We start from the raw sequence: 121458 nt of genomic DNA, 5'->3' as shown, positions 1-121458 counted from the left end.
TCTTTTTCAGAGAATGGTGATTGCCTTTTTTATTTTTTGTTATTAATTAATTATGATTAGTATGATAGGTACTGTTACTGCAGAAAAATCAACAGAGGTTCTTAAAATTGATTAGAGCTTCACTTGCTTTCCATAATTGAGATAAATATTCGTCACAATACAAAGTAAAAAAACACACAAAAAGTTGTCACAATATTTACAATCACTTACTGCATAAGAGTAGGAATGTTGCTGATCTGATTAGAGTTAACGTTTTTCAGTATTATGAAACATATTATATAACATTGGTTGTCCTATTACTAAGTAAATTATTACCAAATTTGTTACTAAATTATGTACTAAATTTGTGTATGTTTTCTTCATATAGATATTCGTTCAAGCTCTGAAATCACATAGTCATCAAGGGCTATTGGACACAAATGCCAAGTCTTCAACTGAGGCCAGGGGCTGAAGTGTAGGTTAACGTCTGAAGTCGGTAAACTCATGAAAATAATAAAACAGAAGTCTACCTTTCAACAACCCACAAGAACCAAATCTAAATAGGTACAGGAATCCCACTAAAAATTGAGCTCTTAAACTCTCAGGATCCCTCTAAATAACTTAAACTATATATATTTGACGAATTTATTGAACTTATAAACATTTCTTAACTGGGCCTAATTTGGCCTAAATCATAATGTAATTTAAGTGGCTTTCCTCATCACTTTGTACTGATATACCAGATCATAGACAAAAAGAATTAAATATAGACTGTCAGCCGTGCTGTGGTAACCATGGTTACCAGGTTTTAGCACGGGTCTGACTTAGGGGAGGTACGAATGAGGCATTTAGTTCTAAATTCCACCGTGAACAGCGCTGTAGTAGAGAGCACTTTGGCAATGAAGGTTTACTAATCGCAAAAATAGTTCTGTTCATAAAATAAAATTATAATTGCCTCAAATTCAATTTTATTATTTTTTTATTATAAAATTAAACTATCATAACCTAACCGAACAAACCAAACTTGCTGATAAAGAAATAATATAACAAAAGTTTAGTAATCGGAAAAATAATTCTGTTAATAAAACTAGAAATTGTTCAATTAAAATTTTATAATGACTTAATAATAAAATTAAACTGTAATAACCGAACCAAACCAACCAAACTTGCTGATAATAAAAACATCTTGGACAAAAAGTTAATGCTACCAGCAGGATTCGAACCCGGGACCTACAGTATATCAGCCCAGCACGCTAACCATTAGACCACCGAGGCCGATGCCTATTGTCCGTTTTGTTACGGTAATGGCGTTCCCTCAGCTAATAAGAAGCCCACAGCTGTCATCGTAGCCTCTTCTATACCTCCCCTGAGTAAATACCTTTTAGCACACACCTCTGGGAGCGTATGACCAGATACACTATAGACTCATTAAATGCGATGGGCTCACTTTATAACACATATAAAATAAAACACATAAAAGTAAAGTAGTTCGATAAAATCCCCTATGCGACTTCTTGTACCCTTGCGATTTCATTATATTTATTTTTGTTTAACCCAATGGTGGAACTTTTAGAAGTAAAATGTGTAAAAAATACTATCATCACAAGCAAACCTGTAGACTAAGCGATTTTCCATTTGCCTGATTGGATTTTCAATTAAATCCATTTAAATACCATTCGGTTTGACAAAGTACCTACCTAGGTATGCTTGATTAGGGAAGATAATAACGTGTGTGTTTTTTGTAAAATATTAATAGCTTGGTAAATAAATACATTTGTCAAGTTTGTTTAAAATACATCCAAAAAACAAGCAAACTACAACAGTTTACTTAGTCTCCATAATTATAAAATAAGAATTTTAAATTTCAGTTTTTTTTAATTTTATCCATAAAAAATAAGTATGAAAACACTTCAATATACAAAATTGTTTTTTTTTTAAAGCTCTTTAAAATGTTTTAAAGATAAATTGGGAAATGTTAAGTTTTGATGGTCTAAAAGAGAACACCCAATCCACTCCATAAAACCCCGATCCCATCGTCCGATCATGCTGGTTCGCGATCCCGCCCTTCAAGCCAAATCTAATATATAAAAGTACCTGGGGACCGAGCTTTGCTCGGGGAAAATCATTAGTTCACTCTGAAAGCACCTTAGTATTGGAGATGCATAAATCCATTCCCAAACTCCACACGGCTCGCCTTCACCACCATTTCCTACGTCATGGACCTGTTTCCCTCCATTCCCATTGCATTTAAAGATTGCAAATACCTTAATCTAATCGTCATAAACAGTTCCCACACTCCGGACTACTCGCCTTGACTACTTCCTTCACCACTTCCTACGTCGCGGACCTGTTTCCCTCCCTTTCCATAGCATTTTAGGATTGCAAATACTTTAATCTAATCATCATAAACAATTCCCACACTCCGGACTACTCGCCTTGACTACTTCCTTCACCACTTCCTACGTCGCGGACCTGTTTCCCTCCCTTCCCATTGCATTTTAGGATTGCAAATACCTTAATCTAATCGCCATAAACAGTTCTCACACTCCGGACAGCTCGCCTTGACTACTTCCTTCACCACTTCCTACGTCGCGGACCTGTTTCCCTCCCTTCCCATAACATTTTAGGATTGCCCATACCCTTATCTAATCGTCATAAACAGTTCCCACACCCAGGAAAGCTCGCCTTGACTACTTCCTTCACCACTTCCTATGTCGCGGACCTGTTTTCCTTCCTTTCCATAGCATTTTAAGATTGCGGACACCTTAATCTAATCGTCATAAAAAGTTCCCACACTACGGACTACTCGCCTTGACTACTTCCTTCACCACTTCCTACGTCGCGGACCTGTTTTCCTTCCTTCCCATAGCATTTTAGGATTGCAGATACCCTAATCTTATCGTCATAAACATTCCCCACACTCCGGACTGATCGCCTTCACTACTTCCTTCATCACTTCCTACGTCACGGACCTGTTTCCCTCCCTTCCCATAGCATTTTAGGATTGCCCATATCCTTATCTAATCGTCATAAACAGTTCCCACATTCCGGACAGCTCGCCTTGACTACTTCCTTCACCACTTCCTACGTCGCGGACCTGTTTCCCTCCCTTCCCGTAGCATTTTAGGATTGCCCATACCCTTATCTAATCGTCATAAACAGTTCCCACACTCCGGACAGCTCGCCTTGACTACTTCCTTCACCACTTCCTATGTCGCGGACCTGTTTTCCTTCCTTTCCATAGCATTTTAAGATTGCGGACACCTTAATCTAATCGTCATAAACAGTTCCCACAATCCGGACTACTCGCCTTGACTACTTCCTTCACCACTTCCTACGTCGCGGACCTGTTTTCCTTCCTTCCCATAGCATTTTAGGATTGCAGATACCCTAATCTTATCGTCATAAACATTCCCCACACTCCGGACTGCTCGCCTTCACTACTTCCTTCATCACTCCCTACGTCACGGACCTGTTTCCCTCTATTCCCATAGCATTTTATGATTGCCTTTATTACTTCCTTCACCACTTCCTATGTCGCGGACCTGTTTCCTTCCCTTCCCATAGCATTTTAGGATTGCAGATACCTTAATCTAATCTAATCGTCATAAACAGATCCCAGACTTCGCACTGCTGCCCTTGACTACAATCATAGATAAAACCATGATAAAACCATATAAAACCATAGACTATAAAACATACTCCCTACAATGTATCGAGTAATCTTCAGTATAATCTTTGCTAAATATTATGCTAATTATTAAGTGATGTTTTCCTTTTGTACTGTATTTGTAATTTGCTAGTATACTGTGGGTATTTGGCTTACTATGAACACATGCTACAACTTCAAGTCTTTTGTTTACTTTATCCTTGTTATTTAATTCATCCAACATGGTTACCTAGCAACCCATAAGACTAATGTTAAAAAAATGTGATTTTCAGTTTCATTTTTCTACGTAATTAGATTTTTGTTGGCAGTTCTAACTGCATGAAACTCGTTTTTAGGCCAAAAATAAACTATTTACAAGATTTGAAGAAAATCGTCGGAGCCGTTTTCGAGATCTTTCTGCAAGCAAGCAAGCAAGCAAGCAAGCAAGCATACAAGCAAACATTGCTCGTATTAGAGTATAGGATTCTCGTGTCACAGTGTTTGTCTGCAAACTCCTCCGGAACGACTTCACCGATCGTTATGAAATTTGGTGTGTAAATTCTGTAGGTATGCGAATCGGACGTAAACTATTTCCCGTTTCGAAATTCTTAAAAGGGCTCCGCCCCAGTGGCTCTGGAGTTTCCCATGTTAACCTTATGAGAAATGGAATTAATGAATCTTAACAGCTGTTTCAATTAAACAAGTTGGTTCTGTTCTATGATGTTCAATAGCATTAAAGTTACAAGGATTACCAACAGGGTGCAGCACTATTATTTCTTTTACATTTATGACAACAGCTAATTTGCAACCAAAAGGTGAGTGAGCGTAGCGAACGAACTTCAACCTGGAGGCGAGTGAGCGCAGCGAACGAGCTCCAACCTAAAGGTGAGTGAGCGTAGCGAACGAGCTCCAACCCAAAGGTGAGTGAGCGTAGCGAACGAACTTCAACCAGGACGTGATTGAGCGATGCGAACGAGATCATCTTGAAAATTAAACGTAACGGTACTTTCTTTCCATCGGTCTGTCTTAGGGGAAACCTATAACTTAGGCGATACGAAGTTCGACGGGTCAGCTAGTAATTTTATAAAAATCGGACAAAAATTACTCAAGTTATCACGTTTACGGGTATAAATCTATCGATACAATGGTTCTATAACTAATCTAACACTTTATAAAGCAGATTTAACAGAATCGGTAAACGTATTACATTTCAAACTGTCTTATTTTTTGTAGAATTATGACGTGTGGTAAAGAACACATTGCGTCATGTACAGTACCTATGTACAACCATGGAATGTAGGGAGTAAATTTGAGTAGCTTTAACTGAGCATTATTTGATTCATCCTTTGTATCCTCTACCTAATCAGGCAGAGAAAATATCCTCAGTGATGCGTCCGTGGACTTTGATTTGCACAAAAAAAACTGTATATATAAACAATTATATTAGTCAATGGTTATTCCTAACAGTAAAGCGCCTGCGGATAGTGGTGGAGCTCAGAACAACACTTACTTGTGACACTAGACGTTTATATTAGTTGAAGGCACCGCTCTGCTATACTACAGTAGTAGCCGCTTGCCGCTTACTGTTGCCTAAATTATTTTCGTTTGTACAGTTGGAAGCTTACAAATCATGTTTTTATAACATAACACAAAACAAAATCTTTCATAAATACTGTAAATAGATCCCTACAAAACAGATTTGATATTTGTAGCTTTTGACACATTTTGAATAGAGAATAACACAGTTTATACATTGAATAGAATCTAAAGTTTTCTTAAGCGGCATTTTATACTCCCTATTTTGTAGAAGTAAAACCAACAAGTCTTAGAAAGAATAATCATAGACTAACCAACACGTTTTATCTATGGAATAATTAATTTGTGAATACGTCACCTGTTAATGTACCTCTAACCTCTAACTAAACTGAAACGAAGAAACAATTGGAAAGGTGGTCCTTGAGGTCTAACAAATTAAGTAAGCAACGACTACTACTTTAATTTTTTCAATACGTTACTTCCAAAATAGAACTGTTTAAAATAGTCCTTCAAAGCTTAAATACGCTAGCTAAGATAACAACAAAAACATCAGAAAATCCTATGCTGTGTTTGTTTACATTATTTTATTGGATACTTTATTGGCAAACTCGTACAATGAAGATTGTGTCTCTCTGTGTGTAGGTGAGTAGGCATCTGTAGTTTCTCTTGTAGCGTATTTCAGAGGCTTCTTAACAGGTTGTTAGTTTCAGTGGAAGTCCTAGTTCCTCATGGCAGCGCCTTAGTAGTGAAGAACAGAGATCGCAGCCAAGCAATACTGCCAAGTCCAGAGGAGCAGCCTGTAGACACTCATCTGACGTGTGCGTGCTTGCTGCTTGAGACCATGCTTTCATCACAATCTCTTCGAGATGATCCAGTGTGTCCGTTCACAGGGTCCCTGATGGGAGTTGGTCCACTTCATCCGATGGAATTGGTTGATCTCCTCGCCATGGGCTGGAAAAATCAAACAATTATTAGTACTGTGTACACTTACAATCAACATAAGACATGTTGCATGTAATGTTTATTGTAGTGTTAATAAATTAAACTATTAAGATCACTATCTTGAATGTCCCGATGCTGGATACCTGGCCACTGACAATTGCACAACTTCCTGATTTGTAGCAGCAAATTCCTGTTTGGAAGCTTTCACATTGCCAGCGACCAGAGTCGAAAAGTATGAGAACTAACTGGATAACTGACGAACGAGCATTTTTATACGACGCAACTACTTTGTATGCTTTGTATCCATTGAATGGTGTCCATTGTATGGTGTCCATTGTATGGTGTCCATTGTATGGTGTCCATTGTATGGTGTCCATTGTATGGTGTCCATTGTATGGTGTCCATTGAATGGTGTCCATTGTATGGTGTCCATTGTATGGTGTCCATTGTATGGTGTCCATTGTATGGTGTCCATTGTATGGTGTCCATTGAATGGTGTCCATTGAATGGTGTCCATTGAATGGTGTCCATTGTATGGTGTCCAATGAATGGTGTCCATTGAATGGTGTCCATTGTTTTAAAGATTTTAAAGTAATTTATAAATAAACACATAATGTACTTATCTTTTGGTTGTAGCTCTCTCCGGCGTGAAGTCCCAGAAGAGTTTGGAGATCCTCAAGACCAACGACGGGGTTCACGAAGAAGTTCTTCCCTTTGTCCTTTGAGTGAGTCGCCAATCTTTGGTTGCATCCAATAAATCTCCTAAAAATGAAATATAGAATAAAAAAAAATATATATATTTTTAACTTCTATATTTTACTAAAGTAGTCCAATGAAAAGTGGAAGAGGTTTCGGAATATTATGTAAACTAGGTGAACAAACACGTAGGAAAGGTCCTTTTCGTCCTTGGTCCCGCAGGAACGAACACGCATTTTATCAAAAACTAAGAAATATTTATCAGGATTACCATCACCACTACCATTACCAAATTAGATGGGAACAAAGTTAGTAATACTACCATATAGGTAATTCCTATATCTTACCGAGGATGGTTGAGATGGCTTCATTGTGAGATGGGGGTCCACGGGCAAAGATTGAAATTGATCCCTTCGAAATGTTGACCGAGCCAGTCTTGCTTTTGCATTTATTTGTACTTGTTTTGTTTTTAATTCCAGCAACAGCAATTTTGTTTTGTCCGTCGAGAAAATGTTGGTTTGATATCTGTGTTAGTTTCCATAGTAACAAAAATTCTGGCAGTTTAGTAAATACACGTTTAGTATGACTCTTTTGTATACAAGCACTTTCAATCTACTACTTTTAAACATTTACTTTTTTTGTGTACATCGTATGTATAGTTGGGGGTATTTATCACATCAAATAGGCTTATTTATTCTTTTAATTTTTTTCAACGGATTTAGCTATGGAATCTTGATTTTGGCATCGATGCAGGTGAAAAGTACAATAAAGATGTGCGAGCGTGTGTATGTGTTTTTGGATATTATAAAAGTCAAAAGTGTGTGTAATTTTCTGTATATAGCTTATGATTTATTTTTGATATTTTGTTAATTCGTATTGTTTAAATATTTGTATTATATCTTTGTATTACAGGTTAAATGTAAGAAAGTACCACGTTGCCCAATTTTCCTTTAAAAATAATGTATTTCATTCTCAGAAGGGCTTATTACGCCAAAGTGTGTATAAATGCCCATAAATGTATGATTATAGAGCAATGTTGTCAGCATCAAAACACTGCGCACACAGGCTATGACGTAAAGACGACGTCAAACTTTTTGCACATCTGCATTTGCAATTAAGATTCCTGCCTTTGATGAAGGTGATTATAACCTGACGCAAATGGACTTTCAGTCTTCGTGGTAATAGCTATCATAAACTGTGCTTAGAGCACGAAAAAACAACTTCAAGGGCGAAAAAGATCAGATAAACGACTTTGGCGATTGAACACAATTTCAAACACGAAAAATAGCTAAATATAATAGCTAAATCATCCCATTAGCACGTTTAATTCAATTGGCTTTCACAAATGCAATTCAAAGACGAGGCGTATTGACCAAGGTGATTGTTTACTTATTAGAAATTAGTAAATACGGTTGTTTTGCTGGATTAGCTGAATCAGCTGACCAGCTGATGAGCTGAACATTGGCAACGACCTTGAACCAGCTGATGTGTCAACAATGGCTTGAAGGTCAAACACAGGCGTTGATCGTGAAGACAAATTACTAAACAGATTAGACAACGGCTAAGAGGTATATCAATCAATGTAATCATAGACTGAATTATACTTTCAGATATGAGTTTGTGGGTTGTTGTTTTGTGTTAGTAGTGTTGTTTTTTTTAAAATAGTAGTATTGACTTTTGACTACTGGTGTAATCCATCAAATTGGCTAAGTCTATTTTTTATGAAACTTAGTTATAGTTAGCCACTCAAAGAGTATACCTTAGTATAACATTTTGTTTTCTTCCCAACGTTTTGTTATGTGTTAGTTGATATGACGTGGAAGATGCTACAACTCACAATAAATTGAGTTTTCTGTTCCTCTTGGGTCTCGGACCTTGATTAATTTGGCAGATTCGACAGAATGGCGGCGGATCAATTCAACTACTGTTCAATAATGATTTTTATGAAATTGGCTACAACTTTAACCTGGAGATTGAATGTCCAGTTACGTCAGCAGTCAAAGGAAGTAGATATGTAAGCAAGTAAAACGGCTTACCTTAGCAAATAGCTGCATCTTTAGTCTGTAGAATATTAACATCAGAAGTGTATAGTTTTTTGTAAGAAGATGGTTTGTCTATTCGCGATTTAGTAACAGGGTTCTTCACTAAATACTAAGTGAGCTCGGTAAAACTATCTTGATGTCTAAAAGAAACCATGAAAACATTTCGTGTGAGTCTAAAGTAAAGTTTCAGTTAAAGAAACAATATAAACTAAGGTATTGCTCAACACATTGAAGACTTATTGGTCGTAAAAAGATAATTAGCAGTTTGTTATGCCATCGACTTTAATAGTTCAAGTACATTTCTCATTTTGTTGTGATAACCAAAGATTTATTTGATTTGTGTGTTCACATTGCGACATTATTTAAGCGAACTAATTTGCATTCTAAAATAGTTTCAATTCAAAAACAACCTCTCAAATCTACCTCTAACGTGTTTTTAATTAATTTTCTAATGCAAACAAGCAGCTGTTTATCACCGTTTAGTAAGTGATACAATCGTTTCTTCTATTACGATTGTGTTAGTGTACATTCAACTATCAATATGTAGAACTTTTTACAAGAAGGTAACATTAAGCTACAAGCGATTAAACAATCGATACATCGATTGTTTATAATCGAAATTTTCAATTGAGTTCACAACTGATTTTTACTCCCTAGGGGCTAAAACGCTTTTCCCTAAGGGGTAAAATGCTACCTTAAGCCTGTGTCACACTTGGCTACTTACTAGCAGCTACCTAGTAGCAGCTACTGAAATATTAGCTACTTTTCCTGTCACACTTATTTTGGTAGCGTCTATTCACTAGCTGCTACTACTAGTTTAGCTCAAGAGAGGTTATGTCCCAAAGACACGGATATTTTCTATACAGGTTCAAAAAATTAATCACATCTCCCCCAGCCCACTTCGGATCACTCATGATTACTTCAGAAATTATTCAAAATGAACGAGAATGAACAAATCAGGCAGACAGCACGTGGTGCAAGTAGCCGCTAGTCTGCTATTGATTGAAGCTGTCACACTGGGCGACAGTCGCTATTTGATAGCTGCTAGTTGGTCACGTGACTCACTAGCTCAGTTTAGTAGCACGGAAAGTTGGACATGTTCAACTTTCCATGCTAGTAAAATTTCACTAGCGCGCTACTCTTAGTAGCTGATACTGCCTATGTCACATTGGCTACTTAGTAGCTGCTATTTCGCTAGCTGCTAGTAAAGTAGCGTAGTGTGACACAGGCTTTAGACTAACGAATTTAAAACGGCTGCTTTTGCTGCAGTATAACGGAAAACCATTTATTTTACCTAAACAGCTGATTGTTCCAACAAACCAGCTGACTAGATAAACAAGCGTACACAGGTCACGTTTTTATCCAAGTTTCATGACTACGCACAGCAACATTTCCCAAATATTGAAATTCCAGGCCCATCAGAAGGTCAAGTGTGTGTCAAGGAAACACTATAGTGTTTTACAATGTCTTGGTCGGTTGTGATCCTGTATATCTCCCTGAGCGGACTCCATGGTCTGGGGACTTCGCCCCCCGAGGACGGTCTTCAGGACATCAGCAAAGACGTCAAGAGGATCCAGGACAACGAAGGACTCTTCGACCAGTACTACCAGTGCCTTGTGGGCGGCCCTTGTACCCAGGATACGAAGAGGTTGAAAGGTAGTGTTTGTAGTTTTACCGTTAGATACTAAAGGGTGTTTTCAAGTAGCCACCACTATATCTTGCACTGTGTAAATTAAGGTTATGGTAATGATGTGTTCTGTTAGGTTAGGAAAAGAAGGGTCAGACTCCTTAAACGTGTGCAAAACATTTTAAGCTTTAGCTAGCTCCTATCCTTTCCCTGTCTGAAGAGGACAAAGTCCTAAAACAGCCTCAGTCCAATAGAGTTTCAGCTCACTGGACTGGAACGTCTCGAAGAAGAGATGGTGTGAGGAGCCCTAATAAACGGTGTTCTCCTTGAATGGACACTTACTAGGCCTACTGTTAGCACAGACAAGCATAGCAAATATTTGTCTACAGTACGGTCCACGAGAGTCTGCAGTTGAGGGAGGAGCCTATTTACCACGTGACTTCGAGCCAATGAGGACAGTGCGGTGTTTCCAAATCTAATAACTCATCCTGATTTGAAAATATTGTTTAGTATATTTTAATTAGTGTCGAAAAGTAGTGAAAGGGTGATGTTGCAACGTCGCGCTAGTCCAGTCTTGGTATTGGCTGCCGCCAACTATAGACTCTCGTGGTCCCTAGTATAAGGCACCGGTTCCCTAGGGTCGAGGGAGGATCTGGATGGGTCGAGAGAATAAATAAAATATTTTAAAACATTTCCAGATTGGAGTCAAATCTGGAGAAAACTAGGTCATCTTTCACTATTAAAACAGTCGAGTAGACAAAATTTCACGTAACATTACTTTTTAATTTATTTGCAAGGGGCAGTAAATAATACATTCAGTACATTTACAGTTTAAAGGTTATATTATACTTAGTCACCAGTGCCTAAAGTTTAAATTCTTAGAGGTCGTAAATGTGAGGGTCGAAAATACAAGTTAGCCCTATATTTATCGTCGCACCGCACAATGTTCAAGCTGGATAATTCACTAGACTCAAATATCGTATATTGTTTATCTGCATTGACTAGTTCCCAATATGATTTTCTTCTTGTTTTGTTATCATATTCAAACATAATACTGTTATTTTGAAGTAATTTCTTAATCGTCATATTACTTTTGATTATGTTTACGGAAAGTAAATGAAAATACGTCTTATAGAACTTGAATCACACATTTACACGTATGCTATTTTAATAAGAGTCGTAAATATAAAATAAAAGTTAGTAATTATCAATTTCGATGATTCGTCTATTGGGTCTGATGATGATTGTAGTGTCCAATCAGATTCGGTATCCACTACCCACCTTTTATACGCATTTGGAGGTATTTTTAACATTAGGTATGGAAAGTTCCCTTTGGAAAGGAATTACGACGTTAAAAGGCAATTTATAAAAAAATAATGGATAGTTTTGCGCACGGTTTCTCATCATGGCGAACATTTTAATTATATGGTTTATGGGGGTGTGACTTTTAAGTTTTCTCACAAGTTCATGGGTACTTTGGGATTTATATATGGGATACAGCTGATTTCCTCTTAATATACCTCTTCTACTAAGAAATGTATTTAACATGAAGTAATTAAGGTCCCAATACAGGAGGCACTGAAAACCTATCTGTTGCAGATGTAATATAGGAAGCACTAAAAACACATGTTTCAGATGTAATATAGGAGGCACTGAAAACATATCTGTTGCAGGTGTAATATAGGAAGCACTTAAAACACACCTGTTTCATATGTAATATAGGAGGCACTAAAAACACACTTGCTTCATATGTAATATAGGAGGCTCTGAAAACACATCTCTTGCAGGTAGCACTGAAAACATATCTGTTGCAGATGTTATACAGGAGGCATTGCAAAATGATTGTGCAAGATGCACGGCCTCCCAGCGTCGCTCTGCCGTGGACATGCTCAAGTTGGCCATGGAGTGTCGACCAGTGCAGTTCCATGAGCTGGAGAAGAAGTTCGACCCCCGAGGCAGGTTCATGAGCAAGTACAAGAGACGGGGTCAGGGTGTTGGATGGCAGGGCGGGGAAACACCTCCCGTGGCCAGACAGCTTCCCACTGCTCATAACCGATGCTTGGTCATTTAACATATCCAAGGGTATTGGTAGTGTGGAACGAATTTGAAATTATAGTTTGCTGTTTGGTCAGTTGTATTTTAAGTTTTTACTTTTTGTTCCTTGGTTATGAACTACTTCCTTGTTTGAGGCGAAATGCTTCACCATAAAATGCATTTTTGTGTCTACCAATTTGAAATTATTTCTTTCCTCTATTGAATTCGGTTGGATTATAGTGCAATTAATTTTTTAGCTTTCTTGGTGGCAGTAGCATAAGCATCAGTCTCTATATCTTTTACTTTTGATCCTGAATTTGACAATTCCTCTATAAGGACCCGGTAGTCAATTTTTTGTCCAAATAGGCTAGTGTGCGGTATTGTCAACATTAGATTTTCTCCTTTAGATTTCGGTAATGTGATATTTTGATGTAACAAATGATACTATAGCTTATGATAATTCGTCCTTTCAATTTAGCTTGGTTAAAAGTTGGCGTAATAGATAGGAATCAGTAATTTTTTATCAATACACATGATTGTGGCTTATACTGAAACAGGCTACGTCACAGAGAAGTAAGAAAGAAACACTTCTCTATACAATAGTTTACATACAATATAATTCCATCTTACTTCTCTATGGCTAGGTCAATTTTTGTTCTCAAACTGATGACCCAATTTGACATTGGAATGGGATTTGTACTAGTTGATAGTCATGATTTTAGTCAACTAATAAAATGATTTGGAAAGCTGTCAAACGTTTATTTAGCAACTTTTACTGTGTACATACGAAATCAAACTTTTAAATATATAACATTGTTTGAAAAATGATTTAAAGTTTATTTACATCCTTGGGTTTACTATGTCGGTATTATTTTGTTAATCAGTTTATTTTAATGCATAATATATTAATCTCAAATGGTAGTTAAGCTTTAGATCCACCCTTGAGGGTTCCACAATTAACTGCTATGAAATTACTGTGGAATTTTAAAATTCTTAAACCATGAGAGCTTTTAAAAATCAAGTTTGACTACATTTATTAATTTCGACCGTGTAGGCCGACATGTGTTGTTCAGTTTTCATAGTAAATCTTCATTTGATGATTTACAACTACATTGCGTGTTAGAAGACAACACCAAACAACAATAATTGGCGACCTCTGGTTTGTTATTAGGCTTAACTTGTAATTCTAATGAATAATTCTCAAGGTCTCCGGTGGAATAAACTAGCATGTCGGATGAGGATCATTTCCTCCCAAGAACCCAGGCCGTGTTCATAGACCGAGTGAACATCTGGTTTAATACCTTTCTGATTTATATTTGGAACCGCTAGAACATAGCGATATCAAGAGCTTCGTGTAAAAACCCCATTGAAGTTTTTGATCTGTTCCGGATCCAGAATTATTGATTATCAATTATTTTTAATTAGCAATTCTTTGAGACAGCACTACACACTTGAGAGCTTACTTTAAGCTGAATATGTAAGCATTGTAGGTGAGGAATGGAGTGAGAATATTTGTGTAGCTTTCTTACTTACTAAAATCAGCTGTTTTATTAGTTAGAACATCACTTCGAAAACCACTTTTTTGGGTCCAGGGGGCCCAAAATGGATATATATTCACTCAAATGTCAAACTCGAAAATTTCTACGAAATCAATACTTTCTCCATATACCATGGTATAAGGTGGGAAAGTAAAACAACTTGGAACGAACAGTATTTTTGTTGATCTTTTATGTCACATAAATTGTAACCCTAACAAAAACTGTTAAAGTAAAATTTTAGACTTTAGCACACTTGAGGCTCGTTTAACTGTGTTCTATTAATAAGGTGGTTGGTCAATATAAAAACTTCAGCAACAAAAAGTCAATGATTGAGTATGTATACAATTCTATTTCTATTGTTTCCAAAATTTATATTAAGTGTACGATATGTTGGCGAAAAGTCAGTAGTTAATGAGATTATTTCACGCATCAGGAAGTGGTACTAACTATATAGGCTGTTATTATTCTAAACAATAGTTTTTACCACTAGGGGTTTCCAAGCTGCATTAACACACCATTGTCCTTTTACCATGTTTTTCCCAAGCCAGTAGAGACTGCTTATATACTATCGCATGAAGACATAAATGTTATGTATTAGTAAATAAGTGAGTTTATTGGTGTTGTTTTTGGGATTGCATAGTGATTGGACCAAATATTTTATACGGGTAAGCATTAATTGCGCCAACTGACCTGAATCAGGTAGTCGGGTGCGGTAATATTTGACTGTATAATTGAGTAAGTTAGGTTAGGTTAGGTTAGGTTAGGTTAGGTTAGGATAGATTAGGTTAGGATGACACGTAAACAAGATTATGCCTTTTGCTGGCCGGGGCGCCCGTATTGCGCCAGAGAGTCCAGGTAGCAGGCCCGGACTGCGCCAGCACTATAATCTACCACCCAAAATCAGACCTGTACTGCGCCAGAGCGGCCTTTTCTTTGTAATAATAGTTCTGAGAGAAACTGCCCTATTAATGAGTCTGAGAGTTCATTTAGTGTTATATAAACACTCTGTGACTTATCCTACTAATATTATATAACTAAACTATTATATATCCTAACTAGCTGGCCCGACAGACGTCGTCCTGTCCTATTGTGGTTTTATGTCATATGCTCGTACATTTTCAAGATGAGCTCGTTCGCATGGCTCAATCACGTCCTGGTTGAAGTTCGTTCGCTACGCTCACTCACCTTTAGGTTGGAGCTCGTTCGCTGCGCTCACTTGCTTTCAGGTTAGCTCGTTCGCTACGCTAACTCGCCTCCAGGTTGAAGTTCGTTCGCTACGCTCACTCACCTTTTGGTTGCAAATTAACTGTTCTCATAAATTAAAAATAAATATAGTGCTGCACCCTGTTGGTAAACCTATTAACTTTTTAATGCTATTGAACATCACAGAATCAAATTGTCTAGTTGCACCAGCTGTTAAGATTCTTTAATTCCATTTAAATATGAGTACTCATAAGGTTAACATGGGAAACTCCAGAGCCACTGGGGCGGAGCCCTATTGACGGATCTGCACCAAACTTCACACAAACCATCCTTGAATAATGCTTAATAATGCCTGAAAGTTTCATTACAATCTGTCGAGCGGTTTTGGAGTCCATAAAGGACAAACATACAAATATACAAACATACAAACATACATTGGATTTTATATATATATAGATATATTATATAATATATATATAACAAAGTCGTTTGAGTTCAACAGTTTGTAACTCGAGACCGGCTGGATCGATTTTAATGATTTTTTTAAATGATTTGTTGGATTCGAGCTTGATTCGAAGTTGATTTTTCAGAGCCAGATAAGAAATTGTAGGTTTGGGATTTGAGGTTTGTAACACATTAATTTAGTTTCCTCAATGCTGTTAGGCAACTTAGATTTCTTTTGGAACCCGAAAAGTTCCACCTATTAATTTATGCTAGGCCATGATGGTCATGGCTCTATTACATAGCAAAATCCCATTAGTTATTGGAAGGATTTGAACCTGGGACCTTGCGGACTAAAGCCCCGCGCTTTGCCACGATATCATCCCTCACCTAAAGATATTCAGAGCGAATTAAACAAATCAGTAGGGAAATATTTTTTCCGTTAATTTCGCAACATATCTAAGCGTTTAAACTATTCAATAAATAGCTTAATTTTATCCAGCTTTTTTGTCTGATGGATCAGATTTTTCGAAAATTTACTAGCAACTGGCCTAATACTCAACTAGTCTTACTCAACTTCAAAATAAAAAAAATGGTAAAATTTGACTAATGCCACAACAAACCTTAGGATTGAACCATTTCCCCTTCTATGCATTCTTTATTCTTTTAGTTATTGCATAAAAAATGCCCCCGGCGTAAATAAGACACAAATGACCGAAAGTCTACTTATAATAATTACATGTTAAATTCAGGCAAGATAGGAGAACCCTCATATATACTCTCTTGAGCACTAGGTCCTTACCAGTAAAGAATATTTTACTTTTCTATATTTGTTCACAAGTGTGCAGTTATCATGGTACCGCGTAGCTGTGTGTATGTTTTGCCTCTCAATTTATTCCAAATCCACCTCCTTATTTCACATTTGTATTAATCTCTTTACAAAAAATTGTCCTTAACGTCGTGACGACAACGTCTTTAGTTTTAAACGCATCTTGTGATTAAATCAAGAAGATGTTGTTATTCACTTATTGTATTACAAAATAATGGAAATAATGGATGGAAATGCTTACGTTGCTGGTTTTGAATTGTCAATTAGAAAACAAATGTGAAGTTTTCATTGGAATAATTACTTTTTATATACCGAAACGAATACAAAAATTCAGAGAGCACAGTACAAATTATATTATTGTCTCTTGAGTTTTCTATACTATGGTGATGACATTGACAAGAAGTTATAGTTCCAACATGTTTTCCTGAATTGGCTAGGTTAAAAAGTACTGCAGTTAAAATGACACAAATCAAATTATGGACAGCAGTACACTCTCAGGCTGATATTAGGTTGTCGGTTTGATTCAATTTAATTTGATAATGCGAATTTTATTCCAAGAGTATACTATTTGTTTTGTGCTAGACTAAAACAATACCTCGATACTATATTGAAACGCATATATTTCATTTTTCGAATACAAATTAATGTTCAACTTGAATTTTTCATAAGGTTCTAGGATTTTCAAAGTTCTTGAAAGAAGCTTTCTCTAGACGCTATACACACCATGTATAGTTTGGCAAACCTTTCATTTCATTCCCAACAATCCGTTGTATGTACAGGCCCAGTTGTCGACCCACCTAGTGACTGTGATGGCTCAAGAAATATTTCTTCTCTGGTTCATTTAGGTGTTTCCGTTGAAATTGAGGATCATTCAATAGAACTGCAATGTCCGATTACAAAGCCCCTTGGGAAAATCATTTACACAGTAAGAAGTTAGCGGTACCCAAGTAGCTATCTACTGTTTAATCTTCTAAATTAACACAGTTTTCACTGGGGACAGACTTTATGTAGGATAATATAATTTCAATGCTACTGCGCTTTGAAATATTAAGAATTAAACTTATATGGATTTACAGAACCTGTCAGTAGTTCTAATTGTAAAATTTGTGATTGTTTGCCTGTTCTGTTTGTTCATGAAACGCCAATCGTACCACCACTATTAAACATTTTGTTGCATTTGTCGTGTTAAATATGTGTTGTAAAGTTTAGATTTACGATAGAAAAGCAACTCAAGTGTTATTAACATGCTTACTGGAAGGCGTTTGAAAATAGCATTATTAAAATACGAAACACAATTGTTACAATTTTAACTGCTGAAATGCAGGTCTAATGTAAACTTAATATAAATGCTGTAAATATATAAAACATCACAGACTATTATGGCATAGTCCAATGGTCTATTGGCTGTGATAACATTCAATATTGTATTTTTAGGCTACGCATGAATGGTTATGGAAGGAGGTAAAATTTGACTTCTGAAAGTTGTGTGAATGTTAATTCATTTAATACAATAATTATATAAGTATTATCTGTAATAAAATTGAGGATTAAAGTTAATGTAACTCACCTAAGGTTCAGTTCAGAAATGTGTTGCTTTCAAATTTACATCATTAGTCAAGTTTTCAACACTTCCATCGAAGCTGCAGTTTTGGTGTGAATATTCTTAGCAACTCTCAACATACGTACACAAACATGAAATAATAAAAGTGTATTAGGGTTTACTCAAATTGAGAAAATGTTTCATTTCATATTTCTATAAATATATATATATATCTTCGTTTCTGTCAGTTTTAAGCTAATGCATATTAATTGAACCCTTATTGACCACATCAATCTTTAGATGGTAATTTGTAAGGGTGGCTAATTCCTAAACTAGCCGCCAGAGATATACCCCAATGCCATCTGGTGGTAAACCCCTGAACTATTGCAGGCCCAATGTAAACAAAGCAATATTTTGCATTGTGAGAGCACTGTTTTATACAAGTTATACAATTTAAACAAACTTCTGCTATCGTTTATATAAATTTTAAAAGCTACTTAACTTTTTACTATTATATTTATTAAACTCGTAAGAAGTTTTTTTTACTAAAATACATAAAATGTAAGTAATTGCATTTGCCTCTCGCAGGGATGTAAGTGAATTAATACATCCATATGAGAGTATGGATAACATTGCTGTGTCCATTCATTGGTGTGTAGTGGTATCACACTAAACTATATTGTCTGACAAGCTGTGACTCGACTCGAGGAGCGGCTTAAAATTCATAATGATAATTTAGAGAAAATAACATAATATACCGTACGTGTATACTGTCTCCTCCAGTCTCTAGTCCAATCCCACTCCTGCGTTAAATCTGAGACAAATCATATTTTATTTTAGTTTCTGACGTTTATTTTAGCATTTAAATTTAGTAATCTTTTTCAACAATATTTCCTTTAGAAGTCACAGTTTACATTTATAAAGCATAATTTCCCCAACTCGTAACATATTACAACTGAAGGTAATATGAAAGATTCGGAAGTAAACACATCACACACATTAGTCGACCTCTTATGTCTCAATGAGATATCCTTTGACAATAACTTAGAACTAAGTTATTTCTATAATGCAAACGTTTAACCGGAAATTTTCTCTCAATTTAAAAAAAGGATAATATTTAACATGAAATCTGATGACAATACGACGTGGTAAAGTAATCCAAATTTCAAAATCCAGAGAGATTTGAGTTTACAAATTGGATAACAAAATATTTTATTTAATTTAATCAACATAATCATAATGGAGGGACTTAAGTATCCAATATCTAGGAATAACTTATCGTCTAATATGTCTATCCTTGTTTTGTTTTCTAGATACTGTAGATGTTTGGATCTAGTGTAGGGTGATGCCCAACACAGTGTTACGACCTTATTGATATTACTAATCAAATAGATTACGTTATTATTACGCATCAAATTTACCAAATTGATATCTTAGTCGTCCAACTTCAAAGTCTCAAAATAATGTATTGCTTCCTAACGTTTTACTTCCTTCTGTAAATGTTGTGTGCTAAGTTTGTATTTAAAACTACAAATTACTCTATACATTTCGAGCGATTTGTATTGCTTTAGATTTAGTCCTATTAACATTAATTGAACAATTACATTCTATTTATATGTAGGCTATTGCTCTTATATTAACACTCCATAGACGTGTACTTACTCAATCAAATAGTACAACGTAGCCGTGTATATCCAAATATTTGACGTGACGTGACAATCTCTTACTCTTGAACGTTGAGAGGTCAGATCCCATGTCTTCCGGGTTGAACAATCTTCTTAGGAGATGACAGATCCACTTGTTTATACAAAGAAGTTACTTATATAGGCATATTTTTATTAAACTATGTTTCGTTGAAATTACTGCGTGCATTGATTGAATTAATATAAATGCAGTTTTCAATATCCATGGTAACAAAAATTAATCAGTTGTATGAAAAACTATGGTAAAAGCGATAAACAAAGATACAACAATGATTCGAAGACACATTTAAGTTGATGAATTATTAGTAATTTAGTATTTTTTGCTACCGTATTAATAGAAAACCTTTCAAAATTTCAATTGCGATATAATGTCACGCTTTCCATGGTAAAATAATTAATTTAGCGTTCAACTAAAGCAAATTAGTTAAGTAAACATTCTGAGCACCATCCCACTAGCTAAAGTGGTAAAATGAGAAGCAAATGCGTGCGTAACATCCGTGACAATTTTCTGTGATGACAGAAACGACCGATATTATTACTTGCTATCACGGAAACGCCTAAAAATGGAGAATAGTCTTAAGAAAAGTACCGATGGAAAAGTACCTGCTTCTGTATATGGTGTAAAGGCCATTTCACAGTAGTGTAGCAAAAAAGTAATGTTTTTGTTTAGGCCTAAATGGGTGCAAAATTGATAGCAACACACTTCAAGAAACAAAGTAGGTCCAAGTCACCGGCTCTTAATTGATTAATTTTTGTTTTGACAAACTGTTGTCGAAGAAGCGTGGCTTTCTTTCTTGTACTTTTTTCATTTTCCAAAGCACCGTTGATTGCTAAACATGTATCTAATTATGATTCCTCAATGGCACTGAGGTAAAGAGCAAGATTTGTTAAATTAGCGACAAGGGGTGTTGACCTAGGTGAAATAACGAAAGCTGTGATGTTTGTTTACATTCGCAATACCAATGATGGTAAGGGTGTGGGTTAACCAGAAGGCGCCCCCTCGCCTACCTGGACTAGTGCTGGCGCAGTACGAGCGTTTGCTGAAGAGGGATTATTTAGACCTGGCGCAGTACGGGTCTACCCTTGCTGGCTGCTGGCAACTCACCCCTACCTGGCTTGGGCTTGGCGCAACCAAGGAACATTTTTCGGGACCCTTTGAGGGCTTGGCGCAATTAATGCACGACCATTTATACTACACTGGCATGTCATTATTAGTTTTTGAAGAATATATTTGATGTTGAAACTGAGTTTTAGGACTGAGGTGTGTTGCTACCCTAGTGGTTAGCGTCTCGGACTTCAGTGCAGGAGGGACGGGTTCAATTCCCGGCACATCCACTAAACTTTAATGAGTTTGGACCGCTTTCCCCTAAAAGTGTTTGCATTAATTTACCTAATTATAAAAACGCCACTGGTTTAGACCCAAGCAAAAATAGATGGAATGAACAAAATACACTAATTGCAAACACTTATCAAGAACAGCTGGGTCCAATTTTATTTTGATCCACCAAAAAGCTACTGACTTTTACTTATCTTTCTGCTGAGCTCTTTAGAAGAGCTTTACTAATTGTTCCAGACAAAGAATGCCCACGTGTTATTGTCTCTGACGATGACAATTATCACACTCAAAGGCAATTACTAGATGTTTTACACTTGACAATCAGCTGTTGGAATCCGAGTGACCTTGGCTGCTCCTGGTTCCTCGTTCATCTTTTTCTCAAGGACGTTCAGTGCCACTGGCCATATTTGGCGCGACACACATGGCTAAGACAAATTGCTCTTCCGTATGGATTTGAAAAACAATACCTCAGTTGAAAACATAGCTCATCATATGTGCTGGGACAACTTAGGGAACAAAGTGCTCACCTTATAGACATAGGGCTGCAGGTTCGAGCATGAGAAAAGTCAGTAAATGTTTATGGTTCGAGATGCTGGTCTCAGCTACCTTTTATCATTGGGTTTTAAATATATGGTCCTTGTTAAAAAAAATCAACGGTCTTAAGTAAATGTTCAAAATAAAATATCTTACATTATGTATTTATTTATGTGTGTATTTAATTGTCCATATTTTCATTAAACTAAAAAATCGGCAATAATGAATAGTGGATGTAGTTATGAAGTGTATTTGCTATGCAGAAAATAAACACAAATAAGTGATTAAAATTACTTTATTTTGGCATTTTATAAGTGAAAAGGATACAATAAAGAATTGTATGGACACCACATTTAATCACTAAAATGTTCTAAAGAGAAAATTATTAACTTATTAATGTTGTTAGAAAACCCTTTTAATAGTTGTACATAGGGAAAATGTCTCGATAACAAATATAGAAGAAACAACATATTCTTAATTTATTAAATTGACTAATGTTCTTGTTCACAAAATCTTCAGCGATGTTTTCTTCTGAATCGTTCATTAACTCATCACAACCGTTAATAAAAAAGTTCAAGAACTACTTCCTAAATAAATTGTTCAAATCATAATTAGATCTTAATCAAAATCATAAGTTCTTGCATAAAACTGTATACGCGGATGTTGAAATGAAGAATTGAAGAACTGTTCTTTATGAATTGTTCATTTGATTCGCTCAAACCTTGATGCCATGTTGTGCTGCCTCGGCCCGATATCTCTGACGATACACCCCCTGAGGATCATACTTCTTCTCCAGCTCCTGGTAAAGATTAGGTCTCTTGGAGATCAGGAACCTGGTCACCTTCTCGGTTCCTTCTTTCTGTTTAGGGGTACACTTCGCGCACGCCGTCTTCAGTGCATCAGGGACTGCCTCTGAAAAGTATAAAGATATATTTGTAATGAATATAGTTTTTGTATAAACAATTGGCTTAGTTCAATCCCGGTAATTATTTGGGTAGCCGAGTAGTTGTAGTTCTCACCTTTTAATCTGAAGGTCGCTGGTTCAAAACCATGCTAGATCGTTTCCAGACATAGATGTCATTATTTGTCATTGGGCTATGAATTAATGATGCTATCTAACAACAAGGTTGACGTTAGGTAACAAGACCAGGGTTTGGACCGTTCCCTTTTAACAAGTAAATAATACCACTGGCGTAAAAACACACTAAATAAACCAACAGCAGTATTTACTTATACCATGACCTACACTATAAATTACTAAAATATAATAGAACTAAAATTTATTAAAATCTAAATCAAGAACACAACAATGAAAAAAGAAAAATGCATTAGTAAACCGATCAACAGAACAACAAGAAATTATTTTCAACATGTTGAATACAAAATTGGCTTTAAAAAAATAACGCTTTCAATATGATAACGAACAATACCGTAAATAAAGAACATCAAGATATCTACGACAAATCTGGCATATAAAAAATTAACTGCTCTGTTTGTGAAAAATTCTACATTGGACAGGACTTTCTTTATATGTGCAAAGTTTCACCACTTAACGAATTATTTCCAGGTAGAGGGTTATTTGTACCTAAAATTACTGAACAGAACATCTATGAAATACAAAATTTTACAATTAAATAATCAGTAAGCCGCAACAAATTTTCCAAATCCTGTCCAACCTTATAAATCATCTGTATAATTCAAATGATATTTACACAAAACAAACAATGTAAACACAGGTTGAGTAAAGGTTGCCAGTGGTCAAAAACTCGACTAAAATATGTATTGTACAGATTTTCACCCATCATTGCAAATAAAACATGTTTTCAAGAAAAATTACGACTTCAATTCTAAGGTATGACAGGCAGTGTTTAAGTAAACTATACGATTTCAATTTTTAATTTGAAAATGGTCTCATGTTTAAAACATGTCACTTCTAAAAACTAAACATAATAATTATTTCAGGGTGCTCAGTTGTGCTTTATTTACTACTTTATATCTTTATTATCTTATCTCTACTCTGTCTTACTTCATATCTCCAATACCACTCTATGGACCCGAAACATGGAAACTAAACAAACAAAAAAGAAAATGTATCAAATTAGAAATCTAAGTCCTTAGAAAAACCTTATTAAGCAAAATTATATAATTTTTTAAGCAGGAGAGTAGAGGAAAAGACACAATAGGGAATGAGTTGTATAACATCCGGATGTAGTTTGTAAATGTAAATAAATGTATTTCTTAGATGACTAGGCACGTTTAGAGAAGGATAAGAAAATAATTTAAAACAAGAAGTAATGAGGAACCCTGAAAGCCAAGAAGGAACCTCAAAAAAAAAAAAATGGTGGAAAAAAGCAAATGGAGATATAGAGTGGATAAGAGCGTCAGAGAAAGATGCAGAAGATAGAGAGATGAAAGGACTTTGTTGGTTCTGCCAAATATATTTAGATATCCACCGTAGGATAATGTAAGTAAAGTTTAACAAAACTCACTCTTAAGTTCCTCCCCCTCAGGCGTACACTTCCCACGGTCCATGAGACAGTTGAAGTAGTTCCTGAGAAGTCGGTCATTCTTCAGTATCTGGTCGATGTTGACGTTGTCAAACCTTGTCGTGTAGGTGGAGGCGGGAAGAAGAAGAACCGCGGGTAGACATACCAGGACCACAAGGAGGCTGGGATGCATGGTGGTCAAAGGACTCGACGACTCTGGAGAGTTAAGCAGGATAAAACGGTTAGCGACCTCGAAGACCGGTTGCAGGATCAAGTTTGTAAATGCAAATTATGAACAGATTTATTTGTCAGAGATGACTTGTAATTTTCCGTGATAAGTTTGTCTTGAAGGATCAAAAACAAAGTTACTTCTCCGAAGTGAAAAGATTGATACAATAGCTGGTTGGTTAGAAACAATGAGTGAAGTGTAATTACATTTAAATGTGTGCCGAAATTGTTTAGAGTTTGAGTATATTCATTTAACTAGATATTTCAAACTGGCGGAGTTTTATTGGCAAGTCGACATGCAAATAAGTGGTATGATAGATTTGCAGTGATACCCGTAATTTGCCATGGTGATAAGTGGGATTTGTTTGGTGATAAAGTTATTTCTCCGAAATTTCAAAACGTTTTCGTCACGATCATGGTAGCATTGTGCTATGGTTGGTTAGACCCGATAAACATTCAAGTGGTGACGTAATGGTATATTTAAATGTTGTGGCGCTCGAAATGATTATGGTGTTAAGTATGTGGTAATTCCTGAACCAGATAACAAGAAATTCGTATATTTTACAAAACTAAAAAAAAATTTATAGATTCGATTAGATAGTTTATTGCGAATATTAAGTTAATTTCACCAAGAAAGAACATTTAAAACTACTGTATAATCAAATTGAATATATCAAACGCATGACTATATTAAGGTTGCCGTTGAAAAAAAATCAAATTTTATCAATGACCAAAGATTAGTCCAGTTTATGTATAAAGAATTTGACAAGAAAAAAATATTTCACTCGCATCATTAAATTTAACTAAAATGAGCTATACGAGATCATACACAGATATACAGCATTAGTTGGTAATTTACTAATTTGGGTAGCACTACTAGGCATACAACAGTGATTACTACAAATTGTCTATTTTTGTCTCACCTTCACATCCTAGGACGCTTTGCTCTATCCCGGACTCGATTTATTAATTTCTTCAAGCTATGCTTAGAGAGTAGCCGATTTATCATCGGTGATTGTCGGAATTTGAACCCGGGACCTCGGGAACCTAATGATCGTGCTATACCGCTAGACTAGATAGTTCCCCATAAATTAACTGTAGCAAAATGTTGAGCATGGTTCAACTAATACATTCATCACCATACTGAACATATTTCCTACACATAACCGTTATCCAACACCCCTTAAAAGTGACATTCAAAATCTCCCTAATCACGAAAAGTCATTCAACAAAATTACATCAAAGTTCGACGTCATATAACAATAAAACACCTTATGTCTTTCCAATATGTAAATGATTCTAAACACTACAATCAAAATTTTCTTCATCGGCTCCAAGATGCGAACAAATCTTCCAAGAATTGACAATTATTTAAAAGAACTCAGAGAAAAATGCTGGTTTGTCATCAATAATTGCAATAAGCGAGCAAGGCCGATTGCGACAGTCCACACTATATAACAAGACCAGTCTAACCTACGTGCAAGTGATGACAATGTACTTAGCAGTGTTAGTCGTCTGTGGGTTGGCCGTGGTCGCGGCCGACGACCAGTACACGACAAAGTATGACGACGTCGACCTGGACAACGTGCTGAGGAACAACCGTCTGCTGAGGAACTACCACAACTGCATCATGGACAAGGGGCCGTGCACGCCCGACGCACAGGAACTGAAGAGTGAGTAAAGGGTAGGGAGTAGTGGGTAGTTAGGAAGTATAGGCTGAGGAAGTAGAGGGTAGTGAAGAAGAAAATGGTCACTTATGAAATATGATGCTATGTGATGATGCTTAAACCCTTCATGTATAGCATGAATTATGTGTAAACCATTTCCAGACTGAATAAATACTAGCAATAAAGATTGGGGAGGAACGATGGTGTAGTATAAAGGAGATAAAATAAGTAAATTGGGATAGAAATAGGTATGGACTTATGCGATGTAGAGTTGTAGGTTAAGAGGAAAATTATAAAATATAATAAATAGCTGTATCGTAGATAATACATAGTCTATGGTTATATGATCCAAGAGAAGGAAACAGAATATGATACAGAGAACATATGGATGAGAGAGTAGTCATAATAAACCTTTCGTTGGCCGTTAGACGAAAAACAGATCATTAACAGTACAACAGGTATGTGAAAAAGTGATCTAGAGGCTAAATATGTACAAATATAATCTAGGTCAATTATTGTTGGTTGATTTGTATATATTGACTTAATATGTAAAAGGGGGTTTTAAAAGGAAAAACCTCAAAGTAGGAGTATTTTTTTCAAACTAAGTTATACAGTTACAGTATTTTCAGCTCCACTTACCCTACATGCTAACATGCTACATGCTATATGTAGACCACTCACAAAATTTAGATGGTTTAGAGGAAGGTCTCCTGGGTTCTCTCACCAGGTTTTTTAGTTTATCAGCTGATCAGCTGTCTGCTGTAGTTTCAAAGCTACGAGGAGGTGGAGGTGATGGAATCTTGTCTTCAAACCGCCTTAATTTTGTGAACGGAGTCTTATATTGCAGTAAATTTCAACCCCTATCTTGGATTAGATGGATTGTTGTAGGAATTATTATTAACGAATTACCTTTAAACAAATTTTTGTACCAATTATTGGATATCGTGGTTGTGTAACTATTTCATACAATATATAGCTACCCAATCTTCTCTTCCACGTTCTCTTTCCGTAGCGAAGCATAGAATAGCTAGTATTATTGTTTAATTCTATAGTAATGTCTAGACTCTAGACTGATAACCTGGAGGCTAACTTTAACTGCTATTTTAGAAAACCTTCCCGAGGCTCTGGACAGCGAGTGCGCAAAGTGTTCAGAAAAACAGAAACAAGGGGCTGAGAAGGTGCTGAAGTTTTTGTACGAGAAGAAACCACAGATGTTTAAGGTTTGTTTACTTCCCTGACTCGTTGAATTATTTTTGGTTTTGAAACTGTAAATTTGACGAATTAATTTCTTATTTCAAAGCTATTTCATTTAGATTGTTTGATGTAGTATTGTAAAAATCACCAGCTTAAGTCGTATAAAGTGGCGTACGTTAGATACACATATTTTAGGATAATCAGAGTTAATTTTCAATATAGTTCGCTGTTATCTTAACCCCACATTTTTTATTCTTTATGTTTGGCCAGGTTAGCTAAAGTAATCTGGTAAATAACAGTTTCATATACTATCACGATCCGTATATTTTCTATACATTAACATTACCAAGGCGGGCCCGGCCAATGTACGAACAAATCAGGTTGGAATATAAGAAAACCCTTTTACTCATACTCCAAAGAAAGCTTAATGAATCATCTTTTAACTATAAAACTGTCCTCTTCTGTATTTACCCCCCCCCTGCAACCCCCCTGTTGTTCTGTTTCTGTCATTGTTTAACATTCCAAGTTGCTAAACCTTCATAGTTTGATCATGTTTGTAACAATAATAATAATATATTTATTCCCCAATACAATTTAACATATTGCATGGCATCCGTCTCAAATAAGCAACCAAAAACAGTTTGAGAAGTGACTTGAATCTTTTTTCATATCTCTGTTCTCTTATCTCTTCAGGGAGTTTATTAAGATATTTTACTCCAGTTTTAGAGGACAGTCTTAAGGCTGTTCGGAATTTGTTACAAGCCAACCTGTAAAGTTCCCTACTCCTTGAGAGATATGATTGTATATCCTAACCTTGAGTTAGGCTGCATTTTCGAATAAAAACATTTAAATCATTCACTACCGGTAGCTTTGATTTTAAAAAGTTTTGGTATAGTGTTAAAATCAAACATACGGCTCACTACTGCACGCCCACTTTATCTCAACTTGCTGCTTTAAGATGCTCTAAAACATTTCAAATCCAACCTAAACATACACATACAGTAGGCCCAAGTGGGAAAATACAAGTGTTAGAAAGTGTTGGAAATCAGTTCTTGTAAACCCAATTTGGGTGATGTTTTAGTTCTTCCTGAGTGTTGTATACAATTCAACATGTTTAAATATGTTTCAGGAGCTGGAGAGCAAATTCGACCCCGACGGCAAATACAGAGCAAAGTACAAGAAGAGAATCGAAGCGGCTGGAGTAAGAGTGTAAATTGTATATGCAAAAGTTGTAAATAAAACCAATAATTGACTGTGTTTTAATCCGTTGATAATACTGTTTGTTCACTTAAAACTATTTTCCTTATTTTAAGGGGATTGCATAGTGTTCGTAGACGTATCTCAAATGACATTGTGGATATAGACGTTGAAAATGTAACATTAGACAATATTGAAATTAAAATGTTATTTTTTGTTTTCTGGTCAGAACCATTGGTTCTGATTTTTTCGTTAGCTGCAATAATATATTCAATTAAAATAACAGTGGCTGAGTTGGGCTTCCAACATGGATTACTTGATACTGTAAATTGTTGATCTTCTTTGAATAAATTTGCCAGAAGTAAAAAAGTGTACAACACATCCTCTTAAATTATAAATTGTTTGTTTTGCAATTAACCCCACAATTACACCAATTGACCAATCAATTTTGTAATTGTTTTGTAATTGAATTGGTTCCATTGACCAATTGATTTTGTCATAAAAATAAATACAGTATCAAATTAGATTTTTCAATCTTACAATGTAAGTAAAATATATTTTGGCACTTACTTGGGACACACTAATCTTACATGAGAATGTTCAAATTGTTTCTTTGTAGATCAGCACTTATTGTTCTTACTTTATTGCTAGTGCAAGCATATGAGTTGGATGAGCTGTATTTATTCCAAACCATAACTGTTTCAATTAGGTCCATAAAGCAACTAAATCGATTTATTTCAAATGAGGATGGGTTTAAAAGGAAAGCTAATCAACCTCCTTAAAGGTACCGTAATAAGCGGATTAAATCGCAACTTTTGTGAAGCTACACATTTAATCAAGATACTTTCATTCACTGCTTTTGAGGGTGATCATACAGACATATAGGGTGTTCTAAGTAAACAGCCAAACTCCCAGACATCCGCTATTTCGTATTTTGTACGTTATCATTTTCATCTTTGAATTCCAATTTATCTCCATGAATCTCGGTATATATGATAAGGCAAAAGAGACCTATGTTAGAAAAAGTTACTAAGAAATTGCAGATTTGACGAAAAGTCATGAACACTATGTTCCAATTTATTTACAATTCAAAGAGGTTTTCTGTGACTAGTTTAACTTTATTTTACAACTAAATATCACTTTGTATTTGAAGTTTTATAGAATCGAATCAACCCTTCATATTTCTTGTAATTCAGTGCTATCGGATAGAATTTTGTAGTATCTTGGACATTGGAAAAGTTTAATTAGCCAAATCAAGTCCAGAAGTCTTGCCCTTGCCGAATGAGTTGTAGTCCAATAGCCAGTATAAATAATAATATATCAACCATACTACTCAGTCGTACAACTTCAAATCATTAGGAATTGAATGGATTCTACTAGGATAGTTTTCTACGACACAACAAATCAAGATGCATATTTTGAGGTTAGGATGTGTGAAGAATGGCTGTTGAATGTGATCGTAGCTGTACTGACCAAAGCAGCTGTTTCATTACAGAACGATCTTCTAAAGGCCCAATGATTAAGGACAGCTGGGTCCAGTTTTGAACAATAACAAAACTTCTGACTTCTCTAAGGGCCGCTGGCAAACTTTCGACCACTAGGTTTATTACTATATTTACCTAATATTACTAGGTTATTTAATTCACTCAGCAATCCAACTATTAAGAAACACATTATAATTAAGGAAGTGAAGTTCAACCAATTTAAGCTAAATTGTAGGCCTACTTATCGGAAAGGTGTCAGCACCAATTCAGAGCCTAGTGCCTTGCATTTGAGTTTATTTACCCTTGTAATTTATAAAGCTTTAATTATATTTTATGGCTGTTTCAAACAATAAAAGTCAACCAATATTAAACTTATTTTCTTGGTCAGAAAACCATACGGGTAGCAGATAAAAATAACTCTTCATGATTTTAAGATTTACAAATTATCTTTGTGGCTGGAATTGATCAGTAAACTAATTTATAAGGTTTATTGTTATTGATATAATTGACCTTTCTTTTTTTTTAAGAATGTGTACATTTACAGTGTTAACATATTACATCTTGGATTAGCGTTTTTCTTTTTATACCAAAAATATTCAAAACACAACATTTACAAAATGGTTATCAAACAGTTCTTTCATAGACAAATAAATAAGTAAGACTGCAAAGCACTACACTATTTTAAGATAGATATTTTAAAATTTAGACTTCAGTTCAAGCCACATTTTTTCAACTTGATTCATATTAGAAATTAAGCATCAAGCATTAAGAATATTAAAAGTCACTCGGGTTTAGGTATGAAGCAGCTTTATTTGGTTTTAGAAAAGTTTTACAGTGACGTCACAGAAAATATTTGGCTTTTTGTTCATTGTTGTTTCACAATATTTTGGCGAAGAAGTCGAAATTAAACCTTGACACCAGCGGCCTCAATCCTCTTCTTGTACTTCATCCTGAAATTAAAAATTATTTGATTTTTTATTGTGTAAGTAACTTTAGTTTAGCATAGCCAGGCACAAGTTTCAGCAGCTCTTTACACAATTGATGAGTCTAGTATAACACCTGATCTAATTGCCCTCGTAAAAGAATTTGACTTTTATTTGGTTTCTCACAGCCAATTCAGTATTTTACACAAGTATAAAACCTTCATCCAAAACCGATATAACATGGGATTTGTGATGTCATAGAATTGTCCATGTATATCATAAGTTGAAGTACTAGTATCTATATATTAATAGGCAAGCATGTTTCTTTAAAAACTTTTTTCTCAGCCGTGTGCATCACAGAGAAAATCTACCCATCATGTTAGAAAGATATTTTCCTGTAGATGTGCAGAATGCCTTTATAAATTAAAATAGGTTAAAATAAGCACAAAAAAATGAATTTTAAATTTGAAAAAGATTGACATGGGTCTTATGGGTTGCCATGCTGGTGACAAAATAACAACGAAAACGATCTATGGTTTTAATAAATCTTACTGAGAAATTGCTATTGCTGTATTCTTTGCTATAAATTGTCAAGGGGTTTTTATAGTTCATCAAAAGGATAATATCATGGTGAAATTTTGCAAACTAACGTTTACTAAACAATAGGTTTTCAATGTACGTTTTTAAGCTTATATAAAAGATTGTTTTATTCAGTTGCGTTTTTATATTTATTTTAATTTTAGTTTTGGTCCTTTTTCTATTTAAATTTTTATTTTTTCCCATATCGTTAGTTTAATTATTTACGGATTTATTTTGGAACTCAAACGGGTTTTAAGGAAAATGTATATTTATCACCTTGTTTCTAATATTTTATATATTAAAGAACTATTGTTGTATATCATTATACAAAAAAACATTTTAAGAATTAAATGTGTGATTGAATAACTTGTAATAACCAAACTATTTGATTTAGGACATTACGACGATTACAAATTCTAAAAATTCTGAAATCGTTTGTATTATTTATTTTCTTGATACGCACATGTTAATAAACTTTTTTATTTTTAGCAAATTTATCAATTAGTGATACAACAATATTTTTTTAATTACCTGTACTTGTTGTCTGGGTCGTATTTAGCCTCCAGCTCCTTGAACATGTCTTGCTTCTTCTCGTATATGAACTTCAGAACCTTCTCGGCGTTGACACTCTGCTTCTCTGAACACTTTGCACATTCATTCTCCAATGCTTCTGGTAGGTTCTCTGCAATCATGGTCATTTTATGGTGAAGTGTCTTTTGGCGAGTATTCTGATGAAAAGCTAATTTATATTGTATAAAAGTTGGACTGATTGCTATTTACCTGTACGCGATAGCTTTTTTGGATTTTTTTAAGGTATCCGTACTTTTTTTTAGAAGGTTAACCATATGCACCAACCACGCACCAACCAAACAAGGTCAAATACCGTAAGATTTTTTTTATTTAAAGAGAGTTTGTCTATACAGATAATTTAAATAGTCTAATATTGATTCTTCTCCAAAAGTTTAATATTTTTTTCAACTAAAGATACTAAGATAGTAATTTGAAATTTTAGGTGGCCATTCAAAGGGTCTCATCTTTTACAATCTTTTAGAATACTAGTACAATTATTTCCATAGAGTGCTTATAGACTTAGAGTCCTTAAATTGTCTTGTGAAGGTTACAGTAACACAAATAACACAATTTACCAGTTGGAATTTTATTTCGATATTAAGCTGTGAGCTTAGTGGCAGATATTGATAGTTTATACTATTAAGATAACCTAAGCTATCTGATCTGTATAAAATATAAATCTTTTCATCCATCGTCTATTTGTTTTATATGCAACTGAACAAGTATAGTTTAATTCGGTTAATGTTAGTTCAGTTTGCAAAATTGCAAAACTGCGATATTTTTTGTTTCATCTCTAAACGAATACTTCGATACCATAAAAATCATTCACGCAAAGAATACGTAGACCAAATAAAAAATGTATACTTGTCTATTACATCAGATTTAAAAATGACTATTGTGAAGTACTCAACACCATTATAGTACAAATATCGTAACAAATTACTGTAAGTCAACAATATTTACAAACAATAACTAACTTTAAAAACAACCAACGATATAATATTTTACCGTAATCGATATAATTTTATATTTAAAATAAAGTTTGTAATGCTCCTTTGAATAATCATAATTTGAAAATGATGGCTGAAATCAATAAGATAAAATGTGCCCAGAAAAACACAAGCTAATATTTGGAACATTTAAACACTTTTGGGGAAAACTAATTTCCAAATATCCTTTTAAATTTTAGGAGACCCAAATCAGAAATAGTACGAATTACTCGTTAGTCATTACGAATCATTAATTATCATCATTACGAATACGGGCGATTGGACAAAACTTCCTAGTTACTATTACACTTTATTGGGTTTTCGAGCTTTTAAAAGTTTTAGTTTGGGTTGAAAAAGTTTATAAAATGTTAAAATGTGGGGATTTTGCATGCCTTTAAGTTAAGATTAAAACAAGAAATATGGTTTATCATAAGTAATAACTAATAGCATGAAAACACAGGGTGTCTAACGAATATAAATGTTTATTAAACAGTGTCCCGATAGTATACAGGTAACCATTGAGTGATTATAATGATTTGATTTTTGGACAATTATGCCATATTTGGGACATTTTGTGCTCAAATCACTTTTATATTTTCCCTGTTTGGTTTACTAACAAATGGTTTTATATAATGACCTTAATTTATTTTGATTTACACTACAGAAATTGAGTACACCAAATCTTTTAGCTACTGTCCCCCCATTGAAGATTGAATTGTACTTTAGACCGACAAAAAATACTGCATTTAAGAATAAACTAGTGTTAACAATCACAAATCAAATATAGCTTTAAACAGTTAACTTTAAGTTCAGTTAGGAATCCATTGAAGAAACTCACGAACAGTCGAACAGTTTGAATCTATTCTTGGAAACAGCTGATTTGAGCAACAATGCCAAGTACCCAGCTGACACTATTACTTTATTCTTAGCCTTTTAATACTGTAGACTTTGGGTAGAACCATTATACTGTATTCCTATTTTAAGGTTCCAAACAATGTCCCTTTTTAAGGAAAAAGGTAGACTCTATATAGACGGAGTAAAAAAAACTTAATGCTACAACAGTAAGAAGTGATTATGAAAATCTATCAAAAAGTTGAATAAATTAAAAACCCTTCATAAATTTTTATTCTACTCACTCTTTAGCTCCTTGCCATCAGCTGTGCAAGGTCCCTTGTCCATCAAACAATGGAAGTAGTTCTTGAGAAGACGGTCATTCTGCAGTATGTTGTCAATATCCACATTGTCGAACTTAGTAGTATACCCATCATCGGCCGCCGCCAACGCCGCCAAAGCTACCACAACTGACACGATCACGTACATGTTGCTTACTCTATGTAACTTCTCGTATTCTGTGTGGTTGTCAGCTGTTTTATACCCGGCGTGGCGCAATGTGGCCTTGCGTGGTTAACACTAGAAATTAATGCGGGAAAAAACTAAAGTGAAGTCTCGGAAGACACGGATGAGCGCTTGAGGGCGCTAGCTCCTAATTTGCGGGGATCCGGTGTTTTTGCGCTCATGAATTGCAAAGTTTGGATTTAGTTGGTGATTAAAGTTTAATTGTCTCCGAATTTAACAAGCTAAGTTCATAGAATAACTTTGTGAAGCTGCTGAGTATCCAATTTGTACAAAACCCTCTAAAGCACACTCTCCAACCAACCAAGAAACGAATGAGTAGCATTAAACCCGGAGGAAATTCACCATGTGAGCAAGACTATCAAGTAAACTTAAGTTTCTTGATGGGTACATCTTCATACTATCCTATAAGGACATTGACAGGCTTAGAGATACCTGTAACACTCCATACTTAGACATTCCATCCCCATGTTAAATTTGTAGCCAGATTTTTTATCAAAATCTTCGTAGTTGATGTGAGAGACCTTTAGACACTAGCGCATTCTGTGACTGGCTCACACAACTACGTTCTAAAAAATTGGCTACAGCCCATATAGATGGGAAGTCTACTTCAGTATCCAATAGTCAATGCTATAATACTTATGAAAAGAAATTTTAGGTCAGATATTGCTAGCATTGAACTCGTAATGTGCTAACAGTGTCAAACTTATGAGTTAGGAATAGCACACTCCTCAGTTTATAGCTCTTTCGACGACACTCCATATAAAGTCTTGTTGATCCATGGGAGATGGTTTGACATTATTCCACAGTGTAACGACCCTCGGAAGGTCGATGGTCCCGGAGGAGAGGTCTGTTCCAGAGGGAGTCATCTGGCCCAAGGCTACAGGACGCAGTCTTCGTGCAAGGATATGTCTGCTGAATAAAGTCATGAAAGTCCTTTTTAAGCAGCTAAACAAAAGTCTTTTGTTTCAGACTACTCTAGCAGCCTGCGTCACTTCGTGACTTTAAAATCCGTTATATACTTGATTCATAGTGGATAAGGGTGAAAACGATTATTTCCCATCATATCCCTATTATTTGCATTGCGTGCGCGATTACTTCCAGGCATTTTAAATTACAAATGCTAATAATATACTATGAAAACACAAAATCTCTTCTTTACATAAAAAAATAACATTGCAATATTTTACTTAAATTCCCTAAAACATCAATGAAACATACTATGAAAACACAAAATCCAACATAAGTAATTTTCTTCTTTACATTTTATACACATAGCTTTACAACATTTTACTTGAATTCACTGAAACATCACTAAGTACAGATAACCCCACTTTCGTATGGATGTAAACAAAATTGTATCATGACCATCTGTTTTGATGTAAACAAATGTAAACTTGAAACAGTTCAGATGATTGACAACAGAATTCAGCAAAGACTCTGAAATTTTAAAAGGATGAAGGGCTTTCATGAGATATCATCCAAATCCGCAAAAGGCACATCTAGAGGACAAGAGCTTTAAATCGATACCCAATCAACGATATCCCAATATGCCTATAAAATAAATATTTAGGTGTCGATTTGCTGCACACAAAAAATCCAACAAATTATTTTAATATTATAGATTCACAGATTATAAAAACATTTTAAAATTGCCAATATTTACAATGCTTAGAGTGTTACTATGTTTTGTTTCATCGTCAGTGACGCTTAGAGTTTATGTCTAAGTTTCGATCTAATTTTAGACAATATGTTACACTGTCCTCTTTTCTCTCTGTACTGGAGGAATGGTTTAAGTTTACAAATCGATTGATAGTTGACATCGATTCATTCAACATTCAACAGTAGACATGAACAGTCTCTATCGATAAATAACATGGGATAACCTAAAAGTGTTCAAAGCTGGTCCATAGAAATTAAAAATCTCTATTACTACAATATATGATATGGTATTAGATTCATGACCTTTGTAAGTCAATGTAGTCTTAACCACTTTCTAAACCATGAAAGATTGCCTAATAGATACAATTTAATCAAGTTGTACGTTATTTCCTTACATTTTTCAATCTGTGTTCACATTTTTTATTTTAATACTAAAATCAGTTTCAAACCAATACGCAGGATTCAATTGAACTTTGTAAAAATTTGGACTCAGTTGTGTCCACAGGTGTGTTACAGATTTTAAGCTTAAAAAGACTCTAAAACAGTTTGTAAATAATTACAAGAATAACTAGTTTTTTTTCTGTCTACAGTTAGTTACTTTTAACATAATAGATACATAATAATAGTAATGTAATCAAGTAAGTCTATTGTTCGGGTTTCAATGGCTGATTGCGTCTAGGAGGCATTCTTCAATTCAGATTACATGATTTTTTATTAAGGAGTTTTTATTACTATTAGAACTTATTCCCTTGAAAGCGTTATGTTTGAATTGGCTTGTTGATTTTCGTGATAGTGTTTTAAAACAAAATTGAATAATCGAATCGCCTAAACAGGGTCCTTATTTTAATTTGTACTACCATAGATCAAACATACTGGTACTACTATAAAGGGAATTCCTAAAAAACTACATATGCCTTTCTAAGGGATTTCCAAAAAAATGTAGTCCTAATATGTCTAAGTAATTTTTTCCTTGGGTAATTTCTTATCATCTTTATTTATTCAACCAATTTCACTAGTTTCAGTAACATATGTGTCAGAAAAAAACTTTAAAATACACCCGACACAGCATATCTGTAGACTAAGCGAATTTCTATTTGCCTGATCTCATCTGACCCTTTAAAATATTTCCTTAAACATGTCAGATTTATTCCCAAATTAAATGATCATATGCTCAGAAGTCTTTCAAAAACGTTTGTGAAGAAATCATAATAAACTCTAAGATTCTTGATGTGAAGCTAGAGACAAATAGTTGAAAGATTGGAACTGAAGCTAGCAAGACTAGCACGTGGACATCGTTTTTATCCATTAATATTCAATATTTTCCTCAAGAAATAGAGCATTACATCACACAACCAGTTTGATCAGCAAGTCAATACGAAGGTCTAAGGCCAGAATGATTAGGTATGACATGTGGTGAAAGCCTAGCTTAGTCTGTGACGAAGATCTGTCAGACAATGTCACTGATGTCCATGATCTTCTTGGTCGCCGTCGTGGTGATGTCTTCGACATCTGCCGAAGAGACGTACACCAACCGTTGGGACAATGTAGACGTGGACCGGATATTGAAGAACGAACGTCTTCTCAGATCGTACTTCCGGTGTGTCATGGACCAGGGGAAATGTTCTCCGGACGCTGCTGAACTTAAGAGTAAGTATGAGTGTTGACTTTTGGGTATTTGAACATCCCATCTATTTGAACTAGCTGTCATTTGAAGTTCTGTGAGCCAGTCATAGATTGCACTAGTGTCCAAAGTTGTATCTTTTACCTTGCTTTTTGCTACTGAGAAAATTGACTTGCCATGAAAGATGTGGTTTAAAAAAAGTCGTCCTATCAGGCTGACTTGATTAAAAGTCTGCATGTTCGACAGAAATCAGTTATCTACATCAGCGCAATCTGTCGATGGCTCACTTGAACTACAACAATTTTTATATGAAACTTGCAATCGCTTTAACATGGGGATGATTTCTAGTTATATTATTAGTAGAAGTTTTTCAGTATTGAAGAAGATAGTTCACCAAAATTGACTAGCTGTAGCTAGCCTAATCCTTTATTTAAATTTTAAATAGTTGGATCAGCCATTTACAGAATGTGCTGAAACAACTTGATGTTTTTTAGTGTCTGGCACAATAATTGATGTGACATAACATATACTATTGTTTACATATTTAGGCTTAGTAAAAAAGTGTGTCTATTCATCAGAAATCTGTAGATAGTTTCTGCTTACTCTATAGTTGACTCGATTAAAAAACTTCGTTGTAAAACTATTTAGAGATTTAGAATGGGAATGGAAAGTCTACATAGTCAAGTAAATGTCGCAACGTTTCTAGTAAATCCACATAAATCTGTTGTTTGGTACATAAAATGTTTTAAAGTCTTCCGTCATCCATGAGCTTTAGCACCTTCCTCCTTATGTCTTTGCCACCAACTTGGGCTCTTACTTCTGTCCATACTCTGAGAAAGATTGACTCCCTTGGTGAAGAGAAATTCCTAGAAAAGATTCTCTAACCCATGGTTGACCAATTATTTGCTGCTATGACAAAGGCAGAAATTGGTACTATTTGAGTTTTGATCAAACATGTTTCTTGATGACAGACGTGGCAGATTCATATTATAGTTTATTGTATTTATAAACTTTTATCGGTGACTTGAATAATAAAAAAAATACTCACAAATAACTGTGTTTCTATGGCTTTACAATAAAAATCCACCTTTTAAACTGACTATAAGTATTGATGATTGAAAACCCTTCATGAATGTAGCCATCTTATTGGAACAGTTAGTATTTGATATATTATAACGTACTATATACCAAAAAACGTTTCCAAGGATTGTGTACTTTAGCTGATCGGCAAACGGTGTATAAATACTGGGTGGAACAAATTCAAGTAATTATTTAGTCCAATTAAATTTTATAATATTTCTCATATAAATTGCTTTCGGATCTTCTACATAAAATGTATTTTCACACTTTAAATTGTACTACACAAAAGCTATTCTAACCGTTAGTAATACATTATGTAGTGGCGCGAAATGTGGCTATTTTTGGAAGAGTTTTAAGACATTTAATAATTCAATAGATTAAAAGTGCAATTCAATATTTTATAGGTTAATAGTCAAAATATTTTCTTATTAATTTTAAGCTACCCAACTGGCTTAATATCAAATTCATAGATAGGAGAATATTATTCTCCTAAATTTAACAATTAAATTTACATTTAGCTATTTTACATAGTTATTTTATATTTTGTTGAAAACTGTGTTTACGATCTTAATTAGATTAATCTTGATGAAGTGTGAGACTCAGGCGCATATATAAATTACTCACAATTATACATCTATAAGGCATATAAGGCTATCTTTATTTTAATAAGAAATTTAATGTGCAAAAATAGTTACTCTTTGGCTTCAAGTCTTAATATCTTGAAAAAGTAATTCACACAGTGAAACTAGTCTACAAGTTACTCTACCAGTCTATGATGACAATCACACTCTAAAATACTTCCAAGCATGGTTGTGATAAAATTATGTTTCATCTAGATGAGTCTTCCTACAGTAATATATTGCTTTAAACTAAAACTTTAAGCATTGAAAAATTTACAGCTTTTTTTCAATTTGTACAAATCTAACACACAAAGCTATGTATTTTAAGGTGAAGCTGTAAATCCAACACTCTTCCTTCAGACTTAAGTGAAGGATGGGTGTTGAATAGATGAGATACCAGCTTTGTTACTCACTATGATCAGCTGGTTCAAGCAACCATTTATTGAAACCCCAATGATCAAGAACAGCGCCGATTTCCAACAATCAAAATGCTACTGACGTTTCAGGATCGAACCAGCTACCATGTGATTCAACTACTCAGCTTCCCAGCTGTTTTTGTGTAAACTTTTGGCAAACTGGCCACTTTCTAACATTGTTTTTCTTTTCCAGAAAATATCCCAGAAGCTCTAGGAAACGACTGCGCTAAATGCACACCGAAACAGAAGGCCACTGTTGATAAGGTTATGCACTACTTGTTTGAGAAGAGGCAGGATTTGTTTAAACAGCTGGAGGGGAAATACGACACCGAAGGAGCTTACCGGATAAAATACAAGGACCGCACAGCTGGTGCAAGATAGAGAAGGAACTCAGTTTGAAATGTAATTTGTAAAAATGTAACGATTTTCACAATTTCACTTATGTTAAAATGTATCAACCCATTAAAAGTCTTGCAAGGAACCGATTTTGTGAGTGATTCATCATCTTTAAAGATTTAAAATTAATTTTACCTACGACCGTTTTTTAAAGTAGCCGTTTCAGTACAGTTTTAGAATTGAAAAGTATCTCATAACAGCATTGTTTACATTCATAACAGCATAGTTTTTCCCATAACAACACGGGTAACGGACCAATGAGGTTCAAGGACTGAGAGAGGAGAAGCAAAATTGTAATGATTCGAAATTCAACTAATCAGCTGTTCAGGCCAATTTAATTCTTGATTGGTGCAATTAGTATTTGATACAATTTTTCGTTGCATCAATGTCAGCGGTGGGACACACGGGAGGGACTAAGGCTAACATATCCTGTAGTGTCAGCGTTCGCCGCTAGAACTGCTAAGTTGAACAAATTTATTTTTTTTTAAATTTTTAGTTATAAAATTAACTTTTTAGTTATAAAATTAACTTTTTAATTATAAAATTAATTTTTAATTTTTAAAATTAAACTGTCATAACATAACCTAACCAACCAGACTTGCTGATAATATAAAAACTATATAATAGAAAAATCTAATTAATGATTACTTCTAATTTTTAATTAATTATAAAATTAATTTAAAAATTTTGTATTATAAAATTAAACTGTCATAACCTAACCTAACCAACCAAACTTGCTGATATGAAAAATTTGTTGACAAAAAGTTAGTGCTGCCAGCGGGATTCGAACCCGGGTCCTCTTGAACATCAATCCGAAACGTTACCAACTGTGCTACGAACGCCGCTGAAATCACATCGTTTCGTTACGGTAATCGTGTTGCCTCAAGAAAAGACATTAGCCACTAGAGATATGACGTCACTACACCTTTAGCCTTAGTCCCTTCCGTGTGCCCATTCCCAATGCCAGTGGCAATTAGAGGTTATAAACAAAAACATAACCTCACTTACAAGTTATGAGTAGTGATTTTTAGTAATTAAAACACCGTCGTAGGTAAAGTAGTGTACGCAACTCGTGTAAATAGTGTTAACGACACTCGTAGAAGTTTTTAAGGCACTCTCCAAGGCTCGTACCTTAAATGTTCTACTCGTGTCGTTAACACTATCTTTACGCAATCGTTGCGTAAACTACTATTACATTAACGAATTGTTACTTTATTTTTTTGTAATAGTTAATGTTCTTTTGATCTATAAGGGTGGCGATGTTGTATGAAAGGCTGATTAAATAAAATTTCTGGCGTTTATTGTTGTTTTATTTCACCTTGTTTAGAATCTTCTGCTTTGTGTTAAAATGGTGAAAAGTTACAGTATGTTTATAGCTGTATCACTTAACTCTGGCTCTATGTTGAATATTTCCCCCTTGATAAAATTTTGAAGACTATGTTAAAATAGGGTGTCTGGTCATCAGTGTTACAAAAGTTTTTTGGTGTAAGTACAAATTAAATGAAGTGTGATGATGCGTATAATAGGTTCCAAGTCTAAAAATTAGCCAAAGAATTATTTTAAGTTTTTCAAAAACAACCATGTTTTTAAACACACTACAGCAATTTCTTAATTACCTGTAATGGATTTGAGTAGATGACGTCATTTTCGTATTCTACATTAAACTTTGAATAAGAATAATAGAAAATGATGGAGGATCAATACTAAAAACTTCATTGTAAATAGTTTAAAAGACAACAACTAGTGTCTACGATAAAAAAAAAAAAAAACATTTTAGTCTATTGTATCTTTCTACACCCTGTATACAAGAAGGTAGCAAAATATGTTTAAAACTGCGCCACTTTATAAGCTTTCCAAACATATGCTACACTATTGAGGTTTAGATCTGCTTATGTTTGTTTGTTTTGAATACCAAAGACCATGGAACATTTTTACTGTTTAAACTGAAACAAATACAAGTTTTGCTGAATACAAGCCTTACTACCTATGTTTAAAATGTTAAAAACACCATGTTTTGGAGTCTTTAAACAACTAAACGAACATAAGCTTAATAATAAATTTAATAATTAATTAATTAATAATAATAATAATTTGAAGTTTGTATTCTATGCTCTCTGGTTATATATGACAATCTCAAAGAATTGGACTGATCTACATCCAACCACTGTAGTCTTCTTTCTTCTTTAAATAATAAAATATTTTATTATGTTTTCGTCATTACATAATTCAACGTTTCCTAATACCATGGGGTTTAGCCAAATTATACATACAAATTATACTAAAGGTAATCCAGTGGCCGAAAACTCGACCAAAAATATGTAATGTACAGACTTCCCTATTTTCATCCCACACTGTAAATAAAACATGTGATTGGATTTTCTTCAATTTTTTTTTATTTTCTGTTTATATTTCGTTGTTATTTTGTCACCGATGAGGCCCAAGTTAATTTTTTTTTATTTAAAATTCATGTTTGTGCTTATTTTGAGCCTATTTGAAATTATAATGGTATTCTGCATATCTACAGGAAAATATATTTCTAATCTAAATCTTTCTAACAATATCAGTAGATTTTCCCTTCGATGTACACGAGCTGAGAAAAAGGTTTTAAAGAAACATGCTTGCCTATTAATATATATATATATATATATATATATATATATATATATATAGAAGATATTTGAATCACTTTTGTTTTATATTCAATGGGTATTAGAATTGAGAGTGATTCAATCAAGATTCAATCACAGACGACTATGATTATCACAGCAGGTCGACATTAACAATAAAAACGTTGGGTGTTACAAGATATGTAAAACAATGACATGTGCTACAAATTGTCTCGTGGAAACCGCAGACACGCATCTACCAGGAAATCAGCTGATTGGCTGGCAACACTGCTTGCAGACCTTGGGAAGGTGGATGTCCTCAGTAGTACCAACTACCAACCTTAAAGCTGTTAATTTATATGCATGTGTTATATACTAGGTACTTCTTGTGGAATACTCAAAATTACACTTTTAAAGAAAGAGTAGTGTGTAAACAAATATTAATACAATAGAATGCTTAATCGGTTTTTACTAATATTTCCATAAAAAGCTTGAATTTTTCATTTCCAGGTCATTAGTACTTAGTTTTGCTGATACAAGGAAGGAATTTTATTATAAAACAATAATAGTATGGTATTAAATAAATAAATTTGTCAAATTTGAACTAAATAAATTCATAAACAAGTAAACTACAAACTCTACAACCCTATCCTTTTTCCAGAAGAATAAAATTGGATTTTTAAATGCACATTATTTTAAAACTTACTCCATTAGGCATACCTTTATTTAATTGTAAAATGCCTCAATGTAAAAAGGTTATAAAACTACGTTTATTCGAACGAGATCGCGAACCAACATTATAAGCCCTTGGGAACGGGGTTTTATGGGGTAAAATCGATGTTTTTTTTTATTTCTGACAATACAAAGGATTTCTCTCTAAACCCTACGTGCAAAAGGGTCCTTTACACTAATTAAAACGGATCGTGTTTTTGCCTCTGGTGAAAAATTTAGTCCCGGGAGTAAGTCTTACCATGAGACCTACGGTGATAGCTTATTATCTGTATAAAAACTCCGCCAATGTATAAAAAATCAAATAGTTTTAACGAAAGACTACTCTTAAACCGAGTCTAGGATAGATATTATTTTTATCCCAAACCTAAGATTTTTGAGTGTTTGTGAGTATTAATGAAATATTAAGAGAGAAAAAATTAGTAAACCATGTTAACAAGAAGAACAGAGAGGAATATTTATTTTTACAATATTATGAATAATTTTAAAATCATCAGCTGTTCTAATTAATTCTAAACAGGCTAAAGAAAATATATTAGGTGAAAGAACTGAACAAAGATATTATCTACAGTTTATATGTCAATTATGGAGATGTTTTTTAAATAATTGAACAAGCATACATAAGTACGTTCATACAACCCCCTACTCATTTTGGAATATAGTATATAAGGTACGTACTTAACTATTATTGACTATGCAGCATCCCTTCTTTTTTCGCATACAGTAAATATGCATATGGTATAAATGTTGATAAATGTTTCGTTGAGTAGATACTGATCTTTTTTGAGGTAGGACTAAGATCAAAAATTTGCGCATAGCTTCCACTACTGATAATGAAGACACATTTCGTACAGAATACAACGTTCACCTAACTAATTGCAAATGTTTATGTTTTTATATGTAATGTAATTGCAAAACTTCATGAATGAAAGTCCCTCAATTAAATCCCACTCAATTTGAGATACAGCAATCTTAGATATCGCGTGAATCAATGGACGAAAATAGTAGTTTCTCAGTCATTAGTAGTGTAATTTCTTTGTTAACCTCAGGAAAAGAGAAATTAATCCTCTATAAATGCAGTAGCACTTTACCCCCAACAGTTCATTCGAATTTTAATTTTAGTTGTGTTTAATCTAAAATAAAATGAGCTAGGAAAAAATCAAAACCACTAAAAATGCGGTAGTTTTTAGCTATTTAATATTCTAAAACGATAGTAAACTAAAATAATTGTACCTGTACCATATATTTTAGTTTTCGAAAATATTTATACTATATACAAGACATTTTTAGATATATCAGGTCAAGTTTCTTCAATACACATATTTTCAGCTTAGTATAATCATGATTTAATGTAGAAGAAAGATTTCATGATGAATATTTCGCTACATTTTAATTAGGTAGGCTATAATTATTATGGAATTCTAAAAATTGTGGAAGTGTCTTAGCCTAACAGTTGGTGTGGTGTAAAGTTAAAAAAATCTGTCACCTTGGCTCATTTAAGATTGCACCTTTTACCATTTTAGTAAATTCTTCTGCTGGACAGATAATTTAACATACAATTTTTGTTTTGCTAGGAAGCTTCAACCTTTCCTCCTATAGTTACCTGACAAAGCAGGCTTCCTTGCACTGATTATAGCACGCAAAGTAGTTAATTGCTGCTTGAACATTTTTTGCCGCACTCCAGTATTCCAACAAAAAAACAAAAACAGTGTGCTTTTATTAGGAACGTAATATTTGTACACTTGGAAATAAGTTGGCAACACTTACAGATACTACAACTACAATCAGCTGGTGCAGCGTTTCACAGCCTTTTTAATTTTGATACTACAACCTGTTATTTCGTATTTTTTTTTTTACTTTATTTAATTTACAATCTGTTCAAGTTGAACAATAAGCAAATTATATAAATAGTAATACAAAAATAACTTGAAGAACATGAGCTAGTGATTGACCACCGTCAACACTAGCAAACAAAGAGAATTTTGATAACACTTAGCCGAATCTGAATGGTAGGTCCAATATCGTATGTCGCTTCAGTCTGTAAATGGTGTTGTGATTGTCCAATAAATTAAGTGCAAGATGATTTGAATGATTTTCCAATTTTATAATGTATTTTTCACTATATTTTGTAATTTATTCTTTTATTGTTCGAATTTGAAGATCATTGTGAAGTGTTCTGTTGGTAACAAATCCAAGGAGCGTTGAAAATTTTACGTAATAATTTTGATTGGTAACGTTGAATAATTTCAATGTTTGAGGTACTTTCTGATCCCCAAAGCTGAATACCATAAGTCCAAATTGGTTTTAAAACTGTTTTGTACAGTAACAATTTATTTTGTGTACTGAGTTTTGATTTAGATCCAAGAAGCCAATTAAGTTTAGTTGTTTTTAAATTTAGATGTTGTCTTTTAGTCCAGATACGTGCCTTCCAATTAAGCTTTGCATCTAAGTGCATGCCCAAGTATTTTATTTCCGTTACTTGAGGGAGGTGAATATTGTTCATGGATACTGTAGGACATGTAGCCTGATTTAAGGTAAAAGTAATGTGTGCTGATTTATTTTCATTAATTTTGAACCTCCATGTTTTAAACCAATGAGAAATTTCATCCAAGTTTAGCTGTAAATTTGCTGTAGCTTGAGCTGGATTGTCGTGGACAGATAAAATCGCCGTGTCATCCGCAAATGTAGCAACCATAGTGTTTACACTTTCTGGTAGGTCCGATGTATAGAGAATATACAAGTATGGTCCAAGCACGCTTCCTTGGGGGATTCCTGATTCTATAGGGTAAAGGTCAGTTAAGTAATTTTGATGTTTAATTTGGAAAGTTCTGTTGGTAAGATATGATTTTAAAATAGGAAAAACTGAATGGGGTAGTAACTTCTTAATTTTGAATAGTAAGCCAGAGTGCCATACTTTGTCAAATGCCTGACTGACATCAAGGAAAGCAGCAGAACAAAATTGTTTGTTTTCCAAACAGTTTCGAATTGTATGAACAACCCTATGGACCTGCTCCACGGTGCCATGTCTCCGTCTAAACCCGAATTGGTGTCCTGGAATGACGTCGTCTTCTTCAAAAAGAGCTTGTAGTCTTTTGAGGAACAATTTCTCAAACAACTTGGACACTATAGGCAAGAGACTTATAGGTCTGTAGGAAGTGATTTCATGAGGAGGTTTTCCTGGTTTTGGTATAACAATTAATTGGGCTTTCTTAAATTGAGTTGGTATGTGGTCTAGTCTCAATATAGAATTAAAGAGAAATGCAATAAAAATCATTCCTTTCCTTGGCAGTTCTTTTAACATTTTCCCAGTGATAGAATCGTAACCAGGAGATTTTTTTCGGATTTAGCGATTTGTCAATGGTTGCCTTAATTTCTGTAGGTCTGAATTTTTCTAGAGGAAAGTCAAGTTGAAGTGGAGAGTCCAAAAATTCGATTATTTCTTTTTCATTATTGACCACACCTACATTTGGCTTGAATACATTGGAAAAGTAATCCCCGAAAGCTTCAGATTTTTCTATGTCACTCTTAGCCCAGCTTCCATCCGGTTTACGAATTGGCGGGATTGAAATTTGGGGTTGCTTCAGCCTTTTTGTTACTTTCCATAACGAGTAATCCGTAGCTTCCGTAGCCGACAAAGATTGAGTATATTCTTCAAACCATCGGTTTTTTGTGTCGTACAATAATCTTTTCAAATTCCGTGCTGCTCGGTTAAAGTTGGCCTTATCATTTGGGTTTCTTGAGTTTTGCCAAATTCTTCTGAGTCGTCTCTTTTCTGCTATCTTTTTCTTGATATGAATTGGGTAGCCTAGGCCTATTTTCTCTGATTTTTCATTAACAAATTTTCGTTCAACGCTTGGATTAACCTTACCTAAAACGTGTTGTATAGTGTTTGAAAGACTTAATTCTATGCTTTATAGTAACTGTAGGGAAAATATAATGTGTAACGTGAGCGCAAAGTGCCTTTGCTGCACTGGCTACACTGATAACTATTGTCATCGTATTGATGCTTATTACGTTGGTATACCTTTAAAGTTTCCTGAACAAAATAAAGTTCCCCACATCAATGGCCAAAGTTTTACATCTACGTGAGCCACGACCTTCAAAGCCCACCTTGGTAAAGGCATTAGCCGAATACAATGCCTAATGGTATAATGGCACTGGCTAATGGTAATGGTATGGTAGAGTGAGTCATGGATTATGTTACGCTCACACCAAATGGCTCAGTCTTTATAACATGTTATTAATTAATTCACCTACATTCGACCTTGCCCGGTTGCATCATTAATAACTAAATGCATTAGGATGTGTATCTGCACGAAATCCTGTTAGAATTTGAGTAAGGTTTGTTTCTTCTGATTCCAAAAAGAGGGATAATTTTTGTGTTGATCATGAAGAGGTTTTCAGTAATTACTAATTAGTATTTTTGTTGAGAATGGTGAAAGTCAAAATACTTACTTGGGATGACTGAATACTAGCAGCCTGCGTCACTTTGTGACTTCAAAATCCGTGATATATTTTAAATGTAGGTTAGACAAGAACAAAAGAAAGAGTTAATTGAATGAAACAAAAATAAGAGGAGAAAAGAATTAAATTGTTACACAAAAACAATACGAATAAGGTAAAAGCACAGTTTTTAAAAAAGGGAATGTTTACAATTTATAAATTTGTATAATTGTATTGTTATGGCCATGTGGGGATCTTGTAATATCCTCTCTCTCCCACACAAATGATCAGCTGGCCTGCTAAAGAATACTGAACAAGTGTTATTAATATTCTTAATTTAAAACTTGATACAGTAGCTTTGTGAAGCATTGTTGCCAAAAACAGCTGTTTCTTAGTCAGCTGGTCCTATACTTTTCATGGATTCGTTAACTATGTATTTCAAACTCACTTTAATTTAAAATCATTCGAATTTTACAAATGAAAATAATCTCAAAAGTTGTTATCAATAATCAATTATCAATTAATTAAAATGGACACACCACCTAGGTGCGTATTTTAACTCAAATATGAGTGAAGGATGAGTATAACTATTTTTGTTTTTTACTATCTATTGTTTACCTTGTTCTGATAGTTATTTATAGTTATCATTATTTTGAGGTCAACTTATTATGTCTTGAATATTGTCTCCAGTTTGATAAGTTATTTGTCACAAAGACACTCCGTATTTTCATGTAAAAATGGATCCGTTAATTAAAGAAATGAAATAAATTAATGCCACAAGTCCAAATCCGTTGCAATGACGTCCAAATCTGACGTCTGAAAAATTCCCAGAAGCAACCGGTCTAACTAGAACTTGAATCCCCTTAACACCTGACGACCTGACCCACGCAATCGGTGATGATTTGACAGCTGATGAATAAAACAAAATGTCCGCCCAATCATCAGGAGGTGGCAATGGATTTGTAATTGCAAAGCGGCTTTATGACGTTGCTGGGGGGGTATAAGACCAGGACGAACAGCTGTCTGGGCAGTGCAAGAGTTCTCTGTTGCCAAGGTAGGTGTGAATATTTTGGTTCATTTTTCTTTCTAGCTGTGTAGAATGTTTTATTTGATACCTAGTAATGCCAGTGAGAGCTTATGTCAGGTTTTTTGTTTGAAGTTCGTTTTTGGTAGTTGCGTGTTGGTGATATTTATGTGACTACTGTGCGTACTTTTCATCACGATTTGTAAAACCTTTTAGACAATTTTGATCCCGTATGAAAGAGCGGAAGTCAAGAGGTCTAGGTTATAATGTAACTAATATAGCATAAGAGGGTTAGTACACAAACCCATGTATGGGTAAATAATCACAATACTCCAAAAAGGGGAAAGATGAGTTTTTTTACTAATCCACAATGGTATCTAAAATATTTGTTTCGTTTAAGTTTCATGCTTTGAAAGAGGGGAAATCAAATTTATGTTATAATATTATAATAGACTACATATGTACACTAATGTACTACCTTTGACTATTCATGTTTCAATAGTTAATGGTACTACATTGACCAATGAAATTTGAGACTTGATATTCAGTTGACATAACCGTTTCATTTTGAAACAACGGTACACTATGGAGTAAACTGGGTCTAATGTATCAGATAATGTTTATTTATTTTGCACTCGCGAATTTCTTACAAAATACTGTTGCTTCTGATTTACCTCGCAAACAAAACAGAGTTTAATAATTAAAGAGCTGGTTATATTGGGCTGTGGAAATTATAAGATTAATTACTCAGTGCGTTATTTTAGATCGTAGTGGTCAAAGAAATTAGGAGAGTTTATTGGGAGAGCGAGGAATTTGAGAGGTGTCAATTGTTGTGTTGCCACAAGCACAAAGGCAACAAATAAAGGCGTATACTTTTGTACCAACTCGTATAGTGGTTTTAGAGCGCAAACCTTCGTTTCCCAACATCACGGGTTCAAATCTGTTCAACCAACTTTGCTGTCAGAAAATGCCAAGACACTCAAGGCTAACTTCAAGTTGTAAAACTGTTCTTTAACACTATCTTCCTGGAATGTGAGTGTATGAGATTATTTTACTTGAGTGTGGTTTGGTTCCCGAGATGCCGGGTTCAAATCACACTAATACCAAAAGGCTTCTGCTTGATAATTCCACGACCCTCAGAGTCTACCCTCAAAATGTGTAATGTGTAATGTGTGCTGCTGGGATGTAAGGGTGTGAAAAAAGAATTGTAGAGCGTGTTTTTTAGGTTCCCAAAGTCCCTGGTTTAAATCCCACCATTCCCCAATTGCTATGTAACAATATAAATGTCCCAACCCTCTAGACCTCTAGAAATGTGTACAATAGTTCAGCCTAGTGTCCTAGAACATAAAGATAGTATACAAAATAAACATTTCTAACCCAAGAACGTTTTCTCCAGATGCGTTTCGTCCTTTTTCTCGCCGCTGTCCTGGCGGTCGCCGTCGCCTACCCTGAGGAGAAATACACTACCAAGTATGACAATGTCGACCTGGACGACATCCTCAACAACGAGCGACTGCTGAAGAAGGCGTTCAGTTGTTTGATGGACGAATCAGGCTGCACCCCGGACATCGCTGAGCTCAAGAGTAAGTCTTGCAGTTCACGTTTAAACTGTTATAAAGAAAATTGGTCAGCATAACGGAATCCTTGAAAATAGACTCTGCAACGAATTAAACGTGAGGGAGGCTAAGCCCGAATTCGTAGGTGCGCTAGATCATATGCTTTGAAATTACTTCAATTGCAAAGATCAGTTAAGGGGGGGGGGAGTCTGCGCTTAAAATAGCAAAAATATATATTTTTTGACTTAACATTTTTTTACTTTATTAATTTATAAACAAAACTATATATAAAACATGCAGTAAACATTTTTTTGCCCCCCAATACTCGCTTAAAGTTTATCTTACAAAGGCACCCCGCTTCATGCTAGGCATGCACACCGCTGATCATTAATTTTTTTCGCGTTTTCCGAAAGTGTGTTCTTCCAATACAAGGAAAATTGTATTTTAAGTTTTTGAAGAGATTTTCCAAAATTTTTTGTTTGTTTTAATCAGCATTAAATTTTCTATGTTATAGAGTATGGTCTTTTGATTTGTATGATACTAAAAATGGATTTTTTGTAAAACCATACTCCAAATCATGGATAATACTGTTAATAATCAGAAACATTTTGAATTATTCATATATGAAAAACGATTTAAACTTGAGAGCTTTTCCTGTAATTCTTTACAATTTTTCTAAAATGTCCCCCCCCCCCCAAGGAAAGAGGGGGGGGGCTGATGAAAAAACAAAACTTAATTTTAAGTCCAAGGGTATATAAATGAGCATGGGGTTTTAGTTTAAACAAAATATTCATAAGTATAATATGTTTTTATTTGTGCAGACTCTCCCCTTGTAGGATAGCTGTAATGGGGATGTTGCAGGTAAACCCCTTATTGTATTAAGTAATGGAATTGCAATCAGCTGTTCCAAGCTTGAATGAATTTCCTTCAGCCAAATGTTCAACCATTTCAACCACAATATGGTGTGTATAACCGAGACCAGAACTTGTTCTGGAATAAATAATGGGTTAGCAAGGCATTTCTATTGTTTATGTTATGGTAAAAGGTTTATAAACCTTTTTAGGTTACAATAAAATCATGTTTGTAAATTCTGATCGGAAGTTGAATGACCGGACAGTTTTAGGTGACCTTAACATTGTGAAATTACGTAACCAGTTGCAACAGTGGCGGTGGAACCAGTTCTTAGAAAGAGAGAGAGAGAGGTTACACAGTACATGTTAAACAGGACCAGATGCATATCTCAAGGTCTTGGTCACTTAATGTAATGTTTTCGTTTACACTGTAGTGTTACTACCTTATTGGCTTGCCAGACTTGTTGCTGACAACTTCTTGTCTTTGGCTCGACGTATTAAAATCAATCGTCAAATTTTATAGTCTTCCTTGTGTGTTCATCACTGACAATTCTTTTAAAATAATGTCTCCTTCTGAATCCTCCACAAAATTAATATTATCTCAAGGTCGACCGTTAAAGTCAAAAAGGATAAAATCCACTTCAAGAATGAAATATAATATTTTAAATCTTAATTTAATGCAGCGGAAAGGTGGGACTGAAATATAAATTAACAGCAGACATCTGTTAACAAAAAGAATTAATGTAATTTTTAAAACAAGGTCTGAAACTGCAAGGCGGTCTTGAAAGTTATACAAATAAATGGTTAAATAATTCAACTATATTTGCTTTCAAGAAATTAGACAACTTTTTAGAACTTTTATCGGTAACACTCTAAAAAATATTTAACTTCTCTTTTATTGCAGCGTAGCTAAAAGTTAAATTGTTTCACAATAACAACTCTGATATAATAAGTGATGGAGGGCCAGCTGGTCTAGTGGTAGAGCACGGGACTTCGGTCCCTGAGGTCCCGGGTTTAAATCCCGCCAATCACCAAAGGATTTTATTGAAATTGTAATGCCACAACCTTTGGGGCCTATTGTGAAGTAAAGTGAAAAAGATCCTGGGCTAGTCTAGCATCATATGGAACAAAATAATAAAACAAATACAATTTTGGTTCAACCACGAAAGCACTTATAGGTTTTTTTATTTATTGTGATATTATTCCAACTTATCTTTATAAATTTACGTTTATACTAGTATCACTGTCATGGAACTAGTAGTTTCATACTATTACATTGGTAATTTACTCGTTATGTAAATCACGTCACAATTTATTACCTTGTTTGTGCCACGCCCGTTAATGTTGTTCAATTAGACAAAATCAAAGCATTTGAATTTAATCTTATATATTAATTTTTACGTTAAAAACTTAATTAAATATTAATACGTCGAGCAACTGATTCCGATTCTCATTTGACTCGTGTTTCGTGTTGGCAACTTTTGGGTGCGCTGATGTCGACTCGATTTTACGGACAAACGTTAGTTTTCAAATATGTCATTGAGTTTTAAAATACACAATTTCTCAAAGTTAGTAAGAATACAGTACATAAAAAGTTATTTAATTTCTTGAAATTCGTAACTTAAAATAGTTATAAAGTTATTCTTAAGGATCAACATAAGATTCATAAATTTTACAAAGGGAGTAGATTTATCAATCTAACATGAAAATGGTTCTCGATTGTGGGGAAATGTATCAAAATGTATTTAATCCTTACCATATTTGCTGTCAGAGGCGATATACGGCCGTTTATGAGACTACTCCATCGTCAGAAGCGTACTAGTACTATAGTACTAAGTCAAATTTCCAATCTCCGAAGACGTTAAAAATAAGATTGAAAATATCTATGTTTAAATAGCATTTGTTTCTGTATGTTTTTTTTCCAAAACGTTAAAACAAAATACAACCTCACCCCCCTTTACCCCGTGTTTCTTGTCTATTTTCCTCCCAATCTTTTCATTTAATCACATTAAACTGTAATTCTTTGCAAACTCACTTAAATCAATTGAATAAATCGTAGGAAAAATATTATCATTTACGTTTTAAAATTCGCCATCCTTTAGAGCTTGTACTGAGAAAATTCACATGTAAAGCAAGCTTTAATTAAATTTCCTCATTTCAGAGGCACTTCCCGACGCACTTCAGACCGACTGCGCCAAGTGCTCGGACAAGCAGAAGGCCGGAGCCAAGAAGGTGCTCAAGTTCATCTACGAGAAGAAGCCAGACCACTTCGCCAAGCTGGAGAAGAAGTACGACCCTGAGGGTATCTACCGTAACAAGTACAAGAGTCTGGCGGAGGCTGAGGGTGTCAAGGTGTAAACTGTTGTTGCTTAATGTAAATACTCAATTTCCTCAATAAAGTGTTGTTGTTTGAAATCTTTCTGGCACTTAAACACACCTTAAAAGTCCTTAAGATACCCACAAGGATGAAATCGTGACCTTAGTGAGAGATGTGTTTGAAAATTAAAATCTCATCTGAATTATTTAGAAATGAACTTTCTGAACAACACAGATACGATTTATAGACTCAACCCTATCAACAAGGTTAGTTGGGCCAACGTTGGGAATTGGTTGGCGTGGTTGGCGTGGTTGGCAGATGGTAGGTGGGTTGGCCAACAAACTGCCAACATTGGCCCAAGCGCAGTATTTGTGTTGTTCGCCCAACACATTGTAGTTTCGTTGGGCCATTGTCGGGGAATTGTCGTGATATTCCACCCACAATTTTCGTTACATGTTAAAACTTATTACAAATTGTATTACTTTACTTATTGGGCCTTTATTTGTCTATGGTTGGCTCCTAAGTAGCACCCTCCGTTGGCCCAACGTTGGGAAATGGTTCGTTGGCCCTACAAAGGAAAGAATCGTTGGGCCTCACAGTTGGACCTTTGTTGGATTTAAGTATAAAACATTGTGAAACACATTTTAACAATAATTGATTAATTATTTAATAAGAAGTTTAAAAAATAAATGCTACATGTTTTACCATGTTTTACATGGTGCTCCTAGCGGTGGATGCCAGAAATATGCTAACTGCAGCACTACTGTCCATATATGTTTAATTATATTCGTCTAGTATTGTTTGGATTATCATAAAATATACTTGAGAACATAAAGAAGGTTTAACCTCTAATAAATCATTATTTTACTATGATTGTTTTCCATTTCAATACACCAATCCCACAGTGGGCTCCAGCTTGTTGTAGAATGGGTTGGGATGGATCGTACACGCAGTTCTAGTAACACATCGGTTAGGTAGTTTATTGGGAAGGATGTAATATTCGTCCTTAGGTAGACCAGCGTTCGCGATCACCTGGAAATACATATTGTTTTTAATCATTTGTCAATTTAGTACTCAAATTTTGTACGCAGAGTTTAAACATACCCCAAACACATTCTAAATTGAATCCCTGGGTAGTATGGACGTTTGTTCATGCATTCTCCAGTTTAAAATCACTAGTCACAAATTGACTACCTCGAAATATTCTGATTCCATTGTTGATCAAACGAAAGTGAATAACATTTAGATTGTCGCCATTCTTTAAACATTTTCTTCCAAGCCTATTCATTTATCATTGAATTTATCTGACTATTATTATTCTCGGTGTTAAAAGAGTCGAACTGCTTATACACAATTTTATCAAGCTTGTTTTAAAAGTTAGCAAAGAATGCTACTACCAACTACTAATGCTAACTACTACTTACTTAGTCTATATATTTAAAAGGCAAAGCCCTCACTGACTCACTGACTGACTCACTCACTCACTCATCACTAATTCTCCCACTTCCCATTTACCTAGGAAGCTGAAATTTGGTACACTGATTCTTTAGGTATTAAATAGGAAAACTAAGTAGTTTTTATTCTGATCGGACTCTCGGGCTCCGCCCCAGTGGCTCTGGAGTTTTCCATGTTAACCTTATGATTGTTCATATTTAAAAGGAATTAATGAATCTTAACAGCTGTTTCAATTAAACAAGTTGGTTCTATTCTATGATGTTCAATAGCATTAAAGTCACAAAGATTACCAACAGGGTGCAGCACTATTATTTTTTTAATTTATGACAACAGCTATTTTGCAACCAAAAGGTGAGTGAGCGTAGCGAACGAACTTCAACCTGGAGGCGAGTTAGCGTAGCGAACGAGCTAACCTGAAGGCAAGTGAGCGTAGCGAACGAGCTCCAACCTAAAGGTGAGTGAGCTTAGCGAACGAACTTCAACCAGGACGTGATTGAAAAATGCGAATACTTATGAAGTTAAACGGGGCAAAGGCCGCGGGTACAGCTAGTCGTTGATAAAAGCATTTAGGTAGTTGTAGGTTCAGCTGTCTGCAAAACGTCTTTGAGAATTTAAATGCCTAATAAATACCAAATACATCGCTAAGTATTTTAGAATTAAAATTTAGTATACTTATTAATCATGATCCAGTAGTATTAAGTAAGACATAAAATAATTTTCGTTTGTTGTGCTTACTTCGTATTATTAAGGAGAAAATAATAAATTGATTATAAGCAGGCTATAAAATATTTTATCTCACTTAAACAATGCATCACTACATTGATCTTAGGCCTAGTATTTATTTTTCATCATACTGTCCGGAGTACAGACGATTTTAGTTCTCTAAACCGTCCGCAAATTCATCGTTTTAGGGCAACTTAAAATAGGGAACAAAAAAATTCAATATGGTAATTTTTTCAGTTCTCTAACCTCAAAATTGTATCAGTGCATTATGAAAACTCTGCTTATTACACGATGTTTAGAGATATATTTGTAAACAACAGAAATGTAAACATTGACGACGACTTTTACAGATTTGTTCATCACTCGGAGCGAAAGTGTCTTTTTGGCATTTAATCGTATTTCCACGCAGTTGCGAACCAAAAAGAGCCACTTTCGCACCTAGTGATGAAAACACTATTTTACTCTTATGAAGAGATTGAAATGTGTATGTTTACCTCTTCAACCTTCCGCATACACGATAATCCCATAGAAGCACAATTTGTAGTAAGTCCAAATGTATACGGGGGTGTTGTATCTGTACAAACACAAAAACATTATTGAAATATACAAAACACCACGTTAAAAATAATAATAATACTTAACTGCCCCTGATTATACAAAACCATTATTGAACTCTTTATAGAAATAAGAATTTCATTCCTGATTTCCCTCTTTAGGAAGGTAAATCCCTCCAGATTTCCCTCTTTAGGAAGGTAAATCCCTCCAGATTTCCCTCTTTAGGAAGGTAAATCCCTCCAGATTTCCCTTTGTAGAAAGATAAAACCCTCCTGCTTTCCCTTTTTAGGAAGGTAAATCTTTCCTGATTACCCTCTTTAGGAAGGTTAATCCCTCCGGATTTCCCTTTTTAGGAAGGTAAATCCTTCCTGATTTCCCTTTTTAGGAAAGAAATCCGTCCTGCTTTCCCTATTTGGGAAGATATATACCTCCAGATTTCCCTTTTTAGAAAGGTAAATCCTTCCGGATTTTCTTTTTTATAAAAGAAATCCTTCCTAGAAATATGTATGGTGGTGAATGAATCCTGCTTTTAATTTGTATAGTGGTGGTATTTGATGTTTTTAATATTACAGCCATTTCAGAAAAATGCTTTAATATATCATGTTCGTACAAATGAGGTGCCCATTGATATGTAAAATATATAAATAGGTGATTTACCTTTTTAGGGAGGAGGGTCCTTCCTGTTTTCCTTTTTAGTGAGGTGAATTCCTCCAAGTAGCGTTTAAAAGCCATGATATGCCACCAGGCAGTTGGGATTTATGTCAAAACAGCTTTGAACTTAAATAGTATATAGGTTTAGGTAGAAACTTAAGGTATTTATAAGTAGGTTAAGGTACTTATAAAAACGTCATACCTCCGAACTGAGGACATCTGTACACAACTTGGATGTCACACCCAGCGTATCCTACGATGTAGTCCCGATAAATTACTCTGGGGTCTGAAAATGTAGTCAAAATAAATATCAGCTGCTTATAACCGTATCATTTTCGTATAGTATTAAATTACTTAAGTTAGGTAATTAATAATTGGAGGTTGAATTATCTTGATTTAATCTACAGATTACTAGGTGTGCGTTCTCAGGTCTGCCAATTGATCGAAGTGAACAAAATAGTTAACAAATGATGTTTTATTCTAAATAAATTAATTTAAAAATATACTAACAAAAACGTTCAATGATCAATACAATAGCAAACATTGCTAATATAAAAGTATAAAGGGTATAGTATAAAAGTATAGGGATTTATATGGATTTGCCAATGAGAAACCTAAAGATGAGTGAGCGTAGCGAACGAGCTCCAACCTAAAGGTGAGTGAGCGTAGCGAACGAACTTCAACCAGGACGTGATTGATTGATTTGCGGGATTTGTGCGGGATTTGCCAATGAGATGGCAAAGCCAAAAGATGCTGAACTTCTATAGGCATAAGCTACATTACTTTTTAGTAAAACATTGGCGACAGCTGATCCATATAGATGGGATGTCTTCTTCTGTATCCAATAGTCAATGGTATAAGCTACAGATTGAAGACTTGTTTGATCAAAATACAGGAAAAATATCTGAGATGTTTATTTTAAGACCCCGCAAGAAATATTCCTCTAGTAATTCCTTAATGGGGTATAACCATTCTAAATTTTTCTTTTTTTTAAGAGGTTGGTGGCCTCTTTTAACCTTGCATTTGCCCGTCCACATAGACTACAGATCTGTGTGTGTGTGGGTGTGTCTGTGTGTGTGTATTAAATTGGGAATGATCGTAAAACAATTGATTGTGGTATAAAATTGATGGTTTGACCACTTACTAGCTGTGATGAATGTTCCTTTAGCAGCAGCAGTTGCTATGAAAGATTCTACGTAGTTCGAACCGTCACAGCTAAAACAAGTCATGAAGACATTGAAATGTTAAATAATAAGCTAAACATTATGGAATTTAAGCATAAAAGCCCAGTTGGTAACTACGTATTAACTAGGAATTAATATTTATCAATAAAATGATTGAAATGTGTAAACCTTGGCAGCATCGAAGAGTAAATATAGCTTGTAACTACAGGGTGGCTCGCAAGCTATCAACCAAAATTCGGGATATATAGTCCCTGTCCTTTTAATTTTAATTCTTCTAACCGGTGGTTTTAAGTAGAGGAGACCTAAGAATTTGTTTCATACGATAGGTATATTCTACCCTAAAATATATTCCCACCTTCAAATCTGTTTAAACAGTTCAAAGATAAACATGAAATGTTTTTTTACCTACGGCTGTTATTTTAAAGTAGCCATTTCAGTTCACTTCTTATAATTGAAAAGTTTCACTTAATAGCTGTTCACTTTCATAAAAGCATAGTTTCATTTCATATCAGCATAGTTTTTCTCATAACAACACGGGTAACGGACCAATGAGGTTCAAGGATTGAGAGAAAACTAGTAAAATTGTAATGCTTCGAACGTCAACTGCTGATCAGTTGACAACTTTAATTGTTGATCCAACGTGTTCCTGTTGATACTCGCGTATTCTTAACCTAAGTTGGTAAAAGTTAAAGGAAGTTAGATTAGCCTAAAACTGATTTAAAAATTTAGTAGTAAAAGTTAAGTTGGCGAGATGAAAATGAGAGCACAAACTGTTTGTGCTAATCTTTTGCCACCAAAATCGAAAAAAAGGTATGAAATTATACCAGCAATTCATTAATTGGACGAAACAAAACAAGGTTAAATTGATATATGAAAATGTGCTTCTGGTTTATTTTGAAAACCTCATAACCAATTTTTCACCCAACTCGTTGTGGACCACATATTCGATGCTGAGATCCAACTGTAAATTAACTGTTTCACTATAATTATTCAGTTGTCCAAAAAATATGCAATATTTTCCTAATTGTACCTGATATAGTATTTATGGTAAAAAATGCTGCTGGCAGAACCTATTCCCCAAAAAGTAACGTATTATTTTATGAAGTTTTACAAACACGTAATTACATGAAATCAGCTGATTATACAATAAGTCGTTGTATCACTTACAGTGGCAATGACAATAAACGAAAACATAACCTCTCTAAGAAGTTATGAGTAGTGATTGTTAGTAATTAAAAACCAGATTGTTAGTAATTAAAAAACAATTCGTAGGTAAAGTAGTGTACGCAACTAATATTTACGCAATCGTTGCGTAAACTACAATTTGTGCATCACCGTTGGGGAGTTCATCGATTCATTAGGCCAGACATTAGGCACATTGGTTGCTAATGAGTGTGAAAGACAACTACAATTCATCAATTTGTAAGTCATATTTAAATATACTATTTCAATTTTATAAATTCACAGCATTAAAAAATGTAGAATAAAATTAATGGTCCCGATAACAGTATGTCTGTGTTTACTTTCTCTCCCTATACATGGTATATGGAGAAAGTATTGTTTTCGTCAAATTTTTGAGTTTGAGTTTTGAGTGGATATACCCGTTTTGGGTCACTCTGACTAGACCCAAAAAATTTGTTTTCGAAGTGATGTCAGTGTGTATGTGTGGATGTGGACAGAGCTACAGACCACACCTGCAGTCCGATTTTGATGAAGTTTGGTATGTCAGTACTAACGCATGGTATCTCCAGGCTTTTTGAAATTCTTATTTATTATGGTGATTTCCCATAAAAACCCATAAATTAAAAAGTTAATGTAACTTATGTGATTTCCCCCTATCATAGTTACTCCCACCCATGATAAAGGTTATTGACAAGCTTATGGGAGAAAGTCTCAAATTGCTGATACCGTTTACGAGTAAAAATATTTCTTATACTCACTAGACAAAAGAGTCGTACTCCACAACAGTATCAGGATCGTCCGGCAGAGGAAAAAACGTTATACAAACATTGTCCAATAAAACGTTGTTTTCGTCCTTTGGTGCAAAACTGAAGAAGTACGGTTGACTGCACAGAAACTGCAATTAAAATCACAACCAGTTGTGTCTCTTAATATTGGCAAAGTATATTTCCAGTTAAAAAATGTGTTTAGGAATTTTTATAATGTTACACTGAATGAGAATGAAATTTCACAAACACCAAAATGTTTGGTATATTTCGGTTTTATAACTGTCCGAAATCTTTGTAGGCTAATTTGATTGGCGGACTTGAAGTGATTCGCTTGTAAAATAGTCACCTAATTTTGAATTAGCATTGGATTGAAAGAACTAAATGCATGGTAAACACTCATGCATGCGAATGTCAGTGAAATTTAAAATAATAATTTGAGAACATGTTTCCGAAAGTTGAAGAAATATAGAGTACATTATAAGAATCATTACAGTAACTCTTTCTGCGTATGCTTGAGGATTTGTTGTTTTTGACTTTAATTCACTAACTTTTCGGTCTTATGGACTGTCATCGAGAGACTCCAGTCCAGTCCATGTGGCGTCTTGCGCCACTTCTCCTCGAGTTTATACTTTCTGTCGTTTGCAGGTATACGCCCTTGTAGCTCGTCAACGTCCCCTCGTGTGTGTTCTTTAGTCGATGACTTGACTTCTGCACAGTCGATGATCCAAGTGGAAACTCCAAAATTTCGGTGAATAAAAGAGTTTTGTCTATTTTGACACCGTTATCGACTACAAACCACGAATCTATGGTTGAAACTAATTTACTATTCTAAAAGGGTTGAACAAACAATAGCTGCATCTAGTTTGTTCTTACCTCTTGCACAGTGATGTCTGTTGTTGCAGGTTTTAAGCATTCCTGCCCTCGGCTGTGTTGTGATAGCAAACCCAACAGTAAAATGTAAATAGTGACGGAATACCTGCAAAATAACAATTACCTGTTACTCGAAATCGAGCAATTAATTGCCAAGTATTGCAGGAGTTATTTTAAAACTCTCAAATATAATTTTTTGTGGGTTTATTAGACCTTGGATTTACCTCGAAGATTATGCATCTGATGGAAATACAGGGTGTCCACAAAGTCTTGGCCTGATAAGGAAACCTTATACACCTCTACATGTGCCCCTCTAGTGGCCTTCAGATCTTTTAGACGTATTTTTAATTCGTCCCAGGTTTCAGCCAGCATATCCTGGGTTACAGACGCCACAGCATTTATGATTCTCTCCCTCAGTGTTTGTAAATTAGGAACTGGGGCAGAATAGACAGTGTCCTTGACAAATCCCCACAAAAAGAAATTAAAAAATCCCTCACACTTTTAGCTCAATGAGGCGGGCGGCGGAGCGCCGCCTTGCTGAAAAATTATCATAGGTTGCAGATCTTCTAAATGAGGGACAACATACAACTGCAAAATATCCAAGTAAACAAACCTATTCACATTTTCTTCCGCAAGGAAAAATGGTCCAGTGATTCCATCATGCCTGAAAAAATATAAGAAAATTGTTTTCTCATATTTTTATATGATAAACAAGGTTCTTAATATTTACGGTTTTCATGAAATTTGGCATTAAAGATTTTAAATTACCGCCATATTGAAACGGCTTGAAATATTGGAACGGAACTTTGTAAGCTCTTTTTAACTACTGAAATACACATTTATACCAATTTTGAAATTTCTATCTTGAAAACTGCCCAAGATATAAAATAGTTCTTAAAACAGACCAACAAACAGAAATCTATGCATTTTAGACCAATACTTATATGGCATTTTAAAGTCCACAAAATATGTCCAGACAATTTGGAAAAAACCCTGTATACAAATTAATAGCCTTTTTGTATTAAGTTGATTTTGATAGTTAGCTGGTTAATTTCAAATAGCTGATAAAAATTGTTTGTTTGAATTATAAATTCTAAACATAAAGTATAGGATTATAGAAACAAATGGTTTCCACTTACATGGCTGCAACCTAGAAAGAATAGAATAGAATGGCTGCTTTAATGTTACACTACCGTCCGTACTGTTTTTCTTATCACCTCGTCTTCGTTTGTATTTAATTTGCACAACCTAACGTGTACTATAACTAGGTGTACAATGAAGTTGTCTGCTTGGAATATTGAGCGCAACTGCAGGTCCCTTAGTTGCCATCACTGAGCTATAATAATAACTGGAGTAACCACTCGGTGTTTTAAAAACGTACCACTATTTTTGCTGGTTTTGTTTCAGAGTTTCGTTTCGTTAGGTTGGCCGGGTGATCGGGTTGGTGGGACTTGTCAAATTAGAGGCAAAATCAAGATGGCGTCATCCTGTTTTGTTGATGATAGTAAACAAAAATCTGCCAACTCAACATTATGATTGCAATATAAGTTTATTGATTTATTTTACGAGCAAGAGCAACCCATTTTAACAAGATCATAAACCGATGGTCGTTATTTAATCAAATGCCATAGGGCTATTGGCCTAAACCAATATCTCCAAACCAGGAAACTTGACTCTGAGCCTATTTTGACCACATAGCTTGAAAAGAGGTAAATAAGTTAGTATTTATTTACTATCAAACAAAAACAAAGTATAATGTTTCAAAATAACTTTAAATACAGAGGTTTTAACGTGCAATAACTTAAATAAGTTTTTGATACAAGTCCTTGAAATAACGGATAACATAACCCCAAATAAATAGTATGGTTAGGTTAGAATGAATTGGAATTATTTGACAGCATCCCACCAACCGATCACACGGCCAACCTAACAACACGAAACACCAAAAACAAACCAGGCAAAACAGTGGCACGTTTTTCTCTAACGTTTAACCAGAGAGTAGTGACTCCAGTTATAATCTATATCTCAATGGTTGTACAGTGTTTTAAAGATTTATTTCAATACTGAATAGTAACTGTAGAGAAAATATAATGTGTAACGCGAGCGCAAAGTAACTTTGCTGCACTGGTTACACAAATAACTATTGTTATCGTGATGATTGATACTTGTCACGATGGTATACTTTTTTAAAGTTTCCTGAACAAAATAAAGTTCCCCACATCAACGGCCAAAGTTTTACATCTACGTGAACCACGGCCTTCAAAGCCCACCTTGGTAAATATCCCCACCACAGCAAACCTGCATAGGTGAATTGTCATCCCTAGTTTGGATGTTCACTAAAATAATCACTTAATCCTTGTACTTCCACACAATTTTTTTATCTATAAAAATTAACATAAGAGTTTTAAACATTTTTTTTATTTTCTCTGTAATCTTTAATCGTATAACAACGTTTCAACCTACTAAATTCTAAAGAGTTTGTGCTGCAAACGTTTCTTAAGGCTCCCAATACATCCACGGATAATATCATTAAAGGTGCAATAATAATTGTCTCTATAGCTATAAGTAGAAGTCGTTACCCTCCTGACTATAACTATAGTACACACCAGTCTGTGCAAATTAAATACAAACGATGAAGTGATAAGAACAGTACGCAGTAGTGTAACACTGAAACGGCACAATATTGTTTCTTGTTACAGCCATGTAAGTAGGCCTAGTAAGTAGTAGCTAAGTAGTAAGTAGTAAGTAGTAGTAAGTAGCCGACTAAGTAGCCATGTAAGTGTTTAACCATTTGTTTCTAGAATCCTATACTCTTATACGAGCTATGTTTGTTTGTGGGTTTTTAGCATTTATCGCAAAATACAGAAGAAGGATTTTGCTGAAATGAAATAAAGAGTTTTTGAGTCTAAAAATATCGTCAGAAACTGTTAACTATACAACTCGTTAATACCCCCACCACAGAAAACCTGCAAACTAAGCGAATTTGTATTTACCTGGTTGGTTTTCTACTAAAATATTCCCTAAAAATTGTCCGATTTATTTCCTACTAGCTGTACCCGCGGGCTTCGCCCCGTTTAACTTCATAAGTATTTGCATGGCTCATTCTCGTCCTGGTTGAAGTTCGTTCGCTAAGCTCACTCACCTTTAGGTTGGAGCTCGTTTGCTGCGCTTACTTGCCTTCAGGTTAGCTCGTTCGCTACGCTAACTCGCCTCCAGGTTGAAGTTCGTTCGCTACGCTCACTCACCTTTTGGTTGGAAATTAGCTGTTGTCATAAATTAGAAAAAAATAATAGTGCTGCACCCTGTTGGTAATCCTTGTAACTTTTATGCTATTGAACATCATAGAACAGAACCAACTTGTTTAATAGAAACAGCTGTTAAGGTTCATTAATTAAATATGAAAAATCATAAGATTAACATGGGGAACTACAGAGCCACTGGGGCGGAGCCCGAAAGGGTTTTATGAGATAAGAATATGCTTTAATGTTAATCGGGAATGTGAGCTATCATCATGCCAAATTTCAACCCAATCCGTCCAGTAGTTTATGCGTGATTGAGCAACAAACACACACACAAACATACACACAAACATACACACAAACATACACACAAACTCACAAACTTTCAGATTTATAATATTAGTAAGATTTAATTAAAATTTATTTTACTTAGTACTTAGGATTGTTGTTACAGGGAAGATATTTATATTAGTGTTTTTATTGCAATGCCAATAGGCCCGTTATTTATTGTTTTATACAGTATACAGTACATTGCAGAATTGACTGGCAAATAAGTAATCCAAATGGTAACATTATGCACTGGCTTAGTGATAAATCACGATCAGATGTATTGAAGTAAACAAAAATCTGCTGTAAATGCTATTCTTATGGAGAACATTTTACGTTATAATCTAATTTTGTGTTAAAATTGTGGGAATCACTATTTTTCCCACCGTCACGGGAGAGAGGCCTTCAATTTGAGCCTTCTCCTGTCGTTCTATGTGGCCCTCTTCCCAGTCGCCCACAGTTTTGACGCAAAGAATCGTTTTACGTAAATATATAGATGCAAAGATAGGCCAAAAGACATTTCCATTACCTGTATAACCTTCGAGTTAGTCTAATAAATTCACAAAAAACAGTCACTGAGAGTTGTTTGTTTTAAAATAACTCCTGTAATACTTGGCAATTAATTGCTCGATTTCGATTAACACTAGAGTTAATTGTTATTTTGCAGGTATTCCATCACTGTTTGCAGTTTATTGTTGGTGTTATCACAACACAGCCGAGGCCAGGAATGCTTGAAACCTGCAACAACAGACATCACTGTGCAAGATGTAAGAATAAGCACACAAAATTTGTTAAACCGACCATTTGGCCTTGGATTCTACTTGATTTGTCAACAGTGCAGGAGTCAAATCACTCTAAATATGGCACTCTAGGGCCTATATACCAAGAAGTTATTGAATAAAAGCACTTAATCGATTTTAACATCGTTGTCACCCGAAGACACGAATCGGTGTCCGTGGGGACCTAGACAGGAAGAGCTTCTTAACATGTACTTTATATTCCTTCATCGTTCGGGAACATGTTCCGAAATATAATTTTTAATTTTACCGACATTCACATGCTTGATTATTTACAAACAGGCTCTTAACAATCCAATGGTAATTCACCAGTAGGTAGATAAGATGGCTAAGCAAATTACTTAAGTTCCACCAATCAATTTACTACAAAAACTACGACATTTCACTTAAAAGAACAGTAAAAAAATTCTCTATTTTAAACCTTTTCATCCAGTGGATGTGAGAGAAAATTTACAAACACAAAAAGGTATATGGAAATTTCTTAAGGTCATAACCTTAAGAAATTTCCATAACTTTATCTATACTCGAAATTTAAAAAATACCTCTCCAATTTTAAGACACTTTGTTTTGATTTTGATTGTAGTTTCTGTGCAGTCAACCTTACTTCTTCAGTTTTCTGCCGAAGGACGAAAACAACGTTTTATTGGACAATGTTTGTTTAACTTTTATTCCTCTGCCTGAAGATCCTAATACTGTTGTGGAGTATTCCTCTTTTGTCTAGTGAGTAGAAGAGATGTTTTTACTGGTACTTACGTATTATACCGACCACATTTCAACCCAACCTAACGTTAATTAGGTTAGGGTTAGGTTAGATTAGGTTAGGAAAAATTTGCAATTTTAACTTATTATTTGAAATTCGACTCAAAGAATAACAGATGTTTTAACTTAATTTTATTGTGATTTACCAATACTGCTACATATCTATCCGCTGTTTAGGTTTGTAAACATTTTAGTCTCTTTGAACTGTTTCAACCAATCTTTATAAAGCTTGGGATGTTTTAGAGAAAATAGATCTATTGTAGAAAAAAAATATGATTTATTTTGTTCATATCGACAAGCTTAGCATTATTTTTTCTCATTTCCAGCTAAAAATAACGACATTTCAACTATTTGCTACTCCATCTTTTTGTTGTTTGGTAGTTAAGTTTTATACGCAAAGTAAGTGAGTTTTATATTTTTCTTGTCCACGCCGTTGTCATTTTTAGATAAGAAAGAGTATTAGTTAAAACACTTTTGGTAAAGCGGCCCAAGCTCATATGATTGGTAGATGTGCCGGGAATTGAACCCGTCCCTCCCAGGCTACATGTTTAAATTGTTCTTGACATTTCTTCATGAAAACAGCCATTTTTATTCATTTAAATTATAATAACCAAAGAGCTGCCATTATTAAATCTTCAACTGGGCCAAGTTATTTTTCCTAAACATAAGTCTCCTCTACCTAATATTATACCGTCGGTTAGAACGATTAAAAGACACAAATGCTTATGAAAAAATACAATTAGTGGGTATCTAGTTAACCAAGTGATTATGGATAAAATTGTATTCATGATTTCCTCTTTATTTTGACCCATAGAGTAATTTCCAGGAGTGTGGTTGTTACTTGCGGGCCACCCTGTGTTTGGAAACTAAAAATAATTGTTGGTGCTGCCCTTACTACCATATCAATTCCTTACACGTCAATTACAGTAATTTCTGTAAATATAGTAATTACCAACTGGGCTCGTATGTCAATTAAAGTAATTCCTAGTCAATATGGTAATTACCAACTGGGCTCATATGTCAATTAAAGTAATTCCTAGTCAATATAGTAATTACCAACTGGACTCATAAGTCAATTAAAGTAATTCCTAGTCAATATAGTAATTACCAACTGGGCTCATATGTCAATTAAAGTAATTCCTAGTCAATATATTAATTACCAACTAGGCTCATATGTCAATTAAAGTAATTCCTAGTCAATATAGTAATTACCAACTGGGCTCATATGTAATTAAAGTAATTCCTAGTCAATATAGTAATTACCAACTGGGCTTATATGTCAATTAAAGTAATTCCTAGTCAATATAGTAATTACCAACTGGGCTCATATGTCAATTAAAGTAATTCCTAGTAAATATAGTAATTACCAACTGGGCTCATATGTCAATTAAAGTAATTCCTAGTCAATATAGTAATTACCAACTGGGCTTATATGTCAATTAAAGTAATTCCTAGTCAATATAGTAATTACCAACTGGGCTCATATGTCAATTAAAGTAATTCCTAGTCAACATAGTAATTACCAACTGGGCTCATATGTCAATTACAGTAATTCCTAGTCAACATAGTAATTACCAACTGGGCTCATATGTCAATTACAGTAATTCCTAGTCAATATAGTAATTACCAACTGGGCTCATATGTCAATTAAAGTAATTCCTAGTCAATATAGTAATTACCAACTGGTCTTATAAATAAGTTTTACATTCCACAAACTAACTAACTTACTTGTAATTTAACGTTGCCCCATGTTTCAGCTGTGACGGATCAAACTACGTGGAGTCTTTCGTAACAACTGCTGGTGCTAAAGGAACCTTCGTAGCGGGTAGTAAGTAATATTACCATCAATTGTATAACACAATCAAAAGTTTTCCATTATTTCCCCCATCTATAAGTACAAAAGATTATGTTTGTATATATATTTGGCTGTGATAAACTCAGACACCGCTGAATTATAGTTAAGTTAGGATGATGGACTATATTATCATCACTGTTTTTTTTTTTTTTTTTTTTTTTTTTAGAATTTTAAATAGGAAGAACGAAAAAAAAATACAAAATGTGCACATAAATTTTATGTGCACATTTTGTATTTTTTTCGTTCTCTACTTTATGTATTAATATTATATTATTTTTCATTATAGCTGTTTTGGGTGTATATCTATAGCTATTGTAAATAGTTGTTTATAAATAAATACATAAATAAATATCATCTTCGATATGCAGCATGGACAAAAGCTTTGTAAAGGTGACATAGTCTCCGAAACTATCTTCATCCACCCTTGGAGTTAAACGAATCAATAGACGAAATTACGGTAAATTGACCTCTTATGAAATGGTAAGTGATTCGAGACTCAAAAATGAAACTTTTTATAAGCAGATGATATTAATTTTGACGACTTTTTCAGACCCCCGGGCGACTTATCGGGACTACATTGTGGGATATGCAGGGTGTGACATCCAGGTTGTCTACAGATGTCCTCTGTTTGGAGGTAAAAAGTGTTTATAAGTAGTGGCTAAATATTGTGAAGAATATAAAAAAATATAATATTTTAAGCAAAATCTGTTCTGAACCAAACTCGGTGACATTTGCCAGTAATCGATACTTTGAGGATTAAACTTTACTAAAAAAGGAAAAACAGGAAGAATTCTCCTCCCGTGCATATTTTTTATTTATTTAATTATTTATTTTGTGTAATTAATATCTCCATTTTTAAAGACTATTCTTACTAATAAAATTGCTCTCAAATGACAAACATCAAATGTCAAATAAATATGTCACTCAACACCTAAATAAAATTGAAAGCAGAGATTTACCTGCCTAAAAAGGGAAAGCAGGAAGGATTTACCTTCCTATAAAGGAAAATGAGAATGTATTCACCATCTTAAAAAGGAAAAAGCAGGAGAGACCACCTCCCTAGTATGCTAGTATTTTTCTCAGTTCACATGTAGTTCGATAATTTTTTTTTAAATAATACGTAGGTGTGTAGTGTTTTTTTTAGCCATGTGTTTTGTATATTTCTATAATGTTTTTTGTGTTTGTACAGATTCAACACCCCCGTATACATTTGGACTTACCACCAGTTGTACTTCCATGGGACTATCGTGCATGCGGAAAGTTGAGGAGGTACACTTGAAAATTATACTCTCTTCACATAAGAGTTAAAAATAGTTAATAAGGTGAACTAAGGTGAATTACAATTTTTAAAATTGTGAATTAAAAGGAAATAAGGTGAATTAATAAGGTAGTGATGCATTGTTAAAGTAAGTAGGAAATATTTTATAACACGTTTATTAACATTTTATTAGACTTAGATGCTCCTTTAAAATGATATGAAGTAAGAACAAAAGAGAGTTAAGTTATGTTTATAAAACTACTTTATAATGATTAATAATTTTAATAAATTTAATTTTTTAATAAATGTAATTAACAATGTATTTAGTATTTAGTCGGCTTTTACATTTTCAAAGAAGTTTCGTAAATATCTGAATATGCAGCTACTTATATGTTTTATAAAATGTACGATCCTTTGTTAACTTTTAAAACAATGTCAATACAATTGTGTATAAACTAGTTGACTCTTTTAAAACCGAGAATAATAATGGTCAGACAAATTTTAGGCTAAATTCAGAGGAAGAAACATATTTAATAATGGTGACAATCTAAATGTCAAAATCACTTTTTTATGGAATCAGAATATTTGGAATGGTATAAAATTTGTGTCTGTAATGATTTTAAACTGGAAAATGGTATGGACAAACACAACTTCCTATCTGGATTCAATTATGAATATGCTTAGGATATGATTCAACTCAGTGTTCGGAATTGGAGCACTTTTAAATTAACAAATTATTTTTTAAATATATGTATTTTTAGGTAATCACCAACGCTGGTCTTCCTGAAAGCGAATATTACATACTTCCCAATAAACTACCTAACCGATGTGTCACCAGAGCTGCATGTACGATCCATCCCAACCCATTCTACAACAAATTGGGGCCTACTGTGGGATTGGTGTATTAAAATGGAGGATACTTACTAAATAGGCCTACCTTTCAGGAACTACCGTAGTGAAATTTGAGGTTATACCTACTAAAGCATGCATATTTTAAGTATAAATCTAAATACGTTTAACATCCTATTAATATTCTCATCCATCTATATATAGAATAAAGTTTTCTCTGTAGTCTTTTTCACCAGCCCTACTTAACCGATAGTTAGATAGCTTTGTAATTTGCATTCGTAAAAGATGTGGCATGTTCCATTCCATACTTTGTCAGTTGTCGAATAGCATAAATTGTAACGAGAAAACACAGTTTTATTAATTATTTGTGTTTTTTGTGGCCAGTGGAAAGTTCGAGGCCCTTGTCTAAATTGAGCGTCAATTTTCTGTTTGAGGCTAATAAATGAAAAATTATATCAGGGCCAAGAATTGATGTCATCCAGTTATAACGAGATCTAAATAAAGACAAAATTATGGTGTTAAGAAATCTTGGGTTTTAACCCATTTTCGAATAAAGTTTGGGTCAAATGGTTTGTAACCAAGTTGTTAAGTAATTGAAAGTGGTAAACAACAAAGGTAAGGCAAAGTTGAAGGTTGTATTGACATTTGCAACTGCTTAGAATTTTAACATAGAAAAAATACTATAAGCAGAGTTTAATTTTTATGTAAATGCATGGTTTTTGTATAATATACTGCTAAAAATTTTGGTAAGATCGTTGTTACCTTCTTGGCGAAATATTAATGTAGAAGACTTGGTTAAGCTATGTTATACCTATAATACATGTCGGATTTTTATTGAGAAAATAAATTGAAAAATATTTGCTAAAGAAGTTAAGAACAAAGTACTGTTCATTGGAAATTTCTCTTGGATGTTGTATATACTTAAACGATTTTTGTAATTGTAAAATATAATACTGAAATAGAGTATATTGTTTTAAGATCAGTAATTTTATTTCCTTCCTAAAACCTTCCCAATGGGGTATATAACGTTTATTTAAAATTAAAATGTTTTTGATAAAAATTGAATATTTACACAATGATTTCAAGGTAGTGTTACCGTTTACATGATGTATTCGAATTTTGTGCTAATACAGAATTTTTAGTAATACATAAACCTCCAAAATGCAAGCATCTCCCTTTAAATTTTCCTGTCAAACGACTTCAAGTTCAAAAAAATTGAATAACGAATTGCGAAAGAATCACTTTTTTTCGTTGAATGTGAAGACTATATTTTTTGAAACATGAAAAAGTTGACACATTTTGTCATTGATTGCTTATGCATTTATATCGCATATGTGTTTTTTGTTTTATGTAAGTTATTTTTATAACTCCTTGGTGACCTTACACACATAACCTCGACGAGTTTATAATTCCTACAGTCTTGTCACTACAAATGAAATTACATTGAACTCGGTGCTTGTGTGATAAGGAAAATTAATTGATAATGCAAGGCAGCACTATACTCAACGGACATGTAAGTAAAACAGTTACTTATTGAAAGTTTTTAATATTATGAGATTTTTAGAACAATGCAACTTAAATTTCAATAACAGAGGACTATATTCTACTTAAACTATATTTATTCTTTCCATTTTAAATAATTTAAACTATACAAGTTTTAGATATACTAAATTAGAAGTTAGTTAATAAACAATGCTAAAATATATTTAAATTCATTTTTGATATAGCTATTTCAGAGATAAATTTTCTAAATCCTCTTAACCCCATCTCCTAAGAGGTTGTTTAGTTTTTGAATTATAGCTTCTGCATACACGATTTAACTTGATATATAACCTATTCTTTGAGCAATATGAATAATTTTTAAATTTTATAATGAGGGATGATAAACTCGTAGATTATTTATTATATGAAGTGTCTAATCTACTAAAGAACGCAATTGTGGTTTAACAATGCAAAACAAGAAACAACTAATTCAATATTTTTATACAGTAATTGTTTGGTGTTTTAAAACTAAGCCTACGACAAATAAAATGTATATTTAATATTTATTTAAATTTACCTTGCAATATACAGGTATGGCTGTGCGAAATCCATTTTCTACTCATTTCTGGGTTTTCTGTCCATACATAGTCTCTATGGTCAAGAATGTCTGCATCCACCTACCATCGACTTTTCTATTCACAAGGTAAGATAACTCGAAGAGTTTGAAAAAAAAACTAAAAAAACTACATTTTGACATTCCTGAATCGCCTTAATTTTAAACCTAGTTTGGTCCCACAGTAGGTAATTATTTTCCAAAACTATTGCGTTTTTTTTTTAATTGATGATTCGTGAAGCCTTCAAAGTACAAAGTTGAGACCTCCAAGGATTTTTCGATTTCAATTTAATAAGCAGTTATTTTCTTGGTGATAAAATTATAAGACAAAAATGGCAAAGACGATTGTCAATAAAAATATTCAACCTCACTACTTTTACAGTATGAATCTGTTATTTTATTGGTGATTGGTGATTTTGCACTTGAATTTACAGATTTTGAATACCCAACCGAACTTCTTAAGCTTCCTTCCGAAGACTGAGGAGAACATGTTGCTGGACAACGTTTGTGTTACCTTCATGCCTCTAGCGGACGATCCCAACACTATCATAGAGCATGACTCGTTTGTTTAGTAAGTAGGATGAATTTGCCTTTTTCATATGCCACTGTTTAGACATTTGCCCAACTATTAAACATATAAGAAACCGGTATAAAACTAGTTTACATAATTATTATGTATGAAATTTTCTGCTTATGATACTTCTTTACGGAGAGTGCTTAAAATTTCATCACGAATGTTTAAAACACAACTGCGTAACTCGTAGTATGTATACACCAATGAAGTAAGCTGATTTCGTGACAGCTTAAGAAAATATGGCTGTGTATCTAAGTGGTTATAATGTTCGTCTAATTTGGTAGGCGTTGATTCAATCTTGAGAACAGTCAGAAGTTTGGTGATTCGAAACCACACAGCTATCCTTGATCAATTAGCAAAATCAATTAGCACCATGACTGCGTGCCCTATGGTCCAAATTTTTTAAATTGAAAATAAGTACGGTAATGAAGAGTGGCATGGATGCAAAAGTTTTTAAACTTTAACGTTTTAGCAAGTCATAAATATACGCCAAAGAGAAAATTGTATATAAAATATTATGGGTATTTTGTAAAAGGAAATGTCAATTTAAACTATTTTGGAATGGGATGAAATGTAAATAAATTGAAATGAAAGTTGTTATATAATTTAGTAGTAAATTACAAACATAAATTGATAATAGATTTCAAATTGTTTTACATCTCCTCATAAACATGTGCAATCTGGGTTATGATTATTGCTGTGGTTGTTTGGTAACTATTCTTATAATTATTTTGTGCTTTATTCTTCTACAAATGTTACAGTTGTGATGGTTCAAACTATGTCGAATCCTTTATTGTGACTTCCATTGGAAAAGGAACAACTTTAACGGCTAGTAAGTAAAGGACATCTTAAGATGAAAACAATTCAATTTTAAGTAATCAACGTGTTAAACACATGAGCAGCTTTTGCAAACTTCTGTTACCTTTAGAAGATTTTCATCAATAGATTTATTTCCAGGCCTTGAAGGCCACATCTTGCTGGAAGAATTGGTTTCACTATTTTTTTTTATGTTTGTGATTTAAGTGTTACTAGTGAACCTGTGCGGCTCAATGCCCCGCAAAAACATATTATGAATTTAGAAAACAAATTCATCGTGTTATATATTGACTCGTCAAAAATTAAATACAGTAATAATAAAGCATTAGAAGGGAAGGAATCCAGCCGTTTTCTAGCTGTATGCCTATTTAAGTGTTCAAGTTCAAGTGTGTTAAAGGGTAGTTATTTTTTAAAGAGATTTAAAAACACATTTAACAAAACATTTTATCATATCAAACCAATAGGCAGTGAATGTAGCATATACCTATGTGGCATATTTTGAGGGTCATAAAATGCTGCTTGAATAAAACACTTTTAACAATATTTTTTTCACAAAAGCACTTCCATAAATACTACGATTTTAGTCTTAAAGTCACCTTCAGGAATATTACCCTGGTCAGAATTTTCCGTAATGAATATGCTTATCCTACTATTAAAAGATGTAGCCTTACTTAAAACAACATATACAGTATATAGTTGCTCATGACTGAAATTGGTCTGGCTAAGAACATTGCTGCTCTTTAATTAAAGTGCTTATGCTGCAAATGCCAAAGATAACAGAAATTAGCATCTTTCCATTTTAAAATGTAACTGTGTTTCAGACGGGCAAATTTTGTATCCCCAAAATCAAAATATGTCCTTACTCACTTGTTCCATGTTAAGACTTTACATTCTACTTTACATTGTTGTTAACCGTTCTGATCACATGAAGCCTTGTGCCATTAATGAGGCCCTTTTTGATGTATTAATATCAATAAAACCACTGCCTCCTTTTATTAGTATAATCTGTGTCTTGGCAATACACTGACCTCTATATTTAAAAACTCAGTTGGATTTTTTAGATGGGTGCCTCTGCCTTCGACTGTTTTCGAGGACCCACTCTTCCCCTTGGCATACTGACAGTTAATTACCTAACTTGTAAAGTTCATGTAGTAATTCATTATTACTGTTAGTTTATAAAGAAAATTAGATAGAAGGTACTTGGCTTGGTGCTTTCATAACTGCAAACTCAAAATACACCCACAAGTAAAAAAGAATCAAGGTACTGTATTTGGTTAAAAAAAAAACTATGTTTGTGTAAAAACATTCCTCACATGAAGTAGATGATTTGTTTGATTTCTCGATCAGCTGTTTCGTTTCTAATGAATTAATAATGTCAAAGATTTGTGATTTTAAATACATCAATTATTATAGTAAAGTTTTCTAAATATGGTAACTTATTCTCAACTAAATTTTACTATTCCCAGCATGAAAATGAAGTAGTGAGATCCATTATGAGTAAAGTTTAAGGCACACAATCCTTGATTGAAATGTAGTATACATTAACAGTCATAATACACAGCAATTATTATGTAGTAGACTTTGACTATTTTCAAGTGAAAAACATATATGTTTCTGGTTTCTGTAAATAAAAATTATCCCTCTTGTTATCCTTATGGAGAAATACGAAACTTTAAAGGGCCCCAGGGCCTCACTCTCTAATTATTTCCTTTAAAAGAAGGTTTCCTGCACAATTTCACGTTACGCTCTTTACAATGACACCAAAAACATGTCTATCGGTTCAGTAGTTTCGGAGGAGTAATTGTCACAAAAATCGTGCTTGCGTATTAAATAAGTATAGATGTTTTATAAAATAACTTACCGTGAAACTAAAATAGGTCTGGTTAATTGACTCAAAGCAAGGACTGATATTCGATATCCGGCTCGAAGGACCAAAGTTAGTTAAAGGGGATAGGGTTTTATTTAAAGTAAATTAACTTAAATATTAAGATATAAAAGAATAAAATGAGGAAAGGGTATTGAAAAATAGTTTGAAGGTCCAGAGAGATAATGATTATAGTAAATATTAAAATTGAGATAATATGTCAGAAGATAAAAATGAACAAACTTTTATAATAGTAACAAGATAACTGTTTTATTTACTTTTTCATATAGTAAGTAAAACAAAAAGAATAAAACCAAATGTTTAGGTTTATTAAAAACTAAAAGTAAAAGTTTTCATTTACAGAGAAAATCCCGTTTTGGTTCAATTTTTACATTTAAACTTGTCTGTGCAAACGTGGATATGTTTAATAGTAAAATTTTAGGGGTAACTTAAGTTATTTTTCTTTCGCTGATATATTTGATTTATATTCCAGACCCCAGAGTGACGTATCTGGATTATTTCGTTGGATATGCAGGATGTGACACATTCATTGGCTACAGGTGCTCTGACTTTGGAGGTAAGTTTAACCTTTTACAATATGTACAAGTATTAGCTTCCAATTTAAGGTTTCGGCATTGAGGTTTGGCAACGTCGCACCGGCGGCCTTTGCGCAGACTCTCCATGCTACAGCTGTAGCCGAAGCTGCGGCGTTGCCGCTTTTATCTCGCCGTAAAGAATGAATCTGTGATTTACCCTCCATATTCTATCGATAAGAGTGTTAACATTTTATTAATCATTTTCTTGTTTTCAGAGTACGAAAAACCGCACACATTTGGAGTCACCAAAAATTGTCGTGGAATTGGACTGTCGTGTCTACGGAAAATCGAAGAGGTAAGAAAACGTCAATCATTACACACTACATAAAATTTACAATTTTACTGTGCAGGGTCGAAGTAAATTTAAAATACCCTAAAACATTTTTAAATTAGTTTTTAGGTCTAAAATTATCTATAAACTAATGAGTATCCCTAGTGCTTACGTGATGCAGCGAAACGTTTTTTAAATGAAAGAGTGTTATTTTATACTGAAAAATGTTTATATAACCTACTTGGCTGTAATCTCGTCCTTCGCTCACCTTCCCACCTTGTTGATTCGGTGTGGTGAAATTGTATTCCAATTTGCTCCTGTGATAGTTTGAATTATTTTACTGATCGCAGAGTTCTCATATGTTAAAAAATGTCAAGAATGTAGCATTTGATTCGTAATGTAACCTAAAAGTGTAGTAGTAATCGTTTGCAACTAAAAGCCATCACAATTTGAGGAAATAAAACAATGAATTTGAAACCACATCAATCGTCCGGGCTTAAAGCTACTCTAATGTGACATTATGTTTATGTAACGTGTTTGCAATTTGAGCAAATCATCCTTTTCCATCCTTGCATTTATTTTGCAACAACTTATGTTTACATGTTTTCCCCAGATAATCGAGAATGCAGGACTACCCCTGGAGGATATGTATGTTCTTCCTATGAAGCTGCCCAATAGATGTGTAAACCAAGCAGCCTGTATCATTCCTCCCAACCCCTTCTACAACAAGTTGGGACCTTCAGTGGGACTGGTGTATTGACAATCGCTAGGAGAATAGTACGATGTTATACAGCGTTCATTTAATGTTCTGCAAATAGAAAATTTGATTTGAATAATCTATTGGTCTATTTTATGCTATCAACATTACCATTCTAATATTTAAGTTTGGGTCCGATCTCGAATTTCAATTTGTGTTTACGAAATATTAATCTTTAATATTTTATGTCGGGTATTAATCAGTACTTGTGTAAAGTGTGGAGGTTTCAAAGTGTAAACCATCAACTTTGGTATTACACTCTGTTCACATAATTTTGGCTGTTTGAGGGGACGTGATGCCATTCCCTCTCACCTCACTTTGAAATAACAGCTGACAGCTGATCAGCTGATTTATACATAAGCTAACAATAAGTAGTGGGGGAACAAAGGAAACCTTCCCCTTAAACCACATTTTGTAAAAGGGCTATAGGAAGTTGATTACATTTTGAACAGGGGTATTTTATTAGGAAACCCCTATTTATGAACGAAAATAAGGCTGAACTCCATATTGAATTTATATTTTTCCGGGAATAATGAAAAATGGGTTAATTTTGTCTAGTAATACCCTGTATTTAACCTTTATTTTTAATATACGGTTAAAAAACAAGGCTGAAAATGTATTCGTATTAAATTTATGATAATATTGTTTAGTAAATGTGTCTAGTACCAGCTCAACATCAATTGTCTAATGGGGGAATTTTTAGAGGAATTAAGACGGGAACTGTAAATTTCTTGAAACTTTCCGGTGATTTAAGCACATAACGAAAAACAAATGAATCAACCTGGTGAGTAATTTGAAAACATAATAATTATATAACTAATTTAATAAATCTTCTTACTTACGTTAAATTTGTGAGATTTTTTTGTAGATTTGTGATTTTTGTTTGTATTGTTATTATATAACAGAACCAAACTTATAGTTATTGACATGCCATGAAATTAACTATCTATCTACTTGTAAAATTGTGTCTGAAGATCATTGTTGTTTTTTGTGATTTAAAATTAAAATCTAGTTTATTTCCATTAATAGTTTTAGCTCAATCCGTAAATCAACTTGCTGTCATTTTTGACATAATAAGGATGACATGCAAAGAGGGTTTAAAGCAAAATTGCATGTTTAAACGTCTGTTTGAATGATAAAGTGTCCAACCCTTTTTTGTTATTAATAAATGATTTGTAAAACATGTACCTCATTTCAAGCCCATATTGTTACTTTAGACCACTCGTACTGTAAAACAATTACCAAAACATCCTTAATTGCATTCCCTAAATTCCTCTTAGTTTATCTCTACTCAAATTCTGCTGAAATATTTTAAATTCATCACACTTGGGAGTACGACCAAATGTATGTTCAAAAAGTTCCGTTATTTATTATTTATATCCAGGTTGATAGACAATTTGTCCATTGGTAACGTTATACAGGAAATTTCTCTTTATTTAATCAATCCTTAGTTGAGGAAATAGGAAAGATTTTATTTTGACTTACTCCCTATATACATAGTATATGGAGAAAGTATTGTTTTCGTAAAAATCTTCGAGTTTGAGTTTTGGATGAAAATATCCGTTTTTGGTCCCCCTGGACCCAAAAAAGTGGTTTTCGTAGTGACGTCTGTCTGTGAGTGTGTGAATTTATGTGTGGATGTATGCAGAGCTACAGGCTACACCTGTGGTCCAATTTTGAATTTGGTATGTAGTCAATAACTTTTTTCATGTTTTGAAATTTGTATTTTCAACTGTGATTTTCCTATAAAACCCCATAAAGTAATGGTCCTTTTAACCATAAACAAAATGTTGTAACCTCCAATGCTGTAATGATTACGGTTCGGAATTTATGAAATTTTATTTTTAGTTTTACCCGTAAAATATCATAGTTACTCACACCAACAGTCAGTTTGATACCGTTTATTTACATCTCAATAATTGCACCTGACGATGCAGTGCTAAGTTTATAAATAGAACTGCATTCAATTGATAAGGAACGTAGCCTAGTTTCAATTATCTAACATGCCGATATAAAACATAGGAAGTTTATTGAGTTAATTAAGAGTGCTAAAAAATTTTACGACAATGTGTTTAACAATGGTTGTCGGGATGTAATAATACAAAACGTTTAAAATAGTAGTTTACGCAACGATTGCGTTAAGTGAGTCTTTACGACACGAGTAGAAAATTTAAGGCACGAGCCTTGGCGAGTGCCTTAAAAACTTCTACGAGTGTCGTAAAGACTATTAACGCGAGTTGCGTACACTACTTTACCTACGACCGTTTTTTAATTACTATCAATCTGGATTTAATTACTAACAATCACTAATGATAACTTTTTAGAGAGGTTATGTTTTCGTGTATTGTCATTGCCACTGAAAGTGATGCAACGACTTGTTGTATAATCAGCTGATTTCCTGTAATTACGTGTTTGTTAAACTTCGTTAAATATTACATTGCTAGCAGCATTCTTACCATAAATAATATTGTATCAGGTACAATTCGGCAAATATTTCATTTATTTTTGGACTTCCACCAACTTAATTAAGAATACGCGAGTATCAACATGAACAAGTCGGATCAACAATTAAATTGGTCAACTGATCAGCTGATCAGCTGATTAGTTGACGTTTGAAGCATTACAATTTTAATTCTTTTCTCTCAATACTTGAACCTCATTGGTCCGTTACCTGTGTGGATATGAGAAAACTATGCGGATATGAAATGAAACTATGCGGATATGAAAGTAAACAGCTGTAAAGTGAAACTTTTCAATTCTAAGAACTGGACTGAAACGGCTACTTTAAAAAAACGGTCGTAGGTAAATACTATTTTTGACACCCAGCTGATTTGACATTTCAGCTAGAATGAGCAAACCGTTGTTTAATTCAGCTCAAAATACAATCCTGTTTCATAATAAACTAAAGTTGTTAAATTACAAATTGTAACTTGTAATTTCCATTAGAATTGCATTAGGCGATCAGCTGATTTACTCTATTAGTATTTTTTTATGAAACAGGCCCCAGCTGTTTCTAGTGTGTTGCGTATTCCTATTGGCTCTTTTTGCGAGTTTTGACGCAATTCTTAACCTTCATTGTGAAAGGAACGGGTTCGATTCCCGCTTAGATTCCTTATAAATACGCTCTAGAGAAACCATCTTGTACAATGAACTTAGCACACAACAAAAGGTATTTAGTTTGCTGATAAATACACAAGTCAATAAAGAGTATGATAAAGGAAATGGCACGAATTGTAACATCACATTGTGCTTCCTCTCTGCAAAGTCATGTACAAGTAAGTTGACTCTACAAACATATTTTGCTTGCTTTCGTTTATAATTTACCATCAAATTTCCCATAAATTGTAGGACAAGGAAATGTCCACACAACCAAAGTAAATGAATAGAAGTTTAAGACATTATGATGGTATGTGAAAAGTTTAATACAATAATTTTGGTGCATATTACTCATCTATTTAGCTGTATTAAATATTTTATAACATTGTTCCTAAAAAGTAATACGGTAATCAAAAGCCTTCTGCCTCTTGTCTTTGTTTAAGAGTTGAAAACATAATTGGCAGTCATGATTGAGAGAGGTCTTTGTGTCAAATTTTAGTACCTATGAATTATTCATATAGTTTAAAACAGTATAAGTGAATCTAGGATATACATACGTGACCAAGTAAAATTCATCCTCAATTGGATTTTTAATTCAAAATCATGGAAAACAATTCATCAAACGGACATGTGAAACCTTTATAAATCTTAATGTAGGCTAAAAACAATAATTTTTGGAATACATCGATTTTTATATTGTTGTCATGAAGTGCAACTATGTGATAGCTTAATACAGCTTGATTTGCAAACCACAATGTATTTATCTTTCATTTAAATACATTATGACAACAGCTTATCCATGTTTACTTGCATTAAAATGTACATTACAACGATGTGAGTCTTTTTATTTTCATGCAAATCAAATATTGACCTCAATAAACCTAATAAGGAAAACGTGTATCAGTTTTTAAGTCAACAATAGTACGGTTGTATGGCTACGTGTCCATAACCTATTTTCAGCCCAGAAGTCATCTAAGTTAACGTTACGTAGTATTGTGATATTATGTAGTTCGTTATAAAATGTATTGGATTTTTATTTTTTAGTTTTTAGTGAATTTCAAAAAGTAAGTAGCTATTACCGTAGGTAAGACCTAGGCCCGGAATAGATTTAGTTTTTCATTTTGATGTCCCCAGAGGCCAAAAACACCGTTCCTTCAGATTTTTTAATTATATATATATATATATATACGACCGTGAACGCGATAACTTGAGTAATTTTTGTCCAATTTTGATGAAATTTGGTTTAAATGTGTAAGGCGAGATAAACTTGAATGAGTTCGAAAACCAGCATGAACCATGGGACCGGGGTTTTACGGGGTGGATTATGGGGTAAAAAATTGTTTTTTCTCATATTTGACCCTCAAAACACAAAATTTCCCAATTTCTCTCTAGACCTTTTTAAAGAGCTTTAAAAAAAATAATTTCGTATATTGAAGCGTTATTGTGCACCTAATGGTTACGGAAAAAATTCCAAAAAATTGTAAATTTAAAATCCCTATATTATTGTTATGAAGGATAAGTAAACTGTTGTAGTTAGCTTATGAACATATTTTGATCAAATATGAACAATTCATTTATTTCTTACTAAACTATAACATAAAAAAAAAAATTTACCATCCCTGTTGCAGCAAACCTAAGTACTCGTTAAAGTAATTATATTAATAAGGAATGAATGTGATATTTTTAAGGAGACATTTTAGAGTAAATCCTATCAGGCAAATGGAAATTCGCTTAGTCTGCAGGTTTGTTGCGGCGGGGTTATTTTAAAAATGCTATTAATTTAATTGTTCAAGATACAGTGGATGACTTGTAAAACTGCTTGCTACAGATTAAAATTTTAAAAAGTGTATATAAAAGTAAATTATTTAATGTGTGGTGTATACACTTTTTCTAGGTCTAACCATGTAAGCATTGTTGGGCCTCTCCTACTGGTTTTGCTAACTCTACAACATGGTTTCGGTCAAGAGTGCTCTCCTCCAACCACAATAGATGGTACTCTTAATAAGGTAAGCCATGAGAAATGGTTTATTGTATTGTAAACTAAATTATCATTTGGCTACAGATAATGTAACAAAGGACAACCTTAGAGTGACAAGATTTAAAATAAAGCATGTCATTGGCTCAGAATCTGAAAACTAACAAATTGTATTTTTTTACAAATATATAAATTAAATTAAAATACATTAATATAAAAAATATAAAAATCATACAAAATCAAGGAACATAGACCATCCAATCCTTATCAATTAACTGTTACTAGCGCTGTTGCCCGCGTAGTCTATTTAAATGTATCAAAAACATTCTGTTACTCACAATAAATTTCTTTTGTTTGCCGATTTTCGTGTACAGAATTGGACAAACACCGAAATGTCTGTGGAAACTTATGTAAAATTAATATTTGCATTTTTATGATATTTCTATGTGTCTGACGAGTAAATATTTTTAAAAAGCTTCATGTATAAAATCTTAAACTAAATTTTTCAGCTCATATGTGACCAGCCGGTCTTTTACACAATCTTACCGAAGACAGAAGAGAGTGTTTTACTAGATAATGTGTGTCTGACTTACTTCCCACTCCCAGACGACCCCAATACTGCAATGCTGTATATATCATCCGTATAGTAAGTAGAATAATAAGACTATTAATTTATGAATATTCTTTGTACAGTTTTAATTCAAATTGATTTTTTTTCTAATCGTCTAAAACATGAAGCGAAAAACGAATTATTATACAGTGTTTTTTTGCAAACCAAAATAACAAAATACGGGAAGACACGAGAGAAAAGAAGATGGCCGCATTCTTTCTTTTACTTCATTGCCGATCAGCTGATATGTATTATTGCATTGTTGTCCACATGGCTCAGAGTTATAAGGTGTTTTATGGAAATTAGATTTTATAGGTTTTTTTCCAAACGCAACCAGCTTGTAAAATTGACAATGCACTTATGTGGAATATGGGAAATAAGTATTATGTATTTGAACAATTTATAGAACCTGTAGTGTATTTTATTAGCTATTTTATCAACCTGAAAACTTAATTGCACACATTTATTGGTGTAAAACAAATGATTAATTTTTGGTGTTCTTCTAGAATATAATATACTCTTTGAGTTAGCGAAAACACCACGTTGTCATACTAATATTATAAATGTGAAAGTGTGTGTGTTTGTTTGTTTGAAGTTCAATCACGCGTTAAATACTGAACGGATTAGGCTGAAATTTGACATGATGATAGCTCACATTCCCTATTAACATATAGGCATATTCTTATCTCAAAAATCCTTTCGGGCTCAGCCCCAGTCTGTAGTTCATCATGTTAACCTTAAGAGTATTCATATTTAAAAGGAATTTAATCAGCTGTTTCAACTAAACAGGTTGGTTCTATGATATGGAATAGTATTAAAAACTTGTAAGATTTACCAACGAGTAAATCCCAGTATTTGAATAATGGGAATTACATACATGACAATCTAAAATTACATATAACTAACGTTCAAATATTCCAAGCTATTGTTTAGGTTTGTCCTATCTACCAAAGTGAATTTATTGGACATTTCCGTCAATGGTGGATTTTTACCACCATCTATTCTTGTATTTCCAAATGACCCTCAAACCACTGGTAAAAATCAGAACAAATTTATTTTAGCTTCACACTTATTATTAAATAATATTTGTGGGTGAATTCCAGTTGCGACGGTTCGAATTCCATTCAATCCACCATCATCAGTTCAATTGGAAGAGGATCATTCCGTTCTGCGAGTAAGTATGAGTTAGGGAATCGTATTTTATCATACTGTTTGAATTGTACTATTTTTATCATAATTAAATAAATTGACAGTAGTGCTATTTCATTGTCTTCATGCACTAATTTTAGCGTGGAAAATAAGCCAAATGTGACTTAATTTGTTTAGACATAATCAGGTTTTGTTTCAAAGTGGTATCAAGTCGTTTTAGGCTTATAATGTACGGAAAGTAAATAAAGATACGTCTTATAACACTTCAAACATATATTTACGCTTATACTGTTACTCACAAGACGGTAAATATACAAAAGATGGTAAGTGGTGAACGATTTCGATTGGACACTCCAATCATCATCAGACCCAATAGGCGAATGTTGGGTCTTACCATCTTTTGTATATTTACCGTCTTGTGAGTAACAGTATAAGCGTAAATATATGTTTTAAGTGTTATAAGACGTATCTTTATTTACTATTTGAAATTTAATAACACGTACAATGCTGATCAAGAAGTTATTTAGCTTATAATGTGTCCTCATTTTTTTTTGCTATCTTTATTATATGGTCTGATTAAAAACATTTCAGTATCCGCATTATCACTATATTATAACTATAACCAATGGAACATAATTATGTGATCAGTGAACGTATACTTCCAGATCCAATGAGCACAATGAGCTATTACGTGTTTGGATATGCTGGATGTGACACATTCCTCGGATATGTGTGTTCTGATTATGGAGGTAAGTGATGTTGTCAAATGGAAAGTGTTAGTGAAATATTACTTTGATTGTCATTACTCGGGGAAGCTAGCTGGTCTAGAGGTAGAGCGAGTGACTAAGGTCCCGGGTTCAAATCCTGCAAAATCACCAATGGATTTTATTCAAGTGATACCGCAACTTCTAGATCTAGCCTAATGTGTGCGTCAGTACGAATAATAATACCGGATTATAACTTAGCGTAGGACAAAGAATTACCATGAGGCTACCTAAATAAACGTAAAAGTTCAATAGCACTGCTTTAAATACCATGCTGTTTTAAATACCATGTTTTAAACGGCCATTTTACCATGCCGTTTGCTTTAAATACCATGTTACTAGTAGAATGAAGGGTATAATGTTTTTCTTGTGTTTCTTAGGTTAAGAAAAAATAGCTAACTGCAAAAGGTCAAAAGTTTGGAGCTGTGAAAACAGATCCAAACTTCAAACTTTCGTTTGAAGCAACTGCACTTTTCATTTGCAATTGGCATAGAAGGACGACGTTAACTTTTTAACCCAAGGAGTGTTTGACTTCACCTAGGTGGACAATTTTATTTGCTTCTTCTAGATATATATTAACATTTGTACCGTGGTAGTGTGTTCATTTGTCATACAGTATATAAATACTATTATATTTAAACGTTACAATTGTGGTTTCGGAGTTTCCAGTGTTCCAAAATTTACGACTCATTGTATTTTATCATTGTTAACTACGCTAATATTATTGTATTGCCACTTACAACCAGGCTGGGTTGCAATGATAAAATGTTGTTGTTAATAGATGATACATTTTACATTTTTTCCAGCCTCCTCACCTCCATACGTTGTAGGGGCGTCCAGCTCATGCAGGCCCATCGGGCTCTCCTGCCTACGCAAAGTGGAAGAAGTGAGTCGACAAAATACTTTTTGAATGGTCTTTTGTTGGTGTATCAGCAAGAAATAAAAATCTAAAAGGATGTCAGCTTGATATTCAGAAAAGTTCATAATTTTTTAGAAATATTTTTGAAGCTTAGCTGGAATTGGTTATTGAGCTTGTTACGAGTGGCCCGTGCTTCGCAATTAGAGAACGCGGAAGAGAATAATGCGTTTTTTAAATAATCAGCGTTTAAAAAATACTGTATGATTTAAATTGAAAAAGAAAATCCTTACCAAACGCATTTCCCTACTTATTCGCAAAGTCACGCACTCTAGTGTACCAATATACATTAGGCTACGTAATATTGATGTCATTTTAGAAAAGGATTTTCTTCAATGTTAGTGAAGCCTCTTCATCTGTATATATCTGTATAAATTTCGCAGAAAACTAAAAAATATCTACAAATCTTATCCTAACTTTCTTTAATGAAACATAACCCTTTAAAATAATACACAAATTTTCACACAATCTATATTATTAAAATAATTTGTTGATTTTGTGTGTGCAGCAAGTCTACCCTCAAATATTTATTTTTATAGGCATTTTGGGTATCAATTTAAAGCTCTAGATGTGTCTTTTGCTGGTTTGGATGACATCTCGTGAAAGCCCTTCGTCCTATAGTCTTAACAAATTTCATAGTTTGTGCCGAATTCTGTTGTCAATTATCTGAACTTTTTCAAGTTTACATTTTTTTTTTACATCAAAACAAATGACCATGATACAATTTTGTTCACATCCATACGGAAATGTAACTTTTCTATGACGCCTCGAAGTGATCGCGCACACAATGAAAATAATTGGGATATGATGAGACATAATCTTTTTCATCCTTATCAACTACATATCAAATATATCATGGATTTTGAAGTCACGTGATGCAGTTGCTATAGTTCGGCCGCTTAGTAAGCGACCTCCTCCAGCATTGGTTTAGCATTAGCGCGCAGGTCGTTTTCTAAGCGGCCGAACTATAGTGTGAATAAACCCCCAACCAACCACATTTCAAACAGATACTAATGTACTGGGAAATAATTAAACAGCTGTTAATTGCATTGACCAGCTGTTTATCATTTGGTTAATTAAACAATGTAAACTTTAAAAGCATGTAAGACCCTTAGGAAATCGGGCACTAAGGGAATTCCTTCATATAAATAATTGTCGTCAAATCTACAAACTCTATGCTTCATTTTTGTGTGTCATATGCCTATATTTTAATTAGGTCAATGACCTTATAAATTTAACAGTCCCAGCTGACTTAAGGAACCAGCTGATCTTGTAACAAAGCTATCATATCATTCAATTTTGCCAAAGTTTGTCAGTCCTTGAACTGTAATCTAATAGTCATTATACAATCTGCTACCAGATACAGGAGACATCTTGATAGACCAAGTGTAGCTATTTTATTCAATTACAAGCTGAATCATCCTCACAAAATTTTGCTGTTTGTTTTGCCAAAACTATATTCTTGCTTTAGTTTATAGAGATCACACTAAAATACTGTTGCCTTAACACACCTTGCTGGGTCGACATAGAAATACCTAATCTTTAATCCAGTCCATACATGATATGCTTTGTTCCCTAGATCATCAGCAATGCTGGGGTGCCTGAGCAAGACATGTACATCCTCCCCATGAAGTTGCCAAACCGCTGTGTAACTCAGCAAGCCTGCATCCTCCCTCCCAACCCCTTCTACAACAGCCTGGGACCTTCTGTGGGACTATATTGACCATGGCCACAGGGAAAACGGAATACTGTAGTACCTTTGACTATTAATACAACATAGTGCTTAAAGACTTTATTAGTCCGTTAGATATTTTACCTTGTTGTAAATAGTGTGTAAACAAATAAATAGTTGTTACTGTTTTTTAATGTTTGTAAGTCTTGTGCTTATGTAGCCTATTAGTTGTTTTATCTCTAAACTAGCTGTGTACCCGTTCTACGCACGGGGATCTTATAATATTCAGTTGAAACCTTCTTATATAACGAACAGCAGTTGGTTTGCATATTTTAAGATATGCTGGCCAAACTATTATACATAGCTTCATTTTATGTTGTTTTTTGTTGTTCCGGATCGGTATGACAATCAATAAAAGGTTAAATTACCTCTGTGTCTGCCGGTCGATCCTATAACGGTAGGCTTACTTTTATTTTTACTATCTGATCTCGTTTGCATGGCTCAATCACGTCCTGGTTGAAGTTCGTTCGCTACGCTCACTCACCTTTATGTTGGAGCTCGTTCGCTGCGCTCACTTTCCTTCAGGTAAGCTCGTTCGCTACGCTCACTTGCCTTCAGGTTAGCTCGTTCGCTACGCTCACTCGCCTCCAGGTTGCAAATTAGCTGTTGTCATAAATGTAAAAGAAATAATAGTGCTAGTGCTGCACCCTGTTGGTAATCCTTGTAACTTTAATGCTATTGAACATCACAGAACAGAACCAACTTGTTTAATTGAAACAGCTGTTAAGATTCAATAATTTCATTTCTCATAAGGTTAACATGGGCTTCCAGAAATTCCACGTCAAAAATCGACAAAAACTTGATTTTCAAGGGTTTACTGTTAAATATCTAACTGTCTCATATTCGATGAAATACGTCTAAAACCATCTCATATATGTATAGTATTTGGAAAATAAGTTTCAGGCGGGACAGTGCTATAGTTATTGAGGAGTAGTTGTAATAAAGTGCGTATTTTAGCGTTACCAAGAGAATGACAGATAGACAGACAGACAGACAGACAGACAGACAGACAGAAATTGAGATAAGGTTTGATTCGGTTTCTCTGACCTATGAAATGTAAAAATAACCAAAAAGTTCATTATTCTAAGCAATGTACAGACAAAACTCTAATTTTATTTATATAGATTTATCAAACATCTTTCTAATATTATAAATGTGAAAGTTTGTGTGTTTGTTTCTAATATGTTGCGATTTCCTATTGGCTGTTTATTGGCTGTTTTTGCGTGTTTTAATGCAATTCTCGGTCTTCGTTGTGAAAGTAACGGGTTCAATTCCCGCTTAGATTCCTTATAGTTTTGCTCTGATGAAACCATCTTGTACAATGAACTTATCACACAACACAAGGAATTTAGTTTTCTGATAAATACACAAGTCAATAAAGTGATGATAAAGGAAGTGGCACGAATTGTAACATCACATTGTGCTTCCTCTCAGCAAGTCATGTACAAGTAAGTTGCCACTGCAAATATATTTTGCTTGCTTTCGTTTCTGATTTACCATCAAATTTTAATATATTGTAGGACAAGGAAATGTCCAAGATCGCGCCACTCATTCTACACTCATCTCCATTCATACTTGGCTAAAAAATACCTACTTTGTTTGGTCGCCATTTGATTGAAAAGTAAAGTAAAAGTAAGTAAGTACACAACCAAAGTAAATTAATCGAAGCTTAAGCCATTATGATGGTATGTGAAAAGTTTAATACGATACTTTTGGTGCATATAACTCCTCCATTTCGATGTATTAAATATTTTCAAACATTGTTCCTCACAAATAATACGGTAGTAAAAAGTCTTTCACCTCTTGTTCTTGTTTGAGAGTTGAAAACATAATTGGCAGTCATGATTAAGAGAGGTCTTTGTTTCGAATTTAAATATAAATATTATTAACATAGGCTGTAACAGTATTTTAACCTTGTCTATACATTTGCTACAAAGAGAAATTTATACTCAATTTTATTTTTCCCAATTCGTGGAAAAAAATTCATCAAACGGACATGTGAAACCTTTATAAATCTTAACGTAGGCTAAAAACAATAATTTTTGGAATACATCGATTTTTATATTGTTGTCATGACGTTCAACTATGTGATAGCTTAATACCACTTGATTTGCAAACCACAATGTATTTATCTTTCATTTAAATACATTATGACAACAGCTTATCCATGTTTACTTGCATTACAATGTAAAGTACAACGATGTGTCTTTTTATTTTCATGCAAATCAAATATTGACCTCAATAAACCTAATAAGGAAAAAGTTTATCATCTTTAAGTCAACAATAGCACGGTTAGATGGCTACGTGTCGATAACCTCAGTTTTCAGCCCTCAAGTCATGTAAGTTAACGTTACGTATTATGTAGTACGTTATAATTTATTGGATTTGTATCTTTTAGTTTTTTAATACAACTATTAATTGCTTAGTAGACAGTGAATAGGATTTAAAAACTGCTCGTTCCAGATTAAAATTTTAAAAAGTGTAGGCCTATATAAAAGTAATTTTTTTAATGTGTGGTTTACACTTTTTCTAGGTCTAACCATGTAAGTATTGTTGGGCCTCTCCTACTGGTTTTGCTAACTCTACAACATGGTTTCGGCCAAGAGTGCACTCCTCCAACCACAATAGATTTTACTGTTAATAAGGTAAGCCATGAGTTGTATTGTAAACTAAACTGTCATTGGGCTATAGTGTAACAACTAACAAAGTTAGAGAGTATCGAGATATAGAGAGTAGAAAAAAGGTTATTGGCTCAGAAGACTTCTGATAAATAACAAAGTGTATTTTTTTACAAAAATACCAGTTAACAGTAAAATACATCAAAGTTAAAATACCCCCGCCGCAGCAAGCCTGCCGACTAATCGAATTTCCATTTGCCTGAATTGATTTTCAACTAAATGTATTTAATAAACATTAGGTTTTATGAGTACCTAGGCTTGCTTCTACAATCTATAGGGAGGATTAAAAAGTGTGTTTTTTAAAGTATCAATAACTTAGTATAAAGTAAATAAATTTACCAAGTTTGATCAAAATATATCCATAAACCAGCAAACTACAACATTTTACAATATTCTCCCTAAGAATGACATGGGAATTTTAAAATAAAAATTTTTGGAATTTTCTCCGTAACCAATAATTGTACACAAACACTTTGGTACACTAAATTATTTGTTTTTTTAAGCTCTTTAAAAAGGTCTAAAGAGAAATTGGGAATTTTTTTTGTTTAGAGGGGCAAAAATTAGAAAAACCAATTTTTACTTTGTCTCATGAGTAAATAATTTTAACAAGCTTCATTTATAAAATCTTAAATTTAATGTTTCAGCTCATTTGTGACCAGCCTTTGTTTTACACCATCCTACCGAAAACAGAGGAGAATGTGTTAATAGATAATGTGTGTCTTACTTACTTCCCACTCCCAGACGACCCCAATGTTGCAATGCTGTATATATCATCTGTATAGTAAGTAAAAATCTATTTAAAAATACAATTCTTTGTAAATTTAATCGGACAAGGTAGCCTATCGATTCACACAGCTACGACACTACCTACTAAACAATAATTATTTAGGCCATCTCTACACATTTAAAAACCTTAAGCCTTATATCCCTAAATTTAAAATAGTCATGAATTATCTACAAAGCTTCTGGTTTGCTGTTCCTGAATCTATTTCCAGTTCAATTTATTTTAGGTTATATTGAACAAACTGCAAACAAGGATATTTTGCCATTGCCGAACAAATCAGCCAAGAGACAACCAAAATTCAGCTATTGTTCTTCTCTCCTGGTTTAACCCTTAGATAGCCAGTTAAACCATCCTCAACTGGAAGTTTAACTCAAACCTAGTTGAAACCGAAAAATTATTTTGGGGAAAGTGAATCTGAAAGTTAAACTTGATTTGGGGAAAGCGGGCCCTTAGAGAAAAAAAAGTTGATAGCCTTCTTTCTTTATTTCATTGCCGATCAGCTGATATATATTTTTGCATTGTTGTCCATATGGTTTAGAGTTATAAGGTATTTTATGGAAATTATATTTTACAGGTTTTTTTTACGCAACCGGCTTTTAAAATTAACAATGGACTTATATGAAATATAGAAAATAAGTATTATGAATTGTTACAATTTATAGAACTCGTAGTTGATTTGTTAGATGCTAAAATCTAACCTGAAAACTTAAAATGCACACATTTATTTGTGTAAAACGAATGATTAATTTTTAATATTCTTCTAGATACTTTGAGTTTGTGAAAACTCCTTGTTGAGTCTTATTTACAATAAATTTCCAATCATACTAAACCGAGAATATAACAACAATAAAATTCATATAAGATGACCGGTGAAATAAAGTAAGCACGGCTACCAACCTATGAGTTTGTTTCGTCCCTAAAAGTTTAACCTGATATCTTATAATTTGGGTCGAGTAAAAAAAAAAACAACAATCGGTTTTGATGATAGAGTGAGCTTCTTGGGTGTTTCCATCAATAATAGATTTGACCACTATCTAATCTTTTATTGCCAAATAACCCTTTATTTTTTCTCTGAATTCCAGTTGCGACGGTTCTAATTCCATTCAGTCCTTCATCATCAATTCCATTGGAAGAGGAGCGTTCGCAGCTGCGAGTAAGTAAATTAAACATAGGTCCCGAAGAGATTATTAGTGAATCGTATTTTATCATGTTAGAATTGTACTAATTGAGTAATAATTAAATACAACGACAGTAGTGCTAGTTAATTGTCTCCATGCACTTATGGAGAATAAGCCAAATGTGACTTTTGTTTAGACACAATCAGGTTTTCAAGTGTATGCTCATAATGTCTCTTCATTGTTTTGCTATGTTTAAAATACAACTTTATTAAATACAATATTTAATTGGAACTACATTGATAGTACGGTACTATATTAGAACTATAACCAATGGAATTTAACTTTGTGATCGTATACTTTCAGATCCAATGAGCACACTCAGCTATTACGTATTTGGATATGCTGGATGCGACACATACCTTGCTTATGTGTGTTCAGATTTTGGAGGTAAGAAATTTTAACTACTGCTATGATTATTTTATTTAATAGGCCTACTCTCAATCGGTCATTTAGTTGATTGATTTTGTTAAATGGAAATTTGAAATCCAAAAGTGCTAGTTAAGTGCGACTTAATTTGATTACCATTAGTGGCTACGAGATAGCTAGCTTGTGTAGTGGTAGAGCGCGGGACTTTGGTCCCTGAGGTCCCGGGTTCAAATCCTGCCAAATCAACAATGCATTTTTATGTATACCTAGCTTGAAATAAGGTGAATAACAATTCTGGGTTACAGACAAGCATTCTAAGAAAGGATTATCGTCAGGCTACCTTCCATGACTTCAGTTTTAAATAGTGGATTAAAAGAGCATAACGCTTTTAGATTGGTTAACTATGTAAAAGGTTAAAAAGTTTGGAGCTGTGAACACTTTGGTAATTTTGAAGCAACTGCTGCAACAATTTTCATTTGCAATTGTAGTAGAAGGACGACGTTAACTTTTTAACCCAAGGAGTGTTTGACTTCACCTAGGCGGAAAATTGTATTTGCTTCTTCTAGATATAAATTAACATTTGTACTGTGGTAGTGTGTTCATTTGTCATACAGTATATAAATAATATTATGTTTAAACGTTACAATTGTGGTTTCGAAGTGTCCAGTGTTCCAAATTTACGACTCATTGTATATGATTATTGTTAACTACTCTAATTAATGTTATTGTATTCCCACTTACAACCAGGCTGGTTTGCAATGATAAAATGTTGTGATTATTGGATGATAAATTTTACATTTTTTTCAGCCTCGTCACCTCCGTACGTTGTAGGGGCGTCCAGCTCATGCAAGCCCATCGGGCTCTCCTGCCTACGTAAAGTGGAAGAAGTGAGTCGAAAAAACTGTTTGAATGGTCTTTTGTTGGTGTATCAGCAACAAATTAAAATCTAAAAGGATGTCGGTTTGATCTTGAGAAAAGTTTACATTTTTAGAAATATTTTTGAAGTCACGTGATGCAGGTTGCCAACCAACCAGATTTCAAACAGATACTAATATACTGAGAAAATAATTAAACAGCTGTTAATTGCATTGACCAGCTGTTTATCATTTGGTTAATTAAATAATGTAAACTTTGAAAGCGTGTAAGACGGGGCTCTTAGGAAATTGGGCCCTAAGGGAATTCCTTCCCATCAATAATTTTCGGAAAATCTACAATCTCCATGCTTCATTTTTGTGTGCCATATGCCTATATTTTAATTAGGTTAATGTCCTTATAAATTTTACCTATGACCGTTTTTTTAAGTAGCCGTTTCAGTACAGTTCTTAGAATTGAAAAGTATCTCATAACAGCATTGTTTGCATTCATAACAGCATAGTTTTACCATAGACTAACCAACACAAGTAGACTTCTTATCCCATTGTAAATTTTGAAGCTCGTTTTTCATGTCTAGTTCATGTACGTGACACATGGGCGCTAGTGTCGACGAAATTTTGTTTCTATTATTTTAGGGTTAATTTCTTGATTTGTGCTTTACTGTTTGGTTAAATAACTAGGGGACAATTTATTGTTTATGATTAGATCGTATTATTTGGTTAAACGAGGTTTTAAATGTCTGTATTAACGGGAAACAAATTGTAAACAAAACACGACCTCTACATAAACCGTACAGAACTAACAATAAAATTGTCTTCAGCTGTTTCATTAGGATGAGAAATCTACTAAGGGAGTATGTTTTATCTATGGTTTTACTCATAACAACACGGGTAACGGACCAATGAGGTTCAAGGATTGAGAGAGGAGAAGCAAAATTGTAATGATTCGAAATTCAACTAATCAGCTGTTCAGGCCAATTTAATTGTTGATTAGTGCAATTAGTATTTGATACAATGTTTCGTTGCATCAATGTTAGTGGCAATTAGAGGTTATAAACAAAAACATAACCTCTCTTAGAAGTTATGAGTAGTGATTTTTAGTAATTAAAACACCGTCGTAGGTAAAATAGTGTACGCAACTCGCGTAAATAGTGTTAACGACACGAGTAGAAAATTTAAGGTACGAGCCTTAACAGTTCCAGCTGACTTAAGGACCAGCTGATCTTAGTCAGTAACAAAGCTATCACATTCACCAAAGTTTGTCAGTCCGTGAAGTATAATCTAATAGTCATTATACAATCTGCTACTAGATACAGAAGCCATCTTGATATACCAAGTGTAGCTATTTTATTCAAGTACAAGCTGAATCATCCTCACAAATTTTGCTGTTTGTTTTGCCAAAACTATATTCTTGCTTTAGTTTTCAGAGATCATACTAAAATACTGTTGCCTTAACACACCCTGTTGTGTCGACATAGAAATATCTAATCTTTAATCTCGTCCATACATGATATGCTTTGTTCCCTAGATCATCAGCAATGCTGGGGTGGCTGAGCAAGACATGTACATCCTCCCCATGAAGTTGCCAAACCGCTGTGTCACTCAGCAAGCCTGCATCCTCCCTCCCAACCCCTTCTACAGCAGCCTGGGACCATCTGTGGGACTGTATTGACCATGGCCACAGAGAAAACGGAATACTGTATTACCTTTGACTATTAATACAACATAGTACTTATAGACTTTATTTAGGCCGTTAGATTTTTTACCTTGTTGTAAATAGTGTGTAAACAAATAAATAGTTGTTACTGTTTTTTAATGTTTGTAAGTCTTGTGCTTATGTAGCCTATTAGTTGTTTTATCTCAAAATTTATCAAACATCTTTCTAATATTATAAATATCAAATTTTTTGTGTTTGTTTCTAGTATGTTGCGAATTCCTATTGGCTGTTATTGGCTGTTTTTGCGTGTTTTAATGAAATTCTCGGTCTTCGTTGTGAAAGTAACGGGTTCAATTCCCGCCTAGATTCCTAATAGTTCCTCTCTAGTGAAACCATCTTGTACAATGAACTTAGCACACAACACAAGGTATTTAGTTTGCTGATAAATACACAAGTCAATAAAGTGATGATAAAGGAAGTGGCACGAATTGTAACATCACATTGTGCCTCCTCTCTGCAAAGTCATGTACAAGTAAGTTGACTCTACAAACATATTTTGCTTGCTTTCGTTTCTAATTTACCATCAAATTTTCCATAGATTGTAGGACAAGGAAATGTCTACACAACCAAAGTAAATGAATTGAAGTTTAAGACATTATGATGGTATGTGAAAAGTTTAATACAATAATTTTGGTGCATATAACTCCTCCATTTCGATTGATTAAATATTTTAAAACATTGTTCCTCACAAATAATCTATCTATATAAATAAAATTAGAGTTTTGTCTGTACATTGCTCAGAATCATAAACTTTTAGGTTATTTTTACGTTTTTATACATTAGAGAAACCGAAACAAGTCGCATCTAAATTTCTGTCTGTCTTCCAGTCTGTTACGACCCAAGAGCCATTTTACGCGGCCTACTCCTGAAAAACGAGAGTACCTATCAAGTTCCAAATCATTTTAATGTATTCACTGGATTGGCGAGATTGTCTTTAGCCATTAAAATATGGCGTCACCACTTTGTAAATAAAATAACGGACGTTTAAAAACCCAATTTTGTACGATTTTTTGTAAAGTTTTCTCCCAATGTTTAGCACATATTCTTCTAAGAAATAACGAACAGCTGTTCAAATCAAGATTATTTCTTCTAGCTGTCACTGATATGTTTACATTGAATGTTGTTTACAAATACCGTAACCATTTCCGATCACGTTTTGAAAGCAAATCCAAACCAATTAAGATTAAATACGTTTTCCTTACATAACGGATTTAATTAATCGCAAGTGCAATAATATGTAGGGTAACAGTAAATGAAAATAGAGATTCTTTGTGTATAAAATTGTTCTTGAGTTTTGATAACCGGGAAATAGACCTTGAATCAGTGTTGTATATTGCTGGGAAACTTACATTTTTTAAATGAGCGTTTTCAGTCGAGACTCGGCACACGACCGACGCGCGTCTACTTGTCTATAGTAAAAATAAAAGTAGGCCTACTGTGTATTTATGTTTTATTCGTCATGTGTATAAGTGTACAGTTCGTGTATGTGTTTCAAAAACTCCAAGACGCACCTAATGGGGAAGCTCAAGACCTTTAGGACTGATGATGGCGATTTAATTTCGCCAAAATGCATCTCCTGTAATAGGATACATTAGGATCGACAAGCGGACACAGGTAATTTAGCCTTTTAGTGATTGTCATACCGATCCGGAACAACAACAAACGACATAAAATGAAGTTATGTATAATAAATAGTTTGGCCAGCATATCTGAAAATATGCAAAACAACTGCTGTTCTTTAAATAAGAAGGTTTCAACTGATTACTATAAGATCCCCGTGCGTAGAACGGGTACACAGCTAGTACGGTAATAAAAAGCTATTATGACATCAGCTTATCCATGTTCACTTGCATTACAATGTAAAGTACAACTCTGTGAGTATTTTTATTTTCCTGCAAATCAAATATTGACCTCAGTAAACCTAATAAGGAAAACGTGTATCAACTTTGAGTCAACAACAGCACGGTTAGATGGCTACGTGTCGATAGCCTCAATTTTCAGCCCTGAAGTCATGTAAGTTAACGTTACGTATTATGTAGTAGGTTAGAACTTATTGGGTTTGTATCTTTTAGTTTTTTAATACTACTATTAATTGCTTAATAGACAGTGAAAAGGATTTAAAAACTGCTCGTTCCAGATTAAAATTGTAAAAAGTGTATATAAAAGTAATTTTTTTAACGTGTGGTTTATACACTTTTTCTAGGTCTAACCATGTAAGTATTGTTGGGCCTCTCCTAGTGGGTTTGCTAACTCTACAACATGGTTTCGGTCAAGAATGCTCTCCTCCAACCACAATAGATTTTACTGTTAATAAGGTAAGCCATGAGAAAAATGTATACATTTGATATTTTTAAGGAGGCATTTTAGTGTAAATCCAATCAGGCAAATGGAAATTCCCTGAGAGTGCAGGTTTGCTGTGGTGGAGGTATTTTGCATTTTCTCCGTAACCAATGATTGTAAAAAAAACACTTTGATACACTAAATTATTTGTTTTTTAAGCTCTTTAAAAAGGTCTGGAGAGAAGTTGGGAAATTTTGTGTTTAGAGGGTCAAAAATTAGAAAAACCAATTTTTACCCCATATGTGTCTCATGAGTAAATCATATTAACAAGGTTAGTTTATAAAATCTTAAATTTAATGTTTCAGCTCATTTGTGACCAGCCTTTGTTTTACACCATCCTACCGAAAACAGAGGAGAATGTGTTAATAGATAATGTGTGTCTCACTTACTTCCCACTCCCAGACGACCCCAATGTTGCAATGCTGTATATCTCATCTGTATAGTAAGTAAAAATCTATTTAAAAATATGATTCTTTGTAAATTTAATCGGACAAGGTAGCCTATCGATTTATACAACTACGATATTACCTACTAAAAAAATAATTATTTAGGCCAACTCTACACGTTTAAAAACCTTAAGCCTTATATCCCTAAATTATTTAAAATAGTCATGAATTATCTACAAAGCTCCTGGTTTTCTATTCCTGAATTTATTTCCAGTTCAATTTATTTTAGGTTATATTGAACAAACTGCAAACAAGGATATTTTGCCATTGCCGAACAAATCAGCCAAGAGACAATCAAAATTCAGCTATTGTTCTTCTCTCCTGGTTTAACCCTTAGATCGCCAGTTAAACCATCCTCAACCGGAGGGTTAACTCAAACCTAGTTTAAACCGAAAAATCATTTTTGGGAAAGTTAATCTGAGGTTTAAACCGCGAACAGAGTTAAACTTGATTTCGGGAAAGCGGGCCCTTAGAGAAAAAAAATGTATAGCCTTCTTTCTTTTATCTCATTGCCGATCAGCTGATATGTATTTTTGCATTGTTGTCCATATGGTTTAGAGTTATAAGGTATTTTATGAAAATTATATTTTACAGGTTTTTTTTCGCAACCGGTTTTTAAAATTAACAATGGACTTATATGAAATATAGAAAATAAGTATTAGGAATTGTTACAATTTATAGAACTCGTAGTTGATTTGTTAGATGCTAAAATCTAACCTGAAAACTTAAAATGCACACATTTATTTGTGTAAAACGAATGATTAATTTTTAATATTCTTCTAGATACTTTGAGTTTGTGAAAACACCTTGTTGAGTTTTACAATAAATTCCCAGTCATACTAAACCGTAAAGATAACGATAAAATTCACATCAGATGACCGGTGAAATAAAGTAAGCACGGCTACCAACCTATTGGGTTTTTCGTCCCTAAAAGGTCAACCTGATATCTTATAATTTTGGTCAAGTTAAAAAAAACAACAATCGGTTTTGATAATTTATTAAATGATTTCAATGTTCTATTTACGTATTCGAATATTCAAGTATAAAATGTCTTAACGGATAATTATCACAGCGAAGTGCATTGTTTACACGCTCAGAGTGAACTTCTTGGGTGTTTCCATCAATAATAGATTTTACCACTATTTAATCTTGAATTGCCAAAATAACCCTTTATTTTTTCCTGAATTCCAGTTGCGACGGTTCTAATTCCATTCAATCCTTCATCATCAATTCCATTGGAAGAGGAGCGTTCGCAGCTGCGAGTAAGTAAATTAAACATAGGTCCCGAAGAGATTATTAGTGAATCGTATTCTATCATGTTAGAGTTGTACTAATTGAGTAATAATTAAATACAATGACAGTAGTGCTAGGTAATTGTCTCCATGCACTTATGGAGAATAAGCCAAATGTGACTTCTGTTTAGACTCAATCAGGTTTTCAAGTGTATGCTCATAATGTCTCTTCATTGTTTTGCTATGTTTATAATACAACTTTATTAAATACAATATTTAATTGGAATTACGTTGATAGTACGGTACTATATTAGAACTATAACCAATGGAATTTAATTTTGTGATCAGTAATCGTGTACTTTCAGATCCAATGAGCACACAAAGCTATTACGTATTTGGATATGCTGGATGCGACACATACCTTGCTAACGTGTGTTCAGATTTTGGAGGTAAGACATTTTAACTACTGCTACAATTATTTGCTCTATCTAATAGGTCTACTCTCAATCGGTCATTTGATTGATTTTGTTAAATGCAAATTTGAAATCCAAAAGTGCTAGGTAAGAGCTACTTAATTTGATAACCATTAGTGGCTACGAGATAGCTAGCTTGTTTAGTGGTAGAGCGCGGGACTTTGGTCCCTGAGGTCCCGGGTTCAAATCCTGCCAAATCAACAATGCATTTTTAAGTATACCTAGCTTGAAATAAGGCGAATAACAATTCTGAGTTACAGACTAGCATTCTAAGAAAAAATTACCGTCAGGCTACCTACCATGACTTAAGTTCGTTAGTAGCGTATTAAAAGAGCATAACGTTTTTGTATGTTTAGCTTAAGATAACAAATTTGTTAACTATGTCAAACGTCAGCTTGGAGCTGTGAAAATTTTGGTAATTTTGAAGCAACTGCACTATTCATTTTCAATTGATGTAGAAGGATGAAGTTAAGTTTTTTAACCCAATGAGTTTTTGACTTTTCCTCACGTCCTAAGGCGGGAAATTTAAATTTGTTTTCTCAAAATATACTAACATTACTGCGGTAGTGTGTTCATTTGTCATATCTAATATTTAGTTAGGATGTTTAAACGTTACAATTGTGGTTTCAGAGTTTCCAGTGTTCCAAATTTACGACTCATTGTATTTTATCATGTTAACTACGCTAATTAAGATTATTGTATTGCCACTTACAACCAGGCTGGTAATTATAAAATGTTGTGATTAACAAATAATACATTTTACATTTTTTCAGCCTCGTCACCTCCATACGTTGTAGGGGCGTCCAGCTCATGCAAGCCCATCGGGCTCTCCTGCCTACGCAAAGTGGAGGAAGTGAGTTGACAAAATACTTTTTGAATGATCTTTTGTTGGTGTATCAGCAACAAATTAAAATCTAAAAGAATGTCAGCTTGATCTTGAGAAAAGTTTAAATTTTTAAAAATATTTTTGAAGCCAAGCTGGCATTGGTCATTGCCTTGTTACGAGTGACCCGTGCTTCGCAATTAGAGAACGCGGAAGAGAATAATGAGTTTTTTAAGATTTACTGTACCAAATAGGTACACGTAAATTACAAACAAAACTTAATTTAACCGTTTGGTGTGATGAAATTCTTTTATCTATATTCAGGTAAGGAGTTAATATTTACTAGGCAAAGACGTGAAAAGTAAAAAGTACGTGAAAAGACACTAAAGCGTTAAAAAAATACTGTAACTGTATGATTTAATTTGAAAAAGAAAACTCTTACCTAACACATTTCCATTCCCAAAGTCACGCACTGTAGTGTAGCATTAGGCTACTTAATATTGATGTCATTTTAGAAAAGGATTTTCTTATTCAATGTTTGTGAAGCCTCTTCACCTGTTGTATATAACTGTAAAAATTTCGCAGAAAACGAAAAAAATATCTACAAATCTTATACTAACTTTCTTTAATGACACATAACCCTTTGAAATAATACACAAACAAGTGTACCTGTTGCTCGAATTCGAGCAATTGCGAAGCATTACAGGTGACTCACGAAGATTATGGAAATACTCACAATCTACACAACAGTTGGATATAATCAAAATCTTTTGTAAATATCTTGTCTTTTCTCAAAAAGCTGATCTTGTTTTTTAGTGTTTCTACAAATTTTTCCCTCTCATAGCCGCATTAGGATGTCTATAATAACGATTGTAAATAAAAAGAAACAACATTATTTCTTTTCTTCTACTTGGTTGTGTTCTATGACTTTTTCTATGTTTCCATTGTTTGCGAATCGGTTATTTCAATGATTGATCAAGAAATGTAGCATATTGTTAATTCAGTTTTATTTTTAGCCTATATCAAATTGTCCAGGATTTCTCGCTTTTTTAAAATTGTAATAATTTCACCAACCCAAGTTTCGTTTACAGATGCAATACGCCAAAGAATATCACCTACGTACAATATCCAAGAAGTGGTAAAAAAAGGCAGAAACCAAGCCAATAGATAGAAGTTAACTCCATAAGAAATAATTTTAAGAGTTACTGTGATATTAGGATTTTCCACTGGATTTGGTAACAGAACATTATATTGCAAAACATGACATGATGCAGAATAAAATCGATTTTAAAATCATAAAAACCCATTGCAAATACTGTACTTCATTTTGAAAAATTCAATAAATCACAATTTAAATATTAACAGCTGTTTCATTAAAAATTTGTGCAGAATTATGCATATGGTAAACAAATTTGAAGAGGTAACTTTAAAGGCTTCTGGGGCTGAGCCCCAAGGGAATTTACCTCGTTCCTATTTTGATGGCTCATCTATAGACCAAGACCTTTCTTTAGAGACCCCTACCAAGTTTCTACTCCCAGCCGGTCTCTCAAATTAGTTGGGACAAAACCCAGTTTTTCCTCCATAAGAATAACATGGGATGGGAATTCAAAGGCCACTGGGGCAGAGCCCCAAGGGAATTTACCACGTTTCTCTTTTGATGGCTCATCTACAGACCAAGACCTTTCTTTAGACACCTCTACCAAGTTTCTACGCCCAGCCGTTTCCTCAATTTAGCTATGACAAAGAAAAACAGTTTCAAATTAATATATAGATTTTCACTCTATCTATATTATTAAAATAATTTGTTGGAATTTGTGTGCAGCAAGTCTAACCTCAAATATTTATTTTTATAGGCATTTTGGGTATCAATTTAAAGCTCTAGATATGTCTTTTGCTGGTTTGGATGACATCTCGTGAAAGCCCTTCGTCCTATAGTCTTTTAAAGTTTCATACTTTGTGCTGAATTCTGTTGTCAATTATCTGAGCTTTTTCAAGTTTACATTTTTTTTACATCAAAACAGATGACCATGATACAATTTTGTTCACATCCATGAAATGTAACTCTTCTATGATGCCTCGAAGTGATCGCGCACGCAATGAAAATAATTGGGATATGATGAGACATAACCTTTTTCATCCTTATCAACTACATAATCAAATATATCACGGATTTTGAAGTCACGTGATGGAGGTTGCTAGTGTAAATAAAACCCCAACCAGATTTCAAACAGATACTAATGTACTGAGAAAATAATTAATCAGCTGTTAATTGCATTGGCCAGCTGTTTATCATTTGGTTTAATTAAATAATGTAAACTTTGAAAGCACGTAAGACCCTTAGGAAATCGGACCCTAAGGGAATTCCTTCATATCAATAATTTTCGTCAAATCTACAAACTCTATGCTTCATTTTTGTGTGTCATATGTAGGTTAATGACCTTATAAGTTTAACAGTTCCAGCTGACTTAAGGAACCAGCTGATCTTAGTCAGTAACAAAGCTATCATATCATTCAATTTTGCCAAAGTTTGTCAGTCCGTAAAGTGTAATCTAATAGTCATTATACAATCTGCTACTAGATACAGAAGCCATCTTGATAGACCAAGTGTAGCTATTTTTTATTCAAGTACAAGCTGAATCATCCTCACAAATTTTTCTGTTTGTTTTGCCAAAACTACAGGGCGAATAAAAAGTCAAGACCCCCCCCATCTAATATTATTCCAAGTAAATATACGGAGATATACTTTTGGGGGTGGTGCAATCTTAGCAAGAAGTTTCATTTTATGATTTTGAAATTTTTGAGTGTCCCCCCAAAAGGGGGGATTTGGGGGGTAACTCAAATATTTTAAATGTTAACCCCCTTCAAGTGACACCTCATTTTGAAGTGTTTACAAAAACTTAAAGAATGGTAGCCAATATTACTATTACGAACCAATATTAACCATTGATTTTCCACAACATTTGACGGGCTACCATTTTGGATAGAGAAGAGATCCTCTGGGTTTCACCATTCTTTAAGTTTTTGTAAACACTTCAAAATGAGGTGTCACTAGATGGGGGTTTACATTGAAAAGATTCTAGTTGCCCCCAATCCCCCCTTTTAGGGGAACACTCAAACATTTTAAAAGCAAACCCCCATTTAGTGACACTTCGTTTTGAAGTGTTTACAAAAGCTTAAAGAGTGGTGAAAACCAGAGTTCGCTATCTCTTCTCTATCCAAAATGGTAGCCAATATTACCATTACGAACCAATTTTACCATTGATTTTCCACAACATTTGACGGGTTCCCATTTTGGATAGAGAAGAGATAGCGACCTCTAGTTTTCACCATTCTTTAAGTACTTCAAAATGAGGTGTCACTTTAAGGGGGTTTACTTTTAAAATATTTGAGTTACCCCCCAAATCCCCCTTTTGGGGGGACACTCAAAAATTTCAAAATCATAAAATGCTTCCTGCTAAGATTGCACGACCACCAAAAGTATATCTTTGTATATTTACTTGGAAAAATATTAGGTGGGGGGGGGTCTTGACTTTTTATTCACCCTGTATATTCTTGCTTTAGTTTTTAGAGAGTATACTAAAATACTGTTGCCTCAACACACCCTGCCGTGTCGACGTATAAATGCCTAAACTTTAATCCCTAGTTTAATCCCTGTCATGCTTTGTTCCCTAGATCATCAGCAATGCTGGGGTGGCTGAGCAAGATATGTACATCCTCCCCATGAAGTTGCCAAACCGCTGTGTCACTCAGCAAGCCTGCATCCTCCCTCCCAACCCCTTCTACAGCAGCCTGGGACCATCTGTGGGACTGTATTGACCATGGCCACAGAGAAAACTGAAAAATGTAGTAGGCCTACCTTTGACTATTAATACAACATAGTACTTAAAGACTCTATTTAGTCCGTTAGATTTTTTACCTTGTTGTAAATAGTGTGTAAACAAATAAATAGTTGTTACTGTTTTTTAATGTTTATAAGTCTTGTGTTTATGTAGCCTATTAGTTGTTTTATCTCTAAATTTATCAAACATCATTCTAATATTATAAATGTGAAAGTTTGTGTGTTTGTTTGTTTGAAGTTCAATCACGCATTAACTACTGGACGGATTGGGCTGAAATTTGGCATGATGATAGCTCACATTCCCGATCAACATATAGGCAAATTCTTATCTCAAAAATCCTGTCGGTTTACGCCCTAGTGGTTCTGTGGTTCCCCATGTGACCTTATGAGTATTCATAAAGGGAATTAAAGAATTTAGTCAGCTGTTTCAACAAAAAAAGTTGGTTCTACTTGTGTTGGTTAGTCTATGGTTCTTGATATGCAAAAGCATTAAAAAGTTATAAGATTTACCAACAGGGTGTAGCACTATTATTTTTTTGCATTTATGAAAACGACTAATTTGAACTAAACAGCAACAAAAAACTGTGATACGCAATGAGAACTGTCAAAGTATGATTGTTTACAGTTATGTTTATGTATTTATGAATAATTTGTGATATTTTGAGAATTTTTAATATTTTTTCTGGTTGAAGTGGTAGAAGATTATGGCTATGGTAGATGTGTAATATGTACTACTAGCAACAGAGCCCGTTGTAGTTAAATACAACGGTCTCTAGAAAGTACAGTAGTACATAATATATGCCCTTGTAAGTACCTGAACATTTTTTAAAGAATGAAATTGTTTAGAAAATAAACTGATTTTCTAAAAGAGTAAAATAATGAAAAACAAATAAAATTTTACAAAAATATTTTATTTACAGTATTTCTTTGTAAACAACATTCTTTGTAAAGACTTCATCTGATTGTTTTAATAATCTTCCTTGTTCTTTGCCAGGGATAATTTTAATTTTTTTATGTCTTCAAACCTTTTAACCCTGGTGGAAGGTATATCCCAACTTTATCCAATGTCTGGCCTTGCGCTATGTTTATTGTAATAGCAAACGTTAATTTTAAAGGAAATTGCCGTCTTTTTAAAACAAATGGTAAATCTGTGTCCGTCTGTGCTAAGTCAATCCTTGGAATGAAAACAATTTCACGTGCTGCTGATCCAGTTAAAACCTCTGCAATTATTAAATTGTGCTTGAGTTCTTTAACAATTAATCGTGTGCCATTACATAACCCCGTTTTGTGTTAAGATTTCGTAGCAACATTATTACACAGCTCCAATTTTTGAATTTAATTTGTGTATTGGCATTCCCAATTCACAAATTAAGGAGGTTGAGGAAGTTGCATCATCTCTGAGTAAAGTGTTGGTCAGACTATCTTGTTCTGTTTCTTTTTCATTTTCTGGGTCTCCATCCTTTTGATAGCTTGATAAACATTTTTTTACCCCTTGGAGTAAATCTTTATCTATACTATAATTTGGTTTCTTCAATTTATTTTTATGAGCTGTTGATTCACGTCTGCCAGAACACGTTTTACTTTTTATATTTTTTGATGCACGGCCACGTTTTGATTTTGGTAAGATTATATACTCTTGATTCTCAGGCATACTATTGTCTATCAAAACATCGTAATGCCCAGCATCCACATTTCCTGAGAATCGTAGTTTATAGATCGTTGTGCCTTCACCAACCGTTAAGAAATAATCCAATTTCTCAGCATATATTTTGAATTGGCAGTCAAAAACTCTTGCTGCAGCTTCGATTTCGACATTACCGGCGTATTCCCCATCTTTGGTCATCAAATTTCTGTATTCCGTCGCGTTTTTTACCTCTAGCCTATATGTCTTATCCCCTACGATAAAAGGAGAATAGTAGTCCCAGTTATTGACGACTTCATCAACTACCGTGGATCGTATATCACTGTATCTGGATTGCGATTTATGGAATAAAAATGAGACACTTCTAAAAAAACAGTTTCCATCACCAACCATGTAGTGAAGAGTAAAGTTATTCATTTTTCAACTAATGTAAAATATTGAGTTTATAATTAACAGTTCAAAATAACGAATATTAAATACTATTTTAAACTGTGAATTATAAATTAAATTTGAATAATTTATAATTGACAGTTTAAAATAATAATTTTTGGTTATGAAATCCATACATCACTTAACTTACCAATACTTATTAATGGTACAGATTAAAAACATCACTTTAGAAACACACTTTTCACCACACTATCATGTTTTTGGCTGTATTACATACGTTAATTGGTGGCCGAAAGTTAGGTTTTGCTGGCGATGCCAGCTGTCCATAATTTGGGGACCGAGCAGGTTTTTACAGGCCGGGGCCGCAAAATCAGCTGTCCGCTTACTTACTTAAAACATGAATGCATTTTAAATACATAATCAAAATCCTTAGCATTTCAATAGAATTGTGTTATTGTCACCGTTGCCTAGCAACTATATATTTTTATTTTTGCTGATTCCTCAAATTATTTCTTCACATAACCTTAAAGTTGTAGTTGTGTTGACTATCAGTGTGCATTATTATTGTGGTGAATAGTGGTAATAGGGTATAGTGTGGTGAAAAATAGCGTTCGTACCACGGACCGAAATGGTTTTGCGGCTCTCGATCGATTTAAGTTCTCGACTTCGTCTCGAACTTAAAAACTATCTCGAGCCGGCAAAACCTCATTTTCGGCCCTAGGTACGAAATATACTATTACGGACCTCAACCACCAATTCAAATAGTAAACAACTAAATGTAAACAAAGAAAAATCAAGGAAATAACAATAAAACAATCAGCTGTTAAACTATAGGTTAATACACGTGTTCCATATGATCAGATGATGCATACTGGCTAACCCACTTTTACTACCATATATTTTTTTTAGATTATTCATACCGGCAAACGTATTACTACCATAAATAAATAAATTCAAACTTTACTAATTATTTGGAAATCTACACAGATTTTATTGACCTATTAATTAATAAAATCGGTCCAGTAGAACTGTAGATTTAGTTGCAGAAAGTTAACCAAAATCTCTCCAATTCCATATTTTCTCCCCACAATAAATTAGGAGGTTGCTAAGCTTTTTTGCAAATAACTCTTAAACGGTGAGGAAATCGACCAAAGTGGAAGGTGATATTCTGAAAGAGAATAAAATTTGCTACTAAGTACTCTTAGGCGTTTTTTGAAAATATTCAAAAAAGGCAACCTAAAGTTAACTATAAATTGAAATTTTAAAATATTAACAATAAAAAAAACAGTTTTTAATGTATTTTTGCTTTTTATTCTTTATTCACCACAAATATTTAATAAAATCAAACTTTCATAATTATTTGCAAATCTACACAAATTAGGCTTTCCAACGATACATTAGTTAACAAAATCAGTCCAGTAGAAGTCTAGATTTAGTTGTACAAAGTTTAACAAAAATATCCCTAATTCAGTATTTTTAACAACTAAAGATTTGGAGGTCACTTATCTAATTTGACAATAACTTGTAAATGGTGAGTAAATCGTAGAAAATGCACGTGATATTCTGAAAGAAGATAAAATTTCCTACGAATAACTTCTGTGTATTTCTTGAAATTATTTAATAAAGGCAGCCAAAAGCTGACTACAAATATAAACTTGAAAATAAAAACCTGAAAAAACAGTTTTTAATGTATTTTTGTTATTTTTATTTTTCCACCACAAATATTAAATAAAATCAAACTTTCATAATTATTTGCAAATTTACATGAGTAAGGCTTTCCAAAGACTCATTAATTAACAAAATCGGTCCGGTAGAAGTCTAGATTTAGTTGTACAAAGTTTAACAAAAATATCTTAAACTCAATATTTTCTCACTATTATAAATTCGGAGGTTGCTTAGCTTTTTTGCAAATAACTTTTAAATGGTGAGGAAATCGACCAAAGTGGAAGGTGATATTCTGAAAGAGAATAAAATTTCCTACAAATTGATACCATACACTTCTTGGAAACACTAAAAAAGGCAGCTAAATGTCGCACCCAAATAAAAAGTGTGAAAAACACCGTTTTCAATGTATTTCTTACGGAAAACATGTTTTTTTGAAATTTTTCACCATAAATCATAATAAAAACAAACTTTCATAATTATTTGCAAATCTACACGACCTAAGCTTTCCAACGACCCATTAATTAATAAAATCGGTCCAGTAGAACTCTAGATTTAGTTGTACAAAGATTTTTAAAACTGAATTATATATAGAATAGATAGTATACCGTAAATCTAAAGAAGCAAAGGTTATCAAACCGTGTCCTCCCCCAATGCAAACGCAAAGCTTGAGTATAACTGCAATAAGCATTTTATACTTATATGCCAACCCCGTACCAAGGACGGGTACTGCTAGTTCTAATCTAATGTTGAAAGTCTAACCACGTTTGTTAGGAGGCTTATAACCTTTGCCTTCATCACGAAGGTATTAGATATCTAGTAGCTATAAATAAATTTCACATCCTATACTTGATGAGCCAAAAGCACAGCTCTGTTGGACGTCCTAAACTCTTTTAGCGTCTCGGACTTCAGTGCTGGAGGGTCGGGTTCAATTCCCGGCACAACCAAAAAACTTGGGTTTGGATCTCACTCCCATAATTTATTTAAAATTATTTATTTATTATTTTTATTTATTTATTTAATTATTATTTATTTAGTGTTTGTGTTAATTTATTACCATAAGTGAAACAAATAAAAAAGTTAATATTAAACTGAAAAATTAATATAAATTTTAAAAAATGCTATGTTTATAAATTCAAGTCTTTTGGGGGAAAAAATTAATATTAAAGTGAAAAATAAATATAAATTAAAAAATGCTACGTTTATACAAGTTTTTTGGGGGGGGGTTTCCCCCCTTGTACCATAATGAAGTTTGCTTAGTGCAGGTAAGACAATCCTTTGAGTACAAAATAACTTATTATTATCGTATAACAGATTACGTGAAATAAACTAGGGAATCGTAGTCGTTCTTAAACATTTCAAAACCAAATTCTGGCGTTACACACAAAATAAAGAATGTACAAACCTACAGGAAAAGCTCAAGCATCAAAATGTCCTACCAAAGGAGATGAAAAAATCAACAGGTTTTCCTGTTGATATAATTCGATTATAATCTGATCTTAAGCTAATGGAGGAAATAGGAAATACAACCTGGAGTTTCGAAATAATTCATCGATAATTTATATTTTTAAACCGATAATCGTATTCAGACTAATTTTATTTCTTAATCAGCTTCCAATCAGCTTCATTTATTTCAAGTTACGAATAGTTTAATTTGCACACTTATTATAACGATGAAATTTATTCAACAAATGTACAAATAACTTTATTTACTTGGGAAAAGGTTATTTTAAGCTTAGGTTAGAATAAACTAAAGTCTTAAAAAATATTGCCAAATATTATAAGAGGAGAGAAAAATTGCAGGTCTCTGTCCTAATGAATGTCTCTTACCCAAACATATTCATGCAAGAAGAACTTACGTATTGGGGGAAAGAGTTTAGTAAAACATGTGGTTTTAAAGAAATAGTTGGAGCTTTACGAAAAAGATCAACTATAAGCCATATTGCTACTAAACGCTGTATATCTTAGCCTTGCAAATTACGGAAACCCATATAGCCCACTACAGTTTATAAATAGTTAAACTCAAGATAGACAAAGTATTCAAACAATACATAAATTAGAAGAAACCACACAAATATATATTACAAATTAAATATTGATACAACTAAAATACCTTTGATGCAGTTTCTATAAATAGTTTTTTGTGTAACTAGTGAGCAAAGGCCATTTGCACTCGTGTTACACATTATATTTTTCCTACACTACAATCACTATAAAGCATATAAATAATTAGTCTTTCAAACACTATACAACACGTTTTTAGGTTAAACCCAAGCGTTGGACGGAATGGAAAACACTGCACCTGCTCCAGCCGTAGTATTTTTAAGTGTTACTTATTTTCAAGAGTACACGTATAAACAGCAATAATCAATATAGATAAAATCAATAAGTAATTTTGTATCTTTCTTACTTACGCACCAAGAAGAAAACATGCTCGTTTATACTTCTTTCTTGATTTTTCAGGAAACAGCTTTAATCAAACATGTTTTGCAGTGTCTGCTACATATTTCTTCTGGTGTACACATATATTCACAATCACAGAGTTCATTATTCTCAAACATGCTAGGCCCACTTATAATTATTCTTTCAGATACTACACTTTATGTTATGTTCAAACCAAGCGTTGAACGAAAATAGAATTAAGGGGAGTCGCTACTGAAACTAGTGATTTTTAATAAAATCCTTTTAAAAATTATCATATATACTTTTTTAAGTTCATTTAGTCTTAGAAAAAGATTTACTGCCGTTAAAGTAAAAAAAAAAAAATTTACATACTTTTTGGAGTTTTTTAAGTTTTTTGGCGGGAAAAATGGGGTTTTTTAAATCTCTTATAACTATTTAACTACTGAACCAATTTTATTGTTCGATATCTTATTTTAAAGAGCAAGGAAAGCACATACTTTCTGTGCATACTCATGTTATTTTCTCAATTAGTTTATAAGTTATGGCTTCAAAAATAAGTTTTTGAAAAATTTATAGGTTATAAATTTTTATAAATTTTTTTCATGTACTTTTATTTACCCAATTACAATATCCATGCACAGAAAGTTGATTTATAGTATAAACAATGTGTGGTAAAAATTTCATTCATATAGCTGCAATAGTTAAAAAGTTATAAGAACTTATATATAAAAAAAAACAAAATTTTAAAGTCGCGGAAAACAGCGGTTGAAGTTTATACGTTGGTTTAGACTAGGCCTAGTTGATGCCCCAAAAGAGGTGTGCGCGCTTCACTTCAAATATTTTTTTCACAGTGAAAAAAATATATATTATACCAAATGTTATGTTTTTCTGAAACCTTACAATCCATAGAACAAGATAAAAAAATCATAAAAAAAATCAAGTTTTTTACAAAATTGGTAGTTTTTCAGTAGCGACTCCCCTTAAAAACGATTTTTTTTACAGGTTAAATCGTAGTATAAATCAGCTGATCATAGTATTAATATCTTTAAGTGTTGTCAACCTATTTCCAAGCGTACACGGATTACGTGCATAATAAAACCATGCTGTTTTGTGCTGTTTTGGTTGGAATACTGGTGTGCGCCAAAGTATAAACCGTGCGACAAAGTAAGTAAATGCAGCAATTAGCAGCTTTCTGTACTATAATCAGTGCAACGAAGCCAACTTTGTCGGGTGACTGTAGGAAAAAGAGATAGAAGTTTTGGAGTAACAAGCTGTATTTCATGTTCGCCATGTCTTCAGAAGTGTCACATCTCATAATCTATTCACTACTTAGTTTCTGGGTTTCTTTCAGGTCAGTGTCAGTAATAAATATTTCCATGAACAAGTCGGACTAATTAATTTAGCAATTAATATTGCTGCAGCAAGGAAGGGGAAAGGTGTGCTTTTTATCAAATGTAATAGTTGTCTATAGGATCAAAATGAAAAAGTAATCGTTTTAGGGTCTAGCTATTGAGCGGAGCGAGCGAAGCCCTTAAACTACACCCCTGCTTTTGTTTTACAAATACTCCTCCTGAACGGTTGAAACAATTCGCACAAAATTTAGCACATCCATAGTAACCAACCGTGGGAAGGAATAAATCTGAAATGGTACAAATCGGACCACAGGGCTTTTCCCTACGTGAGTTCAAACTTTTAGAAGTTTAACATGGGCCTTATGGGTTAATTGGTCACCACGACAGCATTTACAAGATAACAATAAAAACTTAAGGTATACAAAATAATAAAACATATGGTTATCAACAAATAATCTAACCTAGCACATTACTCATGCAGAACAAAAGGGAAGACCAATGGATTGATACAGTTGAGCACAATTTAATACAAAAATGAATAACTACACCATTGACGTAGACTGCAAATTCCATTTTTGTGAACCAAACATACCATTGAATTTGGATACTGCAAGGAGACATTTAATTTATGAGAACCAAATGAACCATTGACTTTCAATATAATACAACTAGATATCTCATTTTACGTAAAACAGATGGCATTAACTTTGGAAAATTTTCAGATTAATATACTTGCTCCGCTCAATAATTCAAGCAGACAACTGCATTGTACCTAATTATGAAACCTAACCAGCTTAAGTTGGAAATTTTCTAAAACGATCCCGAGCGCGAAACCTCCTAACATGAATATGACAAAACACACTAAATCGAAATGTCACTCTTACTCAATCAACACCTTCCCAAACAGGGAAGGAAACAAATTAATCTAATTGATTGAGCTTTTCCTGAAAACACCGCAAGGACGCCTGTCTAGTATATAAAGTAGTGATTGCCTTATGCAGCATCATTCATCGACCATGGCTTCCACCAGTGTCTTGTGCCTCCTGGCTGTGTTGGTGACTGTGGCGACCGCCGCCGAGAAGTACACCACGAAGTACGACAGTGTGAACGTCGACCAGATCATCGGCAACAACCGTCTGTTCTCAAACTACATCAAGTGTCTGCTGGACCAGGGCGGCTGCACTCCTGAGGCGGAGGAGCTTAAGAGTAAGTTGATGCTCGAATTCGATCATTTATCACAATAAAATCACCATCAGTGCCAATAATACCAAAATTTCACTCAGACGCTAGTTCAACACCATTCAACTTAAAACTCAGTGCCTGAGTGGTTTCACTAAATTAAATTACATTCCATGTATTTTGTCGTCAAATTAATGTTAAATAAAAAACATACCTCTTACGTGAACTCTCCCACTTTTTCGATTTCGTTCAACCAATTTACTTAAAACTTAATAAGTTGACAAAATCGTTATAATTTGTTGTAAAATTTAGAATTTTTATCATAACTTCAATAAGTTAACACCATTGACAGCCATTTTGGATACTGAAGTAGACATCCCATCTACATGGGCCATTTTAAGATTTTTTAATTGAAACCAAGATGATTGAAAGAATTACTGCAACATTTCATTATTTTCTCTTATTTTTCGACTCTAATAATCTATGTACCCTAATATGTGAGATTTGACTATGATTATAAGTAGACATCCAATTTCAATGTTACGTTTGTAGCCAGTTTTATAATGAAACTGGACGTTGTTGAATTCGGCTACAGACAGAGAGCGCTGGTCAATCACCTGTTGGGTGCCTAAAATTTAACATAACCAAAGTTCTATAATATATTTTAAATCACATTAAATATCGTAGTTTCAAAACTAAAAAATAATAATGATTTTTGAAAGTTATTTTTCCAATAGTTTTTAACTTCCTTTGATTTCACAGCCAAAAAGGAAGTGACAGCGTTCATGCTTGTGATGGTTGTTTAGATTTATATTTTAGTAGGTTTGGTTTGACAAAAATCTTTGCTTTTCTCGCCACCATTTTTAAGATGGTAATATAATAGCATTTTGATATTTACTTTAATAACTATCATAATTTGCATACTGTACATTTAACTAAAACATAAATCTGAAACGACTAAAATGCTAGACGTACAACTACGGTAAAATATAACATATGTGATAGTCCAAAACTACGTTTCTCAGCTGTAAAATGTAATAGTTAATTGTTGCCAACTTACACAGACAAACAGTTTATTCATCCTAAACAAAACAAACTCTCTGAATCGATCAATTATCAATGATTATTGTAAACATGTTTATTGACTTAGTAGTAATTAATTGACTGTTATTGTTGTTTAACTTGTTTGTTTTTCCACCAAGGATTTCACTCTCATTTCAAGAAATATAATAAAATTAGAATGAAAAAACTATTTTAGGAATAAGTAAACTGCTACGATACTGAGTTACTGCGTTGTCAATCATTTGTTTCGCTCCTTTTATCATTTAAAGATTTAATACATGCGTTTCTGTAGTTTAACTTGTTAGATTCGAGTTATTCAATTGAGGTTAAATGGAATACTAACATTTTACTTCGTTGAATTTCGGATTACACTTTTTTATACGTACGAAAAACGAAGATAGGCCTACTGTAACTTACTTAACTAGCTCCTTGGACGATTTTAGTTTATTCACTAGTAGAAGTGGTTGAATTTTTAGGTTAGATCCAACAATAAAGTAAAAAAAGTTGTAAACAATCACTTTCAGTTCAACAAACCATACGGAAATTGATGCAAAACATCAAACCAAACCAGTAAACTCACATGTCCTTACTTGGAAATGCTTTGTTTTTGTAATGTTTAAATCATTAACAAGCAAACAAGGTGATTAGGACTTGGATGCAAGTATGGTCTTGATTCTTGGTAGTTGTAACTTGGGGCCTTGAGAAACAGGTTTGTATCTGCCAGCTGTTAAACTAATCACCAATGACAAGTGACAAATGACTTGTCGGAACTACAAGTACCTTGCTTGTCAGCTTGTAGGTTCAAACGATGCTTGTGTTTTAGAACTGACCTTTGGTTTGCATCTTTGACTACTGATTTGGTTAAAGTTGTTGTCAGTTTTGAATAAAAATTTAGATTTTTTTTAAATTGGGATTGCTTTGTTAATCACTAATGTATGACGAATATGTGGGGTTTTTAGACAAGTCAAACCGATAGGACTTATTGTGCTATAGCTTCTGTTATGCCCCATCAACTTGGCAACAAAGAATAAATACCTCCGCAGCAAACCTGCAGACTAAGCAAATTTCTATTTGCCTGATTGGATTTAGGCCTACACTAAACACTACTCTTTAAAAATATCACATTTATTCCCTATTTAAATAGAATTGGTTTAACTAGTACTTAGGTTTGCTGCAACATGTAGGGTAAAAAAGTGTTTGTTGTGAAATGTTAATAGTTTAGTAAGAAATTAATGTATTTTCCTAATTTGATCTAGATATATCCATAAACAAGCAAACTACAACTGTGTATTTATTCTCCATAAGAATAACATGGGAATTTTAAATTTAAATTTTTTTGGAATTTTCTCCGTAACCATTAGGTGAATAATAACGCTTTGTATATTAAATTATTTGTTTTTTAAGCCGAACGTTTTATACGTTTATACCGAATTTAATCAAAATCGGATTATTTTTGCTAGAGCTATCGTGCTAATGGACACACTCTCACACATATAAGCTTTATAGTGATGGATTTTACCGATTTTTGAGATATACACAGAAAACGCCTTCAGAAAGTCAATGCAATACCCGCAATACATGAACGTGTTGTTGCGTTTCATTTGCGAAGGCGTTCTTAGATTTTTTATAATCTCATCTGGAAAAAGTTTTGGAACAAAGTCAATCTCGCTCTAACTAACAAGATTTTTTAATCTTGCGAGTTTCTCAAAAATTTGAGACCCGTCCATCATTGGGACTAGGCCTGATTACTTTCTGTCCCTTTACAATATATAGTATGGAGAAAGTATTGTTTTCATCAACATTAACAAGTTGAAATATAAAGTAAAAAAAGTTTTTGGAGTGATGTCTGTATGTGTACAGAACTACTGACCACAACTATGGTCCGATTTTGATTAAATTTGTTAAGTGGGTACCAGACAATGGTGTTTTTTTTTTAATTCAGGTTTTTTCACAAAAACGACTCAAACGATTTTGATTACAATTTAGTATCTTATAGTCCTTTTGACTCTAAACAATACTACAACCCCCACTGCTGTAAAAATTAGGGTTCAACAGATATTGCACCTTTTTTCCCATGAAATTTCAGTTACTCCCACCGCTTACACATTAAGGATGTTGACAAGCCTATGGGAGAAAGTATGCATCAGATTGCGATAACATTAATTTTTTTGACAAAACGCAGCGACTCTGTTTTGTGTACCAACAAAAAGAACTTTAGCACCGCAATATATTGAAAACAATTTTCCATTCACAACAAAAATTATTTTGCTTATGTCTTAATTTCACTTTATTCTTGCCCAGGTCACATCAGGGATGCGTTAGAGACAGGCTGCAAGAAGTGTTCCCAGAAGCAGCGAGAGGGAGCTGACAAAGTCTTCAGACACCTGATCAAGAACAAGCCCAAGGAGTTTGACGCTCTGGAGAAGAAGTACGACCCTAAGGGCAGCTTCAGGGCACGTTACCAAGCCGAGGCCAACAAGAGAGGACTTAAGATCTAGAACTTCAAGACTGTATTTTAACTAATATATTTGTTATTTGTTACCATTTTTATTGATTTTCAGTTAAATAAATGAGATAAAGCATCAAAATTCAAAACTAAATCTTTTCCTTCTAGACTGACTTTTTTGTCCGTGTCGGAGTCTAAGAATCGAGTGACTTTCGATGTTAAAAAAGGGGTCAATGGTTTTTGAAATATCCAGTTTTTCATTTGCCTTTTATGGTGTTGTTTTTGTAAAGTAGATGCCTATAACTCTTAACGTTTTTATCTTGTCCTTCTCAGGCAATAAGGACCTTTCCAATCAAAAATATTCATGATTTTGATTATTATTATTTGCTTGACAAGTTAAGGTACAATTCTGTCTGTACTCATTTTAAGACCAAAATCCTAACCAACAATTACTTTAACAGGCAGTCCAATCTCCTATTTTTTTTTTAAATGCTGGGAATAAATCTATCCCTCTCACAAATTGAAATTTTTCTGACCATTAGGGCTGGAGGAGAAAAGGGGCCAGAAGTCACTGCATCAAAATTTTCAGGAGAGACAATAACCCCTATTCTCTCTTGGCGAGTATTTTCAAAACATAATTTTTTAATTAGTTGACCCATTTTTCACACAAACTATCTATATAATTAATACACTACATGAAACTTTGTCGGTTGAACTCCTCTGCCATTTCTTAACCGATTTTATCCATTGACGTCTCTTTGGAAAGAACGTGTCGCGTAGATTTTCAAACTGGCCTTACATTTTTGAAAAAGTCCCTTGGGCTCTGCCCCAGTGGCTTTGAAAGTTCCCATGTTATCCTTATGGAGAACTTAATTGTTTACATTTTGATCAGCTGTATAATTTAATTGCTGTTATTTATTTTCCAATTCGAAACGCATTGAGTACATTTATTTACTATTTGAGTTTGTGTAAACATAACCCCCAAGACGGATGGTGTTAGTATCTTAAATTTGTGTATTTATCGTTGTTTTGTGTTGCTATGACGGATCGTGTTAGCATGATTCTAACTTAAATTTGTGCATGTATCGTTGTTTTGTGTAGCTATAATTTGTTTATTTGTTGTTTCTTTCTTTTAAATGCCTCTGACGCGACAACGAAACATACACAGGAGGCGTAATCGTGATAACGACCGCAGCTACAGAGCAGTGGCGCGTAGGCTTCGCAGTCAGTACCTGACCCTGGACGATCTCAACTATTAGGTTACAAATGTGCCCTGACACTTACTACTCCAAAACGACTTTTTGTTCTTAATTGGCACTCTATCAATGACATGTGTTGCCTGTACAGCGAGGCATTTTGAGAAGGAGAAAACCGGCCGGAATGATTTAGGTTTATCAATAACGAAGATAAACATGGTCTGAGTTACACACCGGTAATCTTTGAGTTGACTCTTTTAAACTCTGTAAATATGACTGTTATTCGGGTACTTTCCTGTTAAAGGGAACATTCATTATTATCGATGATTTTTTTCTCGATATATCGATATTAACAAATTGAAACATATCAGCTGACAAGGACGAAAAATATTGTTCAGTATCAACAAACATTAATGAAATGAAACTGTTCTAAAATAAATAACCTAACATAACTAACCAAACTTGCTGTAACATTTAAAAATTCCACGTTTAAAACTTGCCTTTTATATTCAAACCCAAAGGGAATTTTTAAATGGTACAGCAAGTATGGTTGGTTATGTTAGGTTAGCTTAGAACAGTTTCATTTCTTGCTGTCAATTTGTAATGGATCGGAAAACAAAAACATCGATATATCGAGAAAAAAATCATCGATAGTAATGAATGTTCCCTTTAACAGGAAAGTACCGTTATTCGTTTTGAAATAATTCCTGTAATACTTTGCAATTGCTCGAATTCGAGCAACATGTACACTAGTACCATATAATACCATCATGAGCTACAACAAACTATGTATAACTCTGTTTTTAGCGAATTTCCCTATAGGGAAGTAGCTATTACCGTAGGTGGCACGGTAAGACCTAGACCCGGGACCGATTTACTTTTTCATTTTGATGTCCCCAGAGGCCAAAAACACCATTCGTTCAAATTTTTATATATGTATATATATATATATATAGACTTATATATATATAGACTTATATATATATATATATATATATATATATATATACGTCCGTGAACGCGATAACTTGAGTAATTTTTGTCCGATTTTGATGAAATTTGGTTTAAAGGTGTAAAGTGGGATAAACTTGAATGAGTTCGCGAACCAGCACGATCGGACCATGGGAACGGGGCTTTACGGGGGGTTTTATGGGGTAAAAATTGGTTTTTCTCACTTTTGACCCTCAAAACACAAAATTTCCCGATTTCTCTTTAGACCTTTTTAAAGAGCTTAAAAAAAACAAATAATTTAGTATATAGAAGTATTTTTGTTCAATTATTAGTAACGGAGAAAATTAAAAAATTTTTAAATTAAAAATTCCCATGTTATTCTTATGGAGAATATTGTCAAATGTTGTAGTTTGCTTGTTTATGGATATATTTTGATCAAACTTGGCAAATTTATTTATTTTGTACTAAGCTATCAATATTTTACTCAAAAACATACTTTATTAGTTTCCTTGAGGCAGCAAACCTAGGTACTCGTTAAACCTAATGTTATTAAAATATATTTAACTGAAAATCAATTCAGACAAATGGAAATTCGCTTAGTCGGCAGGTTTGCTGCGGCGGGGGTATAATTACACCCTACTCAAAAATTCTATAGAGGTTATGTTTTCGTGTATAAACTCTCATTGCGACTGACGTTGATGCAACGACTAATTGTACCAATCACTAATAGCACCAATCGTAACAATTAAATATGGTAAACAGCTGATTAGCTGAAGATCGAAGCATTACAATTTTACAATGGAAAAGAACAGTAATGGGACCTCGAAGAAAACTGCGAATAACAGCGGTGTTGTTATCAATAATTTGAGCCGTTTATACCTTATATTCTAGATAAAGAAAAATTGTATTTTTGAAATTCAAAGGAGATTAATTTCTATGTTTTAGAAGTCTATTTACAACACATAAATAAATGATTTAAAATCCTAAATAGCAATTCACATGAAACTTTTTCATGTAATCACTCTTGTGTCTGCGAGTCAATTTGGCACGTTATAAAAATATTATTACCCTTAAAACTAGGGTGGTCTGCCGTTACACTTTAGACGCATAAAAATGAGCGAAGCATTATTTAAAATTGTCAATGGCTAAAGCAGCTAACACCCTACAATATGTTCCCTTTCAACAGATTCACCGTTTGTTTGCCCGATATTATTTAAGTTCTAAAGAATGACAAATTTATCTGATAGTTCATACTGTACCTTTGTAGTGATACTGGCCATCCTGACCATTTGCTTGTACTTTGTAAATGGGCATAGCAGGATGTACTCGCGCAATCAACATTTGTTCTACAATCGTCAGGTCAGTTAATTCGTTTGGGACACTTGACACATCCATGTTTAACGCCATGAATTTAGTTGCATTTGAACGACAATGCGAACAAATCAGTGATTAGTTTGAAGCTGTTAGTTGTTGGCGATGACAGTTAGTGCAAATGTAAAATTTTAATGCATCTAATTCATGTTGGAATTGATTAGCTAACTGCTTATCATTATAAGCTTCTTCCGCCACTGCTTCATCTGGTTCTTCTTGTTCACGACGCCACTCTCTTACAATATTTGCATTATTGGTGCGACGACCAATATTACGACGTGGTCTTTGAGGCATACTCAAAACAAATATAGCAAAACTGTTACTTCCATTGATAAACTGTTACATTCCAACTTTAAACTAGGATGAAAGTAAACATTGAAATGTAAACAAAACAGTTACAAACAATTAACATATGTTTATGTTATTTAAATGAAACGAGATAAACCCATATGTCATAAACCCAATATAATTTTTCTTTCAACTTACATTAAAATAACAAGCAAAATTGCGTGACCCGTAAAATAAAATCCAGAAGGAAATTCGCAAATATTTTTTACCAAAACATTATGCTCAGTATTCTTTAGCTGTTGGCCAAATTTCATATCAATTGGTCAAGCCATTACATTCTGATGCTCTTACAAAGAAGTTACAAAGTGAGGGAAAGTGAGCTTCGCTCAATAATTCTTATAACTCGTCTTTTTTAAGCTCATCGCCTAAAACTGTTATTAAAATTTGTAAATATTGGTTGCAGAACCACGTTTTTACCCAAAATGTGGAGCAGATAAGTCTTAAGAACTAAACATGTCTGACTACAAATCCTATACTCTAATACAAGCTATAACTGTCTGTAATGTGTATCTCAAAATCCAGCGGAAGGATTTTTACTTAATTTTGGAATTACAGACTTATAGCCCTAAAACATGATTGGCAACAGGCACTACCTCAGCAAAATTTGTATTTCGATACACAACTCATCAACTCATTTGAAAATGTAAAAATTCATGGGTTGCCAAGTAACTATGTTGGTTGAACAAAATAACAAGGAAAAAGTAAACAAAAGACATGTAACATTGTGTTTATAACAAGCCATTACACAGTAGGCTATACTAGCAAATTACAAAATACAGTAAAAAGGGAAAAACATCAGTTGTTACTATTGAGCAAAGATTACACTGAAGATTACTCAATATCTAGGTGTAAATAGAGCAAGTGTTGATGAGTGTTTAGTGTTGATAAGTGTTTAGTGTTGATGAGTGTTTGGTGTTGATGAGTGTTTTGTGTTGATGAGTGTTTAGTGTTGATGAGTGTTTAGTGTTGATGAGTGTTTAGTGTTGATGAGTGTTTTGTGTTGATGAGTGTTTAGTGTTGATGAGTGTTTTGTGTTGATGAGTGTTTTGTGTTGATGAGTGTTTAGTGTTGATGAGGGTTTAGTGTTGATGAGTGTTTTGTGTTGATGAGTGTTTAGTGTTGATGAGTGTTTTGTGTTGATGAGTGTTTAGTGTTGATGAGTGTTTTGTGTTGGTGACGTTTGAGCGCACTGGCGTCAACTCAATGTTTCACTCTTATTTGAAGGAAGATTTTACAATTATTATGCATTATAGTTACAATTATAGTTAGCATAATTTGGACAGCTGTATTCAGTTGAATTAGCATTAAAGTTCATTGTACATATTACAATAATCTTTATAGTAAACAATATACGCTTGAATCGGACTTATCTGTCTTCAGCTAATTCATCATACAAGAGTATT

General features: G+C 33.7%; 10 protein-coding genes across 11 annotated transcripts; 7 read left to right on the top strand and 3 right to left on the bottom strand.

The window, feature by feature from the left end:
* Positions 1-10081: 10081 nt before the first annotated feature.
* Positions 10082-12585, top strand: LOC128997311 (putative odorant-binding protein A10). The gene is made up of 2 exons (XM_054422944.1): positions 10082-10500; positions 12286-12585. Exons 1-2 carry the CDS (start codon positions 10308-10310, stop codon positions 12540-12542), a joined length of 450 nt encoding a protein of 149 aa, XP_054278919.1. The 5' UTR covers positions 10082-10307; the 3' UTR covers positions 12543-12585.
* Positions 12586-21914: 9329 nt separating this feature from the next.
* LOC128996227 (ejaculatory bulb-specific protein 3-like) lies at positions 21915-24415 on the bottom strand. The gene is made up of 2 exons (XM_054421381.1): positions 24119-24415; positions 21915-22541 (listed from the first exon to the last, which is right to left on the bottom strand). The coding sequence occupies exons 1-2, from the start codon at positions 24306-24308 to the stop codon at positions 22345-22347; spliced, it is 387 nt and encodes a 128-aa protein (XP_054277356.1). The 5' UTR covers positions 24309-24415; the 3' UTR covers positions 21915-22344.
* Positions 24416-25807: 1392 nt separating this feature from the next.
* On the top strand, positions 25808-28478 carry LOC128996228 (ejaculatory bulb-specific protein 3-like). Its single transcript, XM_054421382.1, has 3 exons — positions 25808-26016; positions 27118-27230; positions 28334-28478. Exons 1-3 carry the CDS (start codon positions 25830-25832, stop codon positions 28415-28417), a joined length of 384 nt encoding a protein of 127 aa, XP_054277357.1. The 5' UTR covers positions 25808-25829; the 3' UTR covers positions 28418-28478.
* A 2197-nt stretch (positions 28479-30675) lies between these two features.
* LOC128996229 (ejaculatory bulb-specific protein 3-like) lies at positions 30676-34292 on the bottom strand. The gene is made up of 3 exons (XM_054421383.1): positions 34083-34292; positions 31919-32069; positions 30676-30835 (listed from the first exon to the last, which is right to left on the bottom strand). Exons 1-3 carry the CDS (start codon positions 34264-34266, stop codon positions 30790-30792), a joined length of 381 nt encoding a protein of 126 aa, XP_054277358.1. The 5' UTR covers positions 34267-34292; the 3' UTR covers positions 30676-30789.
* Positions 34293-37385: 3093 nt separating this feature from the next.
* LOC128997631 (ejaculatory bulb-specific protein 3-like) lies at positions 37386-53718 on the top strand. Its single transcript, XM_054423270.1, has 4 exons — positions 37386-37608; positions 39892-40070; positions 50293-50479; positions 53465-53718. Exons 1-4 carry the CDS (start codon positions 37416-37418, stop codon positions 53659-53661), a joined length of 756 nt encoding a protein of 251 aa, XP_054279245.1. The 5' UTR covers positions 37386-37415; the 3' UTR covers positions 53662-53718.
* A 787-nt stretch (positions 53719-54505) lies between these two features.
* Positions 54506-61781, bottom strand: LOC128997630 (uncharacterized). The gene is made up of 8 exons (XM_054423268.1): positions 61776-61781; positions 61261-61463; positions 61011-61113; positions 60129-60265; positions 58149-58219; positions 57207-57290; positions 56293-56372; positions 54506-54652 (listed from the first exon to the last, which is right to left on the bottom strand). Exons 1-8 carry the CDS (start codon positions 61779-61781, stop codon positions 54506-54508), a joined length of 831 nt encoding a protein of 276 aa, XP_054279243.1.
* A 1869-nt stretch (positions 61782-63650) lies between these two features.
* On the top strand, positions 63651-71068 carry LOC128997125 (uncharacterized). Its single transcript, XM_054422707.1, has 7 exons — positions 63651-63710; positions 65241-65340; positions 65954-66090; positions 67887-67957; positions 68535-68618; positions 69174-69253; positions 70004-71068. Coding segments are annotated over exons 1-7 (621 nt in total). The 5' UTR covers positions 63651-63708; the 3' UTR covers positions 70151-71068.
* A 490-nt stretch (positions 71069-71558) lies between these two features.
* On the top strand, positions 71559-77143 carry LOC128996106 (uncharacterized). Its single transcript, XM_054421220.1, has 7 exons — positions 71559-71604; positions 72165-72276; positions 72621-72757; positions 73522-73592; positions 75934-76017; positions 76252-76331; positions 76921-77143. Coding segments are annotated over exons 1-7 (633 nt in total). The 5' UTR covers positions 71559-71602; the 3' UTR covers positions 77068-77143.
* A 3158-nt stretch (positions 77144-80301) lies between these two features.
* Positions 80302-94931, top strand: LOC128997129 (uncharacterized). 2 transcript variants are annotated; one of them, XM_054422711.1, is made up of 7 exons: positions 80302-80339; positions 82055-82166; positions 82645-82781; positions 83849-83919; positions 84560-84643; positions 85465-85544; positions 94713-94931. In XM_054422711.1, the coding sequence occupies exons 1-7, from the start codon at positions 80332-80334 to the stop codon at positions 94854-94856; spliced, it is 636 nt and encodes a 211-aa protein (XP_054278686.1). In that variant the 5' UTR covers positions 80302-80331; the 3' UTR covers positions 94857-94931. The 2 variants fall into 2 exon arrangements, with proteins under 2 accessions (XP_054278686.1, XP_054278687.1); XM_054422712.1 differs by lacking the exon at positions 94713-94931 and adding an exon at positions 87154-87353.
* A 17581-nt stretch (positions 94932-112512) lies between these two features.
* Positions 112513-116332, top strand: LOC128996684 (ejaculatory bulb-specific protein 3-like). The gene is made up of 2 exons (XM_054422117.1): positions 112513-112708; positions 116045-116332. The coding sequence occupies exons 1-2, from the start codon at positions 112519-112521 to the stop codon at positions 116239-116241; spliced, it is 387 nt and encodes a 128-aa protein (XP_054278092.1). The 5' UTR covers positions 112513-112518; the 3' UTR covers positions 116242-116332.
* The last annotated feature ends 5126 nt before the right edge of the window (positions 116333-121458 follow it).

The sequence above is a fragment of the Macrosteles quadrilineatus genome, unplaced genomic scaffold (assembly GCF_028750875.1).
Source record: "Macrosteles quadrilineatus isolate MER2022 unplaced genomic scaffold, UCM_ALF_1.0 Scaffold_6__1_contigs__length_79288215, whole genome shotgun sequence".
NCBI classification, from domain to species: Eukaryota; Metazoa; Arthropoda; class Insecta; order Hemiptera; family Cicadellidae; genus Macrosteles; species Macrosteles quadrilineatus.
Note: the sequence above shows the minus strand (reverse complement) of the source record. Positions and strands in the feature narration are given on the sequence as shown.

Coding starts and splice junctions, on each gene's coding strand:
- LOC128996684 (XM_054422117.1), top strand. CDS start 112,519: ATGGCTTCCACCAGTGTCTTGTGCCTCCTGGCTGTGTTGGTGACTGTG. Junction 112,709..116,044: donor TGAGGCGGAGGAGCTTAAGA/GTAAGTTGATGC, acceptor ATTCTTGCCCAG/GTCACATCAGGGATGCGTTA.
- LOC128997129 (XM_054422711.1), top strand. Junction 83,920..84,559: donor AGGATCATTCCGTTCTGCGA/GTAAGTATGAGT, acceptor GTATACTTCCAG/ATCCAATGAGCACAATGAGC. Junction 85,545..94,712: donor GCCTACGCAAAGTGGAAGAA/GTGAGTCGACAA, acceptor TTTGTTCCCTAG/ATCATCAGCAATGCTGGGGT.
- LOC128996228 (XM_054421382.1), top strand. CDS start 25,830: ATGACAATGTACTTAGCAGTGTTAGTCGTCTGTGGGTTGGCCGTGGTC. Junction 26,017..27,117: donor CGACGCACAGGAACTGAAGA/GTGAGTAAAGGG, acceptor CTGCTATTTTAG/AAAACCTTCCCGAGGCTCTG. Junction 27,231..28,333: donor AGAAACCACAGATGTTTAAG/GTTTGTTTACTT, acceptor AATATGTTTCAG/GAGCTGGAGAGCAAATTCGA.
- LOC128997125 (XM_054422707.1), top strand. Junction 66,091..67,886: donor GAGTATTCCTCTTTTGTCTA/GTGAGTAGAAGA, acceptor CCCATGTTTCAG/CTGTGACGGATCAAACTACG. Junction 68,619..69,173: donor CAGATGTCCTCTGTTTGGAG/GTAAAAAGTGTT, acceptor GTGTTTGTACAG/ATTCAACACCCCCGTATACA.
- LOC128996227 (XM_054421381.1), bottom strand. CDS start 24,308: ATGCATCCCAGCCTCCTTGTGGTCCTGGTATGTCTACCCGCGGTTCTT. Junction 22,542..24,118: donor TGAGGGGGAGGAACTTAAGA/GTGAGTTTTGTT, acceptor TATACTTTTCAG/AGGCAGTCCCTGATGCACTG.
- LOC128996229 (XM_054421383.1), bottom strand. CDS start 34,266: ATGTACGTGATCGTGTCAGTTGTGGTAGCTTTGGCGGCGTTGGCGGCG. Junction 32,070..34,082: donor TGATGGCAAGGAGCTAAAGA/GTGAGTAGAATA, acceptor CCATGATTGCAG/AGAACCTACCAGAAGCATTG. Junction 30,836..31,918: donor GACCCAGACAACAAGTACAG/GTAATTAAAAAA, acceptor TTTTAATTTCAG/GATGAAGTACAAGAAGAGGA.
- LOC128997311 (XM_054422944.1), top strand. CDS start 10,308: ATGTCTTGGTCGGTTGTGATCCTGTATATCTCCCTGAGCGGACTCCAT. Junction 10,501..12,285: donor GGATACGAAGAGGTTGAAAG/GTAGTGTTTGTA, acceptor TATCTGTTGCAG/ATGTTATACAGGAGGCATTG.
- LOC128997630 (XM_054423268.1), bottom strand. Junction 60,266..61,010: donor CAGACATCACTGTGCAAGAG/GTAAGAACAAAC, acceptor TTTTAATTGCAG/TTTCTGTGCAGTCAACCGTA. Junction 56,373..57,206: donor CAGATGTCCTCAGTTCGGAG/GTATGACGTTTT, acceptor GTGTTTGTACAG/ATACAACACCCCCGTATACA.
- LOC128996106 (XM_054421220.1), top strand. Junction 72,277..72,620: donor TCGACTTTTCTATTCACAAG/GTAAGATAACTC, acceptor TTGAATTTACAG/ATTTTGAATACCCAACCGAA. Junction 73,593..75,933: donor AGGAACAACTTTAACGGCTA/GTAAGTAAAGGA, acceptor TTTATATTCCAG/ACCCCAGAGTGACGTATCTG.
- LOC128997631 (XM_054423270.1), top strand. CDS start 37,416: ATGTCACTGATGTCCATGATCTTCTTGGTCGCCGTCGTGGTGATGTCT. Junction 37,609..39,891: donor GGACGCTGCTGAACTTAAGA/GTAAGTATGAGT, acceptor TTTCTTTTCCAG/AAAATATCCCAGAAGCTCTA. Junction 40,071..50,292: donor ACAAGGACCGCACAGCTGGT/GCAAGATAGAGA, acceptor CGTTTTCTCCAG/ATGCGTTTCGTCCTTTTTCT.